This window comes from Capra hircus, chromosome 5 (genome assembly GCF_001704415.2).
Source record: "Capra hircus breed San Clemente chromosome 5, ASM170441v1, whole genome shotgun sequence".
Taxonomy (NCBI): domain Eukaryota; kingdom Metazoa; phylum Chordata; class Mammalia; order Artiodactyla; family Bovidae; genus Capra; species Capra hircus.
Genome location: NC_030812.1, coordinates 47,889,935 through 48,018,901, shown reverse-complemented (window position 1 = coordinate 48,018,901; position 128,967 = coordinate 47,889,935). Strand labels below are relative to the sequence as shown.

At 37.7% G+C, this 128,967-nt stretch overlaps 1 protein-coding gene across 1 annotated transcript; it reads left to right on the top strand.

Annotated features, from left to right (window-relative positions):
- LEMD3 (LEM domain containing 3) lies at positions 56,318 to 127,754 on the top strand. The gene is made up of 13 exons (XM_018047981.1): positions 56,318 to 57,872; positions 92,324 to 92,361; positions 96,420 to 96,486; positions 99,002 to 99,069; positions 116,241 to 116,320; positions 116,407 to 116,552; positions 117,670 to 117,771; positions 117,880 to 117,982; positions 118,658 to 118,836; positions 123,203 to 123,284; positions 125,055 to 125,160; positions 125,261 to 125,339; positions 125,558 to 127,754. The coding sequence occupies exons 1-13, from the start codon at positions 56,348 to 56,350 to the stop codon at positions 125,719 to 125,721; spliced, it is 2,739 nt and encodes a 912-aa protein (XP_017903470.1). The 5' UTR covers positions 56,318 to 56,347; the 3' UTR covers positions 125,722 to 127,754.

Sequence of the window (128,967 nt, the reverse complement as noted above, 5' to 3'; positions counted from 1 at the left end):
GCTCAGTCCTGGGTGTTCATTGGAAGGCCTGATACTAAAGCTGAAACTCCAATACTTTGGCCACCTCATGCGAAGAGTTGACTCATTGGAAAAGACTCTGATGCTGGGAGGGATTGGGAGCAGAAGGAGAAGGGGACGACTGGTGGCTGGATGGCATCACTGACTCGATGGACGAGGGTCTGAGTGATCTCCAGAAGTTGGTAATGGACAGTGAGGCCTGGCGTGCTGTGATTCATGGGGTCGCAAAGAGCTGGACACGACTGAGCGACTGAACTAACTGACTGACTGACCTGATCATATAAAAACAAAACTATAAAATATCTAGTAGAATACATACATGAGTGCTAAGTCCCTTCAGTCGTGCCTGACTCTTTGTGACCCCATGGACTGTAACCCACCAGGTTACTCTGTCCATGGAATTTTCCAGGCAAGAATACTGGAGTGGCTTGCCATTCCCTTCTCCAGGGGATATTCCAGTTTAATGGGTACAAAGTTTCAGTCTGGGATGATGAAAAGTTCTGGAGGTGGACAGTGGTAATAATTGCACCATAATGTGAATATGGTGGCTCAGCTGGTAAAGAATCCGCCTGCAATGCAGGAGACCCCGGTTTGATTCCTGGTTGGGAAGATCCACTGGGGAAGGGATAGGCCACCCACTCTAATATTCTTGGGCTTTCCTGGTGGCTCAGCTGGTAAAGAATCTGCCTTCAATGTGGGAGACCTGGGTTCAATCCCTGGGTTGTGAAGATCCCCTGGTGAAGGCAACAGCTACCCACTCCAGTATTCTGGCCTGGACAGTCCATGGAGTCACAAAGAGCCAGACATGACTAAGCAACTTTTACTTTCAATGTGAATATATTTAATGTAATCTTAAAATGTTAATTGTAGCTCTCTCAAGTTATTTTCTCCACTTATTTTTCCTTTCTTCTTTTTGCTTGGTTTAATTTTATTTGCTTATTGTTATATTCTAACATTTCTATAACAAAAAAGTTACTTAAATATTGAAAATTATTGCTGAAACAGTAGCTATGGATTCTTGTGAACGAAATGGAGGACACTAACTGTCACGTTAGCCACTTCTATCTATGAAGCATTTGTTTTATTAATTTACTCCTCACAAAAGTTCTGTCAGGGAGTCACTATGCATGTTTATAGAAGAGGCTCAATAAGGTTAGGTAACTTGTATAAGGTCAAGCAGTGAAAACTCCACAGAGCCAAACAACCTCAGGAAAGTTTAATTCCCAAGTCTGTGTTCATGTCACATAGAGCTCATGACTATGGCCTTTTAAATAATTAAAGAAGCAGGTCCCAGTGAAACGAATTAAAACTCCACCCAGTTTGTGAAGCCACATCCTGTATGAGAAATCATGACAGGAAGGAAGGCACTGGGGTCTGCAGTTGGACCTGGGAGTTGAGTTTGAGACGGACAGACAGGTTGGACCCATCCAGGAATGTAACTTTCCCAGGGAAGAGACAGAGAGCTGAAAAGGACCGCAGAACACAAATATGTTGTTTCAACAGTAACTACATAGTTTATGTGAAAGCACTTCGTAATCTGCAAAGCCCCACTCATAGCTAGTACTTTAGGAGCTCCAGCAGCAGCAGCCTGAATAGCTAAGATGCATGCCTGCCCTCACCTGTACGTCTCAGGCTGTTCTCAGGACAGAGGAGTGGGAGGATTTTCTTGCGCTCACTGATTTCTGAAGTCTCCGGAGCACTGTGAATCTTCCTCCCTTGATTCTTCTTTCCAGTTTATTTGCTAATCTTATAAATTCTAATCTCATCTGAAAGTCATCACAGACACAGACATCCTAGAACACAGACTCCTGAAGCAACAGACAGTTCCATGGGTAACAAATACTATATGAAGGAGCTTTTTCCAGAATGAGCCTCAAAAAAAAAAAAAAAAGAAAGCAGACCAGTTTTGACATAGAACTTTGATGAGGCCATTTTGCCTAGAGCAGAAGCAGACACACCACTTTCACTTATCCTTTTGAGAGGGCTGTTTTGGCACCACTAAGAATGGTACAATTACCACCACAAGATAATCCTCACTCCTTCCTTCCTTGAGTCTTTCTGTTTAGTAAGGTTGGGGGATGGCAAAGAACTGACAGGATGGGTGAAGACATCTAGTTTGCACACCACTTGGGAAAAGGAAATCTTGTGTCTGATAGTTTGCAAACATTCTAGAAAAAATATAGGTGAGCATTTGGCAATCCTTCTAAACTAACACTCCAAACATATGCGTGGATACGTATCATATATATGTATGAAAGATACATATATAAGATATACATATGTATCTTTACCTATATAGATGCATATATATAACCATATCCATATCTACATCTCAGGGGTATAAGAAATAATATTAAAAGGTAAATGATATCCTGAGGGAAATGCTGGGTTAAGTTAAAATCCTTCAGTTAAGTTCAGTCACTCAGTCATGTCTGACTCTTTGCGACCCCATGGACTGCAGCACATCAGGCTTCCCTGTCCAGCACCAACTCCTAGAGCTTGTTCAAACTCATGTCCATTGAGTTGGTGATGCCACTCAACCATCTCATCCTCTATCATTCCCTTCTGCCTTCAATCTTTGCCAGCATCAGGGTCTTTTCCAATGAGTCAGTTCTTCACATCAGGTGACCAAAGTATTGGAGTTTCAGCTTCAGCATTAGTCCTTCCAGTGAACACCCAGGACTGATCTCCTTTAGGATGGACTGGTTGGATCTCCTTGCAGTCAAAGGGACTCTCAAAAGTCTTCTCAACACCACAGTTCAAAAGCATCAGTTTTTGGCACTCAGCTTTCTTTATAGGCCAATTCTCATATACATAAATCCTTAATAAAGACAATTCTTGCCAAAATTTTAAAGAGAGATAACTTTCCAATAGAAAAATGGCAAATATGGGCAAAACGCCAGGGAATTAACATACACATACAAATAAATTAAAAACTATGGCTGTTTAAAGACATGGAACCAACCGAAATATTCACACACAACGGAATATTAGTCAGCCATAAAAAGAATGAAATAATGCTATTTGCAACATGAATGGACCTAGACATTGTCATCCTAAGCAAAGTAAGACAGAGAAAGACAAATATCATATGATATCGCTTCTATATAGAATCTAAAATATGACACACAGGAACATATCTACAAACAGAAGCAGACTCAGACATAGAGCACAGTCTTATGGTTGCCAGGGGGAGGGGAGGGGAGGGGGGTGGATTGGGAGTTGGCGGTTTGCTGATGCAAATTATTATGTATAGAATGGATAAGCAATGAGGTCCTATTGTACAGCACAGGGAACTATATTCAATATGCTGCGATAATCCACAATAGAAAAGAATATGAAAAAGAATACATACATATGTATAACGAATCACTTTGTTGTACAGCAGAAATTAACACAACATTGTAAGTCAACTAAACTTCAATAACATTTTTTTTTAACTATAGTAGTTTAGCATTTTAAGATATCCACCTTTGCTGGTAATTGTAGAAATGCAAATAAAAACAATGAGATTATTCCCTTTAACCTTTCATTAAAGAAAAGATGAAAATGATTGATAGCATTCTCTGTTGCGAGGGTTAGGAATTAGTGCAGTCTTTCCAGAGAGTTATATGGTATCTCATATCAACGTTTATTTATTTATTTAAATGTTGAATTTTGTGTTTGAGTATGGCCAATTAACAATGTTGTGATAGTTTCACGTGAATAGCAAAGGGACTCAGCCATTCATATGCACGGATCCATTCTCCCTCAAACGTCCTACCATCCAGGCTGTCACATAACATTGAGCAGAGTCCTCTGGGCTATACAGTAAGTCCTTGTTGGTTATTCATTTAAAAGATAGCAGTGTGAACATGTCCATTCCAAACTCCCTGACTATCCCCTCCCCTCATCCTCTCCCACCCTGGCAACCATGAGTTTGGTCTCCAAGTCTGTGACTCTTTCTGTTTTGCAGGTAAGTTCATTTGTATCATGTCTTTTTAGATTTAATATATGTCTTTTTAGATTCCACATATAATGATCACATCAAATTTTTTTTCTTTTTTAATTTAATTTTTATTTTTTTAACACCAAAAACATTTTGTATTAGGGTATAGCCAAAAAACCCGTGGCTGATTCATGTCGATGTATGACAAAAATTGTGGTGACAAAATTGTAAAGTAATTAGCCTCCAGCTAAAAAAAAGAAAAAAGTGTTGTGATAGTTTCAGGTGAACAGTGAAGGGAGAACCACATATATATACATGCATCCATTCTCCCCCAAATCCCCCTCAAATCCAGGCTGGCACATAACACTGAGCAGAGTTCCATGTGCTATACAATGGGTTTTTGTTGGTTACCTAATTTAAATATAGCAAAGTGTATATGTCCCTCCCAAACTCAACTATCCCTTTCCCCCCATTCTTCCCCTGCCCCGACAACCAGGGTTTGTTTTCTGTGAGTCTGTTCTGTTTTATAAATAAGTTTCTTTGTATTGTCCTTTTAGATTTCACACATATGTCTTTTTAGACTCTGCATGTAATGATCACATTAACGTTTTAGATAGGCGTATTCTTTTAACAAAAATTTTTACTTCTGAGAATTGATGAAATAATTAGATAGGAATGAGACATACATGAACAAGAATGTTCTTGACCAACTCTACTATATTAAAGAACTAGAAACAATTTTCATCAAAACTGAACAAATGACCACACAGTAGAATCCTTTGGTGCAAGTTAAAATTGGGTCTGGGATTTCTCTGGAGGTCTAGTGGTTAAGGCTCCGTGCTTTCACTGCATGGGTTCCATCCCTGGTGGGAGAACAAAGATCTGCACGCCATGGGTGGTGTGGCCAAAAAAAGGGGGGTCTAATGGAATCTGTTGACATAAAAAGAAGTACTCATTATTTTAAATGAAAAAAGCATGGGTGATCATGGTACTCTCAACAGTATAATTACAGAATGGCTTAAAATATGTCTATGCATGTTAACATATTTGTGTATATCTGGACACTACTTATGTTAACAGTGATTAGATGATTACTTTATCACAGATTTTCACTTTCTTCATCTTGTTTAGTTTTATTATCTAAGGCTTTTACAATAAAGGTGTATTAATAAGAAAAAGCAGTAAAGCTATTTCACTGGTTTGAAAAATATTTAATGGGTTTTTTTTTTGCTGCAAGCAAAGAGATTGAATCAAAATGTCATGTGCCTCTGCAAATGATGACTATTTGAGAGTCTGCAATAGCATCATTTGAGGTTAGCTATCAACAAGCTTGATTAAAATCAGGTTTTACAAAGGCTGTTCTCATTTATGCAAGAATACCAAGGGACTGAATGCTGTCTGGAGCCTTGTTTACAATATATTTATAGTCCCACAAAATTTCACCTTCTCTTTGGGCTTTTAGTACCACTTGGGAGGCAATGTGGAGTAATGGAAAAAATACAGATTGTGGAAACAGGACAGAGTCCTCCCTTCCCTACACCCCATCAACTGAATATTTGAGGATGCTTTGTTTGATTAGCTACTTCAACTCAGATTTAGTTTAAGGAATGTTTCTGGCTTTAAAGTGTCTGAAATATAATAGGTATTTCGTGAGCATCTGTAAAATATACATGGAAAGATTTAATGCAATATTTAGATCCAAATGGCTCTCTCCTGTAAATACTAGCTTCTTCCAAGTTACTACAGACTGTCTGCAAAACTTTACTCTCAACAGAGGTTATTCGAATGGCATAAATGTCTTGAATATTTATCATTAATGTATATGAAGCTATATAACTTGGGCCTCAAGAAGAAACTTTGCTCTGCCCTTTAGTTATTGCAATAAAAACATTACCATTAATAGACAATGGGGACATAGGTCTAGTTTCAGAATCTGCAAGAACTTAGCAGCATCAACTAGTATCTCAGAAAACTAAAAACTCTTCTCACCTAAGAAAAAACTCTCTTCATAATTAAAAAACATTTACCAAGGCTTTTATAAAATATGCTGTGGAAGTTGCCTTATTTAAAACCATAATAAGGGTTGAATTCTCTCTTGCATTCATTCCTGAGGATACTCAAGTTTCTTGAGGCATTTTTCTCTGGTGAACATAACACCTTTTCTTTCCATTCATGGAAATAATCACAATCAAACAGTGCCAGTTTATGTGACTGGCTTCATTTATGTAATATACTAAGGCAAAAAAAAAAAAAAAAAAAAAAAGGGTTTCCCACATGGCTCAGTGGTAAAGAATTTGCCTGCCAAGCAGGAAATGTGGGTTTGATCCCTGGGTCAGGAAGACCCCCTGAAAAAGGGAATGGCAACCCATTCCAGTATTCTTGCCTGGGAAAATCCCATGGACAGTGGAGCCTGGCAGGTTACAGTCCATGGAGTCGCAAAATAGTCAGACACGACTTAGGGACTAAACAACAACAACTAAGGCAAAACAGATTTTTGCATGTAGTAACCTTAAAAAATATGCACTTGTGAAGTTTTGAAAGGACACATTCAAAATTTTCAAGGGAGATTAACTAATTATGAAAGTAAGACCTATTGAGGAAAAAATACTTTGGCAGAGTTAGGTACAAAATAGGAAATTAATTTTGTTGCTTTCAAGTTGATGAGGTTTTCAGAGACTGTTTCAGGCTAAACAAACTCAAAACAGAACTGGGATAAACCAAATGATAATCTGTTAATCTCTAACATGGGGAATCTATTTTTGGAGACTAGAATATAAAAGTCAGCACTCCAAGACTTCCCTTTCCTAGTATGAAGGTACCTGCAGAATTCACCTGGTAATCAGAAGATCTGTGAATGGTGATCTCCACTGAGAGTCTTGGCTGGCATGAGTTACTTCATCTTGGCCAGTGAGTCTCCACTGCCATCCACCGGGAGGCATTTTAGAAATGCTTTGTGGGGATGCTTTTGGTTATTACAACAGTTGGAGGGCACTGTGGGCTCTTAAAGGGTGTGAGCAGGGATAGCAGATGTCCTGCTATGCACAAGACAGGACCACACATGAACTGTTCCAGAGTCTACATATCTTTTTATGACTACATTGGAGATTTATGTAGATGAAAACCTCTTATAATTATCTGAACCTAGAGACCTAGCTCCTTTCTACATATAAACATACAGTTGTTAATATACACTGAATTTCCAGAAGGGCAACTACTGGGAGTAGTGAGATTCTGTGAAAAGTAAGACTGTATTTGGTTTTGTTTGGATCTTTACCAAGAATTATTCACCTTTTGGAAAAATCACATCACACCTCTGCTTTTTCATTTCCTTATACTTTTATATATAATACCTTCTTATCTTCTTATTTCCCTTAAAACCAAACTTTTCATTAAAGTAGATGCAAACATCCATTTGGATTTTATTTAAGGATCATAATGGGGGAATAACAAAATATCTAAAACATTGGATTAGCCAAAAGTTAACTGGGTTTTTCCAAAAGATGTTACAGAAAAACCTGAATGAACATTTTGGCCAACCCAATAAAAAGGCAACTTTGGGGCAGTCTAGGCTATATATTGGGAGAAGGCAATGGCAGCCCACTCCAGTACTTTTGTCTGGAAAACCCCATGGATGGAGGAGCCTGGTAGGCTGCAGTCCACGGGGTCGCAAAGAATCGGACATGACTGAGAGGCTTTACTTTCACTTTTCACTTTCATGCATTGGAGAAGGAAATGGCGACCCACTCCAGTGTTCTTGCCTGGAGAATCCCAGGGACGGGGGAGCCTGGTGAGCTGCCGTCTGTGGGGTCGCACAGAGTCGGACATGAGTGAAGCGACTTAGCAGCAGCAGCAGCAGCAGCAGCAGCAGCAAGCTATATATTATGTAATTCCATTTATGTGACATTCTAGAAAATCAGGGATACATCAATGGTTGCCAGAGGCTAGGGGTTCCCAGAAAGGTTTAATTACAACCGGGCATCAAGAGGGAATTTCTTGGGGACAATGTTAACTGTTTTGAATCTTGACTGTGGTAGGGACTACTATATTACTGCATGCATTTGTTAAAACTCAGACATGTATACCAAAACAGGTTGAATTTTACTGTATGTGAATTTTTTAATGTTTAAAAACTGGGGGGAGAAACCCACAAACAAAACACAGAAAATAAACAACCAAAATGGTAGTGTTGGGTCTTAGTGTTGAGAACCACTGGACTAAGCCATAGCACCCTGATCATATCTACGTTTCCACAGTTCACATCTCTAGCGACTGAACCACTCATTCTCCTCAGTCTTCTGTACAGTGTCAGATATGTGGAGAGATATAAACTCCTCTTTATAGCACTCATGACAGTGAATGAACCACATCTCAATCCAAGCTGGCAAGTTATTGGCAGTTAGGATTAAAATCTAGCCACTTAATTCTAGTGATAATTTACTACATCATACAGCCTCACTGGTGGCTCAGAAGGTAAAGCGTCTGCCTACAATGCGGGAGATGGGGGTTCGATCCCTGAGTTGGGAAGATCCCCTGGAGAAGGAAATGGCACCCCACTCTAGTACTCTTGCCTGGAAAATCCCATAGACTGAGAAGCCTGGTAGGCTACAGTCCATGGGGTCACAGAGAGTCAGGCTCGACTGAGCGACTTCACTTCACTTCACTTCTTCACAGCCTCACTAGTTTTGCACTTCAGTGGAAGAATGTTGTGAATTCTTCAGCTTTTCCACTCACTGCTATGTTACAACTCTAAAGTAAAATAAAACAAATTACCAGGACTCACATTATACAACCTCATGAGTTTACTAAGAAAGCAAAAAAAAAAAATCTTTTTGAGAGAAGAAAAGTGTACTATAATATTACTTCTACAAGAGAAAATACAAGTCTCTTGTATTTTTATAAGGTGTTTACAATTAGTCAGTGTTTGAATTGGGGTGTTAAAGACCTTTTGCCATTTACAGTATTTATTCTTCAGCCTTCTGAAACTGCTTTGGGAAATTTTAACATGTAGAAATGTTTAGTTCAGTTATTGTAGGTGATTAAAACAGTTAAGGAACATTAATAAATGCCTTAATTTGGGTAATATTCAAACAATAGATGTCAAAATGATGAATTACTAGCTTTTTACATTTTCTTATCTAATGATTTAACCAATTAAGTTATATTAATATGTAATAAGGATATATGGTCAGATAATCATTAATTGATACCTGTGCTAAGAATCTGTAATTGATATTCAGTATGTTGGCTTTCTAAAAGAAGAATCAAATAAATGTCACTTCATTAAATTTGCTTACAATAATTGACACTGGGATTGAGTGTGAAGTCAAATGATTTAAAAATTGAAAAAAACAAACTGTACTTTATTGACAGTAAGTTGAACCATGGATTTGAAGGCAAGATGAAGCCTCCAATGCTGATACCATATGTTCTATTATAGTATCTATTGTAGTGGCACATCATCAACCTTCAGATGGCACTCCAATTTTACCTACTCACAACTGTAGTTGTGACTGTCCCATTCATCATCAATTGAAAATTGGAGGGGTGGGAGTGGAGATGGAGGTATAGATGAAACACGATTGGCCGTGAGTAGATAATTATTGGAACTGAAACTTCCTCTGCTGCTATGATGAAGTAACTGGTGCTAGACTTGTCCTTCTATTGCAAACAACGAGAAAAGTGGACAAAATATAAGAAGCAACTGTTTTCAGACATTGAATGATAGGAATTGTTAACTTTGTAAACCCTAAAAGAAAAGAAAGCCCAAGATCACTCTGGATATTTTTCTGAAGGCACTTTCCTGACTATGGAGTAGACAGAGGGAATTCAAGCAGAGCAAGTTAGTCTCTGGGGAAACAGAGATGGGGAGACCAAGGCAGATAGAATTTGTGAAGCAAAAAACTTAGAAGAGAGATTGTGGGGTTGGGAGGAAGCTCAAGAAGTGTTTGCAGAAGTTCCCTTACTAAGCTGAAAATCCACAGGGAGGAACTTCACAAAACTGGTTAAGGATCTACTCAGAAGCAATAACCTTAAAAGTTCCCAGAGCTGATGCAGAGCAGGAAGATATTTGAGTTCCAATCAACCAAACTGTAGAGACTTCACTGAACACCTGAAGCACTTGGTGCAGAAGGATAATTCTTTAATGGCAGGGTTCAACTAGCTCTAGAATATATACTACTCCAGAGCCACTCTAAGGCTTCCCTTGTGGCTCAGCTGGTAAAGAATCCGCCTGCAATGCGGGAGACCTGGGTTCGACCCCTGGGTTGGGAAGATCCCCTGGAGAATGGAAAGGCTACCCACTCCAGTATTCTGGCCTGGAAAAGTCCATGGACTGTGTAGTCCATGGGGTCACAAAGAGTTGGACACAACTGAGCAACTTTTACTTTCACTTTGCACTCTAATGAAGCTTAACAAGATTCAAATGGATCTAACTAACCTGCAAGTTAACTCTCTTCAAAAACAAGACTCAACCCTTAAAAAAGTTTTTTTTTTTAATCCTGACATTTAAAACCTGAAATTCATTATGTCCAGCATCCAATAAAAAAATTACTAGATGTGTGAAGAAGCAGGAGAAGGTAATACGTAAACTAGAAGACAAATGAATCAATGAAAAAGAGTAAGAAATGATAGAAATGATGAAATTCACAGATAACTACTTTGAAGCACCTACTTGACACATGCTCAAGGGTTTAAAGGAAAACATAAACATAATGAGGCAAGAGATGGCAGCTATAAAAGGATACAGCTGGAATTAACACACTGAAAAGTGCGATATCTAAAATTAAAAAAATTCACTGAATAGGCTTCAAATCAGATTAGACATTATAATAGTTTTCTATAAACTTGACACAGCACTAGAAATTTTCTAAACTGAAACACAAAGAAGGAAAAAGACTGAAACAAAATGCAGCTCCATGTCTGCAGAACAATATCAAGCAGACTTACACATATGTAACTGAAGTTTCAGAAAGACATAGGGAAAGGAAGAAGGAAAAAGTGTTTGAAAAAAAGAATGTCTAAAATATTTCCAAATTAGATGAAAACTGTAAATGAGCAGATTCAAGAAGCTCAGCAAATCCCAAGCAAGATGAACAGATGAACAGTGTAGATGAACACTAAAGCACATCTTAACCAAACTGCTGAAACCAAGTGAAAAAGAGAAGAAACTTTAAAGCAGGCAGAGTAAAAGACACATTACTTATAGAGGAATAAGCTTAAGGCTTCTTTTTAGAAACAATTCAAGCTAGAAGAGAATGGATTTTACAGTGCTGAAAACACCACCAACCTAGAATGCTATATTCATTGGAAATGTTCTTTAATAAATTAAACTGAAACAAAAACTTTTTAAACAATAGTTGAGAAAACTTGTCATCAAAAATCTGATACAAAAAATACAAAAGGGAGATTATATAAGATGGAAATCAGAAAAGCTAAACATGAGGATAAGTACAAAATAATCTTTTCTCTTTCAAACATTTCCTTTAAAGCAACTGACTCTTTGAAGCAAAAATAGTAATAAAGTATTGCGAAGTTTATAATATATAAAAGTAAAACATATGACAGCAATAGCACAAAGAATGAGAGGGAAGAAACTGAGTACAGTCTTATTACTTTCTTTAGTATACTTGGAGAGGTACAGTATTATTTGAAGGCAGACTGTGCTTAGTTATAGATGAGTGTTGTACATCCTAGGAAAAACAGTAAAAAAAATAAAGCAAAGAGGTACGGTCAATAAAATAATAGTGGAGATAGAATTCTAAAAATGATCTAAAAGAGGGGGGAAATGAAAACAGAATAGATATAATAAGTAGAAAACAAATAGCAAAACCGTAGACTTAAAACTAACCTAAGGGGCTTTCCCAGGTGGTGCAGTGATAAGAAAAGAATTCACCTGTCAATGCAGGGGACACAAGAGACGTGGTTTCGATCCCTGGTTTGGGAAGATGCCTTGGAATAGGAAATAGCAAACTTCTTGGAAAATTCCATGGACAAAGGAGCCTGGCAAGCTATAGTTCATGGGGTTGCAAAGTGTCATACACAACTGGGCAACTAAGCACAGCACAAAGCTAACTATATCTTTAATCACATTAACTGTAAAAAGTCTAAATACCCATTTAAATAGCAGAGATTATCATACTGGATTTTAAAAAAGGAAGACTCAACAATGCTGCTTACAAAAAAAGTATTTTAAATATAAAAACTCAGGTAGGTTAAAAGTGAAAGGAGAGGAAAAATGAAAAATGTGTATCAAGCAAACATAAGTCATAAGAAGTAGAGGCATTATTAGCATCAGAGAAAACTGACTTCAAGAGAAGGAATATAAGCAGAGATAATTGTTGAAGCTGGGTGATGGATATATGCCAGTTCATTATACTATTCTCTTTAGTCTTGAAAATGTTTGGCATTTTTCATAACATAACACTAAAAATTGAAAGATGAGAAACATATGTTAAAACAAAAAAATTTTTTTTTCTGTGTAGACTGAATATACTCATCCTTATTTCATTTACCCATTTTGAAACAAAAATAGCTTATGCTGTGGGTTTGCATTACCAGCCTTAGTACCATAGAAATCTACTTTTTCTTTTTTCTATTATAATCATTTTAAGGGAAATTAAAGTAATACATATTTTGAAATCATACTTAGGATCCTCCCTGGTGGCTCAGACTGCAAAGAGTCGGCCTGCAATGCAGGAGACCCAAGTTTGATCCCTGGGTCAGGAAGATCCCTTGGAGAAGGAAATGGCAACCCGCTCCAGTATTTTTGCCTGGAGAATCCCATGAACAGAGGGGCCTGGTGGGCTATAGTCCATGACTAAATACACAAGCACTCACAGGAGTATTAGAGAAGGTTCATAATTCCCTTGGTGGATGTGGATATTAGGTTCTGGAAAGCTGTGGGTGGATTTGAGTTTTATAGAGTTCCCAGAGTTACTACATATTTGGAACACTGTACTGCAATTCACATTTTATAGCTACTTTTTTCAAACACTCCCGAACAGAAAAGAATGTTTTCCATTATTAACAGAATATTTTTCTTTTCTCTTCTTTTTTGCAAAAAAGAGAAGCGATTTGAAAACTGCCAGATTGAAAATGGCATATAATTTACATGACAATAAACCATTTCACAGAGAATAGCCATACATGGCATTTAGCCCAGTTTAAAAAGATTTTGTCATTTAACTTCCATCTTCTCCATTGTTATTTACCATCCTTACTAGAGTTTCAAACAGTTTGTCACAGATAAGCATAATTTCCAATCTCAGACAAGACTTTGTAGATAAGCTGTGCTTCTCATATACAGAAGTCTATGCATATTCTTCCCTAATTCACTAGGTAACATTCAATAAACTTCCAACAGAAACTGAAAGATAATGTTTAACAGAATTTTACCAAAATACACCTTAAACGTGAAGCATTTTTTGTTATAATATTGAGATCTTCTATTTTTATAACACCATACTTATATACAGGGCTTCCCTGGTGGCTCAATCAGGAAAGAATCTGCCTGCCATATAGGAGGCCTGGGTTCGATCCCTGAGTAGGGAAGATTTCCTGGAAGAGGCAACAGCAACCCACTCCAGTATCCTTGCCTGGAGAATTCCATGGACAGAGGGGCCTGGCGGGCTACAGTTCATGAGGTCACACAGAGTTAGACATGACTGAGAATGCAGGCATGCATAGGTTTCAAGAAATATTTTAAAAAAGAAAACTTAAAAAAAAAACCCACCTTTTAATTTTGTATTAGGGTATAGCTTATTAACAATGTTGGGAGAGCTTCAGGTGAACAGTGAAGGGAGTCAGCTACAGATATACATGTATCCATTCTCCCCTTCCATCCAGGCTGCCACATAACATTGAGTAGAGTTCCATGTGCTGTATAGTAGGTTCATATTGGTTTTCTGTTTTAAATATAGCAGTGTGTACATGTCCATCCCAGATTCCCTAACTATCCCTTCCCCTCATCCTTTCCACAAACAGCCCTTACCCTGCCCTGCAACCATAAATTCACTCTCTAAATCTGTGAAACTCTTTCTGTTTTGTATGTAACTTCATTTGTAACATTTTAGATTCCACATGTAAGGAATTTATATGATATTTCTCCTCTGTCTGACTTACTTCACTCAGTATGACACTCTCTAGATTCGTCCATGTGACAGCAAGAGAGATTTCAAGTGGTTTAAAAGATACATTGAATGTAACTGGATGGCATACATTTTCAAGACAGGGATTCTTAAAGTTTAAATTAGAACATATAATTCACCCTGCTGCTCCCTTCCCTCTCATGAAGAAGCTTTTCAGTTGCTTACACTGTTCACATTAGCGGTTCTCAATCCTGGCTGCATATTAGTGATCTCGAGCGGCCGCGGAGCGGGTCTTGGGTTCCCAGGCAGAGATGGAGGCCGGGTCACTGTGGTGAAAGCACCAGCTCCTAGCCACTAGACCAGTGACAAGGGCCCTGGCCTCCAGCCTTGCAGAAAAGAATTTCCATAAAGATAGAAAGTAGTGAAGCAAGTATTTATTAAGAGGGGCAAAAAAGTACAGTACATATTGATAGGCACACAAGGGTCTCAGGGAGAGAGAGAATTACTGAGTCACGTCCTCACAGCAGTTTGAAGTTCTTTTATGGGGCATTTCTTCTGGGTTTCTTTTGGCCAATCATGTTGATTTGCCTGGTTCATAGTCCATAGTTAATATATCTTGGGATCCTCCCATGTTTGTGCACACATCTTTTAGCCAAGATGGATTTTACTGAAAAGGTGTCTGGGTAGGACATCCCTTGACATAACTCCCCTGTGGCCTCCAAGGAGCCTTTTCTGTACCTGTGTGGTCAACGAGGTCTCCTGACTCTGAAAAGAAATATGTGGTCTGGGCAGGGCTCAGCCTCCTCCCTTAATTGTCCTGCTATTCATGTCTTGCAGTTTCAGTCAATAGGGAATGAATCTCCTCAATTGCTTTACCCTGTCAAGGGTTGGGATGGGGGACGGGGTGGGCATCTGCTTCCTACCTCATTAGACTCTCATGGGGCTCTTTGGAAGCCTACCCATGCTAACGTCCTAACCAAGCCCAAATATATCAGGACTGGCGGCATCAAGCTGGGACTTTCGTGGTGATTCCAATGTGCAGTCAGTGTGTGTGGGAACCTATGCCTGTCCCCACACATATACTCTTTACCTCTCTGACTTCTACAACGCTTCCCTAGATCATTTCACTCCAGCCACACAGGCTCCTCACCAACTTTCTAGCCCATCCGTCACATTCCCTACTCAAGGCTTGTGTATCTACTATTCTCTCCACCTGAAATATTTTTCTCCCAGACAGGCTTGCTCCCTCACCTCCTTCAGGCCTTTGCTCAAACTCATCTTTGCATTGAAGTTTCCTATCCCTTCTATTTAAAACCATACCCTCCTCCACCCTGCTCCAACATTTTCATCTCCCTCCCTGCTTTATTTTGATCGGTAGTCTTTCTCGCCATCTGACATATCTTATGTATTTTATACACTCTCTCATCTCTACACTCCCCAAAACTAAGTTCTGCAAGCTTAGTCTGTTCTGTTCACTACTACATTCCCAGGACCTGGGAGAATGCCTGGCACTTATTTAGCACTCTATGCATATTTCTTAAATCAATTAAGAGAGAGAGAGAAAATAAAAGGCCTTATATAGGAGCCCCAGGGCTTCCCAGGTGGCTCAGACGGTAATGCAAGAGACCTGGGTTTGACCCCTGGGTTGGGAAGATCCCCTGGATTGGGAAGATCCCCTGGATGAGGGCATGGCAACCCACTCCAGTATTCTTGCCTAGAGAATCTGCATGGGCAGAGGAGCCCGGCCGGCTACAGTCCATGGGGTTGCAAAGAGTCAGACACGACTGATCGAAACAGCACAGCACACAGCATAGGAACCCTAAGTGTGACGTACTGGGTTGGCCAAAAAGTTATGGACATATCTGAACGTACTTTTTGGCCAACCCGGTATTTTACAGTTAACCGTTACCATAACATTAGGAAGAGGATACCTGTAATTCTTTCCACAGCTTCCCTCCTTCTAAGACCACCTTCCTGTAACATGGTACAGGAGAGATACTTCTCTGGACCACCATGGATTTTTTTCTCCTCCCTGCCACCTGAAACTGCAAACCGCTTGTCATTGTCACGTGACGCTCTTAGCCCCACACAAAGATCAGGAAAAGTGACTGTAGGGTAGACCTCACTGTTGGGTCTTTTTCAACCCATTGGACTGGTCTTTCCTTTATGACCCAACCACTCACTCACATATAAGTACAGATAGGTGAGATTTTGGTGAAATCTTGAAAGGGGGGTTAAATCAAAGACATGCAAACACACACTTAGACATCCCTTTTCCTTCAAGTTTTTTATTTGTTCACCTTATAGTTCCCACTGGCAAGCTTTCTCCCCAGGTCCCAGCCTTGTCCTCTCACTCTTTTTTCTTCTCTTCCCTCCCACACATTCTCCCTCATCGCTCAGCTGTTTGTTTCTCCACTAAGCACAGTTTAGGTAAAATTTCCTCTTTCAGTATATGCTCTGCAAGCCCACTTGCACTTTCCACTTATTGTTAAGATGTTTTCCTAAATGAAAACAGCTCTCCCCACCAATTATGGTGACAGCTGTAGAAATCATTCCTCTCAATGAAAAAAATGTATATACAATGAAGGGAAAGAGAGAGGTTAATGAGTATCCAAGGTAAAATCTCTAGTAATCAGGATTCAAACCCAGCTCATCTGTGATACTTTGTGTCTTACTATGTTAAAAACAAGAATCTTGTGTTAGGCAGAGATTAGTGTGACCATTTCATAGAGAAAGACACTAGCTCACAGCAATAGTGCCTTGTTCATTCAGACGTGTTTATAAATGTGGGTCAACCCATCAGACTGGTCTTTTTATTACATTATAATAGCAGCTGTAATACCTTACGCTAAGAAACTATAAGTTTAGTTCATATAATTAATAGAACTGTATTAGTTAATATAGCTAATGTATCTGTAGCATTTTATTTTGAGGAACTAAAAGTTTAGAGAGATATATAATTATAGCCAACAATTATATGGCATTTACCAGGTGCCAAGCACTCTTGTAAGCATTCTACATGTGTCAGTGTTTTTAACTCAGAATCTTGATGAGGTCTCTAATAATGATGCTGATGATTGCTTCCACTTGACAGTCAAAGTCACACAGCTAATGACAATGACAGCTGGGATTTTAAAACAACTAGCCTGATTCCAGAGTGTTTGCGCTTAGTTGCTCTGTAATATAAGGAAACCATCCCTCCTTTACATTCTGACTCCACCCAACACATTTGAGGATTGACTTATTGGCCAGGCTCTTCTACGTGCTTTACATGTTATCTCATTTAATCCTTACAAAGTCCGGTGAGGTGGGTACTCTTATCCACATTTTACAAATATGGAAACTAAGGCTCATAGTTAAATAATTCATATAAGATCATGGAGCAAATAAACAGTAGAGCCAAGATTTGATCCCATGTCTTATTTACTACACCGTATTCTCTTTTCAGAATATACAGTACCTATTTAAATGAACATATACAAATACATACATACCACATGGAATCTAAGAGCTCAATGAGCTTAAGAAAAAAGGCAAACATATGACCTTCTGATTTCATTTCTGATTTTAAAAATATGATTGGAACCACGTTTTCCCCTTGACCTTGAGGGCAAAGATGATGTCCTATTTTTGTTTATATCCCCAACACTAGGCACAGTGTTAAGTGGGTAAAAAAGGAAACGTTCATTCCCATGAATAGTGACTTACTTCTTAAATCATGAATATTGGAATATGATGGACTCCTGTAAAAATTACTTTTTATGCTTTTAGTGTGAGGGAAATTGGAAGTGACCATAAATATAAGAGACAGTGCAATACTTGGCAGATGTTTGGCTTCACAAATAAATTTCACTTTAGATATTCAATATAGCTCGTGGGATTCAGCCAAATGTAAGTTTGAAAAAAAAAACCAGCTATGAATAAGTGGAATTTGGTGACTGAAACTGGTCTTTGGGTTATGGAGAAAATTGCCACAGTCAACAAGGTACTTTAATATTCTGTGGGTGATTTAAAACAGAAAGGGGATAATAAAACAGTTTTTGAACAAAACGGTAATTTGAACCTGGTAAGCATGCTTTAAAAATATTTTTTGAAGGAGAGTAAGGGCAGTGTACCTAGGTAGGTTTCTATACTGGACCATACTATTAAAAGAATGGGATGGTGGGAACTGGGGTAGGCAGAAAAACGGCCCCCAAAGATTTCCTGTGTCCTAATCCCCAGAATCTGTGGCTATATTACCTTGTGTTGTGTGTTAGTTGCTCAGTTGTGTTCAACTCTTTGTGTTCCCATAGACTATAGCCCACCAGGCTCCTCCGTCCATGGAATTCTCCAGTCAAGAATCCTGAAGTGGATTGCCATTCCCTTCACCAGGGGATCTTCCCAACCCAGGGATTGAACCTGGGTCTCCTGAATTGCAGGGAGAGTCTTTACCTTAAATGGCAAAAAAAAAAAAAAAAAAAAATTCAGATGTGATTAAGTTAAAGATCTTGAGGTGGTGAGATTATGGTGGATTATCCAGGTGGTCTCAATGTGATCAAAGGGTCCTTCTAAGGGAAAGTGGGAGGCAGGAGCGTGAGACAGGGGAGATGGAACAACAGAAGCATGGATTGAGTGACGCACTTTGAAGATGGAGAAGAGAACCACAGGCCAAGGAAGGCAGGTATCCTTTAGGAGCTTGAAGAGGCCAGAAAATGATTTTCCCTCTTCAACCGCCAGACACAACACAGCCTTGCCTAAACCTTCATTTTAACCCAGTAAGACCCATTTTGGATTTCTGACCCTCAGAACTATAAAATAATAGATTTGTATCATTTTTAAGCCACTAATTACGAGGCAATTTGTTACTGCAGTGGTAAGAATCTGATAAAGAAGCCAACTTATCCATCATTATCACAATTCAAACAAATCATTTTTAAAGAGCTAATCAAGCAAAAGAATATATCATAAAGAATAAGATTAATAAATTTGACTATGTAAAATTTCCATGTATCCAAAATAAAAGACAAATAACAAACTGAGAAAAATACCCAAGACAGATATGACAGAGAGAGAAGAAATCATCTTCGTATTGAAAAAGAATTCTATCGAACTAGAAAATTTCCTAATGGAAAAGTGGGCAAAAAACATAACTAGATAATAACCAGGAAGAATGCAAATGGTAAATGAAAGGTCAGGGCAAGGTCAGGCGTGTTGAGGCATGCCTGGGCATGCCCGGGCATGTCGGGACATGTCCCAGCCGAGAGTGCTGCAGACACGCCCCGGAGACGGGCCGGCAACCAAGCCGACCAATCAGGAGCCGACACAAAGCCCTCGCCGTCCAATCAGGAGCCGACACGGAGCCCTTGGACACCAATCACCGCTGAGCCCGCGTTTTCTTCCTTATATGGGAGCCCTGGCCAGGGCTATAAAACCCTTCCCCACCCTCGCAGACTCCGCAGACTCCCTTTACCCTGCAGACTCCCTTTGCTTCGCAGACCCCCCTCACTTCCTTGCTCACCCGCCCCCGGGAGTTCTGCCCGAGAGGGACAGCCCAATAAAAGGCCCTGATCAACGGTCCATAGGGGTGGCTCCTTCTTCCTGCGGCGTTTCTTACAGTAAAAAACATATTTTTTAAAAAAATTCTCATTTTTAAGGAGGAAATGCAAATTAAAACAAGACTAAGATACTATTTTTAGTTTATAAAACCTGAACAGGGGACTTCTCTGGTGGTACATTGCTGCTGCTGCTGCTGCTAAGTCGCTTCAGTCGTGTCTGACTCTGTGTGACTCCATAGACGGCAGCCCACCACGCTCCCCATCCCTGGGATTCTCCAGGCAAGAACACTGGAGTGGGTTGCCATTTCCTTCTCCAATGAATGAAAGCGAAAAGTGAAAGTGAAGTCACTCAGTTGTGTCCGACTCTTAGCAACCCCATGGAGGAGCCCACCAGGCTCCTCCGTTCATGGGATTTTCCAGGCAAGAGTATTGGAGTGGGGTGCCATTGTCTTCTCTGGGTACAGTGGTTAACACTCCACAATTCCAATGCTAGAGGGCACAGGTTGGATGCTGGTCCAGGAACTAAGATCCCACATGCCCCATGGCCAAAAAAAACACAACTGGAACCCTTCAAAAATTTCATATTCAAAGTTAGCAAGTGTTCCACCAGAGAGGCAGTCAAAACCAATGCTGACAGAGGTGTGTATTTATGAGTACTTTACAAAAAAAAATTTGCTATCATGTATTAAAAGGTATGGGGCATCCCTGGTAACTCAGCAGTAAAGAATCCACCTGCCAATTCAAGATAAGCAGGTTCGATCCCTGGGTTGGGAAGATCCCCTGGAGAAAGAAATGGCAACCCACTCCAGTATTCTTGCCTGGGAAATCCCCTGAACAGAGGAGCCTGGAGGGCTACAGTCCATGTGGTCACCAAATTGTACCAAATCGTCAGGTACAACTTAGTGACTAAACAATAACAACATTAAAAGGCATAAAAATGTTTACATTTTTTTCTTCAGTGGTTCAGGTTTAGGGAGTGGCTGGTTTTTCTCTTTCTGTTCCTCCATGTCACCATTTCACTGTTCTTGGTTCTACTACATGTTGTCCACAGAAAGATCCCTGGGCTCCCTAGCTTCTAGTTGGGTCTAGCCAGTGAAGGAGAAGAGAGAGCAGAAAGGCAGAGGAAATCTGAGGACATTTACCTCCCATACTTGATCCCTCCCTGCTGCCATGGCTTTGTGAACAACTTTGTTCCTTAAGCCAGTGGTTCTCAAACTTCAGAGCATCAGAATCATTTGGAGGCCTTGTTTCCAACTTGGTAGAATGGGGAAGGGCCTGAGAATTTGCATTTCTGATAGATTTCCAGGTGTTGCTGATACTGCTGATCCGGGAACCACACTTTGAGAAGTACAGATTTAAGGCCATGGTTTCCTGTGGGGCAGCTCTAATTGCTCGGCTGAGACTTTCTTTGTGAGCCAGTAACAATGTGGCCCTTTTCTCTCTCGGGCTAGGCATGGGAAGGGTGTGTTTGCCGATTCCTGAGTGCTTCACCATTCCTTGTTGATTCCTTTAACCCTGCCCACACCTCTAGTAATCATCAGTAATTTCATGAAGCTCTCTTGAATTAAACATTTGGAATAGGTCATCAATTTCCTGCTAAAACCCGGGCTGATGTAAGGGTATACCCTTGAGAAATAATCAAAGGTGCAGACAGACTTTTGATCAAAAATGTTCTTTGCAGCATAATTTACAATAGCAGAAATATTAGAAACAAGGTGCATAGCCAACAATAGGGGAAAGATGGAATATGAGATAGTTATGAACAGCTAGCTGTATAACTGTATTGGCTAACCTAGGGAATGCTCATGACCCAACGTTTAAGTGAGAATAAAATATAAAACCATATTCAGAGAATGTTTACAATGTTTATAATTTTGTGTGGATGTGCTTATATAGGTTCAGTTCAAACTGAAATGAAGTTGAAAAGAGAATAGTTTACTGAAAGAGGATTTGATTTACTAGTATTATTTGTATTTTTCTGATTGAGCATTTTGAACCCAGAAGTAACTCCAATTAACATTTTCTTTCTTCATTTCCAGTTGGCTTCAGAATTAAAACCATACTTAATATTACATAAATATAAATATTTATATTATACTTAAGTGATTTAAACTTTATTATATTTAATTAATGAAATTAAAATGTGCTTAAATATAAAGGAATAGGAACCAATTCTTCATGTCATAATCTCTTTCTTTATTTTAAATACATGGATTCAGACAAATTCAATCCACAAATTTTTACTGAGTACCTTCCCTCAAGGCAGTAACAGTCTTGGAAGGCACATAAGATACAAATAAGCAAAAATAAACAAATGGGACTTAACTTATAAGCTTTTTGTACAACTTTTATACCATAAACAAAATGAAAAAACAGTCCACAGATGGAGAATATATTTGCAAATTATGCAACTCAGTTCAGTTCAGTTCAGTGGTTCAGTCATGTATGACTCTTTGTGACCCCATGGACTGCAGCACGCCAGGCCTCCCTGTCCATCACCAACTTCTAGAGTTTACTCAAACTCATGCCCATTGAGTCGGTGATGCCATCTGACATGCATCCATCATGATGCAACTGACAAGGGTTTAATTTTCAAAACATGCAAACAGTTCATAAAACTCCATAACAAAAAAACAAACAACCCAATCCAAAGATGGACAGAAGAGCTAAATAGACATTTCTCCAAAGAAAACAAACAGATGGCCAATGGCACATGAAAAGATATGTGCCTTTAATTCCCTAAATGCAAATCAAAACTACAATGAGTTACCACCTCACACCAATCAGAATGGCCAAAAGTCTACAAATAATGATGCTGGGGAGGGTGTGGAGAAAAAGGAACCTTCTTACACTGCTAGTGAGAATGTATATTGGTGCGGCTACTAGGGAAAACAGTATGAAGTTTTCTCAAAAAATTAAAACTAGGGTTGCCATATGATCCAGCAATCCCATTCATGGGCATATCCAGACTATAATTTGAAAAGACACATGCACCCCTATGTTCACAGTAGCATAGTTCACAACAGCCAAGACATGGAAGCAACCTAAATGTCCATCAACAGATGAATGGATAAAGAAGATATGGTACACATATACAATGAACTATTACTCACTCATAAAAAAAGAATCAAACAATGTCATTTGCAGCAACATGAAAGAGCCTGTTGAGATTAGCATACTAAGTGAAGTGAGTTCGAAAGAGAAAGACAAATGCCGTATGATATCACTTACATGTGGAATCTAAAATATGACACTAATGAACACATCTACGAAAGAGAAACAGATTCAGAGACATAGAGAACAGACTTGTAGTTGCCAGGGCTAGGGGAGGGAAGGATTGCGAGTTTGAGATTAGCAGATACAAGCTATTATATATCCAGAATGAAGAAACAACAAAGTCCTACTGTATAGCACAGGGAACTATATTCAGTATCCTGTGATAAACCATAGCAGGAAAGAATCTGAAAAAGAATTTATATATGTATAACTGAATCACTTTGCTGTACAGAAGAAATTAACAAGAGCATTGTAAATCAACTATACTTCAATAATATTTTTTAAAAAGACACAAGATCAGTGTGGAATAGTGGAAAAACCACAACTTGGGATTAAAACACTAGAGTTTGATTTTAGGTTTTGTCACAACCACAATCAAGCAGTCCATGAAATCTTTCACAGAGTATGTAGTAGAACATAAATTATAAAGCTCAATTATGTAATCAGGGAATCAGGAAGAGCTTTTTCATCATTCTGAATGCTCTGTGGCATGCATAGCAAGTATGTGTTTACTAAGCTGGAGTTAACATTAGTCTATCCTTTTAATTCTCTGCTTCAGAACAGATGTACACATTGTTCTCCCTGTATATGCATAATTACGAAAGTTTTGGCATATCAGTTATACTGAGAATGAAAATTCAAAACCAGAGGATAGTTAAAACAGAGGTGGCATTTTTCATAGATGGGAAAAGGGGTATCTCATCCCTGATTCTTAACAAAGATATGTTTCCATGAAGAAAACTGGAAAGGCTGCTTAGGAATCTAGCTTATGGAAAACTAAGTAACTCAAATTTGTATGAGTCAGAGAAAAAAATTACTTTAAAAATTATACAACTGGAGGAAAGACAACCCAACAATGAACTGGTATCATCAAACTGTTAATGACTATGGGATTCAAATAAAATACGAATGTAGGATAAACCTGAAACTCTGAATTAAAAAGAATATGAGCAACTAAGATGCAATGAGATTTTCAATTCTACCATTTCAGTTCTGATCACATCATTCTAATCATCCGTTTCTTTCACTCCTATTGAACCTCCCGGGCTTCCCAAGGGGTGCAGTGTAAAGAATTTGCCTGCCAATGCAGGAGGTGCAAGAGACATAGGTTCGATCCCTGGGTCAGAAGGATCCCCTGGAGAAGGAAATGGCAACCCATTCCAGTATTCCTGCCTGGAAAATTCCATGGACAAAGGAGCCTGGCAGGCTATAGTCCATGGGGTTACAAAGAGTCAGACACAACGGAGCAGCTACACATGCACACAAACCTATTTGTCCAAATAATAAATTCAAGTTTTACTTTTCCCTGCTCTTTCATAATATCTGCCAGCTGCAACTTCGTTTATCTCCCTACCCACTAGACTGGACCCTTTCATCACTATATAAATTTATGCCATAGTCTGTTTGGCCAGACCTCCACTTTAGGAATCCCTAATGTCTTTTCTTTGCTCAGACTCTGAAGCTGCCAAATCCAGCTGCAGAACCACAGTACTAACCTTACCTTCTGCCTAAAATTGTGAGAAAAGGCACAGCGAAGAATCTCTCCCAAATTGCCTCCTAGTTAACCAGGAAAAAAACTTATATGAGAAAACTTGTCTATGAACATATGGTAAAATAAAAGATATAGTCAGACTTTGTTAAGAAACAAAATAGTCCTGCCTATCTGTGAAGTAGGATTGAAATATCAAATAAGCTTGTTCTTGCTCATTACTTGTTGCCGCAGTGACCATGGCTCAGTAGCTAAAGGCACTGACTTTCCATCCACTCTGAGCTACCTACACCATTTATTATCAGATAGGAAAGGCATAAATGACTTTTAGGTATCCAAGAACATAGAAGTCATATTCTTTCCAAACAAATGCCCTAAAGGCTTGCTTCAGAATCCCAACATATAATAAAAATTTAGATTCAAGAAAATAAAAGTGATGGCTAAAGGAATTAGGGTACTCAATAAGGTAAATTAAATATCTAGAGAGAAGTTGAATTTTTACAAATAGTGTATAAATTTGAAATAAAGTTAGTTACTTGAAACAGGTGATTTATACTATTTAACATAAAGATAATGATGTAATTTTTGACTACAATCTAAAATAACCCTCCCCCAACAGAAGGAAAAAAAAAAAGAAACCACAGGAGAGAAAGGAGAAGCTTCACCAAAGGAAATCAAAGCCCTGGGTTTTGCATCCTTAGTAATAGGGAGTACAGTTCTTATGTTGCTCTTGATTTTAATAATTAGATGGCAAAAGTCTAAGAATGGTTTAATTGAAACAGGATGCCTTCCTTCTTAATTATCTCAGACTGTAAGAACAAACTAACAATCCATGTCTAAAAGAGGAAAGGGATTAAAACCTAGGAACTACAAAATAAGACCTTTGCTTTTTGTAACAATTAAGATGGTCATTTACCTCTTTCTCTGCCCAGAACCCCTGCATTTTTCTGAGCAAAGAACCTCATCCTCCATCCTCACTCTATCCATAGACTACAGATGGAAATAATACTGTTTTACATGATGTTATATACCTGGCCTAATTATGTAGACGTGGATATCTGACTTAAGCTAAATCAGTCCTAGAACCTCACCATTCCCATCCACTCACCACCCAGCCCTGAACATCATACTCCTTTTCCAGGGTTTGTTCAGGAGTTGTGCAAAAGGGTTTTTGTTTTTTTTTTTTAACTTTGAAGATAAAGCTGGGAAGATGGGTGGAGAGGTATGTGTGGACAGTATAGTAAGAGAGGCAAAGAAGGAAAGCGAAGCAAGAGGATCTTGGAGCCTCATGTCTCTGATTCAGGGCGTCTCTAGCTGCACTCTTGCCCTTTCTGGTCACAGGAGCCAATGCATTTCCATTTTGCCTAAGTTAATTCAAGATGAATTTCTAAATCTTGAAACAAACATACATGTAAGATTTATGATTATAAATGGAAATGAATTTAATTCTCTTAGTAAAAAGTCAAAGACTCAGATTCCAGTAGAAAATAAATCCAGTTTTATGGCCCCCTCTACAGTACCTGACATCTTGAAATCATCTGAGATTTTACTTCTGGAAAATTAATTTTTTTCTTTGTGTATTAATAATGAATTAATTATAATTAATCCGTGATAAAGTTCACAGATTCCTTTATTGTGATAAATGAACTAACGTGTGAAAAGTGATGCTTGGGATACACTAATCATTCGACAGTATTTGCAGTGATGAAGAGGTTTTATCAACACTCCACACAGAGCCCCTTTCTCTCTGCACTCATCTCAGACCCTAGCAAAGTAATGCTCAAAATTCTCAAAGCTAGGCTTCAACAGTACATGAACCAAGAACTTCCAGACGTTCAAGCTGGATTTAGAAAACGCAGAGGAACCAAAGATCAAATTGCCAACATTTATTAGATCACAGAAAAAGCAAGAGAATTCCAGAAAAACATATACTTATGCTTTATTGACTATGCCAAAGCCTTTGGCGGTGTGGATCACAACAAACTGTGGAAAATTCTGAAAGAGATGGGAATACCGGACCAGCTTACCTGCCTCCTGAGAAACCTTTATGCAGGTCAAGAAGCAACAGTTAGAACTGGACATGGAACAACAGACTGGTTCTGAATTGGGAAAAGAGTACATCAAGGCTGTAAATTGTTACTCTGCTTATTTAACTTCTATGCAGAGTACATTATGAGAAATGTCAGGTTGCATGAAGCACAAGCTGGAATCAAGATTGCCAGGAGAAATATCAATAACCTCAGATATGCAGATGATACTACCCTTATGGCAGGAAGCGAAGAAGAACTAAAGGGCCTCCTGATGACAGTGAAAGAGTACAGTGAAAAAGCTCGCTTAAAACTCAATATTCAAAAGATGAAGATCATGGCATCCGGTCCCATCACATCATGGCAAATAGATGGGGAAACAATGGAAACACTGACATTTTATTTTCTTGGGCTCCAAAATCACTGCAGATGGTGACTGCAGCCATGAAATTAAAAGACGCTTACTCCTTGGAAGAAAAGTCATAACCAACCTAGACAGCATATTAAAAAGCAGAGACATTACTTTGTTGACAAAGGTCCATCTAGTCAAAGCTATAGTCTTTCCTGTGACAGTTGAACCATAAAGCTGAGAGCAGAAGAATTGATGCTTTTGAACTGTGGTGCTAGAGAAGACTCTTGAGAGTCCCTTGAACTGCAAGGAGATCAAACCAGTCAATCCTAAAGGAAATCAGTCCTGAATGTTAACTGGAAGGACTGATGTTGAAGCTGAAGCACCAATACTTTGGCCACCTGATGTGAAGAACCAATTCACTGGAAAAGACCCTGATGCTGCCGAAAGATTGAAGGCAGGAGGAGAAGGGGACAACAGAGGATGAGACAGTTGGATGGTACCACCGACTCGACAGACATGAGTTTGAGCACTCGGGGAGCTGGTGATGGATAGGGAGACCTGGCATGCTGCAGTCCATGGGGTAGCATAGAGTCGGACAGAACTGAACTGACTGAACTGAATCCTCAGCTTTCACTGTCTCAACTACCTGGATGATTTCCAAACCGATGTCACCTACCTGGTCACCGCTCTTGGGCTCCCTTGTCTTATTTTCAATTTCTCATACAAATCATCGCTTAAATATTCCATCAGAACCTCAAGCTCAACATATCCAAATTAAACTACCTCCTAATTTCTTAATGCCAGCTAATGGAACAAGCATTCTCCTCATTCCCTAATCTGGAAAGCTTTGTTGATCCTCTTGCCTGAATCCTTCAACAAGACAGTGGAGCCCAATGCCCAGATCATGCAGCTTCTCAGTCCATGTTAGTCTTCTTCCCTGTCCTCCTTTAATTTCAATGCACTGCCAAGTCCTGTAAAAACTTTTTAAAATGCCATTTGTGCTCACCTTTCTCTTTATGACTCCCTCCTTCCAATGTATTACCTTTTACCAGAATTGAATTAGACTCCTAGTTTTCCTCCTAATTTTCCAGTTTCTTCTCTCTTCTGCTGTCCTTATAGATTATCCTCCTCAAACATGCCATTCATGCATTTCTTATGTGTTACCTAACAGGTTCCCTGGTAGCTCAGACGGTAAAGAATCTGCCTACAATGCAGGAGACCCAAATTTGATCCTTGGGTTGGGAAGATGCCCTGGAGAAGGGAAGGGTAACTCACTCCAGTATTCTTGCCTGAAGAATCCCATGGATAGAGGAGCCTGGCGGGCTATAGTCCATGGTGTTACAAAGAGTCGGACACAACTAAGCAACTAGCACACACACCAGGTTCCTTGGGGCTTCCCAGGTAGCTCAGTGGTAAAGAATCCACCTATAATGTAGAAGATGCGGGTTTGATCCCTGGATCAGGAAGATCCTCTGGAGAAGGAAATGGCACCCCACTTCAGTATTCTTGCCTGAGAAATCCCATGGACAGAGGAGCCTGGTGGGCTACAGCCATGGGGTCACAAAGAGTTGGACACAACTTAGCGACTAAACAAAGACTCTTCTTTGCTTTGAACATAAGTCTAAACCACTCAGCCCAACACGCCAGACTTTCTACTGACATGAGTCTAACCTACATCACCAACTGCCCCCTTCATGGACACTATGGGTCAGACGACCTGGCACACTAGTTCCTACCCAATAGCCCAAACACTTTCTGAATTCTCTGATATTTATCCTGCCTAGAAAGTATTCTTGAATCATCTTTGCCTATCAAATCCCAGCTATCCTTCCAGGACTTTGTCAAATATCACCCTTGCCAAAAAAGGCCTTGATTTGTGCACCAGCTATAACTTGTTCTTTCTTTAAGCTACTATAGCATTCTGTACATTGGTGATGAAAATATTTTTCTTCAAAGATTTTCAGAATTTGTTATCTTGACCTCTTACTGGATTTTAAGTGTTTAAGGGTTTTTGTCCCGCTTATCTTTTAACTTTATGAAGGCCCTTTTTAGTACAGCATATTTCACAGAGTTCAATGAATATTTATTAAATTTAATAAAGATTGTATTCTTTAAGACAGAAAAAAATTATTCTGAAAGCATGACCAATGTTTCTTGAGCAGACTATGTAAAACAAAGACTTGTTCAAATACAAAAGGCTATTTACTATATGTAAATCTTTGCTTAGAGAATGAACTAGTTACGTATGTCTTTGCACAACACAGACCTGAATGAAGCATGTACTCTGCAAGAAAACCAGGCCACAGAAACACATGTGAATAGAGGTCTTTCTGAATATTTGATGAAGTGCCAGAAGTTAACCCTTATACACAGTTTATTTAGAAATATTTGACTCTCTGTTATTTTTGTTAACACGGAGATAATAACAGCTTTCACACATTACACAGCACAGCCTGAGCAGATGTAAGAAAATAATGGAATACAGGTCTAGGAAAGCGGACTGCAACTCAATTCTGGAGGACCTTGAATGCTAGTATTGAAATTTTATTTAGCAAGCAAATCATGAATTTTTGTTTCTGTTTTTTTCTTACTGTTTGTGCTTGATATTGTCGGCACTATCATAGACATGTGCTTCAGGAAAATTAACTGCAGAGCAGCAAGTAGGTTGGATTGGAAGGAGGGCCTAGAGGTAAGGACCTAACGCATCTACTTAGAGTAGTAAAAGGTCAACTGGACTAAAATGGCATAAGTAATGGACAGGAGGGAAAGGATGCTGATGAAGGAACTATTACAAAGGACTTACCAAGTGACCTGTAAACGATTATGGTGGTCAGGGTAAGGAGAAATCAGAAATTGCTCTCAACGTTTTGACTCAGAGGTGGAGACAGTACCATTCAGCGGGGGCTGGGATGGGGAGGCGAAAGAGAGAGAGGCCCTAGAGGAGCTGGAAATGTTATTTCCTTTAATCCTCTGGTGGTTCAGATGGTAAAGAATCTTTCTGAAATGCAGGAGACCCAAGTTCAATCCCTGAGTCAGGAAGATCCATCCCCTGGAGAAGGGAATGGCTACCCACTCCAGTCTTCTTGCCTGGAGAATCCCATGGAGAAGGCTGGTGGCTACAGCCCATGGGGTCACAAAGAGTCAGACATGACTAAGTGACTAAAACTTCCTTCCTCTGAAAACAGGTTTTCCTCTTCCTTCTCCATCTTTTATATTGGTTACTCTTCATTTGTTTGCCCTTTAAAAGTTAGCATTTCAGACAAGTCACTAATATCTGGGTCATGCAAGCCAGTTAGATATCTCTTTTTGAGTAGCAAATGGAACATAATTCTAAAGGATTTATCACCTGCAGTTTCAGCTTATCAGTGTGGGAAAATAGATTATGGTTATGTGCTCCTGGGGCAGGGAGAATATAAACTGGGAATTAGATTTTCCATTTAGAGATATGTATATGGTTTGGATTTCTACAGTTTAAATCAATTTTACTGAGATTTACATATAGTAAAATACACTCATTTAAGTGTAGTTAGGTATTAAGATTCATATTTAAATCTTTGAGTGGATACGTTTCCTTTTTAATTGAGCAAATATCCAGGAGTGGAATTGCTAGATTACATGGTAAGTTTATGTTTGACCTTATGAGAAACTGCCAGATTGTTATCCAAAGTGGGTGTACCATTTTATATTGTCACCAGTAATGTGTGAAAGCATTGGTTGCTCCACATCCTTGTCAACACTTGGTGTTATCACCTTTTTGAATTTTAGCCATTCTAGTAGGTATGTTGTTGTATTTCACTGTGTTTTACTTTGCTTTAATAAGCAAATAACTCAAATAACTAGTGATGATGTACATACTGCCATGTGTTTATTGGCCATTTTTATATCTTCTTTTGAGAAGTGTCTACTCAAATACTCTGCCCATGTTTAAACTGTGTTGCTTGTCTTCTTACTGAATTATAAGTATTTGAGATACATGTTCTTTATCAGATATATGTATTGTGAATATTTTCTCCCAGTATGTGGTTTGCCTTTTCATTTTATTAAATGCAGTCTTCAAAGAGCAGAATATTTTAGTTTTAATGACAATTTACCATTTTTCTTGATGACCATTACTTTAGGAACTCTAGTTTAAGAAAATATAAGCCTCAGCATTAACTTGCTACAAATTGCAAATTGTTATCAGTTTGCTTGCAAATTGCAGAATTAGGTTAGAATCTAGATAAACTGCACAAAAGTCCTTGAATGTGACTTCCACCTTTGTTTATATTGTTAGGTATCATTTTGTGGGTATATTGTACACCATTTCTTTATCCAGGGGATCTTCCCACTGAAGGGATCCTACCTGGGTCTCCCGCATTGCAGGCAGATTCTTTACCATCTGAGCCACCAGGGAAGCTCTGTACACAATAAGCAGTATAATAAATACTCCATATATTTCATTTAATCATTACAAAAAGCCTTAGTGAAGAGGAAACTTATTTGAGTAATAAAAAAAGTAAAGGCTTAAATACTATCAGTGGCAGAACTAGAGTCTACCTGAGTCCAAATCCCTTTGAATCTTAAACACTATGCAGTATCTTGTCTAGGAAATTTTTGTATATGTAAAAGTTATGAAGATATTTTCCTATGTTTTCTTCTAGAAATACTATGCTTTTAGTTCTCATGCTTGTGATCCATTTAGGTTCATTTTTATATACAGTGTGAGGAAAGATTGGAATTCATTTCCTCCTATGAATTGAAGTTGCTCTGTCATCATTTTGAAAAGCGTCTCCTTTCCCCCGCTGAATTACCTTGACACCTTTCTGGAGAATCAACTGGCAGTTTGTGTGCTTAATTATGTGTGGCCTAATTAATACAAACTCAGTGAGTGAGCCGACTCACTGGAAAAGATAATTTTTAAAAATGATCTACTTCTCTATCACAAATCCCTTTCTGCTTAAAATACTTCAGATGGCATCTCTTTCTAGCACTGTGATACACACAGTTAGGAGACATTCAACAAAAGTTTAAGCAACCAGATATGAAATAAACAGCCAGTTCAGGGACAGAAATTAAGTTCCTGAAAGAGACAGGTGTGGCAGACACAGTCTCCATCACAAGAAAACAACACACTACCCTAGTTATCGGGCAAGCAGAATCAACTTCAGGACAGCCTATGTGTTCAGTCAGTAAACCTCTATCCTGGGGCTTTTGCGGCTCCTGCCATTCCCTATGCCTAGGAAGAAGTTGGACCCCAATTTGCTGGGCAAGATGACACCTTTATCTCAAGGTGAAGATATCTCAGTGATGACAATTAGAGAGATGCAGGGACAGGGCAATAAGCAGAGCAGTTTAAAGCTTAAAAGAATAATTTCAAGGTGAATAAAAGGCAGAGCTACTTCATAAGGTATTTAGTATATGTGTGGTACTCATTACCCTCAAGATATGAAACAGATATATAGCTTTAAATGCATTTTCCTCATAGACCATTAAGAACTGTAAGTAGTCAAACACGTCATTGAGCCCATTTGTCATCCAATTTAGAAATCCCCTCCATGTTACTGACTAATGATTATACAACCCTTGCTTGAATAGAGTGATAGTTCACTATTTCACAAGCCTGGCTATTCCACTTTCCTAACCATCAGAACAATCAATGGAATTCTGTTTTTAATGTCGAATACCACATAATTTCTCTGTAAGTTTTCTGTCTGAGGGCAGGCACATGGTCTCTTGCTACTTATCTCTATTTCAAAGTATCTCTGATAGCCATTCCCACTCACAGAAAGCCTCAATTCCCTTTTCGGAAATCTTATTTCTTCCATGGTGTATGGTTTTCAGAAGAAAAAACCTGTCTGCTTGCCTCCCACTTTGGAAACAAAGGGCAAATCCTTCCTTTCTTGGCCCTCATAAAAGTAGTATATGGATGCGTCCTAGGTTTGGTACTACACACTTTCTCTTCAGTTTTTTAATCTTAGAATGTGGAATGAATTTTAAAAAATAGGCATCATTCAACACAGAGGAGAGGCAGTGAGCCAATTGCAGTTTGCAGTTATGAGACAGCGGCTGCATTTCATCTTCCACATCAATTTGTGTTACCTTGGTTATTGTTCATTTTAGAAACTGGTTCTCTAATCTCAAGGCTAAGCACTGCAATAGCCTCTCAATGGTTTAATTATCTTTTAGTGTTTGTTTCTGTTGCTTATGATTCAAATCTCTAACCAAAACAATATATATGAATGAGTGGATAGTTTTTTCCCCTGAAGTGTTTAGTCTCTGCTTCAATTCAGTTCAGTTCATTTCAGTCTCTCAGTCGTGTCTGACTCTTCGTGACCCCATGAATCGCAGCACGCCAGGCCTCCCTGTCCATCACCAACTCCCGGAGTTCACTCAGACTCGCGTCCATCGAGTCTGTGATGCCATCCAGCCATCTCATCCTCTGTCATCCCCTTCTCCTCCTGCCCCCAATCCCTCCCAGCATCAGAGTCTTTTCCAGTGAGTCAACTCTTTGCATGAGGTGGCCAAAGTACTGGAGTTTCAGCTTCAGCATCAGTCCTTCCAAAGAAATCCCAGGGCTGATCTCCTTCAGAATGGACTGGTTGGATCTCCTTGCAGTCCAAAGGACTCTCAAAAGTCTTCTCCAACACCACAGTTCAAAAGCATCAATTCTTCTGCGCTCAGCTTTCTTCACAGTCCAACTCTCACATCCATACATAGGGACAATTTGGTTGCAATAGATAGAACCCACTGTGGCTGACCCAAAAAAATTAGTTTTATTGAAAGAGCACAAAGAAACTTCAAGACACTAACAGCATGAATTAGAACTGGGTCCAAGAGAATTGGAGCAGGGAAATGGGAAGTCAGGAACTGTGGTTATTCTTTGCAACTCTCAGGGGTCAAGTGTTTTCTTTCATATTTGTGTCTCTCTAGTGGCTTCACTGCCATTTTCTACACATATATTCTGGTGTCTATTCCTCCTAGGTTTCTGTTCAATCATCTCACATTGACTGCTCGTGACCTTTTAGCTTAACCTACAATCAAGTGACTACAAATCTATGTCAGATTATCCAAGGAAACAAAAATGTGCTCTCTGACCTGCCGGTAGATTGGCTGACTTTGAATTAGGTATTCATCCTGAGTCAAATCAGCTAGGAAAGAGGTGGGGGCAGGTTAACTGTATATCCCTCTGCAGGCAGTGGATGTAGCAGGTCAAGGTAGAGGGTGCAGCTGGGAGTGACTGGCAAACTGACTGATTGGCCCAGTGTGCATTTGATGGCAAGTGCTCCCCACATGGTCAGACATTTTGAAAAACTGTAGTCTGGGAATTGGAAGTTATCCTTTTTTAAGACTCATCCAAGATTTCCTGTGTGTATGCATGTATGTGTACGTGTGTGTCTGCTCAGTCATGTCTGACTCTCTGCAACCCCCTGGACTGCAGCCTGCCAGGCTCCTCTGTCCATGGAAATTTCCAGGCAAGAATACTGCCAGGGAGTGAACCCACAATTTCTGTGTCTCCTGCATTGGCAGGCAAATTCTTTACCCCGAGACACTAGGGAAGGCCACATTTCCTATTCACTAAGAATAATCTTTCTCACCAAAGGACACCAGCTTGTTTGTAAGTAGTCATACTGACCAGTTGTTGCCCCTGAGAGGCTGACAGAGACCCATCCTGTTTCTCCTCATTCCCTGTCACATTCCAGGGTGTCTATAGATCTCCTGCATTAGAATCAACTGGGAAACTTGTTTAAAATAGAGATGGATTCTTGGGATTCACTCCAAACTACCAAATCAGCATTTCTGCAGTGGCAGGATTGGAAGGAGCTGCCCATCTATCTGAATTTTAAATAAATTCTCTAGGTGATTTTCAAGTACATTAACATTTAAGAACCACTGGACAAAAATATAAATTACTTGAGGATAGGGTACAGTTAGTCTTATTCAGCATTAAACCCCTTATACATTGCCTGGCACATAGAAGACACATACAGAATCAATAAACTATCTCTTACATCAACAACATAATTCTGATTATATAGAAACATGTATTGGCAATAAGACTTAACTTAAAATTACTGATTGAATCATAAACTTGATTATATTACAATACCAAATTATTTCTATCTATTACTAAGAATACTTGTAAAGTGTCAAACATCCACCAATTATTAAAAAAAAAAAAAAACTCCTTGCAAACAAAAGTCCAGGACCAGATGGCTTTACTGGAGAATTCTACCAAATATACAAAGAAGAAGTTATATCAAACCTTCTCAAATTCTTCCAAAAGGTTGAAGAGGAGGGAATATTCCCAAAGCCATTTTAAGAAGCCACCATGATCCTGATACCAAAACTAGACAAAGACACTGTCAAAAAGAACATGACAGGCCAATATCTTTGATGAATACAGATGCAAAAATTCTCAACAAAATATTAGTAACTGAACTCCAACAACACATAAAAATGATCATACATCAAGTAGAATTCATCCCAGCATCACAAGGATTGTTCAAGTTATATAAATCAATCAATGGAATGCACCACATCAACAAAAGACAAAAACCACATGCTAATCTCAGTAGATGCAGAGAAAGCATTTGATAAAATTGAATATCTATTCATAATAAAATTTCTTCCCAAAGTAAGTACAGAAGGACCATACCTCAACATGATAAAAGCCATTTATGACAAACCCACAGCCAATATAATACTCAATGGTAAAAAGCTGAAAACCTTCCCACTAAACCTGGAATAAGACAAGAAGGCCCACTCTCACTGCTTCTACTTGTCATAGGATTTGAAACCCTAGCCACAGTAACCAAACAAGAAACAGAAATAAAAGGCATCCAAATTGAAAGGAAAGAGGTAAAATTGTCATCATATGCAGATGATGTGATACTACATACAGAAAATCCTAGAGACTCCATACAAAAACTACTTGTTGTATCCTACAGCAAGGCAGGAAACAAGTTTAACAAATAGAAATTATTTGCATTTCTTTATATAACAATGAAATATCAGAGAGAAAAAGTAAAAGAAAAACAATCCTTTTTACTTTTTAAAATTAATTTTTTTGGAGTATAGGTCATTTACAATGTTGTGTTAGTTTCTTCTGTACAGCAAAGTGAATCAGTTATACATATATCTACTCTTTTTATACTCTACTCCCATATAGGTTACTATAGAGTATTGAGTAGGGTTCCCTGTGCTATATAGTAGGTTCTTATTAGTAATCCTATTTTATATATAGTAGTGTGTATATGTCAATCCCAATCTCCCAATTTATCCCTCTCACTTCCCTTTTCCCCTTAGTAACCACAAGTTTGTTTTCTATATCTGTGACTTTATTTCTGTTTTGTAAATAGGCTCATTTATACAAAAGAAATTCCTTTTAAAATTGCATTAAAAAAATACTTAGGAAAAAACCTGACCAAGGAAGGGAAAGGATTATATGCAGAGAACTATAAAACATTGATAAGGGAAACTTAAGATGATTTAAATGGATAGCTATCCTATGCACTTAGATTGGAAGAATTAATATTGTTAAAATGGTTATACTACCCTAAGTAGATGATCTTTATCAAATTATCCATGATGTTTTTCACAGAACTAGAACAAATAATCCTAATATTTATATAGGACTATAAAAGACCCAGAATTGCCAAAGGAATCCTAAGGGAAAACAACAAAACTGGAGGCATAACCCTCCCAGATTTCAGATACTACTACAAAGCTACAGCAGTCAAAACAGCATGGTATTGGCACAAAAACAGACATATGGATCAATGGCACAGAACAGAGAACCCAAAAATAAACCCACACACCTGTAGTCAATTAATCTTTGACAAAGGAGGCAAGAATATACAGTGGAGAAATGACAGTTTATTCAGCAACAGTGTTGGAAAAGTTGGATAACAGTAAATTAGTTAGAACACTCCCTCACACCATACACAAAAACAAACTCAAAATGGCTTAAAAATTTAAACATAAGAATGACACCGTAAAATTCCGAGGGAAAACACAGGCAAAATATTCTCTGACATAAAACTGTAGCAATGTTTTCTTAGGTCAGTTTCCCAAGGCAATAGAAATAAAAGCAAAAATAAATGAATGGGACCTAAACAAATTTATTAGCTTTTGCAAAGGAAACCATAAATAAACAAAAAGACAAGTTACAGACTGGAAAAAAATATTTGCAAATGATACAACTGATAAGGGGTTAATTTCCAAAATATAAAAACAGCTCATACACACAAAGAACAAACAACCCAGGAAAAAAAATTTGCAGAAGGCCTAAATAGATATTTCTCCAAAGACTACATGCTGCTGCTGCTGCTAAGTCACTTCAGTCGTGTCCGAGTCTGTGTAAACCCCATAGACAGCAGCCCACCAGGCTCCCCCGTCCCTGGGATTTTCCAAGAAAGAGTACTGGAGTGGGTTGCCATTGCCTTCTCCACAAAGAATACATACAGATGGCCAAAAGAGGATTAGCAGATACAAACTATTATAAATGAAAGAGATAAACAACAAGGTCCTACCATATAGCACAAGGAGTACATATATAGTTAAATATAAAACAATCACTTTGCTTATACCAGAAACTAACACAACATTGTAAATCAACTACACTTCAAAAAAAATTTTTTTAAACCAGTCAATTTTTATGATACTTTTACTAGAATCCTCCTTTGTTTTTATGTTAGACTAGCCTCCAGCTCACATTTCAATTCTTCTCCCAGCAGCATAGGTATGGTATTCATGTCCTGTGAGTCCAATTTCAATTAATTTTACATCAGACCATTTCAAGGTAGAAATAATTGTCTACATTATCCTTGCTGTTCATTTTCTGTTAGTTACCTTTTTTGGGGGTCACATTATTTGAGACTTATGGGATATTAGTTCCCCAACCAGGGCCTGAACCTGGGCCAGGACTGTAACAGCACCAAGTCCTAACCATTGGAGATCCAGGGAATTTCTCTATCAGTTACTTCTTGTGTTTCATAGTTGTTGAGTGCATGAAATGACTGTGGGATGAATGGGCGTGTGGGGTGGTGATGGTCATGTAGGTAACTTGCTAGTAGTAATCCCAAGTGACTCTTTAAGAAAGTGGTGGGTCATAGTCTTTCTTTGATCTTTTATTTTTGTAAAAATGTATTGTTTTTCCACTATTGCAGAACAAATATAACAGCAGTTTTATGCTTTGCAATTTATATTGCTAATTTCATGAACTTTTAGAAACTCTATAATATTTCTGACAGTTATGAATGTTGTCTCCCTCTGTGACACTGTGTCAAAATGCTATGACATTAGAGGGAGAGGAAGAGACACATGTTCCAGCTCAGCCCACCCCTGACTCACTTCCTCTCTTGCCACTGAAACGTCTGCCAGTTGGCATGTTCCCTCCTCCTGTTCCCATTTCCCCTTCCAACACCATCCAAAGATCCTGGTGCTATCTTCTGGAGACAGAGGGGTTTAAATTAAGTTTAACCTAAAAAAAAAAACTTCATGTATATGAAATATACCTCCAATTCAAAACATACCCAAAATCCAATCACTGCTCTTTTCCTGCACTGCCACCACCCTGGTCCAAACAACATCAACTCTTGCCTGATTATTTCAATAACCTGATTTGCCTCCATGCCTCCACCCTGGCCCCACCTGCAACAGCCTACTCACAATAGAACTCCCAGAAACATGCCTCAAAAACACATGAGATACAGTCACTCTTCTATCTAAGCTCAGTTCTCTGCTCTGTGATGACCTAGAGCGGCAGAATGGAAGGGTGGGAGGGAGGCTGAAGAGGAAGGGGATATGTGTATACATATAGCTGATTCATGATGTTGTACAGCAGAAAGTAACACTGTAAAGCACTTCTACTCCAATTTAAAAAAATCCTCCACATGGCTCCCCAACTCATGCAGAAACTGGCCAAAGTCTTGAAGTCCTGGTGGCTTAGATTGTAAAGCCTCTGCCTACAATGCAGGAGACCAGGGTTCAATCCCTGGGTTGGGAAGATCTGGAGAAGGAGACAGCAATCCACTCCAGTATTCTTGCCTGGAAAATCCCATGGACAGAGGGTCCTGGCAGGCTACAGTCCATGGGGTCAAAAGAGTTGGACACAACTGAGTGACTTCACTAAATACTAAAAGGCCCTATCCTGACATATAGCAGGTATTCAATAAGTTTTTGTTGAATGAATGAATAAATTTAAGGAACCCTTAATTCTTATTTTCAGATTAATGCTCTAGTTCCTCAAAAGTTCCTCAATGGCTCAAATCGTTTCCAGACTTTCATTCTGGTCATCCTCTCACACAAATTTCAGGTGTTTAGTGTCCTTTCTAAAATCTGTCACTATGATTAATATGGTGATCCAATCTTAGTATAACCCACACAGCTTACTCCATACATCCTTTTATCACTGTCACGTAGGATTACAATAGCTTTTTTGGAAGCCATGTTATAACATTGAATCGCATTCTGTTTTTAATGAACAAAAATTCCTATTTTTGTTCACCCAGAAATTGAAGTTAATTCAAATCTACTCATCTTTGCCTCTGTGCAGTAGGTATTTTGAAACAATGTAAGGAGTGACCAAAAATTACTTCCTTCACAGAATTTGATTCTTTTTGTTCAAAGACATTTGCATCAATGCTTCTAATTGCTCAGTTTTGCTACTATGGCAACACTGTTAGTTGTTACTATTTTTTCAGCCATTACATTTTCCATCATCACCCTGTCCCCCTTGTCTTCCAACTGGTATACAACACAAAAGGGTTGTTTTTTCTTTTTTTGCTGAGATTATATTCTGAGATCATTTAAATGATTCTTCTGATATGATTAACTATAGTACAGAAAGAAAAAGTAAATAAATTCAGAAGACCTAGGTACTATCACATTTTCTAGCTTTGTGATCTTGGAGAAGTAAATGAAACTCTATGCCTCAATTTCATCACCTATATAAAATCAGAATGATGGTAACTTGCTTTCGCTATTCAATAGGGTTGTTCAGTGAGATCATGGAAGTGCCAAAGCAGTACTGATATAAAATAAGAAAAATGGCCAAAGATCCTTAACCAGGTACAACTAAATAAGCTTCTCTTATCCTGTTATTCTCCCCCCCCCCCCCTTAAAATATAGCTATATAGTACGGAGAGCTGGTCTGAAGTTAGGATGCCTGGGTTCTAACCTTCATTTTCTCACTAACTAGCTAAGGCACCTTGGACAAATAATATAACCTTCTAAGCTTTATTTTCTTAACTTAAAAACAATAGGATTTGCCTACATACTTTCTAAGATCCCTCTCAGCTTTTAAATTTTTGAAAATCTGTCATGATGGCCCACATTCAAGAATAACACAAATCTTATTCGCACATTTGTCTTCATTAAGGTACATGTCTGGTGGCTTTTATAATGATTGAGAGACTTATGCTGCATTTCAAATAGGAGTAGGGATGCAGTGCCTGTAAGAGCTAAAGGCTTTTTAAAAGAGTTCTAAAACACCAAACCGAAACCAAAAAGTTTAGGTAAGTAATTAAAGAACCACTTGAGCTAAACTAGAAAGAATTTTCCAATTACTGAATGTGAGTTTTGTAGCTCAGACCCCACCCAAAACCCATGGGTACTACAGACTTTAATAACAATAATACATCTTATTTAAATAAAAACAGTTAACCTTTTATATGAAGTTTAAACGTTTCAGACATTAGCCATCAATTGCTTCTTTCCTTTAGAAAAAATGCACCACTTGGACTTTTCCACAAGAAAGTCAAAATGCGAAGAAGGGAACATTAATATGAACGAAGAAGAGAAAGATGACTTGGGACATTACCTCAGATTCTTTTATGAAGTTTATTTTTGTTAAAGATCCAATTGAGCATTTAAAGTGAGTAAAGCAAAATTAATATTATTCATAACCCCACTACTGTATGAAACTTTATAAACACTTATTAGTTTTTCATTTACAGGCATATATTGAGTTCCTTAACTTCCGGGGAATAACCAACTTTAGGCCTGCATTGGAAGAGCCTATTATCCACAGGGAGAGTAGATGAGGAGAATCTTCAGAAATGTGGCTTAGCACCTTCCCAGACATCACTTTCTTAACTTTTTCTCTATCTCACATACCACGAGCCTCTTTCAGTGTCCTCTCTGTTGGTTTCATGTTATCTTCTCTTTCCCTAAATGTTGGAATACTTCAGGGCTCAGTTCTCTTGTCTTCTCTTGTTTCTGTGTAGTTATTTTCCGTGGCTGTATTTTCCGTGTATGTATGAATTCCATCCATATGTTGCTGATACTTATATTTATAACTTTAGCCCAGACTCCTGTAATACATCTGCTTATTAGACTCTTCTATTTGGAAGTCCCAAACATAATATGTTACAGAGGTTCATAACATTCTACAGGAGGCAGTGATCAAAAACATCCCCAAGAAAAAGAAAAGCAAAAAGGCAACATGGCTGTCTGAGGAGGCCTTACAAACAGCTGAGAAAAGAAGAGAAGCTAAGCACAAAAGGAAGAGGAAAGATATACCCATCTGAATGCAGAGTTCCAAAGAATAGCAAGGACAGATAAGAAAGCCTTCCTCAGTGATCAAGCAAAGAACTAGAGAAAAACAATAGAATGGGAAAGACTAGAGATCTCTTCAAGAAAATTAGAGATACCAAGGGAACATTTCATGCAAAGATGGGCTCAATAAAGGACAGAAATGGTATGGATCTAACAGAAGCAGACGATATTAAGAAGAGGAGGCAAGAATACACAGAACTACCATATAAAAAAGATCTTAATGACCTGGATAATCATGATGGTGTGATCACTCACCTAGAGTCAGACATCCTGGAATGTGAAGTCAAGTGGGCCTTAGGAAGTATCACTGCAAACAAAGCTAGTGGAGGTGATGGAATTCTAGCTGAGCTATTTCAAATCCTGAAAGATGATGCTGTGATAGTGCTGCACTCAATATGCCAGCAAATCTGGAAAACTCAGCAGAGGCCACAGGACTGGAAAAGGTCAGTTTTCATTTCAATCCAAAGAAAGGCAATGCCAAAAAATGTTCAAACTACCACACAATTGCACTCATCTCACACACTAGCAAAATAATACTCAAAATTCTCCAAGCTAGGCATCAACAGTACATGAACTGAGAACTTCCAAATGTTCAAGATGAATTTAGAAAAGGGGAGGAACCAGGGATCAAATTGCCAACATCCACTGGATCATAGAAAAAGCAGAGGAATTCCAGAAAAATATCTACTTCAGTTCCATTGACTATGCTAAAGCCTTTGACTGTGTTGATCACAACAAACTGTGGGAAATTTTCTTAAAGAGATGGAAATAACAGACCACGTTACTTGACTCCTGAGAAATCTGTATGCAGGTCAAGAAGCCACGGTTAGAACTGGATATGGAACAACAGACTGGTTCCAAATTAAGAAAGGAGTCTGTCAAGGCTGTATATTGTCACCATGCTTATTTAACTTCTATGCAGAGTACATCTGGAGAAGGCAATGGCATCCCACTCCAGTACTCTTGCCCGGAAAATCCCGTGGATGGAGGAGCCTGGGAGGCTGCAGTCCATGGGGTCGCTGAGGGTCGGACACGACTGAGCGACTTCACTTTCACTTTTCACTTTCATGCATTGGAGAAGGAAATGGCAACCCACTCCAGTGTTCTTGCCTGGAGAATCCCAGGGCCAGGGGAGCCTGGTGAGCTGCCGTCTATGGGATCGCACAGAGTCGGACACGACTGAAGCGACTTAGCAGCAGCAGCAGAGTACATCATGAGAAATGCCAGGCTAGATGAAGCACAAGCTGGAATCAAGATTGCCAGGAGAAATATCAATAATCTCAGATATGCACATGACACCACCCTTCTGTCAGAAAGCAAAGAGGAACTAAAGAGCCTCTTGATGAAAGTGAAAGAGGAGAGTGAAAAAGCTGGCTTAAAACTCAACATTCAGAAAACGAAGATCATGGCATCTGTTCCCATCACTTCATGGGCAAATAGGTGAGAAAACAATGGAAACAATGACAGACTTCATTTTCTTGGGCTCCAAAATCACTGAAGATGGTGACTGCAGCCATGAAATTAAAAGACGCTTGCTCCTTGGAAGAAAAGCTACGACACACCTAGACAGCATATTAAAAAGCAGAGACATTACTTTGCCAATAAAGGTCCATCTAGTCAAAGCTATTGTTTTTCCAGTAGTCATGTATGGTTGTGAGAGTTAGACCATAAAGAAAGCTGAGCACCAAAGAATTGATGCTTTTGAACTTTAACTCTTGAGAGTCCCTTGGACTGCAAGGAGATCAAACCACTCAATCCTAAAGGAAATCAATCCTGAGTATTCACTGGAAGGACTGATGCTGAAGCTGAAACTCCAATACTCTGGCCACCTGATGGTAAGAACTGACTCACTGAAAAAGACCCTGATGCTGGCAAAGACTGAAAGCAGGAGGAGAAGGGGATGATAGAGGATGAGATAGTTAGATGGCATCACAACTCGATGGACATGAGTTTGAGCAAGCTCTTGGAGTTGGTGATGGACAGGGAATCCTGGTGTGTGGCAGTCTATGGGGTCAGAAAGAGTCAAACACAACAGAGCTTCTGAACTGAACTGAAACATAACATATCCAAATGAATCTCTTGACTCTCACTGAAACTTATTATATCTCCAGGTAGCTACATCTCAGTAAATAGCAACTCCTTTCTTCTGGATACTCCATCCCCCAAAGTTGGAGTCACTCTTGATTCCTTTCTCTCAGATCCAACATCCAACTTGTAAGTAAATCCTGCTTAGCTCTACCCTTAAAATATATTCAGAATCCAAATGCTTCTTACTTCCTCACACTACTTCTCTGTTCCAAACCATAAAATTTTTCACCTGAATTTTTGCTGTAGCCTCCTAACTTATCTCTTTTTCTTTCTCTTTCCCCTCCTAAAATCTATTCCAAACATAACAGGTCTTAAATGTAAATTAGATCATGTTGCACCATTCCTCAAAACCTCCCCTCTGTTCATTAGTCTTTCTGTGAAAGCAGGATCCCACCTTGCGTATTCCCACTCTGGTTTTCGCCCTTGCCATTCTCTTCAGATGCCTACACAAATGGCCCTTTATTGGAAAGGTCTTCCTAACCACCCACATAGTGTCACCTACCTATGACTTGTAGTCCCTATCTCATTTCCCTTGCTTTGTTTTTCTTCTTAGCACCATTCATTAACTGACACATTACATGTTATTTGTTAATGTCTATCTTCTTGAGCTAAAATGTAAGGTCCATGATATTATTTTGTTCATTGTAGTATCTCCATCCCCTTGAACAATGTTTGGCCTACAATAAGCACTCAATAAATATTTGTTGAACAAGTCAATGAACAAATCCTGCAGTCTTAACTAGAGATGACAAAATATTTACTTTTAGCACCTAAAAAGTAGGCATGCCATTCATTGAATTGATATAGTGAAAATGACTGGATTGGAGCTATATATATCTGAACTGCACAAATAAGGTATTGATCAAAAATATAAGTTGCAGAGAATGTACAAGGGAAAAATAAAAAACCAGTCTCTTCAGCAAGAGATGATGGGAAAGTTGCACAGCTACATGTAAATCAATGAAGTTAGAACACATCCTCATATCATACACAAAAGTAAACTCAAAGTGGCTTAAAGACTTTATAAGATATGACACCATAAAACTCCTAGAAGAGAGCATAGGCAAAAATTCTCTGACATAAAGTGTAGCAATATTTTCTTAGTTCAGTCTCCCAAGGCAATAGAAACAAAAGCAAAAATAAACAAATGTAACAAAACTTACAAGCTTTTATACAGCAAAGGAAACTATAAACAATCGAAAAGATACCTATGAGTCTGGGGAAAACTATCTGCAAATGATGCAACCAACAAGGGCTTAATTTCCAAAAACATACAAAGAGTTCATAAAATACAATAAAAACCCCAATCAAAAAATGAGCAGAAGACCTAAACAGACATTTCTCCAAAGAAGACCCACATATGGCCAACAGGCACATGAAAAGATACTTAACTTTGTTAATTATTAGAGAAGTAATTTGAGAAATAATAATTCTCTAATAATTACTAGAGAAATGCAAATTAAAACAGCAATGAACCATCTCAAATGGCCATGGTTAAAAAGCCTAGAAATAGCAAATGCTGGAGAGAGTGTGGAGAAAAGGGAACCCTCGAACACTGTTGGTGGAAATATAAGTTGATGCAGCCACTATGGCAAACAGCATGGAGATTCCTCAAAAAAATGAAACTAGAGTTGGCATATGATCCTGCAATCCCACTTCTGGGCATGTATCTGGACAAAACTATAATTCAAAAAGACACACACACCCCTATGTTCATAGCAGCATGGTTGACAATAGCTAAGACATGGAAGCAACCCAAATGTTCATGGACAGATGAATAGACAGAGAAGCTGTGGTACATGTGTGGAGTGGAGTACTACTTAGTCATAAAAAAGAATGAAATGCCATTTGCAGCCACATAGATGGACTTGGAAATTATCATACTAAGTGAAGTAAGTCAGAAAGAGAAAGCCAAATACCAGATGATATCACTTCTTTGTGGAATTTAAAATATGACAAAAATGGACCTATCTATGCAACAGGAACACTCACAGACATGGAGAGCGGACTTGTGGTTGCCAGGGGGAAGGAGAGGCGGGGAGGGACAGAAGGGGTTTGGGGTTTGCAGATGCAACTTTTATACGCGGAACGGATAAACAGCAAGGCCTTACTGCATAGCACAGGGAACTATATTCAATACCCTGTGATAAATCATAATGAAAAACAATATATATATGTATAACTGAATCACTTTTCTGTACAGAAGAAATTAACATAACTTTGTAAATCAATAAAAATGTAAGTTCAGAAGAAAACATTTTATACATATATAAAATTTTAAAATAGCTTAAACATACTTTATAGATATTATGATATATATATTATATATATAATATGCATATAGAGAAAGACATAGAGAAACAGAGAGAGAGAGAGCAAGAAGAAAGGGAAGATGCATGAGCATGCTAAATACCAAATTCAGACAACAAAATGGATATTTGAAGGAGGTAATATGGATATAGATGTTCACAACATAATTCCTTTTGTATATGAAAACAAAAAAATTAGTTATGTATACTTTAAATGGCAACCTGTTCCAGTGTTCTTGCCTGGAGAATCCCAGGGACGGGGAGCCTGGTGGGCTGCCGTCTACGGGGTCGCAGAGTCGGACACGACTGAAGTGACTTAGCAGCAGCAGCAGCATACTTTAATGAAAAATTCTTGGGCAGTTAAAGGAGATAATCTTTCCATCTTTATGGATAATACAATTAAATAAAATTCCCATTATGCAACACTGTTTACCTTCAAAAACCTTCTTACAACCAGGCATGAGGTCTTTACCTTTTTAAAATATTCTTTTTATTTTGGAGAATTTCAAACATGTAAAAAATGTAGAGAGATTAGTATGTTAAACCCCCATGTACGAGGAGTTCTCCTTCTCTTCAAAATGGAGTAACAGATTAGATTTATCCTCTGACCTGAAACAACTGAAAATAAACTGAAACAGTTTCAAGACATTGTATATCAGGCAATGAAGGACACCGGTCACTGAGAAAGGAGGGAAGAATGACATGAGCCTGATGCCCCAACTTTATCTGGACAGAAGTTTCAAGCCTGACATCAGAGGGGAACCCAGTGAACATCACTGTGGATCTGTTCTTCAGGGGCCAAATGCACAATGAAAGAACACACACAATTCAGAAACGTTCCTCTTGTTTGGGTGGGCACTAATGTTCTTCTTTAGAGGCAAGCAGAAGCCAGGAGCAAGTTTCTGTCATGAGTGATGGGAGACAAAGCTTTCCATCCCATTGACAAAAATCAAAAGTGGTCTTCTCCCTCTGCTACCCGCTCTGTCCAGGCTTAAACTTCTGGGAGGAGAGGATAAGAAATATCAAAGGATACATAACCAAAAGTTTCAAAGTATTATAAAATACAGACTTGATAATTTTCTGTGCCTGTCTCCTATCAAGTTCTCGTATTACAATCAATATAACACAAAGTAACGATTTAGTAGAAAAATTGGATAATCATAAACTGAGCTATTCAGATCTCTTTACACCATTGTTTATAAGATATGAGGCAGAAAACTTTGGTGTTAAGATGCTTTTTGCTGCTTAAGGAAACCAAATCTCTAGAGTAGCCTGGGTCATGAGCCTCTTTGCAGGTATATTTCTTAAACTTCATGCTGAATTTGTAGATTCACACTTTTCTCCTATTTCTAGCTAATTCTATAGGAGTCTTATCTCTGATGTATTTCTTCTTTGTGTGCCACCTCATAGTCTTTCTAATACTATTTTGTGACATGTGGTATCACTTAATAAGCCAGGCCCTTGGAAGGATGGAAATTTCATTCAGACACAGATCCTTATCTCAAAGAACACATAGAGAGAAATAAACCAAGTATATAAATAAGTCTAACGTAAATGCACAATAAGAAGTACTATATGAAAGTACTTTCAGAAAGTTTGGAACTTGTAAGAGATCTTAACGGTCAAGCATTCTTACTTAATTTTACAGATGAAGAAACTAAATGAAAAAAGATTAAATGGTATCCTCTGTGAAGTACAATCTTCTCATGTGAGGCATTGTGGTGCCCTGGAAAAAACAGTGAACTTAGGGTGAGACAATCTAGGAATGATTTTGGATATCAGCTAGTAAACTCTCATTAAGCACAAATTATCAAACTTTCTTGAGCCTTAGTTTTTGCATCCATAGAAACAGGATAATAATGCTTGTCTGTTAGGGTTGTCAAAAAGATCAAATGAGATCATGAAAAGGCTTTCTTGATTGTGAGATAATATACAACTATCAAATATTACTACAATTAATTAACTGCAGAACGGGAATAGACCTCAAATCTCCTCATGTTGAGACCTATGTCTATCACATATTAATGTGAAACACTCTCCATGACTCCTTTACATGACGTAGCAATTCACCTTCTTGCACAGGGTAGATTATAATTATCAATCATATGTATGTTGTTTACTTGAGTTGTATGAGCATTGATCACCTGTTTGAGTTATATACAGCAAATTAAAACAGATGCTCTTTCTATGAAACTTCCTTGGCTAATTCTCACAATTACATAGGATAAGAATTTTATCTAACATTTCTCAATACCATGTTGTATTTTCAGCCTGTTTATTCTGGCTTCTTCCTTAGAAGCACTGTTAGTGTTGAATAAAAGTTGAGCAATTAAAAAGAAAAACATCAGGAACTTTGTAGGTCAAAGACATCCTTGAGGCACTTTAGAGAAGTTAAGTGATAACATCATTATAATATTGTGTTACTTCTTTGATCTGCTAAGAACTTAAACAAAATAATAAGCTTTTTTATTTCTGAGTTTTCTTTCCAATTGTTGCAGGTAGCAATTAAACTAAGGAATAGGTTAACTGTAAAAGCTTTTGCCCTGTTACTCACCTCATTACAGACTCCTTTCTCTTTAGGATGGGTGAGAAAAGTGGGATCTAAGTTTATTTTCCCACATATTACTGTATGATTTAAGAAAAGTATTCAAGAGGTTGTGTGCTGTACTAGAAAGAACATGAAATTTGGATTCTGACGCCATGGGTTTCAGTTCTCTGTCTGGCCCTTTAGACTTGAGTCAAGAAACTTTTCTAATGTCAGTTTTCTTATTTGTAAAAGATGAAAACTAATAGAATCTACCCTTTGGATTGTCCAGCGAATTGTATGATACTCCGCCCAAAATCAAAAGACAGCTAAAAAGATGTACATCATCTTTGGAAGAGAAAGTAAAATTAAAATCATTTTATTGCAATTAGCAGAAGAAAGAGTACAATAAGACTGTTACTGCCTTGATCACATGTTGCTGCTTGACTATACAACCTCCCCTCCTCAGTAAGAAGTGGGGCACAGTTCTTAAAGCACTAGCCTACTGTGTTCTCCCTTTGCCTGGCAAAGTAATAAAGCCCCTCTTTCCATCTCCTCCATAAAAAATCATTTTAAAAATGAGGCACATGAATATAAAGTTAGAAAATTTATATGGTGTTAGCAATGCAACTGATTTATCAGTATCCTCCATACAGCTCTAAACACTTGCTATCAGTTCAGTTCAGACAGTCAGTCATGTCCGACTCTTTGCAACCCCATGAATCGCAGCACGCCAGGCCTCCCTGTCCATCACCAACTCCCGGAGTCCACTCAAACTCATGTCCATCGAGTCGGTGATGCCATCTAGCCATCTCATCCTCTGTCGTCCCCTTCTCCTCCTGCCCCCAATCCCTCCCAGCATCAGGGTCTTTTCCAATGAGTGAACTCTTTGCATATGGCCAAAGTATTGGAGTTTCAGCTTCAGCATCAGTCCTTCCAATGAACACCCAGGACTGATCTCCTTTAGGATGGACTGGTTGCATCTCCTTGCAGTCCAAGGGACTCTCAAGAGTCTTCTCCAACACCACAGTTCAAAAGCATCAATTCTTCGGTGCTCAGCATTCTTCACAGTCCAACTCTAACATCCATACGTGACCACTGAAAAAACCATAGCCTTGACTAGACGGACCTTTGTTGGCAAAGTAATGTCTCTGCTTTTTAATATGCTGTCTAGGTTGGTCATAACTTTCCTTCCAAGAAGTAAGCGTCTTTTAATTTCATGGCTGCAATAACCATCTGCAGTGATTTTGGAGCCCAAAAAGAACTTCCAGATGTTCAAGCTGGTTTTAGAAAAGGCAGAGGAACCAGAGACCAAACTGCCAGCATCCGCTGGACCATGGAAAAAGCAAGAGAGTTCCAGAAAAACATCTATTTCTGCTTTATTGACTATGCCAAAGCCTTTCACTGTGTGGATCACAATAAACTATGGAAAATTCTGAAAGAGATGGGAATATCAGACCACCTGACCTGCCTCTTGAGAAATCTGTATGCAGGTCAGGAAGCAACAGTTAGAATTGGACATGGAACAACAGACTGGTTCCAAATAGGAAAAGGAGTACGTCAAGGCTGTATATTGTCACCCTGCTTATTTAACTTCTATGCAGAGTACATCATGAGAAACCCTGGGCTGGAAGAAGCACAAGCTGGAATCAAGATTGCTGGGAGAAATATCAATAACCTCAGATATGCAGATGACACCATCCTTATGGCAGAAAGTGAAGAGGAGCTAAAAAGCCTCTTGATGAAAGTGAAAGAGGAGAGTGAAAAAGTTGGCTTAAAGCTCAACATTCAGAAAATGAAGATCATGGCATCTGGTCCCATCACTTCATGGGAAATAGATGGGGAAACAGTGGAAACAGTGTCAAACACTTGCTATGGCTGGGACATAAATTTGAGTCTGAACTTCCTAGCTGTCATCTCAAAGAAGGAAACAATGGCAAGTCAGCAAACCAATAAGCTTCCCTGCTGGGTCAGTGGTAAATAATCTGCCTGACAATTCAGGAAAGTGGCTTTGATCTCTGGGTCAGGAAGATTCCCTGGAGAAGGAAATGGCAATCTAATCCAGCATTTTTGCCTGGAAAATCCAAGGGACAGAGGAGCCTGGCAGGCAACAGTCCACGGAGTTGCAAAAGAGTCAGACATGACTCAGTGACTAAACAACAGCAACAACAATAGCAGACAAATAGTGTCCACACACAAAGTGAAAAAGAAATTCATAGTTTTCCAATTCCTCAAAAAGTGAAACATATAATTACCATATGAAATGAAATTCTTAGGTACATACCCAAAATAACTGAAAAGAGGTATTCAAGCAGATAGTTAATATTGATGGCAGTAGTAGTCACAATAACCAACAAGTAGAAACAACCCAAATTTCTATCAATGGATGACAGATAAATAAAATGTGGTATATCCATTTTACTATTCAGCCATAAAAGGAAATGAAGTGTTGGATACATGTGACATCTTGGTGAATCTCAAAATGCTAAATGAAAAGAGTCAGATGCAAAATGTCACATTATTGTATGAGTCCATTTATATGAAATATCCAGAGGAGTTAAATCCATAGAGACAGGAAGAAGATTAGGTCGTGAGGGAGCTGAAGAAGGGAAGAATAGGGAATGCCTGCATAATGGGTATGGGGTCTCCTTTGGGAGTGTTGAAAATTTTTTGGAACTAGATAGAGGTGATGACTGCACAACTTTGTAAATGTATGAATTGCCACCAACTGTATACTTTTACATGGTCAATTTTATGTTACATGAGTTTCACTTCAATAAAATAACAATAATAAATAAATAAAGCAAAATCCAAAACTGAAACAAATGAGTTGTCTGGAACAACTGATAATATTGAGGTCAGAAAGGACACTTTCTAAGGAAATAAACCCTTTGCAATATCACTGAACATAATGTGTCATCATTCTTTGGAAGGTCCTTCAATATAGGCTAATGTCATGATTATTAATGGAAATACAGCAAAATGTATATTCCTGGGAACCAGGGGGAGTATGGTGTTAGTAATGTGGCTCAAGCTACACTGGTCTCTGACAAGCAGGCTTAAGGCATATTAAAACATATTAAACATATTAAAATACTAAAAATACATAGAGGAAGAGATAGATTATCTATTCTTCTGTAATACTTCATAAATTTTCCTTTAGTCAAAATTTTGAAAGCTCTAGCAGGAGTGAGTTTGAGACTGCACTCCCTGTAGAGTATGTGGGTACAATTTGCTAATTTAGAGCCTGTGCTAAGTTAGCCAATCTGGAAGCAAGAGTAAGAACCATTGGTAAATGAGGAGAATGTTGGAAGTGAGTAGCGACAGTGCTGAGCCAGTGAAGGTTCTCCTGAGAAATATTATATCTGCTCAAACAAAGGGTAATTATAACCCCACAGTAGTTCCACGTAATAAATCATGCCCTCAATATCTTGAAGGAGGAAAGGTTTCTAATAGAGGCCATGGGACTATGTATATAAAAACTCTTTGTAAAGTATAAAGTTTATACCAATCATAGTTTTCATTTTTATGAATATCTGGCTATAATACCTAACAAACAAACAACACATTTGAATAGCATTTTTGTATACAATATTCATTAATTAGTCTTAACAAATACTTATCGAATATTATTTGTGTACCCAAGAAGGATAGACTATATTATCAACATTTTAGAAAATAATTGAGGTTCTGAGAATCTGAGATTTCCTTAAGTCACATAACTTGGAGACTCCAGACCTTTGGTTCCTAGATCATTCCAAACTTTCTGCCCCAAGGGCTGAAATGACTAAGCGCTATGGTTGCCAAATTCCTTCGTCTTCCTTAAGCACTAAATGTGATTATTTAACACCCTGGGCAAAGATTCATCATTTCTATTTCTGTCTGTGCAGTGGTTCGGTTCAGTTCAATTCAGTCGCTCAATGCTGTCCGATTCTTTGCAACCCCATGGACTGCAGCATGCTAGGCCTACCTGTCCATCGCCAACTCCCGGAGTTCACTCAAATTCATGCCCATTGAGTCGGTGATGCCATCCAGCCATCTCATCCTCTGCGTCCCCTTCTCCTTGTGCCTTCAATCTTCCCCAGCATCAGGGTCTTTTCAAATGAGTCAGTTCTTCGCATCAGGTGGCCAAAGTATTGGGCTTTCAGCTTCAGCAGCAGTCCTTCCAATGAATATTCAGGACTAATTTCCTTTAGGATGGACTGGTTGGATCTCCTTGCAGTCCAAGGGACTTTCAACAGTCTTCTCCAACACAACAGTTGAAAAGCATCAGTTCTTCCGCCCTCAGCTTTCTTAATGGTCCAACGCTCACATCCATACACGACTACTGGAAAAACCATAGCTTTGGCTAGACAGATCTTTGTTGGCAAAGTAATGTCTCTGCTATTCAATATGCTGTCTAGGTTGGTCATAACTTTTCTTCCAAGGAGCAAGTGTCTTTTAATTTCATGGCTGCAGTCACCACCTGCAGTGATTTTGGAGCCCCCCAAAATAAAGTCTGTCACTGCTTCCACTGTTTCCCCATCTATTTTCCATGAAGTGATGAGACCAGATGCCATGATCTTAGTTTTCAGAATGTTGAGTTTTAAGCCAGCTTTTTCGCTCTTCTCTTTCACTTTCATCACGAGGCTCTTTAGTTCTTCTTTGCTTTCTGTCATAAGTGTGGTGTCATGTGCATATCTGAGGTTATTGATATCTCTCCCAGCAATCCTGATTCCAGCTTGTGCTTCATTCACCCCAGCTTTTCTCATGATGTACTTTGCATGTAAGTTAAATAAGCAGGGTGACAATATACAGCCTTGACGTACTCCTTTCCCAATTTGGAACCAGTCTGTTGTTCCATGTCCAGTTCTAACTGTTGCTTCCTGACCTGCATACAGATTTCTCAAGAAGAAGGTCAAGTGGTCTGGTATTCCCATCTCTTTCGGAATTTTCCATAGTTTATTGTGATCCACACAGTCAAAGGCTTTGGCATAGTCAATAAAGCAGAAATAGATGTTTTCCTGGAACTCTCTTGCTTTTTCAATGATCCAGTGGATGCTGGCAATTTGATCTCTGGTTCCTCTGCCTTTTCTAAATCCAGCTTGAACACCTGGAAGTTCACGGTTAAGTACTATTGAACCTGGCTTAGAGAATTTTGAGCACTACTTTACTAGCGTGTGAGATGACTGCAATTGTGCAGTAGTTTGAGCATTCTTTGGCATTGCCTTTCTTTGGGATTGGAATGAAAACTGACCTTTTCCAGTCCTGTGGCCACTGAGTTTTCCAAATTTGCTGGCAAATTGAGAGTGCAGCACTTTCATAGCATCATCTTTTAGGATTTGAAATAGCTCAACCAGAATTCCATCACCTGCACTAGCTTTGTTCATAGAGATGCTTCCTAAGGCCCACTTGACTTTGCATTCCAGGATGCCTGGCTCTGGGTTGGTAATCACACCATCATGATTATCTGGGTTATGAAGATCTTTTTTGATTAGTTCTTCTGTGTATGCTTGCCACCTCTTCTTAATATCTTCTGTTTCTGTTAGGTCCATGCCATTTCTGTCCTTTATTGTGCCTATCTTTGGTTGAAATGTTCCCTCGGTGTCTCTGATTTTCTTGAAGAGATCTCTAATCTTTCCCATTTTATTGTTTTCTTCTATTTCTTTGCATTGATTGCTAAGGAAGGCTTTCTTATCTCTCCTTGCTATTCCTTGGAACTCTGCATACAGATGGGTATATCTTTCCTTTTCTCCTTTGTCTTTTGCTTCTCTTATATTCACAGCTATTTCTAAAGCCTCCTCAGACAACCATTTTGGCTTTTGGCATTTCTTTTCCTTGAGGATGGTCTTGATCCTTGCCTCTTGTACAATGTCATGAACCTCCATCCATAGTTCTTTAGGTACTCTGTCTATCAGGTCTAATCCCTTGAAACTATGTGTCACTTCCACTGTATAATCGTAAGGGATTTGATTTAGGTCATACCGAGTGGTCTAGTGGTTTTCCCTACTTTCTTCAGTTTAAGTCTGAATTTGGCAATAAGGAGTTCATTATATGTGCTACAGTCAGCTCCTGGTCTTATTTTGGCTGACTGTATAGAACTTTTCCATCTTTAGCTTCAAAGAATATAATCAACCTGATTTTGATATTGACCATCTGGTGATGGTATTTTCTTTAGTTGCTGTTGCACGGAGTTCTCTCTCAGAATCCATGCTTACCAAATACACACACAGTGCTTGGCTGTACATTATTGGCTAACATATGAGTGTACCTTGTGTGTTAGGTGTGGTGCTAAGAATTACACAGACATACTTTCATTTAATCCTTAAAATAGCTTTCTGAGGAAGGTTTATCATCTCTTTTTTTATAATATAGAAATTATGACTCAGAAAGATTAAATAATTTGACCAAAGCCACAGGCAGAAACATATATAAATAGTCTGACAATCATTGTAGGAGAATATTAAAGATTCCTGAAAATCCGAGGCTAATTTCTGTGATTCCTACCTGAAGAGCCAGTAGGGTGTGAAACAAATGTTGAAAGTTCGTGACAGAACTGGGTCTATATCTAGTTTTGCTTAACTTCAGACTCACAGCTTAACCACTCTGCTATTCTGAGACACAGGTCTAGTATGTTTGTAATCATTTGATTCCCCACCCAGACAATTATGCTAATAAATTTTGGGTCATTATCATCATAAGTGGCTAAACTTTTTTATGTCAAATCCTCTTTAAAATACTTAACAGTCATAGAATTCAGGAACATTTATGGATTTTAAAGTCCTCTGATGAATGACTAGGAAGTGCCTGTCCATGTGAGAGTATTTTTGAGGAGATGGCAAAAGTAAAAAATTCAGATTACTATTCAGAGTATTATTCTGCTGCTGGATTCAGGATGTCAAAAAACTAGTATGTATGCTTTTGACTAACATATTTTCCTGTTCAGATGTGTATAATGTAAGAGGGCAAAATAATTCATTTGATGAAGACATCGTGATATGTCAGATACTGTGGTAGATGCTGCCACATAGCTGCTAGGGTTTGAGTATTCAAGAAGTGTCAATCTGCCAGGGTTAGAGGAAAAGGTAAATGTTCTTTACCAAACAGGGCAAATCTCATCTCTCTGAGAATCATTTCCTGTTCTGTAAATGAGGGGGTTGGATCTCCAGGTCTTAATTGATTCTGTTTTTTGACTGTATGGTTTCTTCTCTTCTATCACTACTCTCATGTGAAAATATTCTTCTCACACTGTCTTAGCTTTGCAATGCATTAGTTTGACAAACGTCTACTGAATTTCTACTGTCAGGCACTAACGGGGTGAATGAAGCAAGGTTCCTCCGCTCATAAAGCCTACAGTTCAAAAGCATAAGAATAAATAAATAGGAAGACAAGTGCATAAAAATAATCATTAATAATAAACAAGTAAGTATAGGTTGGAAAGGTTCCAGGAAGAAAATAAGCAAGATGGCACGTTTTTGTTTCTTCAGGCATATGATTGGCTCTTTCAATTCCCCAAATGACGACCTATCAAGGTTATCAGATTTTAAAAGGAAAAAAATGATGATACCTTACAACTAACTCAGGAATCAATAAGCATTACTCTTGAAGAAAATTGTATTGGGGCTGGTTTACTCTGTATCTTTTCCTTGAAACATTAGAGGAGCGGCTTCTCAAAATGAGCTTCGAGACAAACTTTTTTTTTTTTTTTCGTGAGTCAAGCGGAAAGACAAAGTGAAAAGAGAGAACCAGGGCTCAGGAAAATTTGCCAATCACCTGGCCATCAAGATTTCTTTAAGTCTCTAGGTTCCCCTTGGAAGCGGGAATCTGGATGAAAAGAAAATTAACGCCAAAAACTTCAAGGCAGATTTCAATTATTACTGCCCGGTGGCAGGAACCTGGAAAGAAGAGGTCAAGGTGTGGCTTGGCAAGAGGCAACTCCCAGGAAAGGCGCTGAGACGGGCAGGGCGGAGAACAGACGGAGAAGGAGACACCCCGAGATGAAAGCGCAGAAAAACTTTCGGCCGCTGAAGCCGCGCGCGGCTCAGGTGGCCCTTTCCCGCTCAGGTGAGCTCCTCCCGTGCCTCCCATTGGCCAAGGCGCCCGTGGCGCTGGGAGGGCGACGCAGCCCGGTCTAGTTCAGGGTCTAGGGCGGCGCGTCACTTCCGGTAGCGCGGAGCTTGTAAAACACCCTGGAGAGAAAATGGCGGCGGCAGCGGCTTCGGCGCCTCAGCAGCTCTCGGATGAGGAGCTTTTCTCTCAGCTCCGCCGTTACGGCCTATCTCCTGGCCCAGTGACGGAGAGCACCCGCCCGGTCTACCTCAAGAAGCTGAAGAAGCTTCGAGAGGAAGAGCAGCAGCAGCACCGGTCCGGGGGCCGCGGCACCAAGACGCGGAACAGTAATAACAATAACACGGCAGCCGCCACGGTCGCCGCCGCCGGACCAGCGGCGGCGGCCGTGGGGATGGGGGTCCGGCCGGTCTCCGGTGACCTCTCCTACTTACGGACTCCTGGGGGCCTGGGCCGGGTTTCGGCTTCGGGCCCGGAGACCCCCTTGGGAGGGCCTGGGGGCGCCTCGGCCACCCTCACGGCTGGCAGCAAAGTACTGCTGGGCTTCAGCTCGGACGAGTCGGACGTGGAGGCCAGTCCCCGGGACCAGGCCGGCGGCGGCGGCGGGAGGAAAGACCGGGCTCCGCTCCAGTATCGCGGGCTCAAACCGCCGGCGGCGCCCCTGGCCGCCAGCGAGGTGACTAACAGCAACTCGGCCGAGCGGAGGAAGCCCCACTCGTGGTGGGGGGCCAGAAGGCCGGCGGCCCCCGAGCTGCAGAGCCCGTCGGGGAGAGATGGGGCGGCGGACGACGAGGAGCAGGAGGGGGAAGACGGCGAGGACAGGGACCCGGAGGCCGAGGAGCCGCTGTGGTCCGGCCGGACAGTGAATGGCAGCCGGCTTCTGCCCTACAGCTGCCGGGAAAACTATTCGGACTCGGAGGAAGAGGAGGACGACGACGTGGCCTCCAGCAGACAGGTATTGAAGGACGACACCCTTTCTCGGCATCGGCCCAGGCGGGGCCACAGTAAGCCTCTCTCGCCGCTGCCTGCGAAATCGGCCGTCGGCCGGCTGGAGACCTCAGTTCAGGGAGGGGGAGGCATCGCGATGAATGACAGGGCGGCGGCCGCCGGGAGTCTAGACAGGAGCCGAAACCTCGAGGAGTCGGCGGCGGCGGCGGAGCAGGGAGGAGGGTGTGATCCGCTGGACTCCAGCCCCATTCCTAGATACCGCGTTAACGCTAAGAAACTAACCCCTCTCCTGCCGCCGCCACTCGCGGACATGGACTCAACCCTGGATTCGTCCACAGGCTCCCTTCTTAAAACCAATAATCATATCGGCGGCGGGGCCTTCGGCGTGGACTCCCCCAGGATTTTTCCCAACAGCCTCCCTCCCAGCGCGGCGGTGGCCGCCTCGAGTTCACTCAGGATCAATCACTCCAATCATACAGGCTCCAATCATACCTACCTGAAGAACACATACAACAAACCGAAGCTTTCCGAACCCGAGGAGGAACTTCTCCAACAATTTAAACGGGAGGAGGTGTCCCCAACGGGGGGTTTCAGTGCCCACTATTTGTCCATGTTTCTCTTAACTGCTGCCTGCCTATTTTTCCTCATTTTGGGACTGACTTACCTAGGCATGAGAGGGACAGGAGTATCCGAGGATGGAGGACTCGGCAGTAAGTATTCAACCCCGTGGTGAAGGCAACAAAGGGAATGCTGATAGTGGTCGGCTCTAGCCACACTGGGCGTTTTACCCGAGGTGACTTCAACCTGCAAGCACATGGTTTAATAGTGCAACACAACACATTGAGGGCATTCGTGTCATCTTTCTTTAAGAAAGAATATGGTTATCGTGATAAGAATGATAACCCCGTGGCTGGTTTTAAGATTTTTCTGTATGATGTATTGGGGAATTCAAAACATCTTCTAAAAGAACAAAATATTATAAGCAAGCCTGTTAGTAGAGAGCATTTAAAATGTGTGACTTAAATTTTCTTTGGGCCCTAAGTAGTAACCGTATGTGGAGATGCCAGTCCAATTACTCAAAATTTGAAGTTATGTTGATGGTTCAGGCATCATAAAGGCAGTGGGTTTTTTAAAAATTGAGTTGTTGTTCTAAAAGACAGTGTAAGATCTCTTGAAACTGTAGTTAAATTTTGTAATATTGCAGTGTTATATTTTGTAGTATTAAGTATATGTGTAGATATCTCTAATTTCTTTAAAGTGAATGAATGCAGAAAGTCAGAAGTCATGCTTCTAAACTGATTGATTTCCCAGCCCAGAGCAGCTCCACTTCCACCAGTGGAAAAAAGTAGTGGAATGGCAGTGCAGGGTTTTGCAGTCACCTTAGTTTGGATTGGTCTCTGGGCCCTGCCTTTTGCTTTGCTGAATGGCTGTGGGCAGTCTCGTTCACTCATTCATTAAGCCAGCATCATCTGTATTGAGCACTCAGGATACAGCAGTGGTAAGTCAAGGTGTCCCTGCCCTTCAACACAGGAAGAAAATGAATACTGATCACTTTATGTTCTATGAAGGATATAAGGATGGTGTAATTGGTGTACTCTACTATAGACAGGGCTCTAGTATAGAGGGCTTCCCTCATGGCTCAGTTGGTAAATCATCTGCCTGCAATGCAGGAGACCCAGGTATGATTCCTGGGTCGGAAAGATCCCTTGGAGAAACAAATGGCAACCCACTCCAGTATTCTTGCCTGGAGAATCCCATGGACAGAGGAGCCTGACAGGCTACAGTCTGCGGGATCGCAAGGGTCGGACACGACTTAGCGACTACACCACCACCACCACCACTGTAGACATGGTGATGGTGGGAACTTTGTGAAATGAGACCTGAAGCAGGACAAGACGACAGCCTCGTATTAGACAGGAGAGCATTCTGGGCAGAGGTTACAAGAGGAGGAGGAAAGGCCTTGAGTTGAGCAAGGGGGAGTGAGCTAGAGCGCGAGCTTCCCTGACATAATCTGTAAAGTGATGCTAATCTTGATTAGAATGATGCCTGGGAAGATTAAAAGAAAGTAAATTTAGTAAGATGTATTTTAGATGTAATTTAAAGAAATTAGAGATATCTACACATATACTTAATACTACAAAATGTAACATTTATAATATTTAGAAAGATGTACTGCTGAATAGGTAAGTTCTCAGTGTTAGGTCCTTCTCCCCTGTACCCCTGAAACTTTCTACCCTTTTCACTCAACATGAATTCACTGTCATGGTTTGTATTTATAAAATTGACTTAGAAATAGTCAAAAGATGCAGTTAGTAGACTTAAAGAGTGTACTGAAAATAGTATAAGCCTCTGTTTGGATATAGCCAATTCTAAGATAGTCAAATAATAGATTATGATAGTCCTTAACTATAGCGGGATTAGAAGAGGACTGAAATCCAGCACTCATGTTATGGTGCCCTGGGAGCAAGAGGGACACTATATGTATATAGTGTTCTACCCCACATATTACAGAGACAAGAAATAAAGTCTATTACCTAGAAGTTACACTAGTAAAATTCACATAAGTGACATTACCTATGATCAATACCTATCTGCATGCTTGTTTCTCCAATGGAACTGCTCTGTTCTGTGAACTGGCCCTTTTTTAAGAAATACAGGGTTTGCAAGTATTATTGCTGAATCTGCCCAGCAAACTCACAGAGGCAGATGGTGTCATCCTCACCTTATAGGTGAGGACAGTGAGACTCACAGAAGCTAAGAAATGTACCCGCAGTTAAACAGCTAGTGAGTGACAGGACTAAGATTTGGTTTCAGATTTTTTTTCAACTATTATGCCCATCCTACTTTGGGTATTATTTGTAGAGAGCTTTCTAAATTAGAGGATACTTTAATTAGAATTAAAATAATTGAATACTTGGTAGGACTTCATACAGAATTACTGTATGAAAGGTGCACAGTGCTCAACTAAGGTGACTTACACATCTTTCTTGTCACTGTTAAGATGAATGACTAATATTTTCTTAGGCACGAAAATTTTAAATGGACTCGAAAGGGATAGGATTGCTAGAGCTTAGGTAACCGCCAGTCACTTTCACCAGTGTGGAAGGAAGGAAATTATAAAGTAGTTTGCACTTTAATAAATGGTAAATGTAAGGTAGCCTGGGGGATGGAAAGAACAGTGGCTAAGAGACAGAGAATCCAGGTCTTAGGACTTGTCAAAATGACCTTAATCAAATTAACTTCTGAGCCTCGTTTTCTTATATATTAAATGGGAGAAACGGTTTCTGCTGTCTGTCACAGTTGTGAGGATCAAATGACATAGTTTGTAAACAAATGTAAAGTGATATTCAAAAGTTTGGACAGCAGTTGTATTCCTGGTAAACTACAGTATATATGTGAAGAGAAATGGTTGTCATTTTTTTATATTTACTAGAGTATTTCTTGCCTATTCAACATTTAATTTTTATTGAATTCTGTTAAATACATATTGTAGATATTGATATAGAAATTTGAGTCAAAATGTGATGAATCCTTAAATGTATTATATACCTGCTGCTGCTAAGTCACTTCAGTCGTGTCCGACTCTGTGTGACCCCATAGGCATCAGCCCACCAGACTCCCCTGCCTCTGAGATTCTTCAGGCAAGAACTCTGGAGTGGGTTGCCATTTCCTTCTCCAATGCATCAAAGTGAAAAGTGAAAGTGAAGTCACTCTCTTAGCGACCCCATGGACCGCAGCCTACCAGGCTCCTCCATCCATGGGATTTTCCAGGCAAGAGTACTGGAGTGGGGTGCCATTACTTGACCTACTGTATATCCTGGTAGAAAGAAAGTGCCTGTTAGTTCTTTTAGTGTGCACACTTAACGGTGAATAACTTCACTCCCTATATTTATGTATTCTGAATCCTTTGTCACAGTATAATGATTAGTCAGTGCTTAACTGTAGGTTTCGTTAGTCAACCAGTGTGCTTATGAAAATAGTTTACTTTGAGTAATAATTTCACCAGAAGATTGTAAGTTAAATGTGAGAGTAAGCTTTAGCGAGCTTTTATTAGTTATCTTTTAAATGTGTAACACATTGTAGATTAGCCCTTTAAATAGTTTCTAATCATTTGATCTTTAAAAACTTCTTATCAGTACCCTAGTTTTAGTAATTAAGGTACTATGAGTCTCTGCTTTCTCATCTGTAAAATTCGGGGGTTGCCTTAGATAATGTTTATGTTCTTTCCAGCTCTAAGTTTTAAGATTCTGATTTTGAACTGCCTTACCAAAACAACTCAAGGACCAGCTTGAAGTCGCATTAGATCATGACAACCCACCAAAAGAAAATAGAAAGGCAGAATAGATTTACTTTCTTAGGCTCATACGATCATTATTTTAAAGTTGTTTTTCAGTTACAAGAGACATGATTTTGTTAGAAAATTTGAACTGAGATCTATGAAGCAAAAAATGAATCAGTATTGTATGCCTCACTCCCTAGTCTCACACTCAACCGTGGCATAAGTTCAAATAATATATTCGAACTTTCTTAATGCTTTGCATGTAAATATCAATGTATGCATACATATGTACATGAGTGTGTGCACACAGACATTTTCATTGAACAGTAGAGTGCCTATTATGTGCCAAGCAATATTTTAAGCTGCAAGGATATGTGGAGAACAAGGCAGATGAAATCTCTCCTCTCATAGAGTTTACATTCTAGGGGAGCTGGGGAGATGGACACATAAACAAATGATAGTTTCAGTTAGTGATGGTTGCTAACATGAGAGTAATGATAGTAACTTGAAGGCCATAAAAGTGACATCAGACTATACATATTCTTCAGCTTATTTTTTCATTTAATATTGTATCATGGTTAACTTTCCTTATATTAAGCTTAAGTACAAAGCCATAATTTAAAAATCTCACACTTCACTGGTCCCTTCCTTTGCTGCTGCTTGGTCACCAAATTGTGTCCATCTCTTGTCACCCCATGAACTGTAGCCCGCTAGGCTTTTCTGTCCTTGGGATTTCTCAGGCAAGAAGACAGTGGGTTGCCATTTCCTTTTCCATCTAATCATATAAAAATGCTAAAATCTCTGCCATCCTGAAAATGCTCTTTAACCTTGTTCTCTAGCTCTTACTCCTTCTCAGCCAAGATTAATGTCTCTTTCCTCCCCTTTCCTCTTTCACATTTACTCAGCCCCCATTTAGTTTAGCTTTTTTTTTTTGCTTCACACCCTTTTCAGCATTTATTATTTATAAACTTAAAAAAATTATTTATATATTTTTGACTGTGATAGGTCTTTGTTGTTATGGCATCTTCTAGTTGCAGCGATCAGGGGTTACTCATTGCAGTGGCTTCTCTTTGGAGCACTGTTTCTAGGGCGTATGGGCCTCAGTGGTTGCAGCGCACAGGCTCAGTAATTGCATCTCGTGGGCTTAATTGCTCTGTTTGTGGAATCCTCCCAGACCAAAGATCGAACCTGTGTCCCCTGCGACCGCAGACTGATTCTCATTCTCTGTGCCACAAAGAAGTCCTAGGTTAGCTTTCTTTACCATCCATTACCTCTGTAACCTCACTGTTTGTCCTCAGTTACTCAGTTGTCAAATCCAAGAGGTTTAAATATCACCTCTTTACATTCAATACATCGACAATTCACTTTTCATGAAACTCTCTCCTTTCCAAACTTCTGTATCACCACTCCTACTTTTCATTTATTTGTCTGCCTGTATTTTAAATATTGGTGGTCTTATTCTTTTGCAGTTTGTCTAACTAGTTTCTCCTGGCTGCTGCTGCTGCTAAGTCGCTTCAGTTGTGTCCGACTCTGTGCGACCCCATAGATGGCAGCCCACCAGGCTCCCCCGTCCCTGGGATTCTCCAGGCAAGAATACTGGAGTGGGTTGCCATTTCCTTCTCCAATGCATGAAAGTGAAAAGTGAAAGTGAAGTCACTCTCTTAGCGACCCCGTGGACTGCAGCCTACCAGGCTCCTCCGCCCACGAGATTTTCCAGGCAAGAGTACTGGAGTGGGAGGCCATTGCCTTCTCCCTTCTCCTGGCTAATACCTCCCAATTTTATATTTTTTGCCTTAGATTTCTCTCTCCTGAGTTTTTGACGTAATCATTTATTAGACAGTTTCTTCTGGATGTACCAGAAGTAACAACACCGTCTGTCCTTGTCAGCTTTCATTCTTTTACTTTGTTTCTCCTGCTTTGTTCCCTGTTTTAGTTAACATTTGCATTTAATAACATGGTTCATTTCCATCCACCCAGAACTTAAGCTAAAAATCTTAAATTTGCCTCAATTCCTTCCTTTCCTCCATCTTGCTTCCAAACTCAGAGCACAGTCTAACTTGTTCCCAAATCCTGAAGTTCTACCTCCTACATATCTTTTGAATCAGTCTCTTTCTCCTCATTCCCCACTGTCTTGCCTAACTGTTTTAGCAATTTCCTAATAGTTGTCTATGCTTCTGGAGTGTAGCTTTTCCAGTCAATTTTTCAGTGCCAGAGGATTATTTCTAAAAAAAAGTATATAATATTTCATTCATGCTTATAATTACTCAATGGCTTTCCCTTACTCATTAGATCAAATCTAAACTCCTTGGCTAAACTGTTCATGATCTAAGTATTCCTGCTTTTTCTTACTTCATTTCCTAATAGTCCCTCTTATCACACTTTACTTTCTGGAAAACTGGAATTTTCTGGAACACTACTTGGTGTTCACTGACTGTCATGAGGTTTTTGTGCCTTTGTGCATGTTATTCACTTCTTTGAGAAGGTTGTTTCTTAGTAACTGCTCTTCATTCTTAAAAGTCTCACCTCTGTCTACTCTTGACTCCCTATCCTCTTCACCCTGAAATTTGGCTCATCATTTGCTGCTCAAATAACATCTTTCGCATTCTTCATATCATTTATTTCAGCGATTATAACTGTGTATGCCCACTGTGCCACATAGATTACAGCTCCTTGAGGTAATGTTCCTACAGGAGGAATTGAGTACACTGGTAGAGACCACAGGCTTTTCACTCATTCTGTGTTTGAATCCCTCCTCTCTTGCTTGACCACAAGGTCATGAGCCTGGATGACTGAGAGAACAGTAATACCATTGACGGGGATTCAGTTCAGTTCAGTCGCTCAGTCGTGTCCGACTCTTTGCGACCCCATGAATTGCAGCACGCCAGGCCTCCCTGTCCATCACCAACTCCCGGAGTTCACTCAAACTCAACATCCATCGAGTCAGTGATGCCATCCAGCCATCTCATCCTCTGTCGTCCCCTTCTCCTCCTGCCCCCAATCCCTCCCAGCATCAGAGTCTTTTCCAGTGAGTCAACTCTTTGCATGAGGTGGCCAAGCATTGGAGTTTCAGCTTTAGCATCAGAACACCCAGGGCTGATCTCCTTTAGAATGGACTGGTTGGATCTCCTTGCAGTCCAAGGGACTCTCAAGAGTCTTCTCCAACACCACAGTTCAAAAGCATCAATTCTTTGGCGCTCAGCTTTCTTCACAGTCCAACTCTCACTTCCGTACGTGACCACTGGAAAAACCATAACCTTGACTAGATGGACCTTTGTTGGCAAAGTAATGTCTCTGCTTTTGAATATGCTATCTAGGTTGGTCATAACTTTCCTTCCAAGAAGTAAGCGTCTTTTAATTTCATGGCTGCACTCACCATCTGCAGTGATTTTGGAGCCCCCAAAAATAAAGTCAGCCACTGTTTCCACTGTTTCCCCATCTATTTCCCATGAAGTGATGGGACCAGATGCCATGATCTTCGTTTTCTGAATGTTGAGCTTTAAGCCAACTTTTTCACTCTCCACTTTCACTTTCATCAAGAGGCTTTTTAGTTCCTCTTTCTGCCATAAGGGTGGTGTCATCTGCATACCTGAGGTTATTGATATTTCTCGCGCCAGTCTTGATTCCAGCTTGTGCTTCTTCCAGCCCAGCGTTTCTCATGATGTAGTCTGTATATAAGTTAAATAAGCAGGGTGGCAATATACAGTCTTGATGGGGATTAGAGATGCTGAGGGACTTGGTTGGGGGAAGGTGGCATAGAGAAAATTAGTTTATTTGAAGCTTATTTTTTGAGTTATTCAAGTGGAAATAACCTGTATGCTATTGTAGTTACACAATTGGAATAAAAGTGAGAGAGTGGTACATAATATGAAAGTAAAGTGCTGTTTATTAAAGGAATAGATAGCTTTTTAATATTTGTTTCTTTTTTTTTAATGTGGGTTTTTCTTTTTCAAGACAAAATCAAGTGCTACAAAGGGTACCGTAGTTTTTTTAAATTATGTTTTTACTTTTTCAAGCAGTTTGACTAGCCGGAATATCTAAAACTTTGTATCTGTAATAAAATAGGTATAAAGAATTTTGAAAATTATTTGTTGCTCTCATTCTTGAAGAATGAAAGCTGAGTGAGCTTAAAGTTTTTAAAAGTTAACCACTTTGTAAGAAAAAAATTCTTAAACTTCCAAGAACATTCATGGGAAAACCAGGGGTTTGTATACCTCAGTTTGATGATTTGAGAAATTAAAATCTACTATATAAAATATCTTTTATCTGAAAATTATCTCTAGCATAATTTAAAATAAAAATCATCAGAAAACTTGTAAATTCCCTATGAATATATTCATGGAGTCTAGTTTGAAACACTGGCATAAATATCAGGGCTTGGGTCATTTAAAAAGAAACCTGGGTTTGAATTTGGGCCTTTCCTCTTGTTAGCTTTTTTATTGAAGGCAAGTTGCTGAACCACTTTAAACCTCAATTTTCTCACCTGTAAAACAGAGTTGTGAGAATTAAATGAAATAATGCCTGTAAAGTACTTGCCTCAGTACATGACACATAGTAATACTACTACTAATAATAATAGCAGCTAATCCTTATGTATGGGCTTCCCTGGTAGCTCAGATGGTAAAGCATCTGCCTACAATGCAGGAGACCCAGGTTTGATCCCTGGGTCTGGAAGAACCCCTGGAGAAGGAAATGGCAACCCACTCCAGTATTCTTGCCTGGAGAATCTCATGGATGGAGCAGCCTGGTGGGCTGCAGTCCATGGGGTCGCAAAGAGCTGGACACGACTGAGTGACTTCACCTCACTTCACTTCAATCCTTATGTAGCACTTTGTGCCAGACAATTATAATTGTTATGTAATCTTTATGAGGCAGGTATTTATCAGATTTTGTAGATAGGGAAACTGAGACACAGAAGTTACGTAATTTGCCTGGGGTCATGAGTACAGAGGCAATGTTTAGACCCAGATAGTGGCCCTTAACTGCTCTGCTAGATTGCCCTTTAATGTGTGTAAGTACATAAAGCCTCTGTATATGTCCTCTACTATTATTATTTATCTAGACAATTATCTGGAGAAGGCAATGGCACCCCACTCCAGTACTCTTGCCTGGAAAATCCCATGGATGGAGGAGCCTGAAAGGCTGCAGTCCATAGGGTCGCTGAGGGTCGGACACAACTGAGCGACTTCACTTTCACTTTTCACTTGCATGCATTGAAGAAGGAAATGGCAACCCACTCCAGTGTTCTTGCCTGGAGAATCCCAGGGACGGGGGGAGCCTGGTGGGCTGCCATCTGTGGGGTTACACAGAGTCAGACATAAGTGACTTAGCAGCAGACAGTTATCAAAGATGTGGATAGGTGAAGCAGCTTAATACATGAAATCCTAGAGTGCCAAGGGTAATCTGTGAAACAGCTTCCTTAGGACAACAAATTACAAATTTTTACTCACTTGACATTTAGGAATGGTGTGGAACCATTTATCCTTATTTAGATTTTAGATTAATCAATTCACTGATTTATGAGGAAGGCAGTCTGCTGTAATATAATACAAGTTACATAATATGTAAAACCATAAGGACTATGATACTATTTCTAATTCTTCAAAGATTGGCCTAGTCTCAAAAGGGGTGGGGAAAGTGGTCCTCTGATTTATATTACCACTTTAAAACTTATGCTTTCCATTGTTCATTTGCAACATGTAAAAGTCTTTTAAGTATAATACATTTGTTCTCTCATTTTTGCACCTTTTAAAAGAGCTTTGTATGTATTTTCCTATGGTTATAATTTATTTCAGTGGGAATGAAGCATTCTAAAATTTCCGGGATTTTAAAAAAATTAGATATTTTCATTATTTCTCAGTAGAGTTATGAAGTCTTAAAATAACTTCTCCTTACTGAGAAGTATTTTATTTAAGTGAAAGGAACCTCTGACCAGAGGTTATAACATCAGTGCAAAGAGATATTTATCTAGTTCATAAGAGTTTAAAACTGAAGTAATCTTTAAAATATATGGTAAGCAAGCAATAGTAGCTTCTTTATGAAAAGTATATTACTAATGGTATATCTTTATTCTTATCCTGTATTAATTTAGTATACATGCAAAATTGCTACTATTTAATTTGGGAACCAAATTAAATACTAATTGTATAAATTATTGTAACAGTTACTGTCTCATAGCTTTAGATTTTGACTTTCATACTCATAATTTATTTTTAACAGATGTTAAAGTGAACCGGTAGCAGTGTATTTGGATTTTGCTGTTTTAATAATGTATGTTTTAACCTGAATCTCACAAGTGGTAGTTTAAAAAACAAAACAAAACTTGATCTAATTAATAGTCTTCATTAACATCACTCTGAAAAATAATTTTTAAGAGGGAAGTGTTTAGGTTTTAGTTTTTATCGAACATTTTTATGGTTAGGTTTTACATGTTTTATTCTTTTGAAAATACATTTCTAAGGAATTACCTTTTTAAAAGGATTATAAAAATTTGTACTAACAGGTAATAATATCTGAAAATAAAGTAACAAGTCTATCATATAGAAACCATCATTATTACTTTTACAAGGTCTTAATTGTTTTTCTTTATTCTAGAGGTATAGATTTTAAGGAGGCTTCCCAGGTGGTTCAGTGGTAAAGAATCACCCTGCCAATACAGGAGATGCAGGAAGGCAAGTTCCATCTCTGGTTTCAGATAGAGGAAATGGCAACCCACTCCAGTATTCTTGCCTGGAAGATCCCATGGACAGAGGAGCCTGGTGGGCCACAGTCCATGGGGTCTTGAGGAGTTGGACATGACTGAGTGACTGAGCACACACATAGAGTTTAAAGTTATGCCATTTGTTTTGTCTTGGTAGCAGAGTTACTGCTCTGTGTCCATAGTTTTTTGCTTAAAATGTTTTTGCACAATGGCTTATGCATTCATTTTTATGGCTGTATTGATATCAAATGGCAAGCTAATATTTAGAAATAAGGCTTGGGTGCAAAACTCTCCAAGTTAGTGATAAGTGATGAAGAATGTACCAACAAAATTGCTCCCCTGTCTTGAATATACATGAATGGGGAAAAAATCCTTCAGGGGCAATGGGCATTTTAACACATGGAACATCTATTTTATTTTGCAGTTTGAGACCTCTTTTACATGTATATATGTACAAAAGGAATTTGCTAATTGTTGCTAATTCCTAAAAACACTTTGTACTTATAAAGGAAACTTTTGCTCTGTAGGAATTCACCTACGTATAATTTTTTAAATTTACATAAAAAGAGAGTAATTGAAATTAACTGGCAGAGGGAAATCTATAGACTGTGTGTTTCTTCTAGTCCCTGGGGTGTGGCCTAGAACCTTGATCAGCCTTACTAATGACTTCCTAGATTAAGGATACCTATTAAAGTGGAAGTGGAGTCGCTCAGTCGTGTCCGACCCTTTGTGACCCCATGGACTGTAGCCTACCAAGCTCCTCTGTCCATGGGGTTTTCCAGGCAATAGTACTGGAGTGGGCTGCCATTTCCTTCTCCAGGGGATCTTCCCGACCCAGGGATCGAGCCTGGGTCTCCCGCATGGTAGACAGACGCTTTACCGTCTGAGCCATACCTATTAAGGTATCACAAATGCTTGCTGTCTTGAATTAGTTCACTTGAAGAAACATTGTTTCTCCTAGTCATTCATCCATTTACTCACTCATAAATTATTTATTGGACACCTCCAACCAGTCCATTCTGAAGGAGATCAGCCCTGGGATTTCTTTGGAAGGAATGATGCTGGAGCTGAAACTCCAGTACTTTGGCCACCTCATGCGAAGAGTTGACTCATTGGAAAAGACTCTGATGCTGGGAGGGATTGGGGGCAGGAGGAGAAGGGGACGACAGAGGATGAGATGGCATCACTGACTTGATGGATGTGAGTCTGAGTGAACTCCGGGAGTTGGTGATGAGCAGGGAGGCCAGGCGAGCTGCGATTCATGGAGTCGCAAAGAGTCAGGCACGACTGAGCAACTGAACTGAACAGATGTGATTCTAGAAGATGAATATACACTTTCTAGAACTGTAGGAGTGATACATTTTCCCAACACACCACCTTCCTCTCCCCTTGCTTTCTCTTCCTTCTCCTAAATTTATGTACTAGCTAGCCTTCAGAATTAAAATTTCATTACTGTGCATCATTGTTTCAGATTTGTATATTGTAACTTGGGAAAGGTGACTTTAAAAGTTAGTTTTTGCAAATATGAATACTCCCTGTGATAAAGTTTACCACAAAAGAAATAGTTTCATTTCTTACAGGACTTTAGAAGTAATAAAGTGTATAGCTGGTAAGGCCTGGTGCTCTGTGATGACCTGGAGGGGTGGGATGGGGGAGTGGGAGGGAGGATCAAGAAGGAGGGGATATGTGTATAGTTAGGGCTGGTTCACGTTTTTTTATGCAGCGGAAACAATGTCGTAAAGTGATTATCTTCCAATTAAAAATTAAAAAATGTTAAAAGTAAAAAAGAGATAAGAATGAATTTATCCAAAATGAAAGTTATCAACTTGAAACGTTTATGATTGTGGTTCAAGATGTTCTAGAAGTATTCTTACAACAAAAGTCTTGTCTTGTTTTTTTTTAAATGTCATCTTTAAATCTCCCTTCTTTTGGATTGTAAAACCTTAAATGATAAAAGCGTTTACTAAGAACTTTCTGTATTCGAGCAGTTTATCTTAATTTACATGAAGGGAGCTGTTAATGTTTATCTCCATGGGGAAACTGAAATACAGAGGGAAAATGGCTAGGTTTGCCTTGTGTTAAGATCCCACCACCATTAAGTTTTCAGGCCAGCATTTGAACCCATGATCTGACTTAAGAGTCCACAATCTTAGCCACTGGGAAGCAGTAGATTTTCTTAATGTATCTTTTCTCACCTAATAACTTTATTGGAGCAGGTAGGTCACTCGTAACCTCTGGGCCTTGATTTTTGCATCTGTCAAATGAGGGGATAGTAAAATCAACTTTACTTGCAGCCATGACTTCTGTAGGGCACCTACGTGATGTTTGTGGAAATGCTTTCTAGAAATTAGAAGTGATGTATAGCTATGTTATCTTTTATTTTTTTAATTGGAGGATAATTGCTTTATGGTGTTGTATTGGTTTCCTCCATATAACAACGCAAATCAGTCATAACTCTGTGTGTGTACGTGTGTATCTCAAGAGAGATTTTGAGCCCTCATCCCACCCCTCGAGATTGTCACAGAGTGCCAGGCTGGGCTTCCTGTGTTATATAGCAGCATCCTGCTAGCCATCGATTTTACACCTGGCAGTCTATATATGTCAACCCTACTTTCTTAATCTGCCCCACCCTGTCCTGTTATTTTTAATGTCATAAGTTAGCATTTCCCAACAATAGTATTTTAAGCAGCATGTGTTCAGCACTATGACATGTCCTGCTACTGCTAAGTCACTTCAGTGTGTCCGGCTCTGTGACCCCATAGACAGCAGCCCACCAGGCTCCGCCATCCCTGGGATTCTCCAGGCAAGAACACTGGAGGGGGTTGCCATTTCCTTCTGCAACGCATGGAAGTGAAAAGTGAAAGTGAAGTCGCTCAGTTGTGTCCAACGCTTAACGACCCCATGGACTGCAACCCACCAGGCTCCTCCATCCATGGGATTTTCCAGGCAAGAGTACTGGAGTGGGGTGCCATTGCCTTCTCCCATTATGATGTTAATAAGTAAAAGAGTTGGTTAAATTTATAGCTCCTATCAGAATTTTTTAAAGCTGTCTCTCAAACTGTCCGAGTAGATAAAAGGAGTCATCTTTTTATATTACCTAATTAGTGCCTTGTTTCTGGGTGCTGAAAAAGAATTTTCTTATATTTGTTGTTGTTTGGTCTCCAAGTCGTGTCCGACTCTTTTCAACTCCATGAACTGCAGCACGCCAGGCTTCACTGTCCTTCACTGTCTCCCAAAGTTTGCTCACACTTATGTCCATTGAGTCATTGATGCCATCCAACCATCTCATTCTGTCGCCCTCTTCTCCTTTTGCCTTCAGTCTTTCCAAACATCAGGGTCTTTTCCATTTGATCTCCTTGCTGTACAGGGACTCTCATGAGCCTTCTCCAACACCACAGTTTGAAAGCATCAACTCTCCGATCCATAAATGACTACTGGAAAAACCATAGCTTTGAATATATGTACCTTTTTTGGCAAAGTGACTTCTCTGCTTTTTAATATGCCGTCTAGGTTGGTCATAGATTTTCTTCCAAGGAACAAGCATCTTTTGTGGCCTCAGTCAAGTGTCCGCAGTGATTTTGGAGCCCAAGAAAATTAAATCTTTCACTGTTTCCACTTTTTCCCCATCTATTTGCCATGAAGTGATTGGACTGGATGCCATGATCTTGCTTTTTGAATGTTGAGTTTTAAGCCAGCTTTTTACTCTCCTTTTTCATCCTCATCAAGAGGCTCTTTAGTTCCTTTTGGCTTTCTGCCACCATCAGGGAAGCCCCTTCTTATCTTTACAGTTATATTAATTTAATAGGTTATGAAACGGTTTGAAACTAGATTTTAGTCTCCTTGACCGTTAGAAGTTAGATTTGCTGATACGAAAGATGGGGTACATTGCTTTAATCCGAAACATAGTAGTGAATTTGAAACAGAAAAACATCTCTTAGAAATATAGATGGGTCTTAGAGTCAGCTTCTGTTAACATTATCTGAAGAACAGACAGTACTTGCAGCTGGTAGAGAAGAATGGCCTGTCACATGCTGTTCTTCATCTAGTTTGTAAGATAGGATACCATGAGTACTGTTACTGCTAAAGTGGGAAGATGAGGTGTGCCCCTATGAATAGGCAGTAGATTGAACAGGGAGTAATCAAGAGATTGGGGGATAAACTATCATGCTGATTTAATAAGGAATTAAAGGAATTTAAAGTGCATTAGGATCTTTAGTCTCCTAGTTAGTTCATATATAAAACATAATGAAATTTTCATCCCGTTTTGCATTTGAAATTGTATCAGAGATATGGTTTTAGACCAGAACTGTCTCATAAAATCGTAGTATAAGTCATTATGTAATTTTAAGCCATATGTAATTTTAGTTTTTCTAGTAGCAACATTAAGATGTAAGGCAGGTTTACTTAATCTGGTAATCTAGAATATTATCATTTCAATATAATCAGTTTAAAAACTATTGAGATATTTTGCATTCTTTCTGTATAAGAATGTATGGTACCAAGAGCCGATTTTATACTCACAGACTGTCTCAGTTCAGACTAGCTAAATTTCAAGTGGTCAGTGGCACAGGTGGCTAGTGGCTACTCTGTAGAATAGCACAGGTCTAGACCGCCCTGAGGTATGGAGTTATATTGTTAGTTTAATAAGATCTAACAACTGCTGATTTTTGAATCTTACAGTGTGCCTTGCATTGTGTTCTCTATAATATTTTCACTTAATCTTTATAATAACTTCATGATGTAGCTTTTGCTGTCTCATTTTGTAAGTACGATGAGGTATAAGATGTTAATTTAAAGTCTAAGGTCAAACAGGTAGGACAGCAGATTTAAAACCAAGTCTGACCCTAAAATCCTTGTCCTTTTCACTGTATTGCACTGTTGTAAAGCATAGTCACTTGCCTGAGGCAGGTTGGTGAATGAGATTCAGTTCTTCCACTGCTCAGTCATTTTTGATTCACTGCAGTGACTTGATTTAATTAATCCTTATTTTAAAGTATAAATACAGATCATTTTAGTTTAACCTAAAATGAAAGAGGTATCCCCTAAATTCTTCCTTATATTTCTTATGGGGAATATTCTTTATATTCTTTTCACCATTTCCTGTTGTAAGCTGCTTTGTATAGCTCTTCAAACTAGACATGTAGGAGGGAAAAATGACATTTTGATTCTGGCACCTGACTGTTTTGGGAGATAAGGAAAAAGTCAGCTACTATTGAGAAAAATGAAAATAGAAATAACTAATAAAACTTTCGTTGTGGTAAAAAAAATTTATAGGTTTTAGTACTTTGAGAAAGATTTCAGTCAGTCAGTTCAGTCATTCAGTTGTGTCCAACTCTTTGCGATCCCATGGACTGCAGCACGCCAGGCTTTCCTGTCCATCAGCAACTCCCGAAGCTTGCTCTAACTCATGTCCATCGAGTCGGTGATGCCATCCAGCCATCTCATCCTGTGTTGTCCCTTCTTCTACCGCCTTCAATCCATCAGAGTCTTTTCCAATGAGTCAGTTCTTCACATCAGATGGCCAAAGTATTGGAGTTTCAGCTTCACCATCAGTCCTTCCAGTGAACACCCAAGACTGATCTCCTTTAGAATGGACTGGTTGGATATCCGTGCAGTCCAAGGGACTCTCAAGAGTCTTCTCCAACACCACAGTTCAAAAGCACCAATTCTTTAGCACTCAGCTTTCTTTATGGTCCAACTCTCATATCTGTACATAACTACTGGAAAAACCATAGCTTTGACTAGATGGACCTTTATTGGCAAAGTAATGTCTCTGCTTTTTAGTATGCTGTCTAGGTTTTTCATAACTTTTCTTCCAGGGAGGAAGCATCTTTTAATTTCATGGCTGCAGTCACCATCTTCAGTGATTTTGGAGCCCAAGAAAATAAAGTTTGTCACCGTTTCCATTATTTCCCCACCTACTTGCCATGAAGTGATGGGACCAGATGCCATGATCTTAGTTTTTTGAATATTGAGTTTTAAGCCAGCTTTTTCCACACTCCTCTTTCACTTTCATCAAGAGCCTCTTTAGTTCTTCTTTGCTTTCTGCCATAAGGGTGGTGTCATCTGCATATCCGAGGTTATTGATATTTCTCCCAGTAATGTTGATTCCAGCTTGTGCTTCATCCAGCCTGGCATTTCATGTGATGCTCTCTGCATAGAAGTTAAATAAGCAGGGTGACAGAATACAACCTTGATGTACTCCTTTCCCAGTTTGGAGCCAGTCTGCTGTTCCATATCTGTTCTAACTATTGCTTCTTGACCTTAGAGTAAACTGAACTTGACCTTAAACTAAACTGAGAAAGATTAGGGGTGGTCGTATTCATCATGCTCTTTGATTTATAAAACATCTCAGTTCTTTTGCATGGTGTTATTTTATGGTGAATTTACACTTAACATTTAATGAATTTGAATACCTAATGTTTGCTCATAAAGGCAAGTTGTTTGCTTCTAAAAGGAAAAATCAACGGTCTGATTTATGAATGGTTGTCTTCCAGATCATGTGTAAAATAGTTGTTTAAACTTGAAACATGTCTAACTGTACTGTTTTAAGTTCCCAGGCTAGCCCATGGAAAGTTATTTAAAACCATATCATTTTACGAAACTAATTCGAAAAGATACATGCACTCCAGGGTTCATAGCAGCTTTATTTACAGTTGCCGGGATATGCAGCTTAAGTGTCCATGACAGATGAGTGGATAAAGATGTGTGTATACACAGATGTGCACGCATACACAATGGAATACTACTAAGGCATAAAAAGGAACAAAGTTTTGCTTTTTGCAACAACATGAATGGACTTGGAGGGTATTATGCTAAGTGAAATAAGTCAGAGAAAGGCAATTCTATGATATCATTTGTATGTGAAATCTAAAAAAAATACAACAAACTAGTGAATATAAGAGAAAAGAAACAGTCTCACAAATACAGTGAGCAAGCTAATGGTTACCTTGGGAGAGGTAGAGACGGGAAAGGGAAGAGGAGCAACATAGAGGTAAGAGATTAAGAGGTACAAACTGTTATGTATAAAATAAGCTACAAGGCTATATTATACCACACAGGGAATATAGCCAGTGTTTTATAATAACTGTAAATGGAGTATAACCTTTAAAAATTGTGACTTACTATAACTTAGATAATATTGTGAATCAACTATATAATATTGTACATAAAAAGTATATATCCTGTTTTAGCACGTGTATCAGTTCAGTTCAGTTGCTTAGTCATGTCCGACTCTTTGCTACCTCATGAACTGCAGCACGCCAGGCCTGCCTATCTGTTACCAACTGCCGGAATCTACCCAAACCCATGTCCATTGAGTCGGTGATGCCATCCAACTATCTCATCCTGTCGTCCCCTTCTCCTCCTGCCTTCAATCTTTGCCAGCATCAGGGTCTTTTCAAATGAGTCAGCTCTTCGCATCAGGTGGCCAAAGTATTGGAGCTTAAGCTTCGACATCAGTTCTTCCAGTGAACACCCAGGACTGATCCCCTTCAGAATGGACTGGTTGGATCTCCTTGCAGTCCAAGGGACTCTCAAAGTCTTCTCCAACACCACAGTTCAAAAGCATCAATTCTTCAGTGCTCAGCTTTCTTTATAGTCCAACTCTCACATCCATACATGACTACTGGAAAAACCATAGCCTTGACTAGACAGACCTTTGTTGGCAGAGTAATGTCTCTGCTTTTTAATATGTTATCTAGGTTGGTCATAACTTAACCTTCAGTATTGGTATAAGTTTTAGGTCCTTAGAATATGGGCATGTTCCGTGGGAGTTGCATTAGGAGACAGCAAGTTTATTTTTGGCTTTTTGTGTTTTCTTTTCTGTCTCTTAATTCCTGTTCTTATGCTGGCCTAAGCTTCTTGCTATTCTGCTATTATCTTGGTTAAACATCTAAGTGCTCAGTACTTCAGGTTTTTTTTTTTTTAATTGAGATTTAATTGACTTAGTGTATTAGTTTAAGGTATGCTATTAATACATAATGATTTGATGTATGTATGTTTTGTGAAGTGATAATCACTAAGTTTAGTTAACATCCATCACTATATATAGTTACAATCTTTTTCTTATGATGAGAACTTTTAGGAGTTACTATCTTAGCAGCTTTCAGTATATAGTGCAGTATTATTAACTATAGTCACCACACTGTCCATGACATCCACAGGACTTATAATTGGAAATTTGTACCTTTTGACCACCTTCACCCATTTCCCCCACCGCCCTACCCCCGCCTCTGGCTGCCAACAGTCTGTTCAGTGTCTATACGTTTTGTTTGTTTGTTTAGATTCCACATACAAGTGAGATCATACAGAATTTGTCTTTGATTGATTTCATGTAGCATAATGCCCTGTAATAAATAGTAGGTCCAGTTATTGGGTGTTTGGCAAGTATAAACATAAATGTTTACACTTAAGCATTTAAATCTTAAGCAGTTTGTTTACGTATTATGACAAATGAAGAATTTGTAATGGAGGACTAGGCTAATCACTTAGTCCAAGATTGCAGGTCAGAGAGAGGAGTTAGGGAGTTAGGTTGTTGGTTGAACTGTGGCAATATGAATTGAAAGCTCACCCCCTAACTATTTTACTGTATTGCATTTCTCTCACATTCCCTCTTTCCCTTTTAACAACTTGTAACTCTGATTTTCTGAGTTCAGCTGCTGCTGCTGCTGTTAAGTCGCTTCAGTCATGTCCGATTCTGTGCGACCTCAGAGATGGAAGCCCACCAGGCTCCCCCGTCCCTGGGATTCTCCAGGCAAGAACACTGGAGTGGGTTGCCATTTCCTTCTCTAATGCGTGAAAGTGAAAAGTGAAAGGGAAGTCGCTCAGTTGTGTCTGGCTCTTAGCGACCCCATGGACTGCAGCCTATCAGGCGCCTCCATCCATGGGATTTTCCAGGCAAGAGTACTAGAGTGGGGTGCCATTGCCTTCTCCCTGAGTTCGGCTGCTTTCAGCTAAATGATAAGAGAAATTCATTTGATTGAATTAATTCACAATATAGAATTCTGATAATAAAAATATGATTTTGGTAAAACTTGATATTGTGATGATCTTTAGTGAGAGCTGAGCCAGTATGGAATCAGAACTTAATCCTATTTCTCTAAATCATCCTTCATTCTTATATGTGTTGTAGTTGGGTTGCCTCCGTTTTTCAGTTAGAAGTTAGGTCAGTAGTTCTCAGTGTAATGGGCTGAGAACATTTGGGAACACCACCCATTACAAGGTACTGTCTGATGACCTAACATGATTTGCCCTTCTCATAGTGTGCTGTTATTTTTAACTGTGTATCAATACTACCATGATTAGAATATAAAAAATTACGTATTCATGATAGAATTTTGTCATATTTTCTTAGTGTGTGAATACTAAAAATACTACCTTGGGGATCTGAACATCTTGATGTAAACGAAATCCTTTTACTTGTAAAGAAATATTGCTTAAAACATGCTCTAAGGAAGTTATATACACTGGTTATATTTTAGAATTTGTTTTCAAGGCAACCATAGTGAATAATGGGAAATCAGTTGTAATATTTGAATCAATGACTAGCTTGCCAACCTTCAACTGGTAAAATCCCTTTAATCTTCTCAGAGGTGATTCTGCTTTAAATACAAGATCTTTATTAACCCAAATTCTCTCTCTGATTAGCGAAATTTTGGGTATTTAGTATATAATTCAGATAAGGGGGTTTTGGGCAGAAAGCCTTGCCTTGGGGGGCTTCTGTTTTGTCTCTTTCTAACTTAAGAGTTTCTGAGGACTGTCATTTCTTCCCAGTAGCTCCAGGGCAGAGACAAGTGAGGAATGGAGTAGTGGCGTATTGTGTTATTTTGTGAACTGAGTGCCGTCTTTTTTTTTTTTTTAATTTCATACAAGGACTGGGAAAAAAATGAAAAAGCTAAGATTTATTAATCTCTTTTCTCCCCACATTGCTAAGCATAATCACAAACCATCCCATTTTATGTTAGTTTGAGAGAGAGTCTCAAAGAGGGTGACCTGCGGAAGGTCCCAAGTCATAAATTTTGGAGCGAGTATTCCTTGCTCCAGAGATTTTTCATTTTACCTCACTGCTTTTCAGTGTGAAGAGTTATTTTTCATTCATCTAAATGACATGATATCAGAAGTAAGCATTACTTGAGGAAATTTTTATTTATAAAAATTTAATTTGTAATTTTAGATTAAAAAATTGTTTTTGGCTGCAGGATTGCTTTTGTGGGTTTTCTCTAGTTGCAGCAGGTGGGGATTGGTTTTAATTGCGGCCTTCTCTTGTTGCAGAGCACTGGCCCTAGAGCACGCAGGCTTCGTAGTTGCGCACGCCGGCTCCGTAGTTGGCACCTCCCAGGCTCTAGAGCACAGGCTCAGTAGTTGTGGCACATGGGCTTAGTTGCTCTCGGCTTGTGGAATCCTCCCAGACCAGGGATCAAACCCCTGTGTCCCCCTGCACTAGTAGGTGGACTCTTCATCCACTGAGCCACCAAAGAAGTCCTGTAATTTGAATTTAAAAATTTTAATAGGCTGAATATAATATATTAAAGTTATAAATTATATTAATATTGTGTCACCCAAGAAGGAAAAAGTATAAAGATACCATCCAATTACTTTGAAAATATTTAATACCTTTATAAGAATTCTGTAATATTTGAGCTAGAAAATGAGAGAAATAGAATGATTTAGGGTCATTGCCTAAATTTTATTGTAGGCAGAATATCAGTCCACATACATTTTAAAAATAGTGGTACAGGATTTGTTGGGTTTGTTTCAATCAGTTCAGTCACTCAGTCATGTCTGACTCTTTACGACCCCATGGACTGCAGCACACCAGGCTTCCCTGTCCATCAATAACTCCCGGACCATGCTCAAACTCATGTCCATTGAGTTGGTGATGCTATCCATCCATCTCATCCTCTATTGTCCTCTTCTCTTCCTGCCTTCAGTCTATCCCAGCACCAGGGTCTTTTCTAATGGGTCACTTCTTCACTTTAGGTGGCCAAAGTATTGGAGCTGGAGCTTCAGCTTCAGCATCAGTCCTTCCAATGAATATTCAGTCAGGATTGATTTCCTTTAGGATTGACTAGTTTAATCCCCTTGCAGTCCAAGGGACTCTCAACAGTCTTCTCCAGCACCACAGTTCAAAAGCATCAATTCTTCAGCGCTCAGCTTTCTTTATGGTTCAGCTCTCCCATCCATTCATGACTACTGGAAAAACCATAGCTTTGACTAGATGGACCTTTGTTGGCAAAGTAATGTCTCTCTTTTTTTGTGGGGAGGGGGTTAGTTTAGATTGCTTATTTAATTTTATTTACTTTAAGCAAATACCTTCTTTCTTTAAAATTCTTTTTTGGTAATTTTGTAATGGATTTTGTAAATACATGGTGATAAGGATTTTGATGTTTTAAAGCAAGATTAAAGCTTGTAGGGTATACATTTGCAGGGGGTGAGAAACAGCTTAAAATAGTAAATCAAAATTCTGGCAAGTCAGTTTGCTAACTAGAAGAGACATAACATGAATGTAAATATATGTGTAATCTTATGCTTTAATTTATAAGACTTTTTTCCTACCTGTTTATTACAGATTTGTTGCCATACTTTTTTGGGGAGGGGGCCTATTTTTGTTAATAAATTTTGATTCTAAGGGAAGGAAGTTTCCACTGAATGAATAAAAGTAAATGAGAAAAGTCAACATTTTTGTCTTATGCAATCACCTTAGAGTTTAAAGGACTTTTAGAAGTCACTGGCTGCTTTGGACAGTGGGATGTGGGAGAAGATGTTTTAGTTCATCTCTCAAGAGTCGTAAACTGGAGGTTTACTCAGGGTGTCTGTGGACTTGGACTGTAAAGACTTTAGGAATTAATTCAGGTCAGGGTACTCTGGGTCTGTACTGCATGCAGTTATTTCACTTCTTAAAACAATCCTGAGAGCCAGGTGGTGTTATCATTCCCTTTAGATTAGGAAACTGAGGCTTAGGGAAGTTAAGAAACTTGTCTAAAGTTAGTAAGTAGCAGAACCAAGATTTCAGTACAGAGAATCTGGCTTCTGGCATGGGATCTTTGTCCTTGTACAGTACTGTCTACCTGGATTTCATTTGAAACTATCTTCACCAGCTCCTCCTCCCCCAAAAGTTTTATATTCTACTCGGCCAGGAATTCTTAACCCCCTCTGGTCTCTGAACCTTAAAGAAGCCATGAGTGGATTCCAGGTAAACTCCTTGAAATTAGATGCAAATTTTGAATGTGTATTCATTTTTCTCGGAATAGGGTCCATAGATTTTGGCAATTTCTCAAGGGTCTCTGACCCTCCAAAGTAGTGAGAATCACTGTACTGTAAGCCGCTTTGAGGAAGGTACTATGAGTTTTCATCTTTGTATTCCGTAGCATCTGGTTTTTTGATTGCTCAAAAATATTCATTGAAGAGAATTTAACAAATAAGAGATAGTATGTGGGGAAGTAAGCTTAGAATTGGTCATAATTTGGGAATTTTAAGATACCTTGAAATGTTTACTAAATGAGTATGAGAACATTAGTTTTATTTACTTGGTTCAGAAAATTGTTACTGACAAGTTTGAATTTTCAGCTCTAGTATATAGTAGCCCTATGAAGTTAGGTGTTTTGAAGTCAGAGCATAAATTAGCAAAATTTAAGTGTGTTCTGAAATGCCATTGAAAAGTCCTCTAGATCAAGAGGCTGCTATGTGGTTTCTCTAAAAGGCCAGTTTTGTTTGTGTTTTTTGTTTTTTTTCATCCAGTTTTAGTACTTGATGGAGCTCTAAGGTCCATAGTACATCTTTAAACATTAAAATCATACTCAGTGCTTAAAGTATTCCTAGTTATGAGAGCCACATGGAAACAGAGCAGCTGAGGGAATGGCAGTGTCATATCTCCCATCTCAGGCTTTGTCTAGAGCACATGTGTTTTGACTGTATCAGGGTAGATTGGTTGTTGGGAATTGCATACTTTATTTTTTTTCTAAGTGATTGTTCATGTTCACACAGATTTATTTGTATTCTCTCTCTACTACAAGTAGGAGTTAAAAGTAGACATTAGGTGAAAATCTGATGGTTCCAGCAAATGTTGTACTTTCTGTTCATTGTGTTCAGGCATGAGTTTTACTCTCAAGATTTCATATATTTTTACCAACAAAACAGTTTCTTACTTAGACTGTTTTACCATGTCAAAACTGCTTACATTTTGTTTTATTGCATGTTTTTCTTTTTTTTTCTTGGACCTAATGATGACATATTTAAATTCCTCTATTTGCCAAATGACTTCAATTTCATCTGCTTTCTTCCAGAGCTAAAAGGCAAGATGTAACGTTTGAGCACATTGCTTATAAAGTCATTGTTGAGGGTTTTTTTTTTTTTTCTGTTAGCTCCAAATGCAGTTTATATGTTAGTTTTGGTCATGCTTTAGTCTCTGTGCTTTCTTTGTAGATAATGCCCCTTTCCCTTGTCTCTGTTTAATGCATAGAATAGGAACTTTTTTTTTTTTTTTTCAGTTTTATTCACTTTCTCATTGCACTGCAGCTTTTCTCTCTCCAGTTTTCTTATTTGAATAATGTCTCCTGGCTGCTCAAAAGTAACCATGCATTGTGACTGAGAATGTTACTAAGTAGAAGGAAGGTGTTAGTCGCTCAGTGTCCGACTCTGCAACACCATGGACTGTAGACCAGCAGGCTCCTCTGTCCATAGGATTCTCCAGGCAAGAATACTGGCATGGGTTGCCATTTCCTTCTCCTGGGGATCTTCCCAACCCAGGGATTGAACTTGGGTCTCCCACATTGCAGGCAGATTCTGTACTGAGTCACGAGGGAAACCCTAAGTAGAAGGAAAATCTCATGAATTTAATTGTGTGGGAAATGCATGTTGTTTTATTGCATTGTGCTAGAGATTGGTTGTACAGTGTATCACAGATTCCTTTCGGATTTCTAAATTCTCTTTTAGCAATATTCTTTTAGAACAGCCTCTTTGTAATACAGTTTCTTTTGTATTCTTGGCAACGTAAACCTTGAGGAAGTGTTATAACCAGTCTCTAGTGTATAACAGTTAATGTTGTAAAATCTCTTAATACAGTGAGCTGTCACCATGTTTAATAAATTATAGTATTGCATTAACGTAAATTCCTTTGGGTGCCAAGATATCTGTTGCACAGATGCTTGCTGTTATTTATAGGTTTGTTTCTAACCTTTGTAGGTTGACTTTTATTTTTCTGTTCATTTGTCACCATGCAGTAGCATAATTCTTTAACTGGCATATATGCAAAATAGTTTTCAGGAAGAGACTTTGAAAGTACTGAAAAAGCATATCACTCAAAACTTTTGGACCTTAAGCAGTATAGTACGATAAAGTTGCATAATTTAAATAGATATATTGTCTTTATTTGAATGTGTTCTTATATGTCCTTTCTTCCCAACATTGGGTAGACTACAGAAGTGTCTTTATCTGACAAAACTAGATGGTGGCAGTAGCCTGATCGTTTCTCTTTGGTTTTGAACCTCTGAGACCACCAGGTGTTGGGGGTGGGGAAAAATTCATATGTTTGTATTTTATTTTAGAGTAAGCTCTTGGTATTTTCTGTAAGTCTGAGTCTTCTTTTATATTAAACATTTTTTGAGTGGGAACTTCAATTTTATTTGCTAGTCAGATTCAGTAATCACTAACTCAGATATTCTTCTTTAAGTTGTGGATACTCTTAAAATATCAGAATTAATTTTTAGAAGGAATGTGTAATATTTTGATGTGCTAGTGATCTAATTTTCTAATTTGTAATTATTTTAGGTAAATGAAGCCAGTTTTGTAAAATCATTGGTAGATGAACTACCTCCAGCTCAGGAGATTAAATGTATTAGAAAATAGTTTTGAATATTTGTAAACATTTACTTTTTAAAAGTTACTAGATACAAACTCCTACATTTTGCTACTTCCCTATATGCCAAGTTTCTCACACTATTTTAGTATAATAGGATAAAATCTTATCTGTAAATGTAAATTATGTGAATTTTTAAAAATAAGACTATATTAGCCAGGTCTTTCTAAAACAAAACAAAAAACCTCTTACATTCCAGTAACTCTTCTAGCTTTTTGCATAAGAGGAACTTTTCAGTTTTCAATTTGTTAAGAATTTAGACTAACTTGGAAGAAAAAAGGAATTTTTTTGTACAATAAGCTGCAGCTATTATAATTGGGGTTTTAACCTAATGTATCTAGGGATTGAAGTGGTCTTTTACCAGTTCTCTGATAGGATTTTAGCACCATTAATGAATGGGGCTTCCCTGGTGGCTCAGTGGTAAAGAATCTGCCTGCCAATGCAGAAGATGGGAGTTGGATCTTCAGGTCAGGAAGATCTTCTGGAGAAGGAAATGCCTACCCACTCCAGTATTCTTGCCTGGAGAATCCCATGGACAGAGGATCCTGGTGGGCTACAGTCCACAGGATTTTGAAAGAGCTGGACATGACTTAGCGACTAAACAACCACCACCATTAACAAATACTTATTGTTTTGCTTTTTATACTTTTCTTCCCCTAGTATTTTATTATGAAACATTTCAAACAAGAAATTGAACGATTGTGCTGTGAGCACTGTTTACATTTTCTGTATTTGCTTTACTATGTATCTTATTCGTCATTCTATCCATCCACCATTCTTTTTAAAAAATATGTCTAAGTAAATTGAAGATATTAGAATATTCCACCCTTACATACTTCATGAATGTTAGTAATTAAGAGTGAGGTTCTTTTTCTTTTTAGGTAAAATTTGCATATAGTCAAATGCATAAATCTTTTATGTACCATCAGATGAGTTTCAAGGAACACATCTAGCCGTGTAACATAAACCCCTGCAGATACAGAACATTACCTTCACCTCTTCTTCCTCCTGCCCAGTCAATACTCTGTCACTGTTCTGTTGTTTTTACTATAGATTTATTTTGCTTATTCTAAAACTTTGTATAAGTGGATTCATAGAATACTCTTTTGTGAGGCTTTTTCACTCAGTATGATCTTTTTGAGGTACATTAATGTTGCATTTTCTAGTAGTTCATCCCATTTTATTACTTCTGGTTTATTTTGAAACATCGGGTGTACTTTACACAGAAATTATTTGTCCCTTCCTGAATTCTTAAAGCACTCTATACTAAATTCTAAGTTATTTGTTGTATCACAGATACTCATTTATCTTCACTACTACGTAAGCAACATGTTTTCATAGCATGGTGTATAAAATAGGCCCCACTAATACTTGTTGAACGGTCTATAGTTAAAAGTCTTTCTTACAGCTTTTGTTACAGAGATCCCAAACTTGAGTTACAATTATAATGTAAAATCAGTGCTTAGATGACTGGAGAAGGAAATGGCCACCCACTCCAGTATTCTTGTCTGGAGAATCGCATGGACAGAGGAGCCTGGTGGGCTTCAGTCCATGGGGTCCCAGAGTCAAGAGACGACTGCAGGGCTAACACTAGTGCTTGGATGAAGATTAAATAAAATTTTAATAAAATTTTAATTATAGTCTGTTGTCAATTTTTTCCAAGGGAGTCTTCATTTTTATGGTGAGCAAATGTGAGACTTTCAAATGACCATAAGTTTGGAAGAGACCATAATGATTCTTAGCATATAGGGGTGAAGAGTGGGAATCAATCAAATAATAAGACTATTGCCAATTTAATTTTGACTTTGATCTTTTATTTCTCTGAATACATTATTTCAGTTTTCATTATATTCTTGGTACTTTGATAATCACATTTAAAGAGCTTTTTATTTTATAGAGTCACCGTGTACATTTCTTATTCTTTAAAAAAACTTATTTGGAAGTAGTACAGGATCGTTGCCTCTCAGAATAGGGCAAGTGAAAAGTTGGGAGTCTTATAGGATATGAAAAGTGAAGAAGCATCTGTGTTTTTGCCCTACTCATCTCTTTCACTCATTATCCCAGTCTAGATCTGTACCTCTGTAAATCCAGATAGATAGGTAGGCTTCATATGGAAAGGTTATTTATGAGTAGAACATGATGATACAAGTTGGCCTTAGGCAAATTTTATAGTAGACAGTTCTTGTCCATAAAATTCTGCCTATTTTGATTGCAGATTTAATCTCAATATTCACAGTAATTTACTAAGTACATTTGAAGTGAGCTGTTCCTGAGCTTTAAAATGGCCATGGAACAATAGGTGAGCTCTCAGAGAACAAATGGGCAGCAGTGCTGTGTTGCGAAAGAATGGACTGCCTTGTTCACCATGTCCGTTTTTAGATCAGTCTGGCTGGCAGTGAAATGCAGAAGTGCTTGCCACACAGGTGCAGTGTTCTGCAGCTGTTGGAAACATTTGCCCTCCCACCCACCCCCAATTCCCCCCACCCTGCCACTTCTTCACAGATAATTATGCTCTGTTTAAACTGCTAATGCTAGAAGATGGGATTTGAGAGTTTGAATGTCTGTTTATAACTAGGTACAACTCAGAGAGATAATTGGTCATTTAAGCAGCTGGATTTAATTGTCTAGATGACTTGAAGTTTCCAAAAACTAAAAACCTAGCCTTAAGGTCAGAGTTTTAGAATTACAAGAGACTGCCTTTACCTTTGAAAGAGCATGTCTGCAGAGTTACTGACCTCCAGACTGAACTTCTTGAAGACAGAGCTTATATATATATTTTCATTTCTTAACCTGTTGCAACAAGCATAATGCCTGGCACCTAGTAGGCACTTGATATATGTTTGTGAGAGTCTTAGATTAGCAGATGAAGCCAAAATATTATTTAGATGTGTTATGGTTCTAAATCAGAAAATTATATTGTTGTTTTTTTTTAAGCAAATGCCTCGTGGTAAGTTTTATAGCAGCCTTGAGAACAAAGTGCTGCGGCAGCAGAAAGAAGGGGAATGGTCAGTGCTGCCCATGGTGGTTGTCAAATACTCTATGTTTTGATATATCGTGGAAAATCTTTTCCTAGACTACAATTTAGAGAACTTGATTTTGTAGAGTTTTTATCATCTTAAGAGACATCAGTGTATTTTCCCTAAAGCAGTGTCTTTTCCTCCTTATCCCCATTTTAGCCAGTTTTCATGCATTACGTAAGATTAAAGTTTAATGATTCCAAATCTGAAAGTTCTAGAGAAGAATGTTTTCCGTAAACTGACTAGAACAAATATTTTCTTTTCTGTAGTTGCCTTTTCTTTTCTGAAAAGAAAGTAGGCTTTGGAGTCAGACTTAGGTTTGAATCCTAGCTCTTTAAACAGCATTTACCTGAAGGAAGCAATTTAACCTAATCATGCATCAGTTTCTCTGTCCATAAAATAGGGGTAATACCTGCTGTAAAATAGTGGTATTAGGAGAAATAAGCTACTTCCTAAAAGCGTGGCATCAGTAATCCTGGAACGTATCAAGAATTTAAGAAATATTACTTTCTTTTTATTCAAAGGAGAATCTTGTGGAGTGAGCAGGATTGTAGTACTTCTCTAGCATTAGGGAAGCTGTTGTTGGAGGCTGCACTATGCCTTCAGGCTTGTGTTCTTTCGACATATATTAGTACACAATATCTGCAAGGCAGGTAGAGATTTGGCAGTCTTGTTGGTGGAGGAAACAAAAAACTGATAGTTAAATTATAATGTAAGATAGGGATACTGAGAGTAAATACATAGAGGTTCTGAGGAGAGGAAGGTCTTGATAAACTGCAGTTATTAGGCATCCTTCATGACTGTAAGAGAGCTGCAAACGACCTTAAAGACAGAATGAAGGAGAAAGAAAATCATTAAGAGGATCAAAAGGATAAAAAGTGCAGAGCCTTTCTGGCAGAAATTTTTTTCCACCTTTACTCAGATATAATTGACATACAACATTGTGTAAGTTTAAGGTGTGCAAGTATGTCAATTTGGTAAATTTATATGTTGCAAAATTATTACCACCTTAGCATTAGCCACCACTTCCAACCTGTCACAGAATAGTATCATTTCTTTTTTGTGGTGAGAACATTTAATATCTATCGCTCTTAGCAGCCTGCAAGTTTTTAACAGTATTGTTAGCTGTAATCACTGTGCTGAACATTAAATTTCCAGAATTTGCCAATCTTGCAACTAGAAGTTTACCCTTTGATCCGTATTTCCCCCATTACCCCCACTGCCCATCCCCTGGTAACCACCACTCTACTCTGTTTTTCTGAGTTTGGCTTTTTTAGATTCCACAGATAAGTAATAACATACTGTATTTGTCTTTCTCCGTCTGAATTATCTCACTTAGCACAGTGCCCTTAAGGTCTATCTATGTTATTGCAAATGGCAGGACTTCCTTCTTTCTCGTGACTGAATAACACTCCATTGGTACACTTGTACTGCGTCATCTTTATCCATTCACCCAATGACAGGCTGTCCCCGTATCTTGGCTATTACAAATCATGCTGTGATGAATGTAGGGGTGCAGATCTCTCTTTGAGATCATGTTTTCATTTCTTTTGGATGTATACCTCATAGTGAGATTTGCTGGATCATATGGAGTTCTGTTTTTAATTTTTTGAGGAGCTTCTATACTGTTTTCCTCTGAGTGAACTCCAGGAGTTGGTGATGGACAGGGAGGCCTGGCGTGCTGTGACTCATGGGGTCGCAAAGAGTCGGACACGACTGAGTGACTGAACTGAACTACACTGTTTTCCACAGTGACAGTACCAATTAACCTTCCCACCAACAGTGTATAAAGCTTCCCTTTTCTCCCCATTCTCACCAAATTTACCTCGTCGTTTTAAGGATAGCCATTTTAACAGGTATGAGGTGATATCTCACTGTGGTTTTGATTTCCCATTCCCTGATGGTTAGTGATGTTGAACACCTTTTCATATACCTCTTGGCCGTTTGTATGTCGTCTTTAGAAAAATGTCTGTTCATTTTTTCCTGGCAGAATATTTTTATATGGCTGGTAATAGTAGTTTCAACTATTTAGAACAGAAAAATGTTGGGCTGACTGAAACTGTGCTGATGTAGAGGAAGCAGGAGGAAAGTACCCTGACTGTATTATTTCAAGAGTGACCTGTCACTTATTACCTGTGTCTTTTTTTTAAAGTGTAAGCCAGGTAGCATGCTTCCTATTCTCTGAGATTTCTTACTCAGATTAATAGATAAAAAAATCTTCAAAATCCTATATTATCTTACCTATTAATTCCCTTAAATAACCTTTGACTTCATTTCTTGCTGTTTGCTCTCTCATCCACACAGCTCTGTTTCCAGGAGTAATATGACTGACATGCTGCCACTCCACAGCCTGCGGACTCCTTCTTTCTGTCTGTAAACCTCTTCCTCCAGGTATCCATGTGGCTTGTTCCCTCAGCTCTCTCAGGTTTCTACTCCAGTGCAATCTAAGGAAAGAGGAGAAAAGGGAACTCTTGTACCCTGTTGGTGGGAATGTAAAAATTGGTACAGGCATTAGGGAAAACAGTATAGAAGTTCCCTCACATGTCAAGTGCCATTCTTACTGTTTTATTTCCAAAGCACTTAGAACCATTTGACATATATTGTAAAAAGTGCATTTGCTCATTGTCTCTTCTGATCCTTCTAAAATATAGACTCCTTGAGGGCAGATACATTTTTTTTAATTCACGGCCACACTACCAGTGCCTAGCGCAAACTAGACAAGAAATACTTATTAAATGAATAAACTTTTTCTTTTTTTCTGAGTTGTAAAAGAATTTTGGTCACCGTAGACTTTTCTTTCCTTTAGTGCCATTGAATGACCAAAACGGGGCCTTCCTGAGGAAAGCATCAGTTCATTTGGTTAACATTAAACATGTACTTTGCAAATATAGACGTGCCTCAGAGATACTGTGGGTTTGGTTCCAGACTTACTGTAATAAAGTGAATATTGCAATAAGGGGAGTCACAGGAAATTTTTGTCTCCCAGTGCCTACAAGAGTTACACGTATACTATACTGTCTAAAAAAGGTGTAATAGCATTATGTCTAAGAAAAACCCCTACATTTGTAATATACTTCATTTTTTCCCCTTTTTTATCTGAGAATTCATAATGATTGACAAATCTGATCTCACCCTAAGAGAATGGAAAAGGTTTACATTTGGTTAGAAAGGGTCAGTAAAACTAGTAACATTTTTGAAATTTATGTGAGAGAAAGAGGTTTAGAGAAGGGATATCAACAGTATGTCTTGTAAGTAGGAAAATATCACAAGATTTGAATTAGTTCCTTGAAGCAAAATGTGATGGGAAATGATTGAACGATTTTGAAGAGTCTAGTAGTATAATTAAAGATATATTTTAAGGGCTTTTATTTTTGCTAGGACAGTCAGAAGAAGAGAAGTCAAAATTTTAAGTATATTTATAAAGAAAAGTTTGCTGTATTTGAGGTTTAAAATAATCTGAACAAGAAAAATGAAGGGAAAATGGCCACAACAGGAGAATTTGAGAAAAAGCAGAAATGAGACGCTGTTTGGGATGTAGGGAATATAGGAGGACAGTGTTTGAAATACCGACTTGTTATTATCATTGCTTTAGGATAAGCGATAAGAGGGCTTCCCTAGTGGCTGAGTGGTAAAGAACCCACCTGACAATGCAGGTGATGCAGGTTCGATCCCTGGATCAGGAAGATCCCCTAGAGAAGGAAACAGCAACTCACTCCAGTATTCTTGCCTGGGAAATCCCATGGACAGAGAAGCCTGGAGGGCTTTACAGTCCATAGAGTCATAAAGAGTCGGACATGACTAAGTAAACAACACCAACAAAGCAATGACTACAATTTACTCTCAGTTTCCATCCTTAGAAAAGAGGCTAGAAAGTGAGGTGACAGTTTTTTTGGGAGAGGGAGCTGTAAATTGCTTTTGGAATATGGTTTCTTCTCTACAGTGGCCTAATTAGCAGGGGAGGGAGGAATGTTTTCACTAGGGATAACAGTATGTTTTTTATCCATCTATGATCATAGGTAATGTGGGTGAGAGAAAAAGTACTGATGTAATTTCAGAAATACTGAACTGATTTGGGGGAATAAAACTTAGATGCATAGAAATGCTTTTGCTTTGTTAAAACTGCTATTTTTAAATGGAGTTTCCTTTCGAATCTTAACCTAAAGACTGTGTTTACTTTTTTGTTAATTTAGTAGATCTATCTGTTAACTTAGTATGTGACAGTTTTCACGGAAGTCAGGGAACATTTTGATTTTTTTTTTTAGTAGTAGGTGTGTATATTGTTGGCCTTTTAGACATGTTATACTCTCAGCTAGCTAAGTGTGCTAGATAAGAGGCCGAAACCTAGAAAGAAACAAATGGCAGAGCAGTGTTTTTCAAAAGAATTATTGTTCTGCTCTTTGGCTTTCTCACTGTCATTCTATACATCTCCCTTCCCAGTTGCTCAGGCATACCCTTTTTCAGCTTCCTGCAAAATCTAACACTTCTGCTTCTATGTTAACGCACAGCATTGAATAAAGAAGGGCAGATTTAGCTTAGACGGCTCAAACAGCACTTTTCAAGCACTGTTTGCTGAATACTATGGTTGACTCTGAGCATACAGACCTGAATACACATGATCCCTTGTGAGAAAGTCACAGCAGAGCAATCTAGTGGGAGAACATCCACAATCTACAGTAGTATTTTCATAGAGATACTTGAAGAGCTAGTTTCCATTTAGTAATCTTGACAAAAACAAATGCATAAACAGTCAAAAAGTGGTCCTCTCATGGCTTTTCTTCATAAATATTAAAACCTATATTTTAGAATTGCACGTTTTAATGTTTTTTTTAGAATTTCTTTTCAGTTCAGTCGCTCAGTCTGATTCTTTGCCACCCCATATAGATAGCAAATAAGATACTTGTGTTTTTAGAATCATTGGACCAATTTAAGTAGATTGACAAAGCATTTTTAGTAGTATGTTGAACTAAATATGGCTTTATTTTAAATTATTCAAATTTTACATTAATAAAAATTGGTGTATTAAAAAGGATCTTTTCAGTCCAAGCATGCTCTGTTTCTTAACATTTTATTTAATCTTTAAGTTTTATTCTCCCTCCTATTTCCTATTGAGTACTTTCGATTTTTTGTTTTTAAAATATTTTTCTTGGCATGAAAACCCTATTGCTTTATAGAAAAATGCTGTCTGAAAATTCATTATCATATCTTTTTAAGATGATAGCAGAATATGTTTTTCCCTCTTTTTTTAATTGTATTTTTTAATTTAAACTGGTCTTACACATGAACTTTCTTAGAATCAAGTAGTTCCTGGTTCCTATGGGACTTCCTGTTTTCTCAAATAAAAATAGAAAAGCACCTCAGAAAGGAAACCTGGTCAGTGTGAACAACTTTGTAGGCTCAGTTAGTCTTAGTTGTGTCCTGACTTACAGAGATCCAGGTATCTGAAAGCTTTAAATATTTTTGCATATAATTTTAAAGTAGAGGGTAAGGAGGAGATTCTAAATAATAACTAGAAAAGTGCTATATGATATTCAGCCATAAACTTGTTTGAATCTTTTGGGGAAGGATGGATGTAGGGAGGTTGAATGGAAAATGGTAAATCCTTTCTTTATAATATTTATTAGAAAAAAGTTGTTTAATATTGATACCTAATTCTTAGCTATTTTGATGTGTGTGTGTGTTTCTTGACACTTTTCCAGATGTTAGCAAGGACTAGGCAGGTTTGTCTTTTAATCATTGCAAGTAAGAATTCTAAATGAATTACTCAGTTTTAAAGCATCTTGCATATTTCCTCTAGTAGTAACTGACTTTTATATTTTGAAGAGAAACCAAGTTAAGGAGCCAAAATGAAGTCACTAATAGTAATGATCATAGGTAACATGTATTAAGTGTTTGACACTGTATCAAGCATTTTATATGATTTATCTCATTTAATCCTAACAACTGTATAAAGTAGGTGTGTCATTACATCCTTCCCTTATAGAAGAGGAAACTACAACTTAAGAGTGGCTAAGTAGATAGTAGTTCAAGGTCAGTTGCTAGCAAGCAGTGGAGCTAGGACTGGAACCAAGTCTGAGACCAGAGCACCTACTGTTAATTATTATAGAGCAAACTACAAAATCATAGTGAGAATGGTAAATATAGTAAGTCTGAAAAATTAGTTTTCTAACCTTTGTTATCATCAATTTGTTTATATTTTCTTTGCATATTTATATTCAGTTTTAGCAGAGTACGTTTTAGCATTTCTGAGGGCTTGGTTAGGGGGATTCTTATTCTTAAATGATACTAACAGTTCTCTCTTTTTCTTTCCTTGATAGTAAAAAACCCCTTTGATGAAACATTTGGAAACATACAAGTAAGTAAAAAATCTTAATACTGATACTTTATGTTATGTTTTTTATGATAAAAGTATTAGGATGAATATCAACTGACAGTAGGAATTTTAAAGGTTCTTTTATGCTGAGGCAATAAATTTTCTTATTTTTGAGTATTCCTTTTCTATAATATAATTAAATCTGACACAGATTTTCTCCAAAGAGCAGAACTGTTTATCATTTAAAGATAAAAGCCAATCGCAAAGTAAAATGGCAGTGGCATGTCATCTGGGGATCTGATCTTAGCCTTTAAAGTGTGTGTGTGTTTTCTTCGTTGTTGGATACTCTAGCAGATTTTGCTCTTCTTTTGTTCTCTTTGGATTTTTTGCTCATTGGCAGGCCTTTTTAACTGTCAGGAAGCAAAGGATTTAGTTAGAGTCTTATGCAACCTATTTATGATTCCTTTTCTTTTTAAAGGATTTATAATATTATTTTTAACCTAAGTGTTAAGTGGAAATATTTTTCATTTGCCCATCATCATTATAGGCAATACAAAGGTTGTGATATTTAAGTTTATATCATAATACACAATTAGTTTGTTTTGTTTGTTTGTTTTATTGTTATAGGAACTGACAGTAATATAGATAGACCTGTATGGAAAACATTGTTGTGCTAAAGGATATGTGATAATGTGAAGTCAGATCCATAGATTGTAACTTTAGATTGTTAGTATTGATTATTTTCAGTAGTATTTTATTGTGACAGTACTTAATTTTTTTTTAAAGTTGACTTGATCAGTTATGATATTAACACTGCTATGGCATCGTAGTTTAAATTTGCAGTATATACTCACTGAACATTGAAAATGCAAGACTTTATTTTCTTCTGTATAATTTTCCACTTGGAGGAACCTGAAGTTCCTAACCTCTGAATAATAGTAATAATTATAATGAATATAATGGCTAGTCACCTATATTAAGTGTTTATTCTGTGCGAGACACTGTGCTAAGTAATTAAAATCCATTATTATCATTTAATTAAGGAATTGATACAAATACAGAAAATATCCTTGAGACAGTTGGATGAGATAGAGAGGGGAATATTTCAAGGTGACACTATATGAGAAAATTTGGTGGAGTCACGCTATAGTTTGACTTTCCCTCCTACGAATCAGAATGATTCAGAGAATGAGATTTGCTTCAGAGAATGATTTATATGACTAAAAAAAAATCTGGAGCTTACCAAAATACACAATTAGAAGGTAGCTATTAATATTTCAAATTTAAAATTATTTTTGCTAATGAAAGGTTAGTTTTGAAAGCTTACTTTAAATATGGATTTGTTTGTAGATCTTTAACTTGTTTTCAGGGTGATCAGTAGACACATTTCAAGCCAAGAATTAGAAGAGAGTTTGAAAAGCAGAATGGAAGAAGTTTATAATGAAACTATAAGCCAATATAAGTTTCTCTAAGAAAGTAACTTTGGAATTTAATATACAGACCTTTCAGGTTTACCTATAGTTTAGCATAATGGTGCTAAAGATTATTGAACCAAAGCCTTTCTACTCTTTAAAGTTAATTTGTTTCCATTAATAAAATATTCCATGAAAACTATTTAGATCATAATTTAGTTGATCATTTGGATGGCACTTGACACCCTTGTAGTAATATAGATGGTCATTTTGAATGAGTTGCCACTGGAAAAATAATTCTTGAAAAAATTACAGTTGAGATTTTGGGGTGTTTAAATTCTTTCTATGAGATTATAATAGCATATATGTTATCCAGTATGAGATCCAGTTATGTATGATTAAGTTTTGTTATTTTTTCTACTTGTCTAGTCCAGTGTTAACAGATGTGAATAAAAATATGACGTTTATTCCCAGGCCTCTGATGTTCATTAAAGATATAATCACAGAGGACAGTTGTCAAATATTTGGCTTTAGTTTTGATTTTGAAAGGGGTGTGGGGAGGGGCATAATCAAGACATGTAAAACAGAAAGGAAATCAGTCTCTTCCCAGATAAGGGAGGAAAGAGACTGAAAATGCTCAGCTATTTTAGTACCAAAGCTTAATCAGATTTACCTTGGTTTTATATATCAAGTCTAATCTACGCAATCAGTGGGACACCTCATCTTATTATATTGAACATATTTATTAAAAGTGATTTTGTGGTTTAATCTATCACAGATGCATAGCTTTCAGAATCGTGTATTTCAGTCCCTGCAGTTACTTTTTGATGTCTGATTTTTACAGTTTGGATGTTTAATCTTATTTGATAAGGACTGCCTTGATTCAGAATCTGATTGAGGTAGAGTTGAGGGGGTGAAAAAGCAAATGGGAAAAGCAAGTAGTTTGCTGCTTGCTACTTGGAAAGCAAGTAATGCTGAAGGATTGTCACCTATCTCTGTCTCTGTCAACCGTCTCACATAAAACCAGGGACTCTGCTAGTAGGATTGTGGCACCTCTGATGAATTTTCTTCTTCCTCCTGTCACTCATTAAAGCTTCATTGACAAAAGTATGCCATGCATAGTATGCAAACTTGTCTCTTCTGTCCTTGAACATACAGCGTGAAAATAAATGGGTGTCACTGCATGTCACTGGGCATATGAACTTTACTTTCCTAGCTTTTTATATCCTGTATGAATTTGTTCCTGGTCACATTTACCCAATAATCCTATTTTGTCAGAAACTTCAGGAGAAAGGAAATCATAAAGACATAACCCCTCATGAATCATGCATTTATTTCAAATAGTTTGATAAGCTATTCTTACCCTCCTCCATTGTTTATATCTATCTATGTTAATTGTGATTCCTCTTAAATTGAGGTCTCATTGCTTTAGCTTTCTTGAGAGGGTGCTTAGGTGTTGCAGGAGTCTATACTCTGGTTTCCTTTCATATGGTCAGAATAATATTCCTGACACACATTTCTGTTTAACTTTTCTTCTCCTAAATGTTCAGGATGAAGTCAAACTCTTTGTCTTGGTATCTAGGGCTCTCTAGCTATTGATTCCAAACTACTTTTCCAGGAGTTTGCTGAGTCAAAGTTGGCTACTGGTTATGTAAGAAATACAACCAAAGCATTTATGCTTTCAGGCCTATGCTGTGCCTTCTGCTTGGAATGCTGGTCAATTCTATTCTTTCTGTGAAGCCCAGTTCAGGTATTCCCTCTTCCATAAATGGATCTTTCCACCCCTCTGTCTTCTGTATTTACATTGTACTTTGTTTGCAACTATAACATTTAGTATGTTTTTTGCCCTTAAGAACAGGAATCATCTTGTTGGTGTGGATTCCTCGCTTTTCTGAGAACAGTTCTTAACTCCCAGTTGTGGTTGTTCAGTCACTCAGTTGTGTCTAACTCTTTGCTACCCCATAGACTGCAGCATGCCAGGCTTCCCTGTCCTTCACCATCTCCAGGAGCTTGCTCAAACTCACGTCTGTTGAGTCGGTGATCCATCCAGCCATCTCGTCCTCTGTCTCCCTCTTCTCCTGCCTCTAATCTTTCTCAGCATCAGGATCTTTTCCAGTGAATTGGCTCTTAATGTTAGGTGGCCAAAGTATTGGAGATTCAGCTTCAGCGTCAGTCCTTCCAGTGAATATTCAGGGTTGTAGATACTTATTAAATGTTTCTTTCACTTTAATGGTTCATAAACGTATGCACAGCCACTTTGGGAGCCTCGGAGTGATTTGAGGATTAATCAAAAATGTCGGGTTGGTTGACATTATGTGGTTATCAGGTTAAAACAAAACATGAAGAAAACAGTCAATATGCATAAGTATGCATTGTATAGAGGGGAATTGGGAGCATTGCTTTGATGGTGGGGGGAGTTTGCTATATAGGAGACCTTTTCTGGCACCAAGGTTAGTACAATATCGCAATCATCCTCAAGAAAGTAGAATATTTAGATAGTTTAGATTCTTAGATTAAGGTTTCTTTAAAATATGGTAGCCATTGGTTAAATATGAATTTGCCTTTTATATTATGTAGCTTCTATGATTGTTAAATTTATTTACTATTTTTCTTTTCAAACAAAGATTATTATTTGGTGTATTTTCCCTTAAGTTCAGATGTTTTATAATGTTTTTCTTTTAAATTTAGGAAAGTGAGAAAAATCTTATGATGAACACTTTATACAAGCTTCATGATCGATTGGCACAGCTTGCAGGTAATTGTCTCAACATTCATAGTATGTAAAAATGTTTTGAAAATTAATTGTATATGTAGCATGTGATATCAGTAGAAATGGTTTTTCCTAAGTTCAGTGTTATGTTACGTACATGTGGATATTTTCTCTTTAGAAGTTTTTATTCCCTGTAGGGAATGGGTTTTTATTTGTATAGATTTGTTTAATCAAGGCCTTTAGCCTGCCTGACATATGTGTATGATGAAATATAGATATATACTGTATTATATGTTATCACTTTTTTATTGCACTGATAGTAACAGAATTCTGAAAGCTTGTGTGTCAATTGAATTGAGTAAGCAACAAATTAACTAAAATCATAGATCTAATATAAAAGTACAGATTTTCTTTTTGTGAAGGTATAGGTGTCATTTCTTTGGATAAAGTAAATAGATTACAGAATTTCTTTCTCCTGACATGTTGCATTTTCCTCATATTCTGCTGTAAGTAAGTCTGAAAATTCTCAGGTATGCAGCATATCTGCAATTAGAACAAGAGAAGTGAATTGGCATCAAGTTTAGCATCTCTAAGCTATAGTAGCCACTTTGTCTTTATTATCTTTTAAGTTGTTTCACTTATTTTACATATAATCTGAAAGAAGAGACTTTAGATTCTCTTGAAAAATGTAATTTTACAAACTTTTGTATGTAGTAAGTCCTTTTGTAGAAATTTGTACAAGCTTAGTAGGTAAATGTGGAGAAGGCAATGGCACCCCACTCCAGTACTCTTGCCTGGAAAATCCTATGGATGAAGGAGCCTGGTGGGCTGCAGTCCATGGGGTCGCTAAGAGTCAGACACGACTGAGCGACTTCACTTTCACTTTTCACTTTCATGCATTGGAGAAGGAAATGGCAACCCACTCCAGTGTTCTTGCCTGGAGAATCCCAGGGACGGGGGAGCCTGGTGAGCTGCCGCCTGTGGGGTCGCACAGTCGGACATGACTGAAGCGACTTAGCAGCAGCAGCAGTAGGTAAATGTGGAACTTCTCTAGTCCAGTAGATGCATTTAGAATCCAGATAGTTCCCCATCCTCTCACCAAGGTTTTTTTTGGGTGGAGGAAGTTAGTTCTTTAATTCTGGTCAGTGTTTTTGGCTAATAATTCTGTGTATATCACTAAAAGCTTTTTTTGCATTGACTGATGGACTGTTAACATACATATGTTGCAAACTAATGACATTAATTTGATAGCTGTAGCACCCAGAAAGAGAGTATATAATCTACATGGAATTCCTGATATTGCTCCTATAATACAAGCTTCTACAGTTGTCTCTATAGCAGTTTTTTATGAAGTGTGTTAGATCACCATAATCTGGAGTGCTTTTAAAGATACAGATTCCTTCCTATAGAGCAGGGGTCTGCAAACTTTTTATCTGTAAAGGGGCCAGATAGTAAATTTTTAAGGCTTTGTGGGCTAGACTGTCTCTGTCACAGCTACTCAGTTCTGCTGTTAGGGCATGAAAGCAGGCATAGATAATACATAAATAAATGAGTGTGACTGTGTTCCAATAAAACTTCACTTATAAAAACTGGTGGTAGGCCACAGTTGGTCTTTGGGTTTGCCAGCCCTTGCTATAGATCTGTAGAATCGGATCTCTGAGGATAGATTATAAAGTTTGAAGACTTTTTTGGGTTCATCTAATAGGTATTCTCGTTTTACAACTATGACCATTAAAATCTGGAACAAAATTTATAAAGTTGGAATATGGTTGCTTTTATGATAAAAAAAAATTTGCCAAAAGTTTTACTTTAACTATTATACTTTTATGTTAAAAAAGTTTTTTTTAAGTACTTGAAAGAAATAGTAGGAGAAACAAAATTGAAGTTCATTGTAAGGATAATTGATATCTCATAACCATCGAGAGCCTGGTGGGTGAATAAAGGTTTGGATCCTCTTAAAAATAGCTATGAGAAAAGGAAAATGTAGTCTTCCAAACTTTTGTATGTAGTACACCTGATTATAGCTAGATGCTTCTATCTAATTTCCCTGTTGATCTGTGTTATAATATTTTAAGTTTTGCACACGCTTTGCTAAAAGTAGGCTTAGTAATACTCCAAAATGGACATTTTAATTCAGATTTACTTGAGTCTTGAATTATTAGCTTTAGTAATAGATGTACAAGTTAGCACAATGAATTTTCCCCCCTGAAAAATATATCTATAGAGGACTTTCTTTGCACCAAGACCTATGAATAGGCATCAGTGAGCACTACTTGGTTCTTACCCCTGGCTAACAATTTCATTAGGAATATAAAAGGAAGGTATGTTTCTATGTAGATTGAAATGCATATAAAAGTTGTGGTTTATGTAAAAATACTTGTTTACATTGCCTATTGGAAGTTTTTTCTAGACAATATAAGAGTGTTTGTCTTCTTTCTTTACTGATTATAATAATACAATCTATAATTGTGTATTTTATAAAACTGTTTTGATTAATTATATTTGTTTTTTTTTTGTTTAACATAGTACTGATTCAAAATTAATATGCTAATCTTTTCAGGAGATCATGAATGTGGCAGTTCTAGTCAGAGAACACTTTCTGTCCAAGAGGCAGCTGCATATTTGAAAGTAAGCAGTGAAATTAGAATTTTAATAGCTCTATTCTTAAAGTTAATATAAACTATTACAATTTATATTTATCATCTGATGCATTTGATTACTTTTACTGTTAAAAGTTTGGGCCTGCTGTTTGGTGTAATGTGACCAGCAGAATTACTCAGCTGTTTTAAAGTACTCTATTATGAGAGAATGCACAATAGTTTGGAAAGGGTACAAACACCATTGGTGAGAAAGAAATTGAGATAGGTAAGTAGTACATAAGAAAGCAGGTAAACATCTAACCATTGTCATTTATTTCAGTCCTTCTGCCCTGCGATAATTCCATTTCATGGTTCTAAGAGAACTTGCAGATACATTTTTCTATATGACTGTGAATAATGTTTAGGAAATCTTAAATGAAAGGAAAAGTACTAGAAGGTTAAGATGGAGAAGTGTCACTGATTGCTAAAGAGGGGAGAGTGGATTTTGAAAATCATACTAGGGAGCTTAATGTTAGTCCAGTTCCATAAAGATGTGAATACTTGCAGATGGAAATACTAATCCCTAAAAGTTGGCATCCATTCATTGAGAACAGGTCATGTCATACAAACTTCACTGTAATTGTGGTAAAAAAACACATAATATGAAATCTACCATAAAGTGTGCAGAATTGTTGACTGTGTACATGTCGTTGTGCAGCAGATCTCTCAGACTTCCTCATCTTGCATTACTGAATCTGTGCACCCATCGCATAGCAACTCCCCCCTTCCTTCTCCTAGTCCCTAGTTACCACCATGCCGCTTTCTGCTTCTATGAGCTTGACCGTGGTAGATACCTCATGTAAGTGGGATCATGCAGTATTTGTCTTTCTGTAACTGGCTAATGTCGTTTAACACAATGCCCTCGAGGTCCATTCATGTTGTAATAGATGGCAGAATTTCTTTTTTTTTTAAAGTTGAATAATACTCTACCGTATATACCCCACATTTTCTGTATCCATTGATGTGTTGGTGGGCATTTAGCTGTTTCCACTTCTTGACTATTGTGAATAATACTGCAGTGAACATTGGAGTGCAAATATCTCTTAGATCATGTTTTCAATTCTTCTGATAAATACCCAAAAGTGAGATTGCTGGAACATGTAATAATTTTTTTTTTAATTTTTTTTAATTAACTTCCATACTGATTTTGTTAGTGGCTGCACCATTTTACATTCCCACCAACTGTTTACAATGTGCGTGTGTGCTCACTCTGTTGTGTCCGACTCTTTACAACCCCATGGACTGTAGCCTGCCAGGCTCCTCTGTCCATGGGATTCTCTCGGCAAGAATACTGGAGTGGGGTGCCATGTCCTCCTCCAGGGGATCTTCCCAACCCAGGGATTGAACCTTCATCTCTTACATCTTCTGCATTGACAGGTGGATATTCTTTGCCACTAGCGCCACCTTGGAAGCCCACAGTTTACAAGGATTCCCTTTTCTCCATATCCTTGAATACTTCTGTTTTCTTTTGGTTTTGGTTTTTTTTTTTTTTAATAACGGCCATCCTAACAGGTGTAAAGTGATATCTCACAGTGGTTTTGATTTGCATTTCTCTGATTAGTGATGTCAAGCATCTTTTCATATACCTGTTGAAGTTCCTTTTTATTTTTGGATATTAACCCTTATCAGATGGTTTGTAAATGTTTTCTCCCATTCCACAAATTGCGTTTACACCCTGTTGATTGTTTCCTTTGCTGTGCAGAAGCATTTTAGTTTGATGTAGTCCCACTCGTCTCCTTTTGCTTTGGTTACGTGTGCTTTCAGTGGCATATCCAGAAAATCATTGTCAAATCATAATTTAAAAATCATTACTAAGACCAATGTCATGAAGTATTTCCCTGAATTTTCTTCTAAAAGTTTTATAGTTTCATGTCTTATTTTTAAGTCTTCACTCCATTTTGAGTTGATTTTTGTGTAGTGTATGGTTAAGGTTTCAGTTTCATTCATTTACATGTGGAAATCAGTTTTCTCAGTACTGTTTTTTGAAGAAACTATCCTTTTCCTATTGTGTGTTCTTAGCATGCTTGTTGAAATCAGTTGACCATCAACGTTGAGTGTGTCTCCATTTTATTCCATTGATCTATATGTCTTGATGCCAGCACCATATTGTTTGATTACTGTAACTTTATGATATGCTTTGAAATCAGAAATATGGGGCCTCCACTTTTGTTGTTCTTGATTAATATTATTTTGGCTATTTGGGATTCTTTGTAGGTCCATATGAATTATAGTATTGATCTTTCTATTTCTGAAAAAAAAAAAAAAAAACTAACTGCTACTGAAATTTTGATGGGAATTGCATTGAATCTGTAGATTGCTTTTGGTAGTATGAATGAATGAATGAATGAATGAAGTCGCTCAGTCATGTCCAACTCTTTGCGACCCCATGGGCTGTAGCCTACCAGGCTCCTCTGTCCATGGGATTTTTCAGGCAATAGTACTGGAGTGGATTGCCATTTCCTTCTCCAGCGGATCTTCCCAACCCAGGGATCGAACCTGGGTCTCCCGCATTGTAGACAGACTCTTTACCGTCTGAGCCACCAGGGAAGTCATTTTGGTGGTATGGACATTTTAATTAAGTCTTCCAGTTCACGAACCCAGGATGCCTTTTCATTTATTTGTGTCTTGAAATTTCTTTTGGCAGTGCTTTGTAGTTTTTAGTGTGTAAGTCTGTTGCCTTTTAGATAATGTTGATTCCTAAGTATTTTATTCTTTTTGATGCTTTTTGTGGATGAGATTTTTAAATTTTCTGGTTGTTCATTTTTATGTATAGAAATGCAGCTTCTTTTTGTATTTTTTTTTTTCAGTCCCACACCCTTGCTGAATTTACTTGAGTTCTAACTTTTTTTTTTTGATGGAGTCTTTAGAGTCTTCTATGTATGCAATCATGTTATCTGCAAACAGATAAAATTTTACTTCTTCATTTCAAATTTGTATGCCATTTATTTTCTTTTCTCACCTAACTGCTCTACTCTATTGAATAGAAATGACAACAGTGGACATCTTTGCCTTATTCCTGGTCTCCAAGGAAAAACCTCAGTTTTTCATGATTAAAATTATGTTAGTCATGAGCTTTTCATATATGGGCTTTATTGTTTTGCGGTAATTTGCTTCTCTTCCTAGTCTATCGTGTTTTTAATCATTTAAGGTGTTGAATTTTGTCAAATGCTCTTTCTGTATTTGTTGAAATTATTATATGATTTTTCCTTCTGTTAATGTGATGTATTACATTGATTGGCTTTTGTGTGTTTATCCTTTCATTCTTGGAATAAATCCCACTTTTGATCCTTTTAATAGGCTATTTAATTCACTTTGCTAATATTTTGTTGAGGATTTGTGTCTATATTCATCAGGGATTTGGTCTGTATTTCCATTCTTGAAGCATCTTTGATGTCAGAGTAACGGTGGCCTCATAAAATGAGTGTGGAAGTGTTCCCTGTTAAGTTTTTTGGAGGACTTTGAGAAGGCTAAATGTTAATTTTTTAAAAAATACTTGGCAAAATTCTCCAGAGAAGCCATTGAATCCCAAACTTTTCTTTGTTGGGAGGCTTTTGGTTACTGATTCAGTTTCTGTACTAGTTATAGGTACATTCAGATTTTTTCTTTGTTATTTAGTCTTGATAGGTTATATGTTTCTAGGAATTTATCCATTTTTTTCTATTATCTAGTTTGTTGACAAATAATTTTGCATAGTAGTCTTTTAAAATCCTTTGTATTTCTCTGACATCAATCTTAAAAATCTCTTTGATTTCTCTTGAAAAAAAATTTTTGGGGGGGTGCCCTTTGCTGAGTCTTTGTTGCTTTGCGTGCTTTTCTCTAGTTGCAGCGAGCAGGACCTGCACTCTAGTTTTGGTGTATACGGCTTCTCATTGCAGTGGCTTCTCATTGCAGAGTGGGCTTCAGTAGTTGCAGCACAAGGGCGCAGTAGTTGTGGTCCACTGGCTTGGTTGCTCTGCAGATACAGGATCTTCCTGATTCAGAGACTGAACCGGTGTGTGTCTCCCGCACTGGCAGATGCATAAGGCCCCTTCCTCTTTCATTTCTGATTTTGTTTGAGTCTTCTTTCTTTTTTTATTAACTAAGGGTTTGTCAATTTCGCTTATCTTTTAAAAAACCACATCTTTGTTTTGTTGTTGTTTTTTTTCCTTCTATTTCCTATTTTGTTTTTGCTCTAATTCCTATTTCCTTATGCTAACTTTGGGCTTAATTTATTCTTTTTCTAGTTCTCTGAGGTGTAGAGATGGGTTATTTGAGATCTTTCTTTTTTAATGTAGGCATTTACCATTGTGAAATTCTTCGTTAGAACTGCTTTTGCTGTATCCCATAAGAAGCTATTGGGTTTCTTACATCTGAATGTCCATTTCTTTCCACAGATTAAAAAGTTTGCGTTATTATTTCTTCAAATAAACTTTCTGCTCCTTTCACTCTTCTCCTTCTGGGACTTCCATAATGTGTGTATTGGTCCAGTTAATGATGTTCCAGAAGTCCCTTAAGCTTTCTTCACTCTTCTTCATTTTCTTTTCTTCCTCCCACTGGATAACTTTAAATGACTTATCTTTTAGTTCCTTGATTCTTTGTTCTGATGGATTTAAGACCGCTGTTGAACCCATGCTGTGAATTTTTCAATTCAGTTATTGTATTCTTCAGCTCCAGAGTTCCTGTTGGTTCTTTTTAGTATTTTCTCTCTCTTGATATTCTCATTTTACTTATATGTTGTTTTCCTGAGCTCAGTGAGCATCTTTATGCCAGTTTATTATGAAATTTTTATTGAATAATTCATATACCTCAGTTTTTTTAGGGTCGGTTTCTGGAGATTTATTTTGTTTTAGTTGGGCCGTGTTTCCTCATTTCTTTTTGTGTGTCTTGCTACTTTGTTTTGGGATATTCCTTTTGAAAACACAGCTACATCTCCCAGTCTTTAAGAACTGCCTTCATGTAGGGAAAGACCTTTACCGGTGAGCTCAGATATGCTGGGGTCTCCTCAAATCTTTATTGTGGACTTGTGGGTGTATATTCCCAACTAGAGAGGTTTTACAGGTTTCTTTTTCTAATAGTTCCACTATATATTACAATTATTTTTTAAGTACATAAATTTTTAGTTGGAGTTTCAGTATCAAACTCTCAAAAGTTAATAACAGAATGAGTAGACAGAAAAGTAGAAGGGTATAGTAGATCTGGAAAGCACTATGAACCAATTCAACATAATTAAGATTTATATAATTTTCACACAACAATGGGATACAAATTCTATTCAGGTTCCCATAGATTATAAATCAGGAGACACTGGAACATATCCAGGAATGTAAAACGAAGTATGAAAATTTCATGGTCTGAAGGTATTGAAATACAGAATCTGTTCTCTTATCACCGTGGAATTAAGTTAGAAATCTATCAAAAGATATTTGAAAATAACCCATATAGCAGCAGCAGCAGCACGTATTTTCAAGTGCAATGTGACATATACCAAGAGAAATCTTTGACTTAGCCATTGAAAGCCTTGATAAAGTTAGAAGACTTAAAAAGTGCAGAGGGCGATTGCAGAGAAGAGAACATTTAAATGAGAAGTTAATATCAGAATAAGAAATTAATACCAAAGATACTTTTAAAATCCCATGTATTTGGCAATGTCCACTTTTAAATGATGGATGTATCTAAGGAGCCATAACAAGAAAAGAGTTGTGTCCGACTCTTTGCAACCCCCATGGACTATAGCTTGCCACACTTCTCTGTCCACGGGATTCTCCAGTCAAGAATACTAGAGTGGGTAGCCATTTCCTTCTCCAGGGGATCTTCCCGACCCAGGGATCAAACACAGGTTTCCTGCCTTGCAGACGGATTCTTTACCATCTGAACCACAGGGAAGGAAGCCCCACATCAAGGAAAATTAGAAAATATGCATGACAGAATAAAAGTGAAAAGAGATTTTATCAGAATTTGTTGCATGCAGCTAAAGCTGCTCAGTGCAGCTGAATACAGTGTGGGATCTTGAATGAAGTATGAAAACAAATAATGGGCACTAATATAAAATTTTGTGAAATTTGAACAAAATCTTTTGATAGGAGCTTATAGTCTCTTGCTCCCTCCAGTGCCTGTCTGCTGTACTGCGGGTCCTCTGGAGCAACAGCAAGCTGTCCAGCTCCTTTTTATTTTCAGCAACTCCCAGGCATCTAGCTTATGGCAGGTCTCGGTATTTTGAAACAGGTAATACAGAAACCAGTCCTTTGGGTAGCTCCCTGAGAAACTGAAACATTGGACACACGTTCCAGCTCTTTCCCTCCTCAGGGAGAAATGAGGAGTTAGGGTTTTCTAACACTTATTTTGCACTGAGCTGCAGGCAGGGTCAGTGGCAAGTGAGTGTGTGCTAGTTCATGGCCCTTGTTCTTGGTGGTCCCCAGCCTGGTGCCCTTTGACCTATTAGTGCTTAGATTCAAGCACGACAGAACCCCATCCTTCTACTACTGCTAAGTGACTTCAGTCATGTCCGACTCTGTGCGACCCCATAGGCGGCTGCCTACCAGGCTCCCCCGTCCCTGGGATTCTCCAGGCAAGAACACTGGAGTGGGTTGCCGTTTCCTTCTCCAGTGCATGAAAGTGAAAAATGAAAGGGAAGTCGCTCTGTGTCCCTCAGCGACCCCATGGACTGTAGCCTACCAGGCTTCTCCCTCCATGGGATTTTTCCAGGCAAGAGTACTGGAGTGGGGTGCTATTGCCTTCTCCGCCCATCCCTCTGGTGGCCCCCCAAAATTCTGAACATTTAGACAGTTACTCCAGTCTTCTATTTCCCTGCTCAAGGAGAAGCCAGGAATTGGGAATTTTCTCCCCATCACATTATGCTGTACCAGGGGCAGGGGCTCCAGTGAGTGTGTTACAAATTTTCCTACTTTCATGCAGCTGGTTTTGTACTTCTTTAGGATGCAAGAACCTCTTAACTGGTTTCTGGGTTTCTTATCATACAAAGGGAATTAATCTGTGTGCTGTTGAATTTGTGTCTCTAGCAGGGAAGGAGGATCAGGGCCTTCCTATTCAGCTGTTTCGCTGACGTCACCCGCTCTTTTTTGTTTTTAGATTCAGAATATTGTATTGTTCTAAAGCTTTCAGCAAGGTTTTGGTGGCAATCTCCCATGATATGCTTGTCAAAAAAGAGAAATATGGACTCAGTTTTTAACTTAATTCGTAGCTTACATGTAGATACACAAAAGATGTTAAGACAATATAATATGATGAGGAGTAGATGTTGATTCAAATTGTAGCACTGGCATGTAGAAGCTTTGTGTCTTGGTAAAGTCCCTTTACTTCTGTGTACCTGTGTCTCAGTGTAAAAGTGGGGCTGTTGTTATTAATGACTATCAGAGTTGTTAGGAGAACTTAAGTGAAAGTATAAAGTACCTAGTTCAGTTCCTGATGGTTATACTAACTTCCAATAAAATTTATTTCTTTTTTTGTGTGTTTCCTAACTAAACCAGTGTGATTCCGGAGAGAGTTTTCTTTAACATGCTGCAGATTTTGTCTGTCAGCCTCATTCTCTCCTTCATCTTCAATTGTGGCCTAGATGACAACATTAATGGCAGGTAAACTTGTGGAGAGTGTAGTAGCTAATAGTTTGGATAACTGAAGGATCAGGATTCAAAAAGGTCTGAATAAGGAGGGCTTATAATTACAAGGCTCTGTCTTAAAGAGTAGAAGAATTGCTAGATGAATTATTCAGGTGAAGGCAAAGATAGGATTGGATTGAGTAGGCTAAAGGGAACATAGAGTCAAATAGTCCAGGAAAAGGGCACAACATATGGGAATCCAAAGCCAGCAAGTGAAAGTTTTTACTTTTAGCAGTAGGATGAACTGATCCCAACCAATGAGTCCCTCTTGGTTTCCCCTTTTTTCCCCCCAGTTGACTCTCTCTTGGCTTGGCTTGTGGCTTGGGCTTCCCTTGTGGCTCAGCTGGTAAAGAATCTGCCTGTAGTGCTGGAGACCTGGGTTCAGTCTCTGGGTTGGGAAGATCCCCTGGAGAAGGGAAAGGCTACCCACTCCAGTATTCTGGCCTGGAGAATTCCATGGACTCTATAGTCCATGGGGTTGCAAAGAGTCGGACATGGCTGAGCAACTTTCACTTCACTTGACTCTCTCAGAGTAGTAATGGCACAGATAGATACCAGATATGTGCTATTGTCGGTCATAAATTCCTGGGATAGGATTAAGTTACTTTTCACAAGAACCCTGAGATTCTTTAAATCTACTGAATTGTGTTCGAAGGAAGGACTAAATGGATGGGATAGGGCTTGGGAACAGGATAAGGCTTCATCGGTAGTTAGGTTGGAGCTGGAGAAGTCAGCGGTTGGTGTGCAAAGGTGATTAACTGCATCTTTTTCCCCTCCCCAGCCATTTGACTGGATAAGGTAAAAAAGAAGGGACATAGAGCCAGAGTTGGGACAATTGAAATCTAAGCCAAGCAGCAGTGGGTACAAAAGATTAGTTCTATTAAAATCTGGCAGCAAAGAAGTTACTAGAAGTACCCCTTCATGAGTTGAGTAGAGAACTGTCTGTATTGAGGTGTTTTTTTTTTTTTTTTAATGATGATAGTGAATTCCAGTCTTAAAAGATCTTCATCTCTTTTCTCTGGAACTGTTTTATGTTTCAAATTAGGTTTTACCTTTTTAAAAAACAAATTTAGTAGAATATATAATGTATATTTTTACAAAAGATTTTGGATTAATTTCTTAATTAGTTAAATGAAGTTACTTTCTGTAGATAATATCCTTTTTGTTATACATTTAGGGGTGTGTGTGTGTGTATTCTTCTTGGAGTTTCATTTTCAGGTTTTCAGTTGCTGTGAAATCTGATACGACCTGTGCCAAAGATGCAGTTTGGACTGCTACTAAAAGAAAAACCTTAAACAGAAATTTTTCCCCAAAAATAGTTTTATGGTCTAGATAAAAGTTTAGGTGCTGTTTTTAATAGGCTGCTGCTTTTTTTTTTTTTTCAATATAACATTACCCCATGTTTATGATTTAACTCATATAGAAAATAAAAGGAAAACTGCATTTCAGATTCACCACCTAAAGTTAGCCACTCATTTTGGTCCATGTTTCTCTGGTCTTGCATTTCCCCCCTGAAATTAGTATCAGTATAAATGTTATAAATACTGATATTTTTTCCTTAAAGTTGTTAGCATTTTCCCATGTCATTGTTCAGGCTTTTAAAAACTGTTCCTTTTTATTATTGAATAATATTTCTTTACATGTTTTTATTCTCCTGGGTTGTGGGATTTCAGTATTATGAAAGCATGCTAATTTTGCATTATAGTATTTGATTTTGTGATTATTTCCTTAGGAGATAGTCCTAGAAAGGAAATCACTTGTTCAAAGAACTTTTGTTAATACTTTTGAAATATGTTGCTAAATTACTTTCTAATTTGTAATGATAATTTTAGCACAACCTATTTTATTTTACCCAAGTTCTAACATAAATATGGAAGAATCCCACTACAATTCTGGTATCAAACAATGACAACCATATGTATATTGTAGGCTTTCTGCTTATGGAGAGAGAGTTATTATACCTTTTATGTGCTTGTACCATGGTTTCACCTGCAACACAGTTAAGTTTTTGCATTCAGGAATAAATGAGCTAGAGAATGTGTAGAACTCCTATGCTGTAAGCTAATTTCCCCTCAGCGTCTGGTGCATTTTAAGTAAATATTTGATGGAGTGAAAGGAATGAATTGTTTAGTTGCTAAGTCATCTCCAACTCTTTTGTGACCCCATGGATTGTAGCCCACTAGGGTTCTCTGTCCATGGGATTGCCTAGTCAAGAATGCTGGAGTGGGTTACCATTTCCTTCTCCAGGGGATCTTCCCGACCCAGGGATTGAACCTAGGTCTCCCGCACTGGCAGGTAGATTCTTCACCACCGAGCCACCAGGGAAGCCCCAGATGAGTGAATAAGCCTCAGTAAAAACTTTTTTCACTTTGAGTCTTTACATTCCATTTCTTTTATTTTTCCCACTTTCTTCTTCAAAGAAAATTTAAGTAAATGTGACAATTAATTTAAATAACTTTAACATTTTTTTTCTTACTCCTACAGTGTTTTTCTTGGGCTTTTTATTCCTCATTTTTGAGATTGAAATCTAGTTTTGATTTGTGAAAAGAGGTCCCTCTGGTGGAACATTTAGGAAATATGTGGCACTATATTTTCATGAAAAGACATAGATGCAAAGTTAAATGATCGGAGCTTTGTATGATCGCTTAGCAATAGAATGATGAAATGAATGGTGGTTCATTTCCTAGGTCACTTTTAAGACCTGTTTAATTTTAAACACAATATGTTTTAAGATTTGTGAAGACTATAATAGGAAAGAAGATTGCAAATATGCCAAATTATGGACTGAATAAATTTTTATGGACTAACTTGGAATGTTAATCACTGTTAATAAGATTGTGTCTTTGTGGGAAAATAAGTATCCTAAAAAATGAAATGAATTAATACCTTTCATAATGGTTATAGCATTTCAAGTATAATTTATCTTGGTACTTTCTGTATGCTACCTTTGATTTCATAGTGATGCAACAAGGTAGGTGGTTTCAGACTCACCTTTATAAAGAAAATAAGTAGGTCATCCAGCTAGTAAGTGATGGAACTGTGAATAAAATCAAAATATCTGCTCTTTTCACTGTAATGTTCTGCCTCTTACATGGAAGAGGCAGAGTTTATAACCCATACCCTCATATTGAGTGGTCAAGAGACTGACCCTGAATAGGGCTGAGAATCTGAAAAAGTGAACAAAGTATATGCATCTGCCTACATGACTTATTTTCTCTTAATATCCTCTTGTGGTTGTACATACAGCAATTCAGTAGTGGAGTCATGATCTGATTCCAGGCCTCTTGGATTCTAAAGACCATATTCTTTCCATTATTCCTGGAAGTAAAAGATCAACTTTCCACTGAAACATTAAGAACTAAATCATACTCACTATTGATTTCTGTGTGTCATATTTTACGTAATTTAAAGGTAGCATCTAGTGTGTATTGTTTAGCCCCTAAGTCACGCCTGACTCTTTTGAGACTCCATGAACTATAGCCCAGTAGGCTCCTCTGTCCATGGGATTTTCCAGGCAAGAATACTGGAGTGGGTTGCCATTTCCTTCTCCAGGCTATCTTTCCCATGCAGAGATCGAACCCGTGGTTCCTGCTGCGTCTCCTTCATTGCAGGCAGATTCTTTACCACTGAGCCACCAGAATATTCACTAAAGCCACACAGCTATTAGTGTCATGCAAATTATCCATTTGTGAACTTTATCTGGTAGATGTTTAATGTTGGCTTAACTTTTCCCTGTGCCACTATCTTTTCCCCTCCATACATTTTGTTGCTTGCTTTAAAGAACTGAATCTTTTACATAAAGCAGTATTGTTTTTGTGCTTTGAAACTGTAATCCAAGTTCAAAGCATCTGATATGGGTTTTTAAATTACACATTTTGGCTAGTTATTTTGAAAGTAAGGTAAATTTGTAATTGGGAATCAATTACAGTATATTAAAATAGATTTAATTTGTTAAAGATTTGGGAAAACTTCCTTTCAATTTAGAAAGATTTCTGTGATGCTGTCAGCAGTGTGTTAGCTGAGCTGTTGCCTATAAATAAATAGTAACAAGTAATTATGTTAATAATAGACCTACTTTAAAAATTAAAAACTTGGTTTCCTCCTGAGTTTTGTCATCAGTTATTTGAAAATGGGTGTTTTATGATACAGGAATGCCTTACCTCGAGGATTGGCAAACTGCAGCTCATGAGCCTGGTTTTGTATGGCCTGCTGAGGTTTTACAATATTTTTAAAGGTTGCATTAAAAATATGTAAGTGACAGAGACCAGAAGTATATATGTTGCAAAGCTTAAAATATTTACTGTCTGCCCTTTGCTGAAAAAATTGACTCACCCCTTGTATTACAGCTTTCCAGGTGGCTCCAAAAAGTGAATAAAGCACTTCAGACTTAAAATCAGGTAGATGCTGTATGCTACAGTGTTAGCATGAACTGTTTAATTCGCATATGTCAGAAAAGAATTCAACTTTTACTTCTATAAAAATTCCATTTTATAATACTATAGAACTCCATGTACTATGTGGAATATTTGTGGAAGTAATGGTTTATTTAAGAACTCAAACTCTGTTAAATCTTTAATGAAAGTTTTAAATAAATTATTATTTGTTTTTTAAAATGTTTATTCATAAAGGAACATTCCATGGTTCTGTTGTATAGCAAGTAGTGGTTGGATATCGAGGGGTATTTACATAGGAAAGGAGAACAGAAAATGGAAAAATAACAACAGATACCTTTTTCTATCCTTCTACTGTTTTATAACTAGAAGTGCTAAGCTCTTTGTTCTTCCACATATTTAACTTATTAGAGTAGCTGTCCTTGTTAATTTGAATCATTATGTTTGTTTTTAACGATAATTAATGAGGGCAGTCATGCTATTTATAATCTTTAGCCTCCATTTTTATATTTAAATTACACAGCAAGTAAACTTGGAAATTCATTTATTTTAGCATTACTTGAAATATGTTTATAGTCTAATTTTTCACATTCTATATAGTAATGAAAAAATGTCATAAAATACTGCATACTGCATTGAATAGAAACTGAAAAATGTGTATGTAAATACAAGTTAAATACAATGTGTGTACTTCACTGATTTTTAAAATATCCACATCTTTCAAGGGTGGTATCTTGTTTGTGTCTTTGAAGGATACAGTCTTTGAAAGGAACTAAATGAGTACTAAATCCTTTTCAAAAACCAATATATTACAAACAGGAATTAACACAAGGTCTTCAGCTCTGTGTCATTTCAGTTCAGTCACTCAGTCGTGTCCGACTTTTTGTGACCCCACTGACTGCAGCACACCAGGCCTCCCTATTCCATCACCAACTCCCGGAGTTTACTCAAACTCACGTCCATTGAGTCGGTGATGCCACCAACCATCTCATCCTCTGTCGTTCTTGCTCCTCCTGCCTTCAATCTTTCCCAGCATCAGAGTCTTTTAAAATCAGTCAGTTCTTCGCATCATGTGGCCAAAGTATTGGAGTTTCAGCATCATTCCTTCCAATGAATGTTCAGGACTGATCCTTTAGGATGGACTGCTTGGATCTCCTTGCAGTCCAAGGGACTCTCAAGAGTCTTCTCCAACACCACAGTTCAAAAGCATCAATTCTTCTCACTTTTCTTTATAGTCTGACTCTCACATCCATACATAACTACTGGAAAAACCATAGCCTTGACTAGAATGGCTTTTGTTGGCAAAGTAATATCTCTGCTTTTTAATATGCTGTCTAGGTTGGTCATAACTTTCCTTCCAAGGAGCAAGTGTCTTTTAATTTCATGGCTGTAGTCACCATCTTCAATGATTTTGGAGCCCAAAAAACAAACTCTGTCATTGTTTCCATTGTTTCCCCATCTATTTACCTTGAAGTGATGGGATCAGATGCCATGATCTTAGTTTTCTGAATGTTGAGTTTTATGCCAACTTTTTCACTCTCTTCTTTCACTTTTGTCAAGAGGCTCTTTAGTTCTTCACTTTTTGCCATAAGGGTGGTGTCATTTGCATATCTGAGGTTATTGATATTTCTCCTGGCCATCTTGATTCCAGCTTGTTCTTCATCCAGTCCAACGTTTCTCTTGATGTACTCTGCATATAAGTGAAATAATCAGGGTGACAATATACAGCCTTGACATACTCCTTTCCCAATTTGGAACTGGTTTGTTGTTCCATGTCCAGTTCTAACTGTTGCTTCTTGACCTGCATACAGATTTCTCAAGAGGCAGACAGGTCAGGTGGTCTGGTATTCCCATCTCTTGAAGAATTTTCCACAGTTTGTTCTGAACTACACAAAGGCTTTGGCATAGTCAATAAAGCAGTAGGTGTTTTTCTGGAACTCTCTTGCTTTTTCCATGATCCAGTGGATGTTGGCAATTAGATCTCTGGTTCCTCTGCCTTTTCTAAATATGGCTTGAAGATCTGGAAATTCACAGTTCACATGCTATTGAAGCCTGGCTTGGAGATTTTTGAGCATTACTTTGCTAGCGTGTGAGATGAGTGCAGTTGTGGGGTAGTTTGAGCATTCTTTGGCATTGCCTTTCTTTGGGATTGGAATGAAAATGGACCTTTTCCAGTCCTGTGGCCACTGCTGAGATTTCCAAGTTTGCTGGCATATTGAGTGATGCACTTTTGCAGCATCATCTTTTAGGATATGAAGTAGCTCAAGTGGAATTCCATCACCTCCGCTAGCTTTGTTTGTAGGGATGCTTCCTAAAGCCCACTTGACTTTGCATTCCAGGATGTCTGGCTGTAGGTGAGTGATCACACCATCGTGATTATCTGTGTCGTGAAGATTTTTTTGTATAGTTCTTCTGTGTATTGTTGCCACCTCTTCTTTATATCTTCTGCTTCTGTTAGATCCATAGCCTTTCTGTCCTTTATTGTGCCCATCTTTGCATGAAATGTTCCCTTGGTATCTCTCATTTTCTTGAAGAGATCTCTAGTCTTTCCCATATTAATACTGTTGTATGGAGTTGTCAAAATCTTGCATTGCTTGTGCTTTATCTAATCCTCATCAATGCAATATAACCAGAAATATGATGTTTCTTTATCAAAGCTTTAATCTTCTCTAATTTAGAGTAAGTGAATATGAGTTCTGTTTGATTTTTTAGCTATATGCAAAGTGATTTCTGGTGTCTACTTACAGAAATTAAAACAGTAATTATTGGGAGGGAGGTTCAAAAGGGAGGGGATATATGTATACCTGTGGCTGATTCATATTGAGGTTGACAGAAAACAATAGAATTCTGTAAAGCAGTTATCCTTCAATAAAAAAATAAATTTAAAAAAAAGGCAGAAATTGCCTGAAATTATCTTGTATAATTGCATAACTTTTTGAAGCAATACTAAACAAAATTTACTTTTTCTTATTTTTTAGTTCTTATTCACATGAGTGTATATCTTTCATAATTAGTAATAGTTGAATGCTGTATTTTACTTTTTAAAGTATATAGCTATTTAGCTCTCATCATGATTATTTCTAATCTAATAATATCCAACAGAAGTGATCTTATATATAAATCATCTTTTAATAATTAATTGCTAACATTGACTACAAATTTTTTGGTATTTATAAATAATGCTGAAATTATCACACTTAAAAAAATAGCCTATAGGTTATCTTTAGCATCTGAAAATCCTGGCAGTAGTTACACATAAGTAATGATGCCTAGCAAGATTAGTTTTGCTTCATAAAATTCTTTATTATACTTTCAAATTTGATATATTGAAATAACATTAGAAAGTAAACTGAACAAATGAGAACATTGTAATTTCCAATGCTGTTGAAGAATCTGTTGCTAAAATGCAGTAGCTATTACATATAAATATTTTTAAAGAATTTTATAAAGTGACTTCTTGTTTCTACTTTTAGAAATTCATTTTTTTGCACTTCCAAAAGTATATAAAGACATACTTTTGAATAGAATACAAGTTCCCATGAGCGTGGAGAATTTTGGCTTTTTGCTTAGTGCCACAGTTCTAGGTCCTAGAACAGTACCTGGCACATAGTGGGCCCTCAGTTAATATTTTGAATGAAAGAATTTTTAAGGATGTTTATTACAGTATTATTTGTTATACTCAAATAATTGAAACAATTTCATGTTCATTAGTGAGAGGGTGATGGTGTAAAATAACCACACAGTGGAATACTACCATGCTGGAAAAAATTGGAGTTGTGCCGTGAATATTTATACTGGTATGCATTGACAACACCAGTTCATTCTGTGAAAAAAAGCAAGTAGAAAAAAGAGTGTGTATAATACAACACCACTTTCATTTTTAATATTTTGATTTAGAAAATACATAATCCACTTATGCATAGCACTTCTGAAACTTTCTGGTCTCAGGATCCTTTTGTAGTCCTAAAATTACTGATGATCCTAAATGGCATTTATTTGTAGAATATATATGTATGTATTTATTTATTTAGATATGTATTTGCCATATTAGAAATTAAAGCATTTTAAAATTTACTTATTCATTTAAAATAAGAATAGTGACTTTATTACGGTAGCATAAATAGTGTGTTTTATGAAAAATACTATTTTCTGAAGTAAAAACATTTGGTGAGAAGTGGCGTCAGTTTACATTTTTGCAAATGTCCAGCTTAATAAAAGACAACTGAATTCTCATATCTGCTTCAGCATTCAATCCATTGTGATGCTGTTTTGGTTGAAGTACATCACGAAAATCTAGCCTCACACAGATAGGTAGTCAAAACAGGGAAAAGTGTTTTAATTCTCAAGTCAGATACTCTTCTTTAATACAGCATCAAAACTCTACAAGTAATAGTTTCTTAACGATTAGTGTAGTATAGAGTTTAAAACCATGACAGTGAACTTTTCATACTCATACTTTTCATACTAAGGCCTTTTCATCTGTTTTGCAGTGAGAATGGATCTTTTACCTATGTAAGATTTTATAGCTTATGATTGGTCATTTTGAAAATATTGGGTCACTAGTTACTCAGATCTTCCAAATGTTGACACATTTTAATATGCTATACTCTAAAGTCACATTTGTGAATATCACAGCACAGTTTTATTTCAAAAGTGTTTTAAGCACTGTGAAATTGTTAAGCTCATAATAATGGATGTAAGTTATTTAAAATTCTGCTTTTCACTTCATTTGAAAGCTTTAATTTTATCGTGAATAACACAATCAGTTGTTTCTCTGAAACTGATGGGCATATTTCATTCCCTTGTTGAGAAAATGGCTGTGAAACCAAGTCTAAGTAATTTGTCATTTTGTTCATCTACAAATAGTGTTCCATTAAAAAGAAAAAATGACTAATTCACTCTTACCACGATACTTGAAAAGCAGTGTTTAAAAACAATCTAAGTTTATTTTTTAAATAAAAAATGAAAAAGCATAGCAAAATGTTAACAGTGGTTATCTTAGGGTGGTGGGGAAATGGTGACTTTTTTCTTTAATTTCTTTTCATTTTTCTGTATTGAATAATATATTTTTATTATGTGGTTTAAAGTGTTATATAAGGTATGTTATTTATAGGACAGCTTACACATAAAATCAAGTGAATGTGAATTACTAAGGTTATTTTCATTTTTCTTATTAGGATTTAGGTCCTGAATATGAAGATATATTTAACATCTCATTACAGTGGATTTTTGAAAATGGGAAAGATGTTGGAATAAGGTAAAAGATTTGGTTTCTACTTTGTCTGTTTTGTAGTCTAAGCGGTGGTTTTGACTCTCAATTCTCCCGTAATTGTTTTTGCATAGGTGTGTTGGTTATGGCCCTGAGGAAGAATTGACAGATATAGTTGATGTTCAGTTTTTACAATCCACAAGGCCACAGATGTCCTTCTGGTGTCGTTTTCGACGTGCTTTTGTTACTGTCACCCACAGATTATTGTTGTTATGCTTAGGTAAGTTGTGAGAATGAAAAAGATACATTGTAGTCTAGATTTTTGTATCTGTATTTCATCTAATGCCAGGTTTGAGAATATACTTCTGTGATAGTTGTCATTATAAATCGCATCCAGAAGTCTTCACTAAGATATAGGAATATTGAGGGGTTTTATGTCAGTTGGCTTACCCAGTGGCTCTGATGGTAAAGAAATCTGCTTGCAGCGCAGGAGACCCAGGTTTGATCCCTGGGTTGAAAAATCCCCTGGAAAAGAGAATGGCAACCCACTGCAGTATTCTTGTCTGGGAAATCCCATAGACAGAGGAGCCTGGTGGCTGCAATCCATTGGGTTGCAAGAAGTCGTACACAACTGAAGGGATTAACACACACACAATGTCAGTATCATTCTGAGGGCTTACGAAACAGTGCTATGAGAAGTAGGAATCAGACTTGGTCGTATGAATGTTACAGAAAAAGCAAATACAGTGCATAGATAGAAATCCACTTTAGGAAATAGAGCAGGAAGATACAAAAATTAGCTTATTTTTAAAATACTGGGTTAGAAATTAACTTTTTAAAAATTATTTTTCATTTAAAAAATATTATTTATCCAAATTAAAATTTTCATTCAGACCTCCTAATTTTATGTGGCTATTAGAAATATCTTCTGTTTTCTACCCAAGTCCTTTAAAAATAATTTAGTTTACTTAAAATTACATGTTTACAGTCTCGTAAGACTCACTTGTCTAGTAGCTTAATGCTGCAAAGAAAAAGGTTTGTGAAGCATGTTACTTTGTATTTTAAAAAAAATGGAATTTAAATAAATGTTCAATTGTCAACCTAAAGAAGAAATGTTTTTTTCTGGGAAGATTAAGTGACACACTGGGAAATGTTTAATAATTAACTTTTTATACTTAATTTTATTATGTAGCTAAATCAAACCACTGTCTTGAAGACTTATTCTACTATCCCATTATGGCAGTTAAAATAATCACTGTAGAAACTGTCAAAATGGCTTTTTTTCCCTTTACTTTGTTATACCAGATTTAACAGCTGACAGTTGTTTCAGGTTGCAACAAATATTACTGAATGCCACTGAACACAATTTTAAAACACAGTATATGTAAATATTACAGGTGTAGTGATGGTTTGTGTTGTTCTGCGTTACATGAAATATCGCTGGACAAAAGAGGAAGAGGAAACAAGGCAGATGTATGATATGGTGGTAAAGATTATAGGTACAGTATTTGTAAAAATCTAAACTATTTCTAGAATAGTCGTCATGTGATAAATTACATGGTGTCCAGTAGTTGCTTTCTTTATAAATTTGTTTGATCTACTTTCAGATGTTTTACGAAGTCATAATGAAGCTTGCCAGGAAAATAAAGATTTACAGCCTTACATGCCTATTCCCCATGTGCGAGATTCTTTAATACAGCCTCATGACAGGTGTGTTCAAAGCATTATGAGTTGAAGTAAATCAGAATGTTACCTTCTGTGGTCATGAAAATTGCATTGAGAGTTATGACCCTTCTCAATAATAGCTGTTTTACTATACAGGTGTCTTTTTGTACTTTAAACTCTTTTCTAAGCTTTCATCTATTATCGGCCTGATTTTGAGTGGCATAATAGACAACTGGATTTCTAAGCATACTTTTCTTACTTCTTAAAAGTCTCTACCTTATTTCCTTCAATTACATCCTGATAAATAAACAGAGACAGACAGTAGCCAGTGATGTTTTACTAATGTTTTAAAATACTTTATTTCGTTGTTAATGAAGCTTTTTAAATAAAAGAATTCAACAACAACTTCTTGAAAGTAAAAGATGATGTCACACCCTAAAGCAGCATTCTTACCTGTGTAAGATGTGTAGCAACACATCCGAATCATCAGTAGAGCTTTTGAGAGGGGAAAATGCCAATGCATTGTTCCACCTCTGGACATCCAAATATGGTAAATCTGAGGAGAGTTTCAGGCACCTTAATCTTTTTGGAAAAAACTGCATAAGCATTGATGAGAACAGCCCTAAATTAATTAAGAATAACAACTACTACTTCAGTTACTGATATTTGAAAAAGATGACAAAGATGATAGTAAATTTGTCATTTTCCTTCAAATGATAGGAAGAAAATGAAGAAAGTCTGGGATAGAGCTGTTGACTTCCTTGCTGCTAATGAGTCTAGAGTTCGCACAGAAACACGAAGAATAGGTGGTGCAGACTTTCTAGTTTGGCGGTGGATCCAGCCTTCTGCCTCCTGTGACAAAATATTAGTAATACCTTCTAAAGTATGGCAAGGTCAAGGTATGTATGCTTAAACAACAAAAAAAAAGATAATTTTTTCAAATATAAAATTCTTGTGTTTAAAATAGTACAGCTGAAAGATATATGATAGCAAAGCTCCCTTACAGCCCCATCCAATAGAAGGATCAGTGTTAGCTTCTTACTGTCCTCCCACTTTTCTGTGTGCTAATACAAATGACATGGTTTGTCTTCACAGTGATATAGTACTAGATACATTACTTTGATTTTTTTCTCTTTCACTTACTAAAAGCAACCTAGTATTAAAGATCTAACTGCATTCTTTTCCCCTGATATTTTTTGTGCAGATAATTTGTAATATATAATGTATATATATTTTACTTATATATACATATTATATATGTACAAGTATATATTTATTTTATATTTAAAACATATGTAAGTGAAATCATAACTTTTTAACTTCTCTTTTTTTCTATTTTTGCTTGCCTTTTTCATTAAGAGTCTTTCACCAATGAGATACTTGCATATCTCATGCCAAGTCACTTTTGTGGGTTTCTTTCCATATTTTTCTTAATGTTTGTATAGTTGCAAAAACAGATATAAGTTTATAGGAGGATTTGGTATTTGGTTGCCTTATGTACCCAAACCTCTACAAGTAGTAACTGTTAGCACATTTGAATTTTTTGTATGTTAATGGTTAATTGCAAAAAAATCTCATGGCTAGTTTAATTTGTATTTCAGAACTAGTAGTGAGTTGAGTTTCTTTTAATCTTGTTGGATAGAAAGCATATTTATCAATACTTGCTATACTTAGACTATATGGGAAAGGTAGGTTAATTGTTTTGAAATTGAAATAAAATCCAATCTCTCCCTTTTTTCTCTAATTGAGTTTCACTTTCAAAGACCTTGAGAAATAGGATCTATAATCATGGCATAAAAATGAAGCTTTGTTGCCAAGATGACACTAATTAACTCTTTGCTTTAAAGGGTACATGCTGGGGAATTCCCTAGTGGCCTGATGGTTAGCATTTCAGGCTTTCACTGCCATGGTCCAGGATCAGTCCCTGGTCAGTGAAGTGAGATATCCCACAACTGAGTGTTGTGGCTAAATAACAAAATGGTGCATGTCTGAAGAGTTGGTATAATAGTTACAGTAGTCTTTTGAGTTCACTGCCACTGCAGGCTATTGTCATTTAATGGTACTTTCTCCAAGTAACTGTTAAATAATCAACCTTACTGAATTTTCAGTTCAGTTTCTAAATAGTACTTAAATAAGAAACGGATGATAATATTAGTATGTCTAAAGGTATTTTAAAGCACCAGTTAAAAATTAAACACTATCTACTGGGAAGCACAAGAATTATCTATGCTTCTGACAAATGTCATGTTTGGAAAAAATAGCATTCATTTGAAGGACCCAAAGGTAGCTCCTGAGGTATTTAAAATGTATCATTCAGTAGCTACTGTTTTTTTACATTAAAGAAGCCATGGGAATTAGAGTTTAGTTAGATCAGTCAGTTTGATCTTTTGGACTACTTTCTGACTAGAATTGGCCAGGGATAGTTTCTTCCAGGTCTTTTATTTTCTGGAGTCTTGGGTGTAGGCTAAAATAAGGTGATATGAATGTTTCTGTTTTCTCTGGTTGAAACCCTGCTAACCTAAGTCATTATTAGAATTTCAAGAAAGTCAGACTGTCTACAGCTAAAAGGTCATCTAAGAACAGGATCTATGTACTGCTAGAGAAGTTCGGAAGGTGCTAGAGGTTCACAGACCTTCTTGATGTGAGATTTGGCAAAGATTTTTCATATCTAGTGACTATACCTCCATCATACTCCAGATGTTTCTTATTACTGACACTTCTGAAATCTTTAATTGATACACTCTGGTTTTTGTCATGAACTCATCCTTTCAACCTTCCTACTCCATAGTATTTGGGAACTCCAGAATCTCTGATTCTTCAATGTACATTCTTTCTCCAGTTCTTTAGCCTTTCTCCTATCTTTACTTCTTTTCCTGTCCATCTTAGTTTCCTTGGTCCATCTTTTCAGTCACTCTCTTGCTAGTACCCTTCTGTCATCACCTGTCCTTCATCTTACCCTAATAAATTCCAACCAAGGATGGAACTGTTTATCTCTGCTTGTCTATATGCTAATAACTGAGCATAGCAAGGAAGGTCAGAACCACTTGGCAGACTGGCACCTTTATAAATAATTAACTGCAAGTAGGTTGTCAGTACTACTTGCCTTTCTTGTTCTTACCATTTTTTGCTAATCACATCAGTTTCCTATTCTACTCAATATCAGTTTTAGATCTTGTCCCCTCTTTTCAAACTTTCGCTCTTCTCTGTCTTCTGATTCTCAGTTGATGACTCAAATAGAAGCAATCAGATTGTACCTGCCTCAGATTTCCACCACCAAATCCATAGAATTACCAGAATTTGTTCTATCCTGGTAGCTCAGATGGTTAAGAATCTGTCTGCAGTGTGGGAGACCTGGGTTTGATCCTTGGGTTGAGAAGATTCCCTGGAGAAGGAACTGGCAGCCCACTCCAGTATTCTTTCTTGGAGAATTCCACGGACAAAGGAGTCCATGGTGTTGCAGAGAGTCAGACATGACTGAGCAACTAACGCACATACACGCTCATCCTTACCTCCTGTTGCAATCAAGGAGCTATCTCACTTAACAAGGACCCAGCCCTTCTCTTTAGAGGATCCCTCTGGATCTCATTCCCTCTAGTCTTCTCAAATATCTTCCCTTACTGTGTTTTAAATTCCTGTCTGTCCTGGATCTTTTCATTAGCACTTAAACATATTATAGTCTCATCTTTAAAACACATTGTTGCACTATACATTGTCCTGTAGCTATCATCCTGTGTCTCTACCTGCATATAGCCAAATAGCATTAAACAGTTTACTCACTGTCTTTACTTGATTCTTTAGCTGACTTCAATCTGTTATCCATCCCCATCATTTCAAGGAAATAGCTCTCAGACTTCAATGTTGCTAATTTCAATGGACATTTTTCTTTCTTGTCCTTATTTTACTGAGCAATATTCACAATTGAACCTGCCTTGGTACTTTCTTGTTTTGTGGTTGCCACTTTCTTCTGATTTTCATCCTACTTCTTAGCATTTCTTAATTCTTCTTTTCCAGATTTTCCTGGACCTCTAAGTATTGAGGTTTTTCCAGGCCATCTTTTATCTTCTCCTGGTCTTCTCAAACGATCCTATGCTGCAATTTCATTTGCTATATATATGTTGATAACTTTCAATTTTATATTATGTACTAAGTCTTCTGTTTTGACTTCCAGATTTTTATACCCAGCTGTGTACTTGTCTTCTGTACTAAGAAGTGCCAGACTTTCAACACATGCACGAACATAATGTCATCTTTCTCCAGACTGACCTCTCCTCCAGTGTCCTGTTCAATTAATGATACCGTCCCCTCTTCAGTCGGTTCTGTCAAAAACCAGGGAGTCATCCTTAATCTCTCCCTTAGTCTCTACATTAAACAAGTCATTAAATAAGTCATGTCAAATCTATTCCATAATGTCCTGATTCTGTCCACTTATTTCCATCTTCATCATTGACCTGTCTTATCCACATTGCTATCATCTCCCTCTTGGACAACATAATAACCTCTAACTGGTCTCCTTGCATTCACTTCTTACTTCCATCTATTTTCCACATAACAGTCTATGTAAAAATTTTAAGAGATCCTATCTTACTATTCCTGTCCTTAAAACATTTGAGTGGATTCCCATTGCTCTTATGGTAATATCCAAGTACTTTAATGCAGCTTACATAGTCCTCCATAATCCAGCATCTTCAGGGTTATCTTTCTGTTGTTCCATCTCTAGTCACAGTGACTGTCTTTTAGTTATTTGAATATATCAAGTTCCTTCTTGCCTTGGGCTTTGTATAAGCTGTCACCTTTGCTTTAGATGTCCTTTACACCTCTCTTTATTCTGCCAATGTTTATTTATTCTTTAGATTTCAGCATAAATGTTTTCTTTTTTAATTGAAAGATAATTACTTTACAGAGTGTTGTGGTTTTCTGTCATACATCAACAAGTATCAACCATAGGTACACCCTCCTTAGTGTTATCTGATATTCACAAATGGGCTTAAGTACATACATTGACAGCTTTCTATACCCTTCTTTCTTAGAATTTGCCACAGTTATAATTTCTTTGGTGATACTGTTTTTCATCTGTCTCCCCTACTGTAAAGTGTGAGATCAGTGACTCTGTGTCTGTCTTGTGACTGTGTCTGTCTTTTTCACCTTGATCCAAGGATCTAGCTCATAGTAAAAGCATACAGTGAATATTTTTTGAACGAACTGGCTGAATACCTTTCAATAAAATGGAACAGTGGAAAATAGTAAAACTAATTTGTTTTTTTATAGCATTTCATTTAGATAGAAGAAATTCACCACCAAATAGTTTGACGCCATGTCTGAAGATTCGAAATATGTTTGATCCAGTTATGTAAGTATTACGACAAAAGGTACATGCAACTTTTTAAATATCTGGATGAAAAATACATGATAGTCTTATAACGCTGTGTCTATGATTGAAAAATCTCTTTTACTTCTGAATCTTAACTACCAAAATTTGAAACAGAGTTTTCCGAAAAGACACAGGTGTATAATGATTTGAAAAACTTTTAAAAATCTTTGTTTTACTGTGAATCTATAGAAGACAGATGGCTTGAATCATATTAATGACAAAAATGATGATAAATAACAGTATCCTTTATTAAATGTATGTCATGTTTGCCACCACTCTTTGCCTCTGTAGGCAATATAAATAAAAATATCTGCTGTCTTAAAATTTCCAAACCCTTATTATAAAAAGTTTTCTACTAAAGATGTACATACCCTCCTTTCTATAAGATTTGTCTACCTGTCATTGCAATATTTGAGGAACTGTTGTGTCCATTTACCATTGAGAAACTTTTCTATATAATTACAGTGACACGTGCATTCCAGAAAATAGTCTAGTCAAAAGTTATTTCTTTAAAATCCATCATAATTTACATATAAGCTGTAATAATCTTTAGAATTTGCCTCCTAGAGGTGACTGCTTATCTGTCCAATAATAGGACAAATCAAATTCTGTTTTTTTTTTTTTTTTAAAGTTGATAGTGGAAATTGTATTATATATAAAATATGTATAATTCCCATCTGATAACTCATTTATTTCAAGAAATAGTTAATATGATAGACTAAATAACAGCGCAATTGTTAATGTGACAAAGCACTGTCAGCATACACACACACACGCACCCCCTTCGTTTTGCAGAGGTAGAAATGACAGTGTGGTGATCCCTCTACTGGGAGTCTCACCCCATACCTTAGAGATTAGGAAGTCTGTGCCAGCCCAGTACTTTATTACCTGAGATGAAGATTTATGATTTGAAGTGAAATGGCCTTTTCCTCTGCCCCACCATCTGTATCTCACAAGAAAGACAAATGTGTGTTACTATAACAGAACCTCTTTCATAATAGTAAAGTGACTTATTTTTGCAAAATGTTTGTCCTGTATAAAGTTTCTAATATTTTGGGAAAAAACAGCTCAGAATATAATATTTACTAAGAATTTTCCTTAAGTTAGGAATTTGAAAATGTCATTAAAAAATAATCCTTAACTTTTATAAGTTTACCACAACTCATTGAAGTGTTTGTTAACACTTGTTTAGATAGAAAAGAGAAATGACTGTAAGTGCAAAGGATTTTAAACATAAAATTGAAAACATATTTATCTTGCTATGGTAGGCTGATCCTTCTTGCTATGGTAGGCTGATCCTTCAGTGCCTCAGCTTGTACATTCTTACACCGGAAAGTGAGAACATAGCTGGGACTTCTGAATGCCAACATTTTTAAAATCTACCTACTGCTAGTAACAAGCATTTATATACTGTTAGTTTTTTACAATATATGGTTTTTAAGCTGTCCTAATTCTAGTTAGGTATATGGTGATGCTAGTGGTAAAGAACCCACCTGCCAATGCAGGAGACATAAGAGACACCGGTTCAATCCCTGGGTCAGAAAGATCCCCTGGAGGAGGGCATGGCAACCCACTCCAGTATTCTTGCCTGGAGAATCCCATGGACAGAGGAGCCTGCCAGGCTACGGTCCATGGGGTTGCAGAGTCAGACACAACTGAAGCAACTTAGTGTGCACTCATTGAAGAGACAGAAAACTTCTTTCTGAGTAGGAATGTGGCTGTTGATTTTTGTTTTCATTAATTTTTTAGGGAAATAGGGGATCAGTGGCATTTGGCAATTCAAGAAGCAATTTTAGAAAAATGCAGTGATAACGATGGCATTGTTCACATTGCAGTAGACAAGAACTCTCGTGAGGTAAAGTAGCTTTCACTATTGAATTCTTCATGTTGAATTGTTGCTATTAAACTAAGACTCTTTCTTTCTTCCTTTTTGTTTTCTTTTTAAAATATTCCAGGGTTGTGTATATGTTAAATGTCTGTCTCCAGAATATGCTGGGAAAGCTTTTAAGGCATTGCATGGCTCTTGGTTTGATGGTAAGAAACTTGAATACTACAAACATTTTGAAAAGATAAATTATGGCTTACTGTTAAATTCTACCAGATTTTAAATGAAAGAATCTTAGGTTATCATTTATAGAGTAATAATTTTAGATTATTTTTTGTGTGTTCATTTGTCTTTTACCACAGTTTGATTTCTATTAATATTAAGCACATTCACACAGATCTAAAATGTTATTTTTATCTTACAACAGGGAAATTGGTTACAGTAAAATATTTACGACTAGATAGATATCACCATCGCTTTCCCCAGGCTCTTAATTGCAACACTCCCTTGAAGCCATCAAATAAACACATGAACTCTATGTCTCATCTTCGTCTTCGGACTGGCCTAGCCAATTCTCAAGGAGGTTCCTGAAAAGACTTTCTTCCACTCCTAAGACTGTTCTTTACAGTAGGAAAATTCCTGTTTGGCTTCCTGTCTCCCTTTTTAAATGCTTTTTGTATGTAATATTTTTATTGAATACAGCTCTATTTGAATGTTCCAGAAATCTTAAGGTTCCAAAGGGACTTAGCAGTGAGGCAGCAATGCTGAGTAGATAGAGTAATTGTTTTGTTCAGTTTCTGGAGTTCAGTTAAGCCAGTGCACTTAAAAGTTTTGCATGAGGAACATTGACCTTATTAAGCATTTTCAGATGTGATGGTTGTATTTTTGCACCAAGAAGTGTTTGAATAACCACACAAAAGCATGGGGAAAAGGCTTCTTGTTTTTCCATAATTTCCTGTAAACTGATATTGTGAAATTTTTGTATACAGTCACCTAAATAGTTCCTTACAGGCTAATGTGGTAAAACTATTAATTTCCCAATTTAACCTTAGGTTTCTATTGCTTGTAAGAGATTCATTTGCTACAGCTGGAATATGGGAAAATCAGTTCGGGTTTAGTGGTTACATAAACGTGTAAGTGGATGTACATGTACTTAAACTGGCTTTTGTATATATGTATAAATGCTGGTGACGGCCAAAGTAGTCTGTTTTGTGAGGATGTCTGCATTAAAGCAGTAAAATAAGCTTCCTATTTTATTCATAATCTAATGTGTGTATATATATGTATGTGTATATATGTGTGTATGTATATATATATGTGTGTATGTGTATATGTGTATATATACACACACATATATACATATGGCTGTACTATCATACAGATCAAACAGCCAAATACCTGGAAGTATTAGATACAAGTTTAAAATAACTTTTATAGGTTTTATATAAAAATGTCTGAGTATGATTTTGTGTGAAAGTTCCAATATCAGTTGTAATAGATTCAAATTTATGTGAGCAATAAAAAAGCAATTGGCAGATATTGGGAAAATATTTTGTGAAAAGCTGTATTTATTATAAATACTAGGGCTATGACATAGTACCGCTGGGATTAAATCATTTTCCCAATCTATTTATAATTTAATGAAATGTTAGCTTCCCTGTTGTATGTCAAGTTTAAAACAGGGCACATTGTCGCAGCAAAATGTGTATTTGAAAAATTCCGTTCGCAATTTTGGGTTATGAAAGTTCGCAGTATATTAAATGCACGAGTGATGGTCACTGTGCCTGGGTATTTACTTTGTTTCAGTAAAGTTACTTTATTATGGTTTATGATTTCAGATTAAAATAGTTAACGGAGTAAAGTTTACTTGTAATGTAGCAATTGGCTTTTTAAAAATAACCTGTTGATATATCATTGTCAGTCCAAATGAATATGTGAAAAAGCTGAAATTGTACCAATTTTGATTTTGTTTAAAGCTCAGTTTCCTTTTATTTAAAATTGTATGTGTATTAGGTTTGCAGCATGAACTTGCACAGTTAATGCACGTTTCCTGGTTAAGTAAACATGATGCACACTGTTCTGTAACAGAAAACCTTATTGTGCCTTACCTATGTGCTTTTGTGGGCACCATGTTTATGAAGAATAAAAAATGATTTGTTATCTGAAGAGAATAAATTTTAAATTCTCAGTTTATGTCTCAGATGCTAACGTGTGAAAATATAAATATATATAATATATATAATAACCAATCTTTCTGTATTTTATGTGCATCACAGTGATTTATCTGAGCTTAGTGACCCCATCTTGTGACCTGTTACAAGAGTGAATGTAAAAAAATAGTTGTGGCATTTTAAGAGGTCGCCTTTTGATGCATATGCATCTTTTTCTTGCTTCTAAAACATATTCCATGTAAGCATTGTACACTTACTATTGTAATATATACTATTATGCAGCTTATTTTACCTGAAACTGTTAAGCCGACCAAGATCCCTCCCTGCAAGACAGATGGGAATGTGTATAATAACTAGATATTTGAGAAGTTCTGAAGTTTGATGTAATCTGTTACTTGTCCTGTTTAAAAAAAGGAAAAAAATTCTAATTAAAAATTTATTAGGTTTTTTTTTTAATGTGTCTTGGCTTTAAAAAAAAAAAAACTTTTTAAGTGCTCTGTGTCTTTATTTTATTATATTTTTTTAACCAGTGAAAGTAGATCCCTGTATTTTTAAACATTTTGGGTATTTGTAAATATACATATGCTATAAAAGTAGATGAAAGTTAATTTTAACTTTCACCCATAAAGTTAATTTTCTTTATAAAAGTGTCTTTGTCTAACTGTCAAAGTGTTTGGCTCAAAGTGGGGCAAGAATATAGGTCAGATAGCATTGCTTAGTTTAGCTAAACATTTTTTCATAGCAAGACTTGCTCAAAAAAGGAAGCCATTCTTTCACACATTCTGGCTCAAACGCCTTATCATAAACAAACAGTCTGTGGTCTTGCTACTTTGAGTAGCATTGGTTTAGATTTTTAGATGGTTTAATCAAGTAAAAAGAAGACTTGACTTAGTTGGTAGGATTTTATTGATTGCTAACAAATGTCAGGCACTGTTATTTGTTAGGAGTGCAAAGATGAAAAAGACATGACACAATCGTCAAGATGGTCACAATCTAGAGAAAGAATATAGACAGCTTACTTAAAAGGTACTGTTGAAAATATAGTGAGTGAAGAAAGCAGAATAACTTCTGGGAGTATAGAGAGGTACCTTATGTATCTTGGTAGTTGGAAAAGATACCAGGACAGATGAAGTATTAATAACATTAGATACTTTTGAATTAGTATAGATACAGTGATATGTCTCTTTTCCCCTGAGCTCTCAGGGAAGCTTCTGTTCTTGTGATGAGCTCATAAAAATTAATGTGTGGAACCTGAGTTACTACAAAATCCATTTTCATGCTCATTAGTGTGCAGATTCTTGAATATCCTGTGAATATTGAAGCCTCTTATTGAACTTTGTTATATTTTGTGTGCTATTCGCTGTTTGGATGACAAGTTGTAATTTCCAAGTGAACAATGTCTTGAAGTATCATATGCCCAGAACATTTCCTTTAATCATATTGACCTTACAATTTTCATTCCTTGCTCCTGGTGACATTACATTACTATAGGTCACCTACCTAGTGGCTTCACCCTTTTTCCCTAGACTTATCTCATCAAGTCACTTCTTCAGATGACTCAACAAAGAATGTAAATCAAGCAGACTTTTGGCAGCCACTCTTGAAAAGGGTGTTCAAGAACAGGTATTTAATTGAAAATTAGAAACCATTAGTTGTGGTCTAAAGA

What these genes read in the sequence shown, in the direction of transcription:
- LEMD3 (XM_018047981.1), top strand. Translation starts at nt 56,348, where the DNA reads ATGGCGGCGGCAGCGGCTTCGGCGCCTCAGCAGCTCTCGGATGAGGAG. An exon ending in AAACATTTGGAAACATACAA is followed by an intron (nt 92,362 to 96,419) that starts GTAAGTAAAAAA and finishes TTTTAAATTTAG; the next exon opens with GAAAGTGAGAAAAATCTTAT. An exon ending in TCGATTGGCACAGCTTGCAG is followed by an intron (nt 96,487 to 99,001) that starts GTAATTGTCTCA and finishes TAATCTTTTCAG; the next exon opens with GAGATCATGAATGTGGCAGT.